This window comes from Vicia villosa, linkage group LG6 (genome assembly GCF_029867415.1).
Source record: "Vicia villosa cultivar HV-30 ecotype Madison, WI linkage group LG6, Vvil1.0, whole genome shotgun sequence".
Classification (NCBI taxonomy): Eukaryota; Viridiplantae; Streptophyta; class Magnoliopsida; order Fabales; family Fabaceae; genus Vicia; species Vicia villosa.
The window spans coordinates 148,641,180-148,785,358 of NC_081185.1; the positions used below are offsets into that span (position 1 = coordinate 148,641,180).

The 144,179-nt window shown below is 32.3% G+C and overlaps 9 protein-coding genes, 3 long non-coding RNA genes and 2 pseudogenes across 29 annotated transcripts; 6 read left to right on the forward strand and 8 right to left on the reverse strand.

Annotated features, from left to right (window-relative positions):
- Positions 1-6,614: 6,614 nt before the first annotated feature.
- Positions 6,615-9,305, forward strand: LOC131612715 (protein trichome birefringence-like 6). The gene is made up of 5 exons (XM_058884474.1): positions 6,615-7,304; positions 7,673-7,865; positions 7,956-8,146; positions 8,486-8,644; positions 8,907-9,305. Exons 1-5 carry the CDS (start codon positions 6,751-6,753, stop codon positions 9,208-9,210), a joined length of 1,401 nt encoding a protein of 466 aa, XP_058740457.1. The 5' UTR covers positions 6,615-6,750; the 3' UTR covers positions 9,211-9,305.
- A 16,025-nt stretch (positions 9,306-25,330) lies between these two features.
- LOC131612716 (uncharacterized) lies at positions 25,331-27,682 on the reverse strand. Its single transcript, XR_009287463.1, has 3 exons — positions 27,146-27,682; positions 26,772-26,887; positions 25,331-26,633 (listed from the first exon to the last, which is right to left on the reverse strand). It is a non-coding gene; the product is annotated as an uncharacterized LOC131612716 (long non-coding RNA).
- A 2,511-nt stretch (positions 27,683-30,193) lies between these two features.
- Positions 30,194-33,585, reverse strand: LOC131614966 (histone-lysine N-methyltransferase EZA1-like). Its single transcript, XM_058886494.1, has 13 exons — positions 33,314-33,585; positions 33,011-33,172; positions 32,808-32,892; positions 32,553-32,693; positions 32,391-32,438; positions 32,130-32,305; positions 31,539-31,868; positions 31,290-31,421; positions 31,048-31,135; positions 30,914-30,961; positions 30,705-30,833; positions 30,475-30,552; positions 30,194-30,391 (listed from the first exon to the last, which is right to left on the reverse strand). The coding sequence occupies exons 1-13, from the start codon at positions 33,583-33,585 to the stop codon at positions 30,194-30,196; spliced, it is 1,887 nt and encodes a 628-aa protein (XP_058742477.1).
- A 2,695-nt stretch (positions 33,586-36,280) lies between these two features.
- Positions 36,281-37,256, reverse strand: LOC131612717 (uncharacterized). The gene has a single exon (XM_058884475.1). It carries the CDS (start codon positions 37,173-37,175, stop codon positions 36,306-36,308), a length of 870 nt encoding a protein of 289 aa, XP_058740458.1. The 5' UTR covers positions 37,176-37,256; the 3' UTR covers positions 36,281-36,305.
- A 5,426-nt stretch (positions 37,257-42,682) lies between these two features.
- On the reverse strand, positions 42,683-52,810 carry LOC131610430 (DELLA protein RGL1-like). 17 transcript variants are annotated; one of them, XM_058882377.1, is made up of 9 exons: positions 51,996-52,791; positions 50,587-50,662; positions 50,016-50,094; positions 49,790-49,888; positions 49,569-49,625; positions 49,449-49,472; positions 49,303-49,358; positions 48,879-48,977; positions 42,683-44,588 (listed from the first exon to the last, which is right to left on the reverse strand). In XM_058882377.1, the coding sequence occupies exon 9, from the start codon at positions 44,560-44,562 to the stop codon at positions 42,904-42,906; it is 1,659 nt and encodes a 552-aa protein (XP_058738360.1). In that variant the 5' UTR covers positions 44,563-44,588; positions 48,879-48,977; positions 49,303-49,358; positions 49,449-49,472; positions 49,569-49,625; positions 49,790-49,888; positions 50,016-50,094; positions 50,587-50,662; positions 51,996-52,791; the 3' UTR covers positions 42,683-42,903. The 17 variants fall into 17 exon arrangements, 11 of the variants coding, with proteins under 11 accessions (XP_058738360.1, XP_058738363.1, XP_058738359.1 ...); XM_058882380.1 differs by lacking the exon at positions 50,016-50,094; XM_058882376.1 differs by lacking the exon at positions 50,016-50,094 and having other exon boundaries at positions 50,587-52,791.
- A 162-nt stretch (positions 52,811-52,972) lies between these two features.
- Positions 52,973-54,929, reverse strand: LOC131612718 (uncharacterized). The gene is made up of 3 exons (XR_009287464.1): positions 54,103-54,929; positions 53,364-54,003; positions 52,973-53,228 (listed from the first exon to the last, which is right to left on the reverse strand). It is a non-coding gene; the product is annotated as an uncharacterized LOC131612718 (long non-coding RNA).
- Positions 54,930-64,977: 10,048 nt separating this feature from the next.
- On the reverse strand, positions 64,978-70,060 carry LOC131614967 (accelerated cell death 11-like; annotated as a pseudogene).
- Positions 70,061-77,118: 7,058 nt separating this feature from the next.
- LOC131612719 (uncharacterized) lies at positions 77,119-78,576 on the forward strand. Its single transcript, XR_009287465.1, has 2 exons — positions 77,119-77,493; positions 78,099-78,576. It is a non-coding gene; the product is annotated as an uncharacterized LOC131612719 (long non-coding RNA).
- A 6,962-nt stretch (positions 78,577-85,538) lies between these two features.
- On the forward strand, positions 85,539-87,724 carry LOC131612720 (ATP-dependent Clp protease proteolytic subunit 5, chloroplastic-like; annotated as a pseudogene).
- Positions 87,725-92,193: 4,469 nt separating this feature from the next.
- Positions 92,194-93,726, reverse strand: LOC131612721 (probable WRKY transcription factor 35). Its single transcript, XM_058884476.1, has 3 exons — positions 93,469-93,726; positions 93,246-93,383; positions 92,194-92,921 (listed from the first exon to the last, which is right to left on the reverse strand). Exons 1-3 carry the CDS (start codon positions 93,549-93,551, stop codon positions 92,387-92,389), a joined length of 756 nt encoding a protein of 251 aa, XP_058740459.1. The 5' UTR covers positions 93,552-93,726; the 3' UTR covers positions 92,194-92,386.
- Positions 93,727-100,175: 6,449 nt separating this feature from the next.
- Positions 100,176-101,162, forward strand: LOC131612723 (uncharacterized). Its single transcript, XM_058884477.1, has one exon. The coding sequence runs from the start codon at positions 100,245-100,247 to the stop codon at positions 101,112-101,114; it is 870 nt and encodes a 289-aa protein (XP_058740460.1). The 5' UTR covers positions 100,176-100,244; the 3' UTR covers positions 101,115-101,162.
- A 2,476-nt stretch (positions 101,163-103,638) lies between these two features.
- On the forward strand, positions 103,639-109,288 carry LOC131612724 (transcription elongation factor SPT6 homolog). 2 transcript variants are annotated; one of them, XM_058884479.1, is made up of 11 exons: positions 103,639-103,864; positions 103,962-104,278; positions 104,374-104,565; positions 104,650-104,778; positions 104,895-105,281; positions 105,363-105,467; positions 105,541-106,320; positions 106,866-107,004; positions 107,087-108,258; positions 108,378-108,587; positions 108,664-109,288. In XM_058884479.1, the coding sequence occupies exons 1-11, from the start codon at positions 103,684-103,686 to the stop codon at positions 108,985-108,987; spliced, it is 3,936 nt and encodes a 1,311-aa protein (XP_058740462.1). In that variant the 5' UTR covers positions 103,639-103,683; the 3' UTR covers positions 108,988-109,288. The 2 variants fall into 2 exon arrangements, with proteins under 2 accessions (XP_058740462.1, XP_058740461.1); XM_058884478.1 differs by having other exon boundaries at positions 103,974-104,278.
- Positions 109,289-124,281: 14,993 nt separating this feature from the next.
- Positions 124,282-129,578, reverse strand: LOC131610432 (uncharacterized). Its single transcript, XM_058882388.1, has 2 exons — positions 128,495-129,578; positions 124,282-128,185 (listed from the first exon to the last, which is right to left on the reverse strand). The coding sequence occupies exons 1-2, from the start codon at positions 129,122-129,124 to the stop codon at positions 127,703-127,705; spliced, it is 1,113 nt and encodes a 370-aa protein (XP_058738371.1). The 5' UTR covers positions 129,125-129,578; the 3' UTR covers positions 124,282-127,702.
- Positions 129,579-139,720: 10,142 nt separating this feature from the next.
- On the forward strand, positions 139,721-141,007 carry LOC131614968 (uncharacterized). Its single transcript, XM_058886495.1, has one exon. It carries the CDS (start codon positions 139,721-139,723, stop codon positions 141,005-141,007), a length of 1,287 nt encoding a protein of 428 aa, XP_058742478.1.
- Positions 141,008-144,179: the final 3,172 nt, after the last annotated feature.

Genomic DNA, 144,179 nt, shown 5'->3' on the forward strand with positions numbered 1-144,179 from the left:
AGATACTCATCTTTATGGGTTAGAAAAATAATTTAATTTTGATGAGCAAAATAATTTGAAATATTATTTTAAGTGGTTCATCAAATATTTCTGATTATTGTTGGACTTGAGACTTCACACACAATAGAGAGTGAATTGTGTGACTTGAAAAAACGTGGTTTTAATTTATTTTGGCAAATTAACTTAAATCCAAGTTTTAAAATCATTTTAAAAAATTAAGCAGCAAACAATAAATAGCATAAAGTAAAATATAAGGAAAGAAGGACACAGAGAATTATAGAGGTTCGGTCATAACTAACCATAAGACTTGGTCTTGAGAGTTTCCAATAATACTTGAGAGCTTTTAGTTAGTAAGGCTCACGAACCCCCTTATATAAGGAAATGGTGGTTGATCTTTAACTAAATATTACAAGACAATGGATACAAGTGTTTGCCTCTTGTCTCCAATAAATTCCTAAGAGTGAAATGGCCGTTCTCCTTTTCCAACCGCGGATTGAAGCGATTAGTCTACTTTCCACGAACACGGAGCTTATAGCGGTTAGTCTTCAAGTTCCAAATATTGAGTTCAATTTTGGTTTAATAGGATAACCAAATAACATCTGAGATTTTAACCGGACTAATCTCAAACCTAGGAAGATTTTTAATATCGGTAAATCTTCAACTAATCTTGGTTATACTGGCTAACCAAAAACCAAGGAACTGTATTCAACCAAGGTGTATAAACAACATTTCTTAGTGAATTTTACAATTCTATCCTTTTAGAATTACATTGATATCCTCCCTCACAAAAAAAATTTCTCACAAAAGGATTTTGCTATAACATCTAGTGAGAGAAAGTTTAATAAAACTTTAGAGAAAGTGGGAGAGGGAAGTGTCAAAACATGTTTCTAAATAATTTGAAATGAGAAATGAGGTCTCTAGGGGTGTTCAAAATCAAACCGGCCCAATACAAAACCTCAAAACCGAATCGAAGCAAACCGAAACCGCAAAAAAACGTATTTGATTTGGAAGTATTTGGACTATTTTTTAACAAAACCGTGCGGTTCAGTTCGGATTACGGTTTGTAATTTATAAACCGAACCAAACTGCATCACGTTACAATCAACATTCACTTAACCCACATCCAACCTAAACTCAAACCTATTATGTCTTAGCCATACGATTACAAATGATTTTCCCTTCCTTACACTAAAGGTTTTAGTTTAAGTCTTTTCAAATATCACATATCGGTATCGTGCCTTTTTCTCACCTTCTTTTCTAAGGACATATCACCTCTTCTTCTCTAGTCTCTCATCTCTTAAGTTCTTTCTTTTTCATCTTATTATTTTTATTCTACTGTTCTCTCTTCCAATTATGTTTTAAATGCTCCTCTTATTCTCTAATCTCTCCCCCCTTTCGCTCTTTCTTTTTCATCTTCTCTAATTTTTCACTCTTTTTTTTCTATTTCATTATAATATTTTTTATATTGTTTTATGCTACTATTTCATGTTTTTTATTCCACTTTTATCTAATCTTATTTCTGTATATTAAATGAAAAGTTGTTGTCCAAATATGATGAGTTTTGCTGTTATTTAATAACGGATAAATGATTAAATATAAAGTTATGTTGTCATTTATATGTGTATGTATGACTTAATATTTAAAAAAAAAACGAACCAATCGAACCAATTCAACCGCATTGATTTGGTTTGGTTTCATTTCTAAAAGTCAATCGAAACAAACCGAACCACACACTTTTTTCTCTTGCGGTTCAGATACTTTTTTACGTAAAAACCGCTCAAACCGCACCGCGAACACCCATAGAGATTTCTATTTATAGGCAAGAGAAATGCCCAAAATTCCCATTTAATTATTTTGACTGTTGTCTAATTGATTAGCACTTTGGCCTAATCGATTAGATCTTAAAAAACAGGTAATATTGTTGGTCATTCAAAAGGGAAAGGAGATATTGCTAGCCATTGCATATCATTTAGATGTTGTCTAAATAGCTTGGAGCTTAAGTTTTAATTGATCTAATCGATTAGCACAAAAACTTGTTTTAATTATTTTGATGCATGAAAATCTAATGTAAAGGAGCACATAACGACTCAGAGATACAGTTCAATATAAAGAAACACTAAAGATCCTAATTTTGACATTATGCAAAACATCTAATAAAAAAGTGCACTCACGTATATAATACAAATCAATTTTATTTCAGCAATATAGTAATCAAATGTGTGGAATTAAGAAGGAATTCAATATTATCCATTCTTATATGATTTAATAGAATCCCATCTTGACTCACATGCGGAGTCAAGGGAAGTGGGTTCATGGGTTCATTGGAATTAAAGGTGCAAATATAAGTGACTTGTTATTGAGGAATAAAACTTGGGGGGAATCCATAAAGAGACAAATTAGAATTTGGCTTTTGGGCATAAGGTTATTTCTTCAGGATTTGTTTGGATTTCACTAACCACCTGATTCCAAATCAGATTCATCATAACATATAAGTTATATAAATTAGACACAAAGTAGTATCCATTGGACATGTTTGACCAATTATTTAATGAATCTAGAAAGATAAAGTATCTTTTATAAAAAAAAACAAAAATAATATAAGTTTATTGATGTAAGTTTTGACTATTGTTCAATTAACTTATAACTAAGTAAACTAAGTAATATGAAAACTAAGTAAAATGGTAATGTGTGTATAAACGAATGAGTAACATATATTATTTTTAATCATAACCAAGATGATCGAAATTTCGAGAAAATTTCTAAAATTTGACTATAGCTTGGATTTGAACTAATGACACATTAGTTGTTACAAGCATGATGTAACACTAGAGCAAATCATCACTACTTTAATTTACATCCAGTTTCAATAAAAATTGTGTTAAAGATTTTTTTTCTTGACTTCCATTTATACATGTTTGTTCTTCCTGATGTGGCTTTTTTAAATGAATTCACCAACCACTCCAGGTTACCTTCTAGCCTCATGGAGTTTCTCGATTACAACAAAACAACAAAGTTTAGAGGTATCAAATAAACCTTCAGTTTAACTTTGATTAATTGAATTAACTGAAAGGATCAAATCGGAAGATAAGAGACCTTTTTGTGTATGTGCCGATGTGTAATACTTTTTTGATAAATTTTTTAATGGAAAATTAAACCCTCTTGATATGCATATTTTCTATCTAATTATAGAAAAACTGAAGCTAACTATTTCCTTACACGAACATCATGTGACATTTAACTACTCTTAACCAATTTAAAACTTTATGTGCAAGTTTTTATTTGAACGGCTCAATATAGTTCCCTTTTGAAATTGTGGTCAAGGCATTTTTAAATTCAAATAGGATAGCTTTTTGAGATATGTTCAATGAGACACTATCTTTTTTTAGAATTTATTTCACACTTGAATTTATAAATTTTACATATTACACTACGCTCCTTGACTTAGCTTATCAAAGAAAGTATAAACTAATTAAAATAATTTCTAAACTTGTAACAAAGTCATGATTATTAAATGAGTCTTTTTTAAAAAATATGAATTTATAAAAAAAAACAATTTAAATCAAATTCGTGATATCACATTCAATTATTGGAGAGACTAAAAAATCAAATTAAATCTATACCAATATACTAATATCTTATAACGTACTTCATTCAATTGTGGTATACAGCAAATCAGCAATAAATTATTTTGGATTATCATTATATATTTAATTTGAAGGAAACTTAAAAAATGAATTGTTTAGGGGTACGTACGTGTATGAATATGAAATTCCCAATTGCATGGCCTAAGAACAATTGGATGAGGCACAACCACGGCACGTTTGGTATGCTCTCTCTATCCATGTTAAGAGCTGGTTCATCGCTTTCACCTTAAAAAATAAATGAAAATAATGATAGGGTGGAGATTATACTAGTTATTAGTTTCTCTAATTTTATTTATAAGAAATATTTTATTTTTTTCGATTCATTATTCAAAGAATGTATTTGATTTATTATTAGATCATTAAAAAGTAAATTATATCTTATAAAAATGACCGGGAAGAGTATTAGTTACTATGGCGCAAACAATTCTCAAAGTCACTTCAAATATAATGATTAAGCATGAGAAAGCGTCTTTAAAAAATAATATATTTTATATTTTTTGTCATTAAAATTTTTAATTTTCTAACATCACAAGAAGTTGATTTTTTATAGAGAGTACAGAGGTTAAAGCATAACACAAGCTAGCCCAAAAGTGGTCGCCTACAGGCTAGCACCTATTAGCCCAAAGAAAGGAACGAGCCCCCAGGGCTAGCAAATGGTCGTCCGCGGGCTAGAACTTGGTCGCCCATAGATTAACACCTAGTAACTCAACAAGGGCAGAAGGTCTCGTATTGGACTTAGGTTAAGATACCTAGTCCAAAGAGCCAATCAAAGGAGGACTCCTTCCTCAATGATTTTAGAAAGAATAAGTTTTTCCTTAACCATGTTCCTAGTCATGAAGATAGGGCATAACTTTCCACTAACTCTATAATCCTAGACCCAAGAAAGCCTCTATAAATACTTCTTCTTAAGGGGAGGAAGACAAATCATTACATCCTAAAGCATATTGCTTTGAGAGATCATATTGCATACCTAACACACCCTACATATTTATACCTAAGCACACATATCATTTGCAGAGCCTCTCACCTCACATGAGCATGATTCGTAAAACCACTGTAAAACACCATTGTACATGGCTTCTCTTCACAGTGGGAAATTCCTAACCCCCATACATCGTAATATACTTGTAAAGGCCTATAAGTCTTCCTGCCCTTGTAGGGAGAACACACACTTGTACTTTTTAAACAATATAGTCTTTAATATAATGAATGAGTGTGTGTAACATGAGAGAGAAAAAGGAACGGCCATAACGGGGCTCCTTGTTTCACTCCAGTGGAAGATATAACATGTCCACCCAAGATAGAACCTTGTTTCCAGACCATAAATAAACTCAACTCACAAAGAAATAGAAAATCATATCAACCTTACCCGTAATCAATTTGGTCACACATGTTTAGAACTCAAATAGCAAAGAATATTTGACCATATCAACGACGGAGTTTGAATCTCCACATAAAAAATATTTGACCATTCAACACTTTTGTAAAATTGAAAATTGAATCTATCCCAACTCCTAGTCAAATCACCTCTTAAGAATTATGATCGTATATTCAATTTTACAAAATCGATTTGTAAGAAGAAAATTGCCTCCACTTAAATCTTCAACTCATATATTAATCAATTTGAAATTTTTAACACACTCTCACGAGTCGGACTAGACATTTAGGACTAGTACTTAAATTTTTTTATAAAGTTAGAGATTAATTGGTATGCTTAAAAATTAGAATCTATTTTTTATTAAAATTTATTTATATTAAGAAATAGATGGAGTATTTAAAGAAATGTTAAATGTTTTTCATTAAAATATTTAATCTAGTAAACAAATTTTTTATATAAGTTATTTTAAAAAAAAAAAGAATAACTATACGTGGAAAAGAAAACAATTTGCCGCTTCCATCATTTTTAGGGTCCGTTTGTTTTGATTTTTTTTAAAAATGATTTTTATAGTATTATATAATTTTGTAAAAAAAAATTACAAAGAAACTCTTTATAAAAGCTTCAAATAAAATTTTTGTTTGAATAGTTATTCTTAAAATGTAATTTTAGGTATTTCATCTATTTATGAAAAAAAATTGGATATCAAAATTTCAAAAAATCACTTAATTTTAAAGCTATTTCAAATATATTTTCATAAAAATTATTTTTGAAATACAACTTTTTGAAAAAATAGCAATTTCGACGAAATTTTGGTCTTCATAATGTATGTTTATGTTATATGATGTCAAAATTAGTGTTTTATTTTAAAAAAAATAAATATAAAAAAACTTATAATATTTTAAAAAACAATTTTAAAAAATCTATTTTTAAAAATATAAAAAAAAATCAATTTTTTTAAAACTGAAATAAACATGCCTTTAATCTTACAGCTGTGCTATACTTAGACTGATTTGCTACACCTTATAGAAAGAGCATTGCTATCCTTACACTAAAAACTCTACACCGTATACTTACACCATCAAAAATACAACAGGTTCATGTGTTTTTGTGTATTCAAAAAATTCAAAAGTATTATTAAATAAATTAAAAAAAACAAAAAGTATAAAATTACGGTGTGAGTTGTAAGTTCTAGTGTATGAGTATCATATCTCTATAGAAAGAGCATTGCTATCCTTACACTAAAAACTCTACCCCGTATACTTACACCATCAAAAATACAACAGGTTCATGTGTTTTTGTGTATTCAAAAAATTCAAAAGTATTATTAAATAAATTAAAAAAAACAAAAAGTATAAAATTACGGTGTGAGTTGTAAGTTCTAGTGTATGAGTATCATATCTCTATAGAAATTACACCATATATACCAATTGTGTTGTGTTGCACATATATCAAAGTAACATAAAAAATTGTTAGAAAATAATGAATACGTATATTTACCATATAAATTACGGTGTATGTGTATGCATTAGTGTATAAATAGCTTTTCTCTTAATCTTATCATATCCCATTTTTTATTTTCCTTTAATCATATACTCCTACATTAGCACTATTCCTTTAATAATATGCAACTTCTTAATCCATTATCAAAATCGTGCATGTTGAATTAACCATAATAATAGCTACCAAAAACTGCTACCATTGACTTCAACTTCAACTTCATCTTCATCAATGGAGAGACAACCAAGTTTCTCTTTCAAACCCACTAGACTCTTACTCTTCTCATTCACTCTCTTTTCTTCTATCTTCTTCCTTTCATTCTTCACTCTCTTCCTCACCAAATCCACCACAACAACACCCTCACCACCATACACTCTTGTAGCAAATCTTCAACCTTTGACTCTTCACTCTTTCACTCAAAACAACTTCACTCGTGCAAATGTCTCAACTTTAATCGATAACCGTCTTTCCAGAAGCGTCAACAGATCCAAATCTGAAGCTTTTGGTGAAATGCGTGGTAATGGAACGATGGTTGGAGTGGTGGGTTTAGTGGGTAAGAGTAAAGTTTCGATTTTTGAGGAAGTTGAAGTGAAGAAGAAGAAGAAGAAGATGGTGGAAGGGTGTGATTTGAGTAAAGGGTATTGGGTTTTTGATGAAAGGTATCCTCTTTATGGTGGAGATTCTTGTCCTTTTGTTGATGAAGGTTTTGATTGTGAGGGGAATGGAAGATTGGATAGGAATTTTACTAAGTGGAGATGGCAGCCTCAAGATTGTGACCTTCCTAGGTACTTCCAAGCTCAGTCTTTTGAAACACTTAGTTTACTTTCGTTTTTCTTCTTTCATTTTGCAAGTTTAGTTATGCTTATGAGTTTGATTAACCGTTTTATTAGTCCTTAAAATTTATCGAAATTACGTTGACTTGTTGGTCAAGGTCTCAGGTTTGAATCCTGGTATGTCTTAACAATCTCTCTGTATCTCTATGTTGGGTCAGTCCGTACAGAGTAAATCGCCAGCTTCAATTGGGCCCCCGGATGAGTAAAGGGTATTGGGTTAAGAGAGACTTTTTACCATAGGAGTAACTTATGTGAAGTTAGTTGCAAAAGTGAAGTTAATTTTATTCTGAGTAGTGAGTAATGTTTTTCTTCTGTCATAGGTTCAATGCAACAAAAATGTTAGAGATGATAAGAGGGAAAAGACTAGTTTTTGTGGGTGATTCTATCAATAGGAATCAGTGGGAGTCAATGCTGTGCATGTTATTGAGTGCTGTTAAGGATCCAAAGAGGGTGTTTGAGGCGCGCGGAAGGAAAATTACCAAAGAGAAGGGGAATTATAGTTTCAGGTTTCTGGTAATTCTGCGTAACCTGACTGTTTTCGTAATGCATAATTTATGATAAATTCTGAGGTATTAGATTGTTACTCTCTTTTCAATCTTGTAGGATTATCAATGTACAGTTGAATACTATGTAAGTCATTTCTTAGTTCATGAAAGCAAGGCAAGAGTAGGGCAGAAACGAAGACCAACGTTGCGAATTGATGCCATTGATCACGGTTCGTCGAGATGGAGAGGAGCTGATGTTTTGGTTTTCAACACAGCTCATTGGTGGTCTCATTACAAAACCAAAGCTGGGTTAGTATCTCTCTTAAATTTGTTATACTAAAAAAATTGGTATCTTTGGAGTCATCATCACAAGCACAGAAAGTTGGCATGTGCTGCACATGCAAGTTTTTAAAAATGTGCTGTCATAGGCCCAATTACCAAGTTTCTTTTATAACATTATGAAACACAACACCAACACTTCGACACTAGAAATAATTTGAAAAGATGAATAAATTAAATGTAATCACACGTGTCAGCGTCGGTTTTGGACACTGAGACTGACTCAGACACACTTTTTTCTAGAGGTGTTGGTGCTACGGTCCTAGCTGTTCTGGTACTCTTTTCAACTAACACATGGTTGTATAACAGGATATATTACTATCAAGAAGGAACTATGGTTCATCCCCGGCTAAATGTTTCTACCGCGTTTGGTAAAGCTTTAACGACTTGGGCCTCATGGGTGGACAGACACATAAATTCTAAGAAAACACAAGTTTTCTTTCGAACTTCAGCGCCGTCTCATTTCAGGTTTGATTCGGATATTCACTCTGCAATAGTTTTTCCATTGATTACAGTGTTGTCATCGCGGATTGCGGATCATAGAAAATAGTGGTTTGTTCAAATTCTGCTACGCTATATTGCTTTAGCTAGCGCTGCTATTAGACAACACTTTATACTAAATCACGTATTGCAGAGCTGAACAACGACGATTTGTTCAAATTCGGCCCTGCAAAAACGTTACAGACCCCACTGGTTGATTAGTTACTGACTTTGATATATTGTTCAACAGGGGAGGTAATTGGAATTCAGGAGGACATTGTACAGAGGCAACTCATCCACTTAATCAAACCTTAAACACAACTTATCCGGAGAAGAATATAATCGTAGAAGAAATCATAAAGCGAATGAAAACTCCTGTGACATTGTTGAATATAACTAGTTTATCAGAATTTAGGATAGATGGTCATCCATCCATTTATGGGAGAAAAACTCGATCATCGAGAATTCAAGACTGTAGTCATTGGTGTCTCCCAGGAGTTCCAGATACATGGAATGAGATGTTATTTTTTCATTTACAAAGTAGATTAGAGTGAACTGTTCCAAACCTGTATGATCATTTTTTCTGCAACTGTGTATATGTAGCTTGTGAAAGTTTCCTCTAGTTCATGAAATTGAATGATTTTATGCACTTGTTTTTTTAGCATAATGCAATTGCATCGTAAATATTCTTAATGTGAAGGAAGATCAGACCCGACCTAATGTGTTTAGACTGAGAACTAAAATATGTTTTATTGCGAAAACTTAAAAGAATAATTTATGACTTATTAACATAAGTTGGACAGTTATTTGTTAATAGTTTGTCATTTTGTATATTTATAATTAAATTTATTTTATTTTTTAAATTTTTTTGTTCCAAAATTTTGAGGTTTAAAACATATGGTCGCAAATTCTTCAGAATAGGAAGAGAATGGGTGATCAGAATCCTCTGCTAGGGTTTGTCCAAAATCCGGCCGAATTTGCCAAAAGCACAGCAGAACTCGATCTACATGAAAGGAGCACTAAAAAGATTAAAGACACCGTTATGGAGCAGAGTGAAGAGGAAAATGGTGATGGAGGTAAAGGTAATTCTATCTCATTCAGAGATATTATTATGGGGCAAGGAATGAAAGAAGTGGCTGAAGAGGAGGCTAGTATGCTGGAAATTGGGGAGGGAGGTGTTATAATTGAGGAGGAGATCATTGGAGGGTATGAATGCCCTAAGTTCATATTTTCTGCGGAGGAGGAGGAAAAGATGCAGAGGCCTTGGCGGAGGGGAGTGATCGTGAAGCTTCTTGGGAGGAGAATAGGCTATAAGGCGTTGGAGAATAGGTTAAATCAATTATGGGTGCGTAAAGGTATCATAAGCATCATTGATTTAAGCAATGAATACTATCTGGTTGCCTTCTCGCATGAAGATGATAAAAAGGCGGCTATGGAAAATGGACCATGGTTCATTTACGATCACTATCTTACTGTGAAAGATTGGAAACCTAACTTTCATCCTGAGAGTGACACGATTGATGAAGTTGCCGTTTGGGTTCGCATTGCGGGACTTCCGATTGAATATTACAATCCCAAAGCTTTAACTTGTTTTGGAAATAGAATTGGTCGTACGGTCAAGGTTGATAAAACGACTACAAAGCAAGAGAGAGGAAAGTATGCTCGTATATGTGTCGCGGTTAACTTGTCTAAACCTCTTCTGGGGATGTTTCAGATTGGGGGAAGTAACTACAAAATTGAGTATGAAGGATTGCATCTTCTTTGTCTGGTTTGTGGCAGGTATGGTCACTACAAAGCTGGGTGTACTCTGACAGATACAACCAAAAAGAAGGTGGTTGAGGAGATTGATGGGCAGGGGTTGATCCAGAAAAATAAGGAGAGTATAGGGGGAGAATTTCAAAGAAATTTTGAAGAAGGTGATGGACCGTGGAAGGTTGTGCAGAAGCAACGGAAAGGAAAGAAGGCAGTGGATGGCCGGAAAAACACAATTCCGGTGAGAGTTATTGCCAGAACCGAGAAGAGTGGATCGCGTTTTCTCAGTTTGGAAGGAATAGATCAGGATGTTAATGAGATTAATGATGTTACTATTACTGATAAGAATGAAGCTAGTGTGAATGGGGAAAGTTCTAATATTATTACTATGAATAATATTGGAAAGAATAAAGGTATTAATGACAGCAGTAATGTGCAAGAGATTGTGCATGAGGGGGGGAATATTGATGACACGAGGGCACAAAAGGAGAATAATTCAAATGAGGTGATGACGTGGCATAAGAGTACTGGAGAATTAATGAAGGATTCCAATCAGGAAAAGACGACAGCTATTTATGGAAGTGGGGGCAGGAGACAACGTCAGGAAAAGCAAAAAAGTCAATGCAATACTCAAAAAGCAGCGAATAAACTGGCGACACGTGGAAATATTCATACCAAAGAAAAAGGAAGTGGAATTAGTACGTCTGGAGTGGAGGGAGTTCTGAGTAAGTTTAATATAGGAGATTCTCAATGGGCCACCACGTATGAAACTTTCAACCTGGTTAGGAAGTTAAATAGCGACAATAATGGGGAGATGAAGCAGACTGATGTTAGTGAGAAAGTTGTTGGAAAGATGCATATTTCTGAAGATTCTCCTGAGAATGAGGATATTCTTCTGGATGAGCCACCAGATACAAATCATCATACTATTCAAAGACACAACTTTGTTTTTGGAGAGTATGACACTAGCTTAGCTGAAACAAATGATGACGGTAGGGAAGGAAGTGATGATATCCTGGGGGAAGATGAGGAAGAAGAAGTTGTATGTGAAACTCTTTGATTGGTTGGGTTCTTGTTGTTCTTAAGTATTTTTGATTAATGATAATGACAAACAAAAAGATTATGGTGTGGAATTGTCGTGGTGCTGCAAGTAGTGCGTTTTATCGATATTGTAAAAGTTATGTTGATAGAGTCAAGCCTTGTATGCTAGTGATTGTGGAAACTCGTTGTGACCCTAATATTATTATTAAATCTCTTAAGAAGTTGGGATATGACACTTTTGAGATTAGTAGTAACAAGGGCTTTGCTGGAGGGATTGCTATGGCCTGGAGGTCTAGTGACATGGATGTTTTTATTCTTGAGAACAATGACCAATATATCCATTCTAGAATTAGCATGGAAGATAGCAGTCAGTGGTTTTTTACGGCTATTTATGCGAGACCGCATGAAAATAGTAAGAAGAAGATGTGGGATGCTATGAAGGATATCTCTAACACTATGCGTGGGCCATGGATGATGGCCGGAGATTTCAACGATATTGGAATTTTTTTTTTGAATATCCATTTTTTTAAAAAAAATTTCAGAAATAACCAACTTTTCAAAATAATTCCCCAAATGTCCATTTTTTGCTAAAAAATACACGTTGACGCCAGGGGGGGTGGCGACAACACTGGGCTTTAAGAGAACTCGCCAGTGGGCCTGGCGCCCATGTGTATTTTTTAGGTGTTGTCGCCACCCCCCGGCGACAACACCCCCCCTTTATTTTTTTTTTCTTTTTTTTTTTGTAATTTTTTTCTTTAACATAATTTCCTCCTAATTTTTTTTATGTTATACTTTTCAATTATTAATTCAAAATGGATTTTATAAATAATTATTTTTTTCAATATTAATGTAATTTTCAATATTAATGTAATTTTTTTCATTATTTCCTCTTAATTTTTTTCATTATTTCCTCTTAATTTTTTTTTCAATATTAATGTAATTTTCAATATTTTTCAATCTTATTTTCATTATTTCCACTTAATTTTTTTTCATTATTTCCTCTTAATTTTATTCATTGTTTCCTCTTAATTATTTTTTTCAATATTAATGTAATTTTCAATATTAATGTAATTTTTTTCATTATTTCCTCTTAATTTTTTTTCAATATTAATGTAATTTTTTTCATTATTTCCTCTTAATTTTTTTCATGGTATTATATTTTAGGTAATTTTTTACTTTCAATATTAATGTTTTCGGTACTATTTTCTCTTAAATCTTTGTAAATTTTATTGGTTCCAAATATTTTCTCCATGGTAATATTTGGTAATTTCTTTCAATATGTACCATGAACTTTTTTTTATTTAGTAATTTTTTTTGTGTTGTAACCCATAAAATTTATAAAAAAAAAAGTTCATTTCATTGAAAAAGTAAATTACAAACATCATCGAAACTAATAATTATGTTGTGGAACTAGATCCACGATTGGGACATTTGGTCCTATTATGTCCTACCTCACGACATATACTACACTTCCTCTGCATTTTTTCAGTTACGTCCATCTCGGTTCTAATACGCCTGCTGTTTGGTCGACCGCTTTTATTCCGACGCATTAAATCGTTATGCCAAACTGTTTCCCCCTCGTACACAGGCCAATATGCTTCCATTGCTACCACCGGAAAGTAATTGTCGTATACGTTGAGCAACGTTGATACCTTGTAAATTTCTGATACCAAAGATAATGCATCAAAGTGAGTATGTGAACATGCTGCAAGGACATGGGAGCAAGGCATGCGATATGCTTGAAATTGGCCACAGTCGCACCAACGATCTGGGATATTGACGCGATACTGTTGTCGTGGAAGTCCCTGGTTGTGGTCAATTGTTTCCTTTACACTGAAGGTGTGGCCATGACGGTCGAACTCGGTCACCCGATGAGTGTTACCCTTGGCAGATTCCTGTTGTATATATTTCATGCAGACATCACTATATACCTGTTGTGTTTGTAACACTGAATTCCACCTCTTACCTCGTGTGGCGAACAAAGTTGCCATCCGAAAATACGTAGCACTAACAATGGCAGTTACAGGTAGGTTTCGTATGCCTTTGAAAACCCCGTTCATTGATTCCACAAGATTTGTAGTCATGTGGCCCCACCTAGCCCCATCGTCGTATGACCTAGTCCATCTTGCTCTATCAATGCTGTCAATCCACCTCCCTGCATCTGGATTTGTCAACGCTATTTCTCGGCGGTAGTATTGAAATCCAGGTTGGTTTAAGGCATACCCCGCGTTCACCAAGTGGTTCTTCAAAAATTTATCCTTGATCTCTCTCATAAAATTCTGTGCTATGTGCCTAATACAGTAGACATGCTTAGACGGAGGGTTGTGCCAACCATTTGCCGGATTGTTGTATGCGCTGTCAATAGAAGCGTGCCTGTCAGAAATCAAACAAAGATTAGGTTGTGGAGCGACTCTAGCTCGGAGATTCTTCAGAAAGAAACCCCAAGCAGCAGCTGTTTCGCCTTCTACCAAAGCAAATGCTATTGGAAAAATGTTGCTATTTCCATCCTGCGCGACCGCCATCAATAAAGTTCCCTTGTATTTCCCATACAGCCACGTTCCATCAATTTGAATAATCGGCTTGCAAAAACCAAAACCGACGATGCATGGTTGAAACGCCCAGAATAGTCTATGGAAGATTCCATTACCTTCGAGAGGGGTTCCGTCCTGGGACTGTGCCGGCAGTGTCTCCAATATACTAACAGTCCCAGGTGAATACAATTGCAGTGCAGCCAGGTAGCGAGGAAGTTGTTGGTACGATTCCTCCCAGTTGCCGTAGACTCTTTCAATTGCTTTCTGTTTCGCCAACCAAGCCTTTCTGTACGAAGGTCTGTATTTGAACACAGAAACGCAATGAGAAATAATTGTCTTCACCTTCAGGGATGGGTCAGTTTCGACCAGAGGAATGATGGTATGACATATCATGTCATGACTGAGTTTTCGATGATCTTGCGCCATGTTAGTGGTGACGCAGGTGTGGGCTTGAGATATCGAACGTATCACCCACGCGTTAAACTTCTTTCTGAACGATGCCTTCAGCATGTATCCACATTCCGGGTTTTTGCATGCAATAGTGACTCTCTCTGGATTTGATCGATCGGCTTTAAAATCAACACAATTTGCTAAGTGCCAATTTTTTATAGCCAACAGACAATCATCCTTCGAACGAAACGTGTCACCCTCTTTTAACTCCTCGCTTGACCTCATGTATGGATTGTAGAACATATCGGACGATGGCTCGTCCTCTCCTAAATTAAGCGTTGTGAAATGTGCCGGAGGTGAATATGCATGTGTATCCGGTACTCGATCCGGTACTGGAACTTCTTCGTCACCTTCATCTTCGGATTCACGATTCACCAACTCATCAACAACATCTTCTATATCAGTTTCTTCGTCAATGACATGCTCGGGTTGTTGTTCGTCATCAACAACAGGATCAATAACTTGTGACTGAATATTTTGCGAAGGAGCATTTTGTTCAACCACTATGTACAGTTCCAGATAATCATAACCAAAATGCTCATGGGTGAGGAACATGTTTTGAACCTCTAAGTCAGTTGTTATCTGTGATTGACAAAATATGACTGAGTTGTTAGGTTGAAGAAGGGGTTGTCGGTAAAATATCTGAGAAACTTGTTCTCTTATTTTGGATTCGATTTTCCTTTTTAGATAAGAGAAATCTGATTGTCTATTTAGAGCAAAACGTGTTGAGTTTGTGTTTCTAAATATAAAACCGTTTGTGTCGCAGTGGTATGTCTCACCATTCATATGAACACGAACTTTGAACTGCGAGGTGGATGCCATAATTTTGATATGTGTTTGTGAAAGAAGAAATGTGAGAATTGTGGTGTGTTGTAAAAGGAAGAAATGTTTGGGAAAGTTGTGATGGTTGTAAAAAATAGTATGTGAAGTAGTTCCTATATATCATGCAAGAAATCTTACACAAGGGTAATGCATGCAAGAAATTAAGCAATAATTCTGCACAAGATAGTAACTTTGACATGACTAATGCATGCCACAAGAGAATCTCGTCCCCACCTCTTACACAAGGGTAATGCATGCAAGAAATGAACCAATAATTCTGCACAAGATAGTAACTTTGACATGACTAATGCATGCCACAAAAGATAGGGCTGCATGCATGAAGATAGGGCTGTAAGGCGTTTGGACTATCAACCTCCCATTGTTCGAAGAAACGGATACGTTATTTTCTCTGCCGTCAAACCTCCCATGCAGGTAATGTTTTGGAACATTCAATCCATGGACCAGCTTAAGAGAACCCTTCTCAGGTTTTTGGAGGGAGAGTGGAGTCAAGGCGAACAAATCAGATCTATCAAGAGACTTAGAACAAGGGGAGGTGCTTTTCTTGAAAGACAGCGTTGGTGGGAGACAATGGAGGACGACATTCAATGCACTCGAATGATGGAGGACAGAGAAGACATTGTCCTAACCGTTGTAATATCCTAGATGTTGCAGTTTCTTTATCATTTCAGCTACTTCTGTACCGTCCAATTAAATGCTCTGAGCATATATTAATGAAATGTTTTGTTAACATTACAAAGTTTCCAATTAGTATTTAAGTTATTAATAATTAGCAAAATTATTTTCCGCGGTATTTCACCCACTATAAATAAAGGTGTGTGTGTGTGTGGAGTTGAAGTACCAACTCTTTCTTCATTCTTACTGCAAACACAAAAAATGAACTCAGTTTGGGCTGTCGTTTTTTTTGAGGAAGGTAGTCACATGCGTGTCTGCCTTAACCCCCATTGGAATTTCCAGAGAATTGTTAGAGCCATCAACACTGGGTTTCGTCAACTAGATGGTCCGAACAGAAAAGTTAAACAGATAGATTACCGTTGTCCATACATTACGTTGACGGATAATAATCCAGAAGGCACCTACATGTATTACTGGGACCGTGTGAAAGACGATGTGGACGTGGATCTAATGTTTTGGACACACAGTGGAGAGGTTAACCGAGGCGTTCAAAATCCACTTGTTCTTGCAGTGATACTCGAGTAGTTTAGATTAAGTGTTGTTGTGTTTGTTGCAATGATCGAGCGTGTACTACAAGTTGTTATGTGTTACTTTCTTAGATGTTTTGGTTTCTGTGTTGGTTATTGTCAATGTACCTTTTTAATTAATGAATGAATTAATGTTTTCCATAATATATATCTGCGCTAGTTTAATATAAAAGTCTCAAAATCCATTATAATTGTATGTTTTAAATGAATTAAAAATTATGATAATGCATGTCACAAATTATGATAATGAATTAAAATCTATTATAATATAAAATTCTCAACATCTAAATAAAAAATAAAAGTATATGATAAATCGGTGCAAGACACTGCAGGGAATCTCGTCCCCACCACAGACATGACGGGACAAGACACTGCAGGGAATCTCGTCCCCACCACAGACTTGACGGGACAAGACACTGCAGGAAATCTCGTCCCCACCACAGACATGACGGGACAAGACACTGCAGGGAATCTCGTCCCCACCACAGACTTGACGGGACAAGACACTGCAGGGAATCTCGTCCCCACCACATGCAGGGAATCTCGGAATGGATTGGTCCAAAACGCCTGATTCCAAAATCATTTTCTACCGCCAGCTATTAGATCGACTAGGACCCCAAGAAGTAATACCTCTAAAAATGTCCATTTTCTAAATATATTTTTAAAAATAACTATCTTCTATATTCTGAAATTAATATTATTTGCTTTGCAGTTTATTTGGCGTCCTTACTTGGAATTGGACCACGTACCCGACCTTGACGAGGCGGCTATTTGGACAGCAAAATCACCCATCATACGGTTCACCACTGTGGAGATGCACCCGAGTGACCGTGTGAAGCTCCAATTCGGCATGCATCAAGGTATCCCTGACCCACCTGAGCCTGACTGCTTGGGACGTTGGCATCTTGCGAAGGTTAGCGAACAGTGGTACGTACAAAATTACAAGTCCTTTGCCATAGAGCAGCGTAAAATATGGGCTCGTCGATCAAAAACGGTTCTAGAATTTCCTGTGGCGCCGGGAGAAATGAAGCCAACTGTTGAGTATGTAAACTGGTACAGGTCCGTCACAAATCCTGAAATGATTGTGTCTGCCCCTTTCTATTTAGCTGACCCGCGAGCACAACCTCCATATTTTGGAGGACAACAACAACCACCACCAAATTACCACCAACAACAACAACAACCACCGCCACCAAATTACCAACAACAACAACAACCACCACCAAATTACCAACAACAACATTACCCACAACAACACCAACAACAACAACAACAAAGTTACCACCAACAACCATTGCAACCACAAACACCTTTGTACCAACAACATTCCCAACAACTCCACCCGTTTTTTTCATCCCAAACTCAACCACAAAATCAAGAATTCCATGCAGGGAGCTCTTCTAGATCACATTTCCAGGAATTCCATGCGGGGGGCTCTTCAAGATCACCACCAATGACCCCCGACATGGGCATAGAAGAAGAATACCCGCAATACACCACATTCGACCAACACACATCACAGTACCCCAGCCAACAATTTGACTTCAACACACCGCCACAACCATTGTATTTTAACCAAACCGGATCCACCACCAACTTCCAAAACTTCCAGGCTGCACCCACTAGGAGAAATTTTAACCCGCCTAGACACAGCTTCGACAGCGCCGCGGGCACCCGCCTATCCTATGGAGGGAATTCTATAGGTCAAGATGTTGAAGACCCAGGTTTCATTCAGGGACCGTCGACTATGGCACAAGACGAACCAAATAGAGGGGGGCGTCGTCGCGGGAATAGGGGGGCATTACCAACTCGTGACCCGTCTACACGACCCATTCGGCAACCTCAATGTGGATCGTACCATGGTCCACGTGGCGCGCAATAAGATTTTTATTTGTATCTTGAATGTATTTTGTAATGTTTTTAATTATAATGTATTTGTATCGTTAATGTTTTTTGAAATGTCTTGAATTTTAATGTATTTCTATCGTCAATGTATCGTTATTGTATCTTAATATATAATTATTTTAACGAATGTCCAACTTATATTTTAATGTATTTAATATTTTTTAAAATAATATTATTTTTTTAAAAAAATATTTAATCTTAAAATTTATTTTATAATATAAATATAACATTGTTTTACTAACCAACTTCACAACTATATTAACCACAAAAATATAAGTTATTAATTAATTATTTTACTTATAATTCATTAACTACTTCCACTACTTCATTGACCAATAAAATATATATTATTAACCATGTTCAGACACTAAATTATAAATAAGTTAATTAACATTTATATTCCAAAAATAATTTTAACAAGATAGATAAAAAAAACAATATAAAAAAATTATTGAAAAATTGTTGTTAAAAAAAAAACTAAAAAAAAAACTAACAAAAATTATTAAAACATTGTAGTTATTAAAAAAAAAATACTGAAAAAAATTAAGAGAAATTAATGTTAAAGAAAAAAAATTACAAAAAAAAAAAGAAAAAAAAAATAAGGGGGGGTGTTGTCGCCGGGGGGGTGGCGACAACACCTAAAAACTGCACATAGGCGCCAGTGGGCCTGGCGAGTTCTCTTAAAGCCCAGTGTTGTCGCCACCCCCCCTGGCGACAACGTGTATTTTTTAGCAAAAAATGGACATTTGGGGAATTTTTTTGAAAAGTTGGTTATTTCTGAAAAATTTTTTAAAAAATTGGTTATTCAAAAAAAAAAATTCACGATATTGCGTATGTTAGTGATAAAAGAGGTGGAGTGAGGCCTTCTTTAAGTAAGTGCAAGAGACTGCGAGACAGAATGGATATGTGTAAAGTGAGTGACATGGAGACTAAGGGGCCAAAATTTACTTGGAGAGGTCCTATTTTTCGGGGTGGTCAACGAATCTATGAGAAGTTGGATAGAGCATTAAGTAATGATGATTGGAAATTGATGTTTCCTGACTCTTTTGTGAAGGTTTTGATGAGAGTTGAATTTTCAGACCATCACCCAATTTTGATAAGCTTAAAGGAGGAGACTAGAAATGTTTATGAAAAGAAGTTTCGCTTTGAGAATGCATGGCTTACTAACGAAACTTATGACTCCATGTTGAAAGATAGTTGGAATACAGGTGATAATATTGGCAATAATCTGAAGAGGGTAGTGGAAGGTATTGATAAGTGGAAGTTTGCTAATTTTGATAAAGTTAAGGAGCAAAAGAGAGAGATAATAAGACGGCTGGAAGGAGTTCAAAGGAACCTTCAAATGCAAGACAATGTTGGGGGTATGAGAAGACTTGAGTATAAGCTCCAAAAAGAACTGAGTTATATTTTGAATCAAGAGGAACTTATGTGGCATCAAAGATCTAGAACAAAATGGCTTGTTGATGGTGATAGGAACACTAAATTCTATCATATGCAGACTGTGTCTAGGCGAAAAAGAAATAGAATTCTAATGTTGAAGAATGATGATGGGGATTGGATCTCTGAGCAGGAGGCCTTAAAGCACCATTGCACTGAGTTCTATAAGAAATTGTTTGCGTGCCCTAGCCATTGGTGCACTTGGTACCAGACTCCAGTCAGTTTTCCAAAGCTTAGCATGGACGATCTAAACCAGTTGAATAAAGAGATTATAATAGAGGAGGTTAAGCATGCTTTGTTCACGATGAAGCCGTGGAAGGCCCCGGGTCCGGATGGTTTTCCTGCTGGATTTTATCAGAAGGCTTGGGAAGTTGTTGGTGGTGACATGTTTGAATTTGTTATGAAGGCCTGGCATAACCCCAGCATTGTGGCTGAAGTTAACAAAACGGATATTTGTTTAATCCCTAAAGTAGAGCACCCCCAAAGGATTGAGCAGTTTCGCCCTATTTCTCTTTGTAACACTCTTTATAAGGTTGTTACCAAAGTGTTAGTGGGAAGGTTGAAATCTTTTATGGCACATTTGGTCTCGCCCTATCAAACCGGATTTGTCCCAGGAAGATCTATCCATGAAAACATCATTATTGCTAATGAAATTATTCATAGTATGAGTAAAAAGAAAGGAAAAAAAGGCTTTTTCGCTTTGAAGATAGACTTGGCCAAAGCTTATGACAGACTTAATTGGGAATTCATTTGGAGAATTTTACAAGAAATAAACTTGCCAAAGAATATGATTAATTTGATTATGCATGGTGTTACGAGTGTGGAGACAAATGTAAACTGGAATGGCAATAGGAACGAGTTCTTTAAGCCTTGTAAAGGAATTCGCCAAGGCGATCCAATTTCTCCTTATTTGTTTGTGCTTTGCATGGATAAGTTGTCTCATTTGATTGAGCATGCAGTGATGAGAAAGAAGTGGAAGCCGTTCCGTGTTGGAGTGAAGGGTGTTGGGATAACTCACTTGATGTTTGCTGATGACTTACTTCTGTTTGGGGAGGCAACGGAAACACATATAGAATGTGTGAAGCAAACCTTAGATGAATTTTGTAGCATGTCTGGCCAGGAAGTCAGTATGGAGAAATCGAGTATCTTATTCTCGAGTAATGTTTCTCGTGGTATGCGTTTGAAGCTGTGTCATAGATCTGGTTTTAAAGAGACAAAGTGCTTTGGCAAGTACCTGGGAATACCATTAAAGGCTCAAGCTTTGAGAAAAGCAGATTTTAATCATGTCATTGAGCAAATTTCGCTGAAGCTTACTAACTGGAAAACAAGATTTCTTTCTTTTGCAGGTAGAATTACTCTTTCTAAGAGTGTTATGGAGGCCATCCCGATCTATCCTATGATGACAAATATGCTACCGAAGGCTTGTATTAAGGAGATACAAAAAATGCAAAGAGCTTTTATTTGGGGTGACACTGATTCTAAAAGGAAACATCATGCGGTTAGTTGGGAGACGATCACCTCAAGTAAATGTGATGGTGGGCTAGGGCTGCGTGATCTTAACACTATGAATCAAGTGTGCATCATGAAACTTGGAGGAAAAATTATTAATGGTGAGGAGGAATTATGGTGTAAAGTGCTGAAGGGAAAGTATAAGATAATGGATGTGACTAAGGATTTTAAAGCGAAAAGTACGGATTCTAATCTGTGGAAAGCCATAGTGAAGACTGCTCCTACCTTGGTGGATATTGGGAAGTGGAACGTTGGAAATGGAGAAACTATTAATGCATGGAAGGATAGTTGGGTGCATAGAGGTAGCTGCATTATGGATGAGAATATTGATATTCCTTGCCATATGACTAATATGAAAGTGTGTGATTTGGTGAGGAACGATGGAGAATGGGACTGGAATTTATTAGAGTGGCTGCCTCAGGAGATCAAGCAGCTTATTGCTTCTGCTCATCCGCCTTTGGTTGATTCTGGGGAAGACAAGTTTGAAGTCGCTACTTCGGATGATGGAGCTGTTTCTATAAGCAAGCTATATAAGTTTTTGAGGGAGAAGAATGATCCAATTATAGGGAAGCAGTGGAGTAGGATATGGAAGTTGCAGGTCCCGGAAAGAATCAAAAGTTTTGTTTGGCTGTTAAAACACGATAGGTTGCTAACTGGGGAGAGGCTGCGGCAGTTTGGCATTGGCAATGTAGATTGTATCTGGTGTGGAAAGTATTTGGAGAGCACAATGCATGTGTTTCGAGACTGTATTCATGTGAAAACAGTTTGGGATAGGGTGGCGCCTATTGAAGTGGTGCAGGAGTTTTACTCTTTGGATCTTCAGGATTGGCTGCACTTTAATATGGAGATTGATACTTCCTCTAAGATTAATTATGATGGTGACTGGCCTGAGTTTTGGGCCACTGCTTGCCATGCTATTTGGGAATGGAGAAATAAAGCCATGCATGATGAGAACTTTCGTGGGCCAATTGATTTACTTGGTGAGATTGGTGTTAGAACTCGGGAGTACAAAGTCGCTGCGATGAATAATTATATAATGGAGAGGGATAAGACTAAGAGGCTTATTAGGTGGTTTGTTCCTGCTGAAGGCTTTATTAAACTAAATGTTGATGGTGCTCATTCTACTAATAAAGGTTCTGGTTGTGGGGGAATAATACGTGATGAGCATGGGAAGTGGTGTGGAGGATTTTCTAAGAATGTGGGCAATTGCAGTCCTTTGATTGCGGAGCTTTGGGGCATTCTTGATGGTTTGAAATTGGTGGTGCAGCAAGGTTTCCAGAGAGTGATTATTGAATCGGACTCTAAAGAAGCAGTGGAAATTAGTAACAAACTGAGTAATAACAAGTTGAGTAACAGTAATTTAGTCCGACAAATCTATAGTTGGATGAGTAAATTAGAGATTGTGGAGATTCGGCATATTTACCGTGAGATGAACGGTTGTGCTAATTGCTTGGCTATACATGGAAAACAGATGGGAGTTGGGTATCTCTTTTTTATGAATATGCCTAGTTGGCTTTCTGATAATTTTGTAAAAGATTCAAAGGGTGTCTGGTACTCTAGAATCGGGTGTGGTTAGTTTTTTCTTTTGTCGGGCTTAGGCCCTCCCTTGTACCAAAAAAAAAAAAAACATATGGTCGCATGTTTCTTCGGCGGACACTAATATATGGTAACTTAAAATTTTGGGTACTATAAAAGTGGTCCAATGCAAGTGTGATGTTACGAAAATTGCCTGAATTTACATCAAGAATATATAAAGGATATTTTGAAAATAATGGTATGACACGAGCTAATTAAAAAAATTCAAGAATTAACGAATCGTCGAACCGCACCGAACTGAAGTTAAAATAATTGAACCGTTATGTTTGAATAATAGCGAACCAAACTATTATGCATAAATAATTTTAGAATCAAAGCGTAATTGAACCGAATTGAAACTGAACTCGAACCGAAACAAAACTGAAAAATCAATAAAAAATCCTTAAAACAAGTTAATTTTTTTTTTTTAAATTTTAAAATAGTTTAATAGTTTTGTTTAGAAAAAATTGTCTTCTAATGGTTCAATACGGTTTGGAATTTTGAAACGGTATACCAAACCGATAATTTTGATTCAATTCAGTTCTTAGTAAATTGAAACGGTTTAGTTCGAGTGAATTTTTACTATAGTTTAATTAAGTTCGGTTCAGTTTTTCTTATAAATTGTACCAGGAACAGCCCTTAGTATGACATGACAAGTCAATGTTTCTTATTAAATGATAATGATTTTTTCATCCTAATGACTAGAATTTCATCCCTTAAAATACGTTTGGATTAAAAGAATAGTATAACTGAGATGGAGTGGGATGAAATGAAATGAAATAAGTTTGGATTAATTTTAAAAAGATGTCATGAATCTAAAATAGTGGAACAAATTTTATTCAATTCTATCACTTTTTATTTTTCATACTCTCTCATTTGGACGGAATGACAAAATTATTCTATTTCCTTATGAAATATCTACACACACTAGTGCAGAAAACACTTTTTACATCGGGCGAAAAGTACATTTTACATCGGGTCTGGGTCTGATGTAAATCCAAGCGATGTAGTAAATCCAGGACATTTTACATCGGGCAACAAGCCGATGTGAAAAATCATGATACCACATCGGTTGAAATTATGTCTGATGTGAAACAAAATCCAATATTTTTTTAAAAATTTATATATGCAATATTTAACTTCGGGTTCGTAAATAGCCCGATGTAAAATGTATGTTTTTACATCGTTTTCCATGATAGCCTGATGTAAAATGTATTTTTTTACATCGGTTTCGTATTTGGCCCGATGTAATATGTCCTGTAATTATTTCATGGATATATTTGTTTCTCCTTTTTGCTTTAATTTTTTTAAACTAATTTTTCATATTTTGCCAATATCACACATACCACATTCACCTATAGCTGGTAGACAAAGCTCATAACTTATAAAATAAATGAGATTGAATTGAATATTTGCATGTATAATCGTAATTTTAAATATTTGATAAGACAAAAGAAAGACCAAGAAATTTGAGCAATTTATGTTGAGATATCGGCCACTATTACAAAAGGGACCAAAACCCTGAAACTCTTGTATCATAAGTAAACTATAGTAACTGGTAATAAAAAATCATGTAATCAACCCATTTCACACATCACATAAAATTTAACATGTGTTTGGTAAACTCTTCCTAACATTGTATAAATGTATAATTTGTACAACCCTATAACTCAATATTACAGCTCCTACCTACTAGTTAAAGCTCTACCCACTTTACATAAGTTAAAAGGAAAATACAAATAAAAACTACAATTATTTTGCAGAGGAATAGACCAGAAAGAAGCATCCACCATTCACTTTCATCCCTGTATTGGTCATTACCACTTAGCAAAGGTTTAGAAAAAGTTGCCAAATAGTCACAGCAAATAGGTACTATCAATTTTAATTATCTGATAAAAAAACAATTATTTGCTACTTACATACTAAAACTCCTGGATTGAATGTTGGAATGCATGTCATGTGAATGAACTATATAATGAATAAAACCACAAATGAAGGAAACTACCTGTTACAAGAGACCCGTTTCACAGTTAAGGTTAAAACAAATGCCTGAGATAGTGAACGAGCTTATTTGATATCACTTGAAATAGAAAATAATATAATAAAAACTATGATGGCCAAAGCAAAACAAAACTTTAAATAGAAAATAACTAAATAGGATGGCTAAGTGTGTGTGTTTTGATTGACGGTGGATATAATTTTTTTTGATAAAATTGAGTTTGATAGAATTAATTTTAACATAATTGAGTTTATAGAATTAATTTAAATTTAGATATATTTATGTAAATGTGAATTGAACATCAAATTTTAATATAAAATCACATTTAAATTCATAAGCTACAAATTCTATTCTTCTAAGTAGAATCAATTCTAAAGAAAGAATATTTAAAAAACTAAATACCTCAAAATCATTTGAAAATTAGTTCTACGGTTCTAAAATTATTTTCACCTCTTCCAAAAAAAAAAATCAAACAAAACATGCTATAAACCAAAGATTTATTAAACAAGTTCCACTTATGATTCTACATTATTAAACTTCTCAACTAAATGATAAAGTACCATATCATTTCCCTCTCTAAATGGGCATATATATTATAATACCAATACTTATCTATATCTATCTAATATCAATATCAATGCTTATTGGGTGCTAAGCCAACGTGGAGTATTTTGTGTTACATGTTTAATTATTGACACTCTCTTTAACAAAAGAGAAATTGATTTGATGCAATAGTTACTCCTAGTACTACCACACAATACAACAACACAACACAAGCCAAACAAACACATCTATGAGAAAAAAAAAGAATCTTAGAAGTGTAACAGCAGTGTAGTAGTCAGACAGACAGCTAGTATCAGCGGCCAAAACAAAACATGAAAGAATGAAAGCGTGCTAACTAAGCAACTGCCTCTTCCTCTCTTCAGTTTTGTTGTTTCTAAAATGTAACTTCACTTTAATTTTTCTTCATTTTTTTCATCATTTTTTTCATGCTTTAATCATGGTTAGATTAGGGTAACTAATTATCACCTTAATACAGTTTTTAGGAAGGATCAAATGACTGGAATGGAAAAAGAACAACATGTTCCTATAGCTGATGTTAATTCTGTGATGCATTCTTCAAAAGTTTAGCACTGTAGTTAGGTAAAAACGCTAGTTAGAAGCAAGTTCATGTTTAGAACAACTTACAACGACTAGGGAGGTCAGATTCCACACAACATATAGCCGAGCAAGGCTCGCTGATCGCCTAGGCCCTGGACTAAACACATCACTGATTCCATATGGAAATAGAAATAACACACCAAGAGGGAGGACAAATAATACTAAGAAGAAATTCATTAGCGGCAGCGAGTACATCTGAAGTAATGTAAGCAACACTAAGATGAAATCTCCAAGGAGTAATATAGACATAAACAGACCAACTAGATCTTGCAATGAGACAAAAGAGGGTTGGAAAAATTCGAGCATGGAGACACGCCGGGTTTTATAAAGATGAATTTAATGCAGTTAACAAGGGAAACATCTTAATACCTGATGGCCAACAGATTATAGGATCAGAATTGGATCTGGGAGTTCAATCTGTTTGTTTCAGTTGTGACTAAACATAAAACATATAGATGGAACAGATCAATTGAACAATGACAGTAATTTTTCATTTTAATAAGGTTGGCTCAATTGAATCTTGAGAAGTTCACAATTTCATACCACTCTTTAAAACATCTTCCAAGGTCCTGTTACTGCAATTGTATAAAAATTAAATAGAAATTAATGGAACCAATTCTTGAAAGATACTACCAATGAGTTTGTTTGGATAATAATTGGACATGTTGTATTAACATCTTAAAATTAAAAATACAAAGGAAACAAACACTCACAATGAATCTGGATAAAGTAGATGCTTGTCTCAGTGAGATTAGCAACTGAACCGAAGAAAATAGTAATACCAGAAAATAGTCCAGCTCCCCCTGCATAGAATTCCATTACATCTAGCCTACAGAAACAAACAACTAATCTCAATAAGGATAAGAAGCTTCACAAAACTATAAAAAAATGTTTATTAGTAATTACAATCCCCACCAATTTCTAGCTTCCATACAAGATTTGAACATAAAAGAATAAGCCGAATTGAACACCAAACCATAAATACATTCAGGGACCTCGCTCGAATGGTTTAAACTACTCGAGCCGAGACGAAAACACAATTGAGTATAGTGAGACATAGTCATAGAAAGAGTAAAGTGAAGATTACCGGTTTGAACCTTGTTAACAGCGTTCTTGAAAAATCCAACAAACGAAGAAGAATCATATGATAGGGTTTTGGAAGACGGTACAAGATTACGAATATGAGGTGGAGGAGGAAGGATCTTAGCATGATTGTTACCATTGTTGATGTTTGGTGAATGAGGAGTAGTAGTAACAGGTTCGGAAGAAGAGGGTTTAGGGGTTGAAGGCGACGTCATGAAAACAGTGTACGATCCAATTTTTCCGATGACCGGCGGTGGTGGTGAAGATTCGGTGTTGATAGACATTGCCGGAGAATGAGAAGAGGTTGTTGACGACAAGGTTAGCCGAAACAAAAATCTATTTGGTTTGTTAGGAAGATCTTGAGATGGGGATAACAAATATGGGATTGGTTTCTCAATGGCGATGGTCGTGTATAGGGTAGAAAAGGGGATTGTGGTAGGCTAGGGTTGCAAAGGAAAGAGAAGAAGAGAGGGATGTGGTATGGAGAGAGAAGGTAGCGTCAGCATATAGAAGGAAATGTGTTTTTAGGGAAAATTGGGAGGAAATGTGTTTTTAGGGAAAATTGGGAGTAAACATTTCCCATCGGTTCTTTAATTGCCTGATCTAAACGCCAACTAATTTGACATTTTCCATCGGTTATTTTTTGGACCGATGTGAAGGCCCACTATGCTTACTATTTATCACATCCGGTATGGTCTAGGCCCGATGTAAGATCCCTTATAACAAGATTTTCATTTATTTACAATTCTGCCACCGCCTTTTTTTTCTTCATTTTATTTACAATACTGCCACTATGTTATACTTTTTAACTTTTTCATATATTTTTTATATCATTGCAAATAAATACCTGATGTAAAAAATTTTGACAAATATATTTCACATCAAATATTTTAATGCCTGATGTAAAATCCTTTAAGCAAATGTCATATTTTTAGTAGTGACAAAAGAACAACATATTTATTCTGCTCAATTCCACACCACTACATTTCGATCCACGCCATTCATTTTTACAATATACAAACATACTCTTACAGGTGAATAAGTGATGTCACCAATTCAAATATGCGCTTATATAAACGGATGTCCCAACATTGCTACCAACAGTGTTTCCTTAACGGAACAATGTAAAACATTTTTATAATGTCCATTAAATTCTATTTTTATTAATTTATAGATTTATTGATAAATTAATTCAAGGAGCGTATACCTTAGTCTAATGGTTAGAATTTTATCATTTAAAGATGAATAAGTAAGATATTTATTAAACACACTCCTACAATTAGATGTCTCTACCACTACTAACACTGGATAATTCAATTATTAAATTTTATTAAGAGTTCAATTGTTATTCAGAGTCAGTGCAAAATGTTTATCAATATGAAATTATTCTACTTTAAAATAAGTCATAATAAAAGTCAACTATGTTAAGAGCATGTTTCAAATAGCTTTTTTTTTCAACCAACGCGCGACTACATGTCCTTCCACCGTGGAAAACCAGAAGCTACAAAAGGGAGCTTCTAGGCTACCATAATTTTTCACCGCGATTTTTCATTCATCACCGCCAAATCAAACATGCACTAAGAATTTAATGATTGTGATTGATTGATAGACAAAAACTCTTTTTACTCTAACTGTATATATAAATTAAATATTTGTTTTATTAAAATTTGAAAGTTCAATTTACTAACTTATTTGCCATCAACTATAAACCATAAACCAGAGTATTTACAATAGTCTCTTTTTATGTAACATGCTTTGAGTTTCATCTACTATTAATAAGTGGTCTATACAATACTAATGTTCTCTTAAGTAAACATGTTTGCACCTTCTATTTTAAAGTTTTTTTCTAAAACAAAATTATTGAGAGAGAAGTTCACCAAACTCTCATTGCTCGAATCAAGTAAGTTTATGTGCTTCCAACTCTAAAACCATCTTCACTGACCAATGGGCCAAAGTCGTACGAACATGAAAAACGACCTACACCAGAGCCTTCACCACCAGAGAATACAAAATTTCTTAGATATTAAGTTTGTGTATCCATTATAGTTATTGTTATTTTGTTTTTGTTTGGCTCAGTTGTGTGTCACTCTTATGCTTAGTCTATTTTAAGTTTGAACTCACGATGTTTGATAGAATGTCCCAAAGATGTTTGAATGAAAGAAATGTGTTTATGAGTGAGAATCTAACAATGGTTGTTGTAAATCCAACTTTCTTTTCTACTCAACAAATGATTCCTTCACATATGGTGAGTTTAATCAATTATAAGAACCTGTATAATCGAACAACGCCTTCCAAAATTATAGATTGTAACTGGATAGATTTAAAAAAAATTGCTCCTAAACACACTTATCATTTGTGTAAGAATTTTGCTTGGTTGCTTGAATTTAAAAATTAGATTGATAATACTCTATTGATTTATTGATGTCCAAATCTTGAATGCCTTAGTTACTAATATTGTTTTTAGGATATGGATGAAAACTCTCAAACACACATTGTGTTTCACCGTGTGAAAAAACAATTCAACACAACGTGTTTCGCCATGTAAAAATACAATTTATTTGTATATTGTAGCCCAAGTGTTAATCAATATAAATGCTTATATATAAATTTACATAAGTTATATCTAAAAAAAAAAGGCAAAATAATTTTAAATTGTTTATATATATACTATAGATTTTCATAAGATATTTAGAGAAATTTATGAAAATAAATGAAAAAAATTTATGAAAATATCCTAAGTTATGCTTTTATAAATTTTTCTAAACAATCTCACACAACTTATGTTAGTAGATAAACACAAATAAATTAATCCAAATAAATTATGCCATACTTATGCAATTCATACACATTTTTGTCCCAATAATAAAATATTATTTTTAAAAGAATAAAAATGATAGCAATACAAACACTACTGTTTAAAGTATTAATTCACTAAAAATAACCTAAAAGTATTAGAAATAACAAACTCAAACACTGCATGATCAATTCAAAATTGTTCATGGAGAGAAATTAAATAAAATAAAAATTGGACACTAGTTTTCCATTTATCCCATCAACGACGAAACTTAGTTTTTTTATCAGAAAATGTTGGATCACGTTTCTTGGATTTATCTTCATCTACAAATTCACGAAACCATCGTAGGCTTAGAAGTTTTTCATCATAGTTGTAATCAACAAAAAGCTCCTCACCAGCTTCAATGCGTTTCTTTGCAAATATTCCCATTCGATGATCTCCAGCGACAGACATAAGCTATTCAAAAAGTAACATTGATTATGAAATTTCCACAATAGAATACACAATGTAAGTTTATATATTGAAGTTTTTAGACTAACCTTTGCGTAGCAATTGGGATTTGCCGAGTGGTTTGCGAATTTTAACTTGTTTCCTTTGCGATAAGCATCAAGACAATACTGAAGATTTTCCGCATTCACGTAGTTAGAATATTAGAACATCATTCGCTATTTAATTAAAGATAAAACAATGTGTTTATATTTAAACTTGATATTTTGAATTATGATCAAACAATCATCTATGTCTCGAATAATTCATACGAAACACTTACATCATGATTCAAGTTGAAAAGAAAAGAAAAGTCGACACTGTCGTATAATTTTCCACGTATATCACCTTCTTCGTGAGTGAGTATTTCACCAGTGTACTCTCCTATAAACTCATCTTTGTTTACAGGATTCTGAAATACATTAACAATTAGTAATAAAAATATATACATTCATATCTTAAAAATAAATAATATAAATAAGTGATTCCAACCTTTATGAAAACTCCCCATCCAACAACATTAGACCTTCCCAAAAGAACCTAACAAATAAAATAAAATAAAAAACAAATGTAAATATTCACAAACTAATGAATTAAACATATATAAGACCATAAAAAAATATTACCTTTTGTTTTTTCTTCAAAAGAAATATCATATTTTCGCATTGACTCTCTCCACGATTAGATGACTCTCCTAATAAATTGTCTCCACAACTATATAAAAAATAACATAAATAAATTCATTACATTAATCATGGCAATTTGGATAATTTAATCACCTTGTTTGAAATAATATTACATAATCATTCATGTAATTTATAATAAAATGTATAAGAACAATAAAATCAATTTAACAAAAAAGCATTACCTAACCCAACAATTCCGGCATATATCTGGGTCACATTCTCGATTTGCTGCAAAACATGGACATTTTCGAGTTTTACATTGACCTATAATACAATGACACCCTCCAAATCGTTTCATACACAACTTAGAACACCTAAAAATTAAAATAAAAACACATTAAAACATAATTTGTTAATTAACAATTAATTACTCTATCTAAAGAATTGTTCAAATAAATAATATTTTTCAAAAAGGAATATAATTGACATACCCGCAATATTTTTCACAACAAAATCCATTATCAACACAAGAACATTTCTTTCCACACAAACCTTCACATTCACAAGGCGTATATTGAATATTAGCTGCTTTCCCATTAGTCATATTTTTATACGTAGATGGAACTCCTGCTGACTTTGAAGATTTTTTAAGCCTCTTAGGTTTGACCTGTTTTTTATGCCTACGTGGCTTGGATGACATTTCACTAAATTTTTCATTTTGGTCCATGGATCCATGTAGAATTGACATTTCATATTGCATGTATCTAGCAACTTCCTTGCAAGTCTTCCATCCAAAAAATAAGTTTTTAGATATAAGGCAACTGCAGAGCATGAGTTGTATAATTAGTCAGACGCGATTGTGAAGCACGATAACTGACACAAATATCAGACGCGATACATATATTGACATGCCGATCCTAGTAATATTTTAAAATAATAATAATAAATCAACGTAATCATAAATGTTAGTGTCATGTGTGTCTTTAAAACTTACATAGACACAAACATATTTTTCAGATGTGTCGTTGCTACAAAATTTATACCTGCGTTTAAAGTGTATGAAAAACAAGAAAGATTCATACCTATTTCTCCCAAACATTTCTACTCCCTTCAAGTATAATTCTTTCTCCAAAAGTTTCCAATTTGAAACACTCAAATCTTCTTCAACTTGTCCTTCCATTGAATTAGCCATGTAACAATGATCACTACATGGTTTTTGTTCATCTTTTGGTCCTGACCAAATTAGTTGTTTTTCCCTCTGAAAATTAAAAAATCATCAAAATTAAGTTATTAATTAATGGATTTGCATGATAAGAAATGAATGTAGGATTTTTTTTACTTACCGGATATATTATCTTTTGAGAATTTCCATGCAAAGAACAATTAAAGATCTACAAAGTACAATAAAATCACAAAAATAAACATATATGATATATTCATAATCATATTAGACAACATAATGATGACAAAAATTTACAAAAACATGATAATTTTAAAGTATTTACCATGCATTTACGACATAAAAGGGGGTCAAAAGCCTCTAAAGTTTCACTCAAACTTTTGTTAAAAAATGACTCAATGTGAGATTCACTTTCTTCATGATATATAGAACTTTGGTCATTTTCCTCTAAAATTTTATACCTCTCCTGCATATTTTAATTGACAATATTTTTTCAAAATAATAAATAATTAGTTTCTCATTATACATAAATCTCTTAATACTCAACATACATTCGATAGACAATCAAGATTATAATTACCAGAATTTCAGAACTCGGGCGCTCGATTGTTTTGCTAACAATATTCAACACCTCTTCAGCTAAACCATGTTCTTCAAATACCATCCTATATATTGAATAATCAAGATAAGAAGTTTAGTGAATTATAAACTTAAATTTTTTTAGTAAAGTAGAAAAAAATGATGCACAAGAAATATAAAGTTTGCACTGAATTTAAATTTTACCTCAAAAATTTGTCTTCGCCTTCTGAAAAGTTGTGTCTAGCTTCCTCGTCCTCTTCTGACTCTTCATCACTATCACTACGTATTATTGTTACACCTCGACGATGATCATAAAATACATCTTTTCTTCTAGCACTCGAGTCATCTTCCGCCATTTTTTCATTTCTATTTTGCATGAATTTTTTTTTTTAAAATTAGTAAATACACAACACAAATTTCATATAATTTGCATGTAAGAGGATTCATGAAAAATATTTCGAACTTATTATAAGAAAAGTGTACCTTTATACCAAAAAAAAACGGTACCTGGATAAAGGGATCCAAACTGTATATGGTGGCAAACTGTTGACGTATGGGATCTTGACACTTTCCATAAATATTGCATCTAGAATGTAGATATTGTCATCTTCTTCTTCCAAAGCTTGAGTGGTTGAGCTATTGAACTTGTACATAGGATGATCCATTCTTGAAGAAAGTTTTTGAAAATTATTTTTCTCAGTTTGTAATGATTCATTTCTTGATGTTTCTAACATGGCATTCGAAAGATGGGATTGAATATTCTTCAAATTCCTAGCCATTCTTTCCTAAAGAAAGATAATTAAGGTTATTTACAAGCATTTCAAAGAAAATAAGAGATCCTCATTTCATATATATTTAAGAAATGATGAACCATTATAATACCCTAAATGTTAATTTATTTTCAACTTGGATATTATTCAATTGTGCATAGAAAATAAAAAGAATGAGACTAATAATAATTCCTCATAAATAACTTAGTTAACTCAATCAATATAGAGTATAAAATGTTACTAGCAGAATAATATTTTTTTTCCCTTTTAACTTAAAGTGGAAAATAAATGAAATAATTGTCTAACAAACATAATTACACATGACATTTAAATATTTATTGGTTCACCACAAATGCAGCATTTTTTGGTTTGTTTGATTTTGATATTTACAAATATATAAAATTTTGTTTTGGTCGTAATTCTTTTGTTTTAATTTTATAAAATGGATTAATATTGAACCTTAAACCAACATTCTCACCCATTTAGTTCAACTAGCAATTATCAAATAATAAGTTATCACACTCGTCTAAATAACATATATTTTTCAAAACCAAAATAATAACAATAAAACTATATAGACTAAAACCAAAATGTACTATATTTATGTATATTAAAGATTCACCTAACGCATCCTTATAGAATTGACTTGTAAGATGAGGTGTGTCATTTTATATAAATTCTTTAAAATTTCTATCTCTACTCAATGCAATACTTATGATCTTTTCAATACATCCCTCATGCCCATCACTATTTTATGGCTTGTGCATAAATATAAATGACGGGAAGCCCATAGTCTGGTTGATAGGCTCTGATACCATATTAGATATTGACCTAACTTATCCTTGCAAAACTAGCTTGTATGGTGAGGAGTGTCACTTTATATAAAAAAAATTCAAGGCTCTATCTTTAACCAATGTAAAACTTGAAATCTTCTCAATACTGTATGTTAAGAGTCCCACATTGGACATGGCCTGAACATGTGCTTATAAGTGGGAGAAATCCTCACCCTACAAGTCGGTGTTGTAGGGTTGAGTTAGTCCCAACCACAATTCTTAACATGGTATTAGAATCCGGTTTTAGATCCGTTGGACCACCTAATATCAAGTTTCCGCTACTAGGACACCCACCGTTTAGTTCCACCATCCAGGCGTTCTATCTTAGGCATGAAAGGGGGTATTAAGACTCTCATATCAAACAATATATGGCCTGAACATGTGGTTATTAGTGGAGGCAATCCTCACCATACAAGCCGATTTTGTAGGGTTGAGTTAGGCCCAAGCACAATTCTTAAGAATATAGACATAAATACATATTCAAAACAGCACATAGCTATATATAATATTTGAAATAATTCACCATCAAATCAGACTCACTTGAATAAATTCGACTCGATCTTTTTGGATTTGTTGTTTTATCAGATCTATGTTGTTCGCCAAAGTTTGACGAGTGTTTGTTTCTCCCCCTTCAAGTTTTTCCTATTCACGCGATAAAATACTATTAGTACGATACCAAAAAAAATGAAAATAATAAATCACACCCATCGTTTTTATGTAAGGAACAAATCAAAAATTGAATTGGTTGAAAGCAAAGATATATAAAAAAAATAGACGCGTCGCTTTTTCTATCCTATTAGGAACAAAATCACAATTCAAAATCATCTGAATTAAATTCTAGAATATCATTTAATTACAGTCATTCGAAAAAAATCTAAAGAAACCGAACAAAGCAAGAGAAATATATGAGTGAAAAGAGAAACGAACTTGAAATTCAAACGCACGGTCGGTAGCATATGAGGCCATTGAGGAATCTGCGAATACATAAAATAGTTACGGCAAAAAGAGAAGAATTGATGGAAGCGTGAGAGTATGAAAATTGAGCAAAAGAACCAATGCCTCGTTTTAAATAAGAGTGCGGAACAATGTTGTTCTTTTGGGGGCGCATCACAACCCTAAACACAATTATTTTTTAAAATGATATATTTATTTTCAAAAACAAAATTGAGAAAGGGGAAATTTTATTTTTGAAATTGATATTAATGATTATTTTACAATTGCGTCAGAAGGGATTCTAACTCAATACCTTGAGGTCACAATTCATTTGCCACTGAGTTAACACCTCAAATATAAAAATAATAAATTGATTCAGGTGCTAACACTAATCATAAATTTTAGTATATTTTCATTAAAAAATAATAATTTTATAATAAATATATTTTTTATATTAAAGCAACAAAAAATTAAAATATAAAAATTATTAAAAGAAAAGAAAGTTCTAAATCATTCTCTTTTAAAATAATATTAATGTCTTCGATGAATTCAACCTTGTACCACTAAGGATGGTACACAATGGGTTGGTGGATCCGTTTATATGACATTTTTCACTAATTAAGTTGAGATTTTGAATATCCAATTTACTCCGTTGAAAAAAAGGAGAAGATAAGGCAACATGGATTTCTCTGCCGACTATTTAAAAAAAAATATTTTTTGAAACATTTTAACTAGACTAATCAATAAATAAAAATTATCTTTTGCTATATTTTTTATTAATACTTATTTTAGACTTAACCAACTTTTTGATCTCTTTTTTTATAAAAGCAAAACCCAGTGGCGGAGCCAGGAATTTTATATAGCCTGGGCAAAAAATTTAACTGAAAGTTACATTTGACAATATAAAAATAGTCATAAAGTGTGCTACATAAGAGAGATGAAACCTCACTTGCGAATAGTGTGCTAAATAAAATTAACAGGTAAATGCCCTCTCCGAGACTTCTTTGCGGTGAATGTTCGAATAATATCAACATCTTTAAGTGACTTGAATATCTCTCGCTCCGTGTAACATATCATCAAGTCATTGAACCACACATCGTTGATCTTGTTGCGCAAATTAGACTTGATAATCTTCATTGCTGAAAAAGCTCTTTCAACAGATGCTGTCGACACCGGCAATATCAAAGCCAACTCAATGAGCTTGTAAACCAATGGAAATACCAAATGTTTCTCAGTTTGAACCATCTTCATAGCCAAACTTTGAACATCTTCACAAGAAGTAAAAGAAGCATGCCTTTTCACTTGATGTACATAAGTCTCAAGTTGCTCCCTTATTGTTCCACGGTCATCATCAGAAAAGTCTGCATGATAAATATTAGCAAGACGAGAAAGCTTATCAACATCAAACTTGGAAAAAGAGTTCTTGGGGTCAAGACATGAGAAGCAATCCAGCACAAAGTTACTTCCTTCACAAAACCGGTGATCCATCTCCACACATATTTTATCAATAGCAACATAAAAAATCTCTGCGCGGTAATGGTGAAGATTAGTGACAGTCCTCCCTTCTCTTCTTGAACGTCCGCGGACCGGTATTTCTTCATCCATATTTGGCACCGGAATACTTTGAGTAAAACAAAATTCTTGGACATCACTAAATAAATCATTCCAACCACTCTCTCTCAATATAGCCAATCGAGCTTTAACATCATCAACTAATTCCATAGCAAGCACAATATTAAGATCTTTTGTTTGCAAGATTTTTGAAAGTTCATTAGTGATACCAAACAACTTTAACATAAGCTTCAAAATGAAAGCAAATTTAAAGCTCTCCATTTTTTCTATCAAACCCGCCGCTTGAGATGGTCCACGTCCATCTTCATCAACAATACTAAGCACCTCTAACACGGAGGACCACATCTGATCCAAACGAATTTTTAAGTAAACAATTTATAACACACAAATTGACGAGACCAAATAATTAAATAAAATAAATAATTGATAACAACAAAATTAAAAGAGAATTTTATTATTATGAATGACCTATTAAATTAACCAAAATCTTTGATACTATATTAGAACCCCAAAAAAGAGAGTAGAATTTCTGTTAAAATATAAACTACAATATAAATATTAGAAGAAAAATTAAACTATCATTCATTCTAAATTAAACTATGTAAAATTGACCTATATTAAACTATGTAAAATTGACCTATATTAAACTAGAAAAAAAGGGTAAAACAAGAAAGGTTGGGTTTACAAAAGGATAAAACAAGAAATTGAACTATTAGAAAAACTGCAGGATAAAACAAGTGAACTATTAGAAAAAAAATTGGTTTTCAAATTTCTATTGAACAAGGTTGGGTTTTAGGTTTACCATTTACACAAATTATAAGGGTATATTTTTCAACATCTATAAGACTATAACTATATAATATTGTATTACTAATTTACTATAAAACTAATAAGATATAAGAAGACAAATTTAAGAAGCATGTTACTTACCTCTGCTAGTGTGCTGCCAGTGCTGGAAAGTGACGTATTTGGAGAGAGATGAATAGGAACTAACGTACTGGAGAGAGAGGAATATGAACAGGGCGGTTCAGAATTTGTTTTCGGTACTGTTTTGTTATTTTTTTAATTTGTTTTAAGTAATAAATAATTATTTAGATTGGGCCTGTCTAGACCATTGGGTATTCATCTGTTTTAATTTTTACACCCTTATTTTTACTAATTTTGCCCCTAGTTTTCTTTAAAAATCGGCTATTAAATTTGGGGGAATACAAAGAAAATAGGGGTTGAGCCCGGGCGCGTGCCCGGGCTTGCTGGGCTATAGAACCGCCCCTGGCAAAACCTGTATTACTTAATTGGAATAATGGTTTACATTATGGTTCATATGAGTCTTAATTGGAATAATGGTTTACATTATGGTCCATATGATACTTATGTCTTGTGTTTGTCTTTCCCTTCTGCTACTACATGTAATTCTTCTGGGGTTCTTGGTGATTAATATTGTTGATAAGGTGTTGCTGGTGCGCCTGCTAACTATTGTTGTGTTGATTATTATTCATGCTATATGGCAACTTCTTAGTTGGAAAATTCTTTGCCCACCTCTCAACCTTCTAGGTCACTTCTAGTGAAAAATCCAAACTACCTCTGACTTCGGAAATGCATTTCTGAAATGCAAGAAAAAGGTGTTTTCGGAGATGCATCTCCGAAAGCGCCTTTTTTTTTAAAAAAATTGTCTTATTTCGGAAATGCATTTCCAAAAACACCATTTCGGAAGTTCATTTCCGAAATACTGCGCGTTTTGCAGATTTAGCAAAACAGTCTCCCTCCCCCATTCACTTTACCCTAATTCCACATCAAACACAACCCCAGAGAAATTTTGTGCAAACACTTCCAAGGCTACATCAAAGGATCCAATAAACTTCCTATACTACATTCAAAAGCCCTCCAATCTCATCAAACAATAAGCATTTTGAGTTTTAGATCTATGAATAAAATTCATATTAGGGTGTTTACAAATAGCAAAAAATGTATTAGGTTAGGTTGGTACTGATATTTAGGTTGTTTAGAATGTGTAAACATAGTTTTGAACTTTGTTTTGGGGGTCTGCCATGGAAGTTGCAGAAAACTTCCTCTCAGGGGTGTTTAGGAAGTTCATTTCCGAAAACACCTCAATTCTCAATTTCGGAAATGAACTTCTGAATTGTATCAGAAGTGCAATTTTTTTAGTTCTTTATGTTGTCTCGCATATTAATCGATTTCAATTGTTTTCAGGAACATGTCAGACAACCAAGCACGCATCAGAGAGGGTAGAGAGACCCAGACTGCCTCGGCTAGACGCGAGCGGACGGAGGCGCAGCTGGCGTCGACACGGGGACGGGGGCAGGGCCGGGGACGACGTGTGCGAGTTCCCGTGGAGATGGACGAGGGTACCCCTACATATGGATCGAGGAGTCGTCTGACTCGGGTATCTTCTTCCCGCCAGCAAGAGGAGGAGGAGGAGGAGGTACCTGAGGTGGCAGTGTCATACCACGAGGCGGAGGAGGTACCGGATGTTGACCCTCCACTCGGGGAGGAGGATGAGGATGAGGAGGGCTACCCGGGAGGGCCCAGTGACACTTCCGTGCTGATATCCTACCGCGAGCACGTCGCTCGGCGTATCTGGGAGGGAGAGGTATTTTTTATAATTTGTCCGACTACATTATTTAACCGTTTATAATTTAGACGTTTATTCAATATTTTTTTAACGGTCTATTTAACATACTTTTTTATTTGTTTTTTTGTAACAGGAGAGAGAGCCGTTGAAAATGGTGAACCACGCCCGGAAGGTTTTCAGTCTGTTTAAACCGACTGCCGAGTGGTTTAACGACGCGGTGAGAGCTTCAGGGCATAGTGGGCTCTGCATGACGGGGTATTCCACCATCAGCCACGATATGCAGGGGACCTTTGTGGAGCGGTGGCACAAGGAGACGTCTTCTTTCCACTTGCCGGTTGGGGAGATGACGATCACCTTGCATGATGTGCAGTGTCTTCTTTACCTGCCGATTAGGGGGGCGCTGTTGACCCACTCCCGGATCCAGAGGGTCGAAGCTAGTCAGTGGATGGCGCTCTATTTGGGTATGGAGCCCGAAGTTGCTGACTTTGAGTGCATGACGACAAATGGGCCTCATATCTGGTTCATCACTCTGAGCGCATATTTCGAGCACCACCTGGTGGCGGCGGCCGAATCCGAGGAGGCGGATAACGGCCTAATTGTGGAGTATCATCGTGCCTGCGCTCTCCGGTGCTGGTACAAGTTTGTGGTAGACGCTGCGATCTACGTCACATGGTTCTATCGGGTGTCACATCCTCTGCTGACACCCGACGCTCCCGGCGCTCCAAGGCCAGCACACGAGGAGATCCTGGAGAACCAGCAGGCCGAGGATGACCACGCCATTGATCTCCTGCCGATTTGCCAGCGGATAGAGATGCTTATGCGGGACGCGTTGGATCGAGGTGTCGTTCATCAGGACGGTCCAGAGGCAGTCGCCGTGATGGAGATGATCGTCACTGATGCGGGCCGTGCGGCGGCATACAGGCGATAGAGGAGGTCCCAGGGAGAGAGGGTTAGGCATACCCAGTAGTGGTCGGGTTTTTTTTTCTTTTTCGGATTGTATCTTTCGTACACTATTATTACTTGGATTTGGATCGGATCGGCTTGTATATATTACTATTTTTATCATATTAGTATATTTGTATTTTATGTTTATATATCGCTTATTTTATTTGTCGTCTTCCTTTAATTAAAAATATGAGACTGTTTCCAAAAACATAAAAAAAAAAACAGTTTCTACATAATTCGGAAGTTCATTTCCAAAACCCCCCAAAATCTGGGGAAAAAAAGTGTTTTCGGAAGTGCATCTCCGAAAACACCCCCCATTTGGTGTTTTCGGAGATGCACTTCCGAAGTCTGAAAAAATTTTAAAAAAAAAATACTTCGAAAATACATTTCCGAAGCAGGGGTAAACTGGGGTTTTTGCGGGGGGTGACCACGTAGGGAGGTGGGTAAAGAAATTTTCTCTTAGTTTGATTGAAATTTTGTTGCTTCTTATGTATAATATCTTTTAGGCGTTTAACATTCAACTACTTTTTACTACTCACTCTCCGGTCTTCGCAATTTTCAATACGCTTGTCTTTTTTATCCCATGATTTAACCGTGTGGTTCATTTTGATCATATAACTTAAAAATAGACCATTTATTTCCCTCAAACGATGTTAAAATTGTAGGGCGTGACGTGTTTGTCATCATCATCATCTGGTATCATTGTTAGTATCATTGATTTTTATCGTGATTTGTTTTGAATGTTAAAGGATCAATATGGTACTTTTAAAAGATAAGTGACAAAAATAAACTCTTAGGAAGTTAAATGACCAAAAATAGTGGTTTAGCCCTTCTTTTATGGTGGTGAATTTATTTTGAAATTTATTTCATGCTAGGGAATTTGGTGAATTTTTATTAGAGAGATGCTATATTGACACCAAAATTGTGACACCGTATACATACACCGTAGTTATTAACCTTTGCTTTTCATTTGGCACAGATTCCAATATCAATAAAAATAATAAATAAAAGGGAAAAGTATATCATTTAGTAGAAATATACGGTGTAATTGTAAAATGCAGTGTCACCATATCATTTCTCTTTTTATTATAATTTGTTTTATGTTGGTGAATTTGTTGAATGATGGTGGATTTATTTTAGGGATTTAAATTTATTTTGAGTCATTATAAGATGGTGACTTTAATTTGAGATGTAAAATTTATGTTGGATTTATTTTATGGTTAAATATGTTTTTAGTCCCTATAAAATTATTAATTTTGACTATTAGTTTATATATATATATATTTTTACTTTTAGCCCCTATAAAATTACTTTTGCACGCAATTGCGTGCAAAAATAATTTGGTGTTTTATAAAACTGATTATGTAAAACAAACATTTTTTTTTATTTTGAAAAGTGTCTAACCCACCCACCCATATATAAATTTTTTTTCGATTTTAATCCCTATAAAAATATTTTTGCACGCAGTTTTAATTCGGTAGTGCCGGTATAAGAACCACAACTACGTGCAAATGTAATTTAGTGTTTTATAAAACTCTGATCCTGTAAAACAAACATTTTTTTAATTGATTTTGAAAACAGTCTAACCCACCCCTAATGTCTATAATATTTTAATGACATATCATTACAGTATAAATATTTTATATCTATAACTGATTTTTTTTTTAAAATAACCATGTATTAAAAAAAAAACGCAAATAACTACGTTTTGAAAAAAATTACGCAAATAACCAGATTTCTGAAACCCTTAACACCAAGGCGTCATCTCACATGACTTATTCCCTTTTTTTTAGTCCTAGGCGCCATCTGACATGGCACACTCAGTCCCAATAAGCCATGTCAAATGGCGCCTCCCTTCAATTTTTAGAAGGAGGAGTCATCTCATATGACGCCTGCTTGTATATTTATGTTCAATTTTCCATTTGAAAATGCACCAAGGCGCCATCTGAGATGGCTTATTGCAGAAAACTTGTACATAAGAGCCATCCCAAATGGCGCCTCCCTTCATCTAATACAATGGTGGCGCCATCTCACATGGTGCCTTGGTGTCAATGTTTTCTGAAACTTGGTTATTTGCGTAATTTTTTCCGAAATATAATTATTTACGTAATTTTTTTCTAATACATGGTTATTTAAAAAAAAAATCTCAATAACTTATAAGATGTGGTCATAGATCTACTAACGTAATAATCTGTATATACGTTTATGATATCTTTATAAATATTTTCATAACAATATCCTATCCTTAAGTTTAATGGAATCTCACGATGAAGTTACTATTAGAAATAAATAAACAACACGATACAAGTTATAAGTTCAAATATAAAACATCAACTTATAAGTGTACACTGACACATTTTACAACTCTCTAAAACAAGATTTAAATTGTCTCTTAAGATTAAAAAGGGAACTTAGCATTATACATCACAAATGAATGAAGATTGAAGATCATGATCAAAGAAACCTCCAAGCTGAAATTGAATGCATTGGAGTCCCCTTCCATCCCAAAATCAAACACTTGCCATTCTTTTCCACATTACAAAACTTCCCATAATCAAACTCTTTAACAACCAACTCACCTTGGTAAAGACATGCCTCACTAAACCTAGTTTCAACCATTCTATACCTTGCAAAGAACCTTCTCCAAACATCAATCTTCACATTTCTAACATTCCTTTCACTTCCTTCTGTTGCAACAATATTCCTTATCCCTGCAGATAATATTCCTTCTATTATCATTCTACACTCATCCTCCTCCTTCATACACGTCTCAACGATATCGAAAAAAGCCGAGTAGAAGAACAATGCCTCGACAAATCGGTTCACAAAAGACGGCGAGTTAAGACTTGCTTCAATCTCAAGGACAATCATGATAGATGGCTTGATACATCTCATAACTCTCATCAAATTTTCCATACAATCTTGTCTTGATATCAAAGTCCTTAGAAAATACGGAGAGTAAACCGCAACAGCTTCATCCTCTTCGATTTCAAAATCGTCTTCTTTGATTTCTAACATATCTTCTACTAAAACGGCTTTAAATAAAAAGGGAAAGTTCAGTGATTCGGCGAAACTAGTTAAGTTTTTACCTGTTTCTTCAATCTTGTTCTTGCATGAGTTGAATCCAATTGTTGTTAGCTTAAAAGTCTCAACCATGCAATCTTTTCTGTCAGCCAATGCTTGCATCAAAGTTATACACTGGACACCACTTCTTAGATCAAAATCTATTAGGTGAATTTTAGTCTCAAACACAACTTGTTCAACTATAGCTTGTATGCCAATGAATTGCATAACTTGATTAAAAGGTATTTTTTGATGACACACAAGTGCTTTTTTTGTATCCATTTTCTCAAGTAACTCACTTTCTTCGCTTTTCTCCGACCCTTTAATCATTCCTCCGGTTTCTCTCTGTACTCTCTCCAGAAGTGCTTGAGCGAAATGAAAGACGATTCTTTGGACCGAGTTTCCTGTGGAAGACGAATTCCATTGACAATAAAAAAGCAACTTTTTCGCACGTTCGTATTGTTGAAAACTCACCCTTTCAGCGGCCGAAAAGAGAAACTGTGCAAGCTCAATATCTCTACTGTCTTCCTCAGATAAACCATGAAGATCAAATCCATAAGGGTGTGTTTGGATGCAAGAACTTTCACTCCAATGAGAAGAGAATTGAGTATACCTTGCACCAGCTACTCTTATAATTCCTTCTGTTGACATCTTTTGAGGTTGTTCCAAATCCAAACATGTTTTAGTATTGACTATGTTTTTGTCATTTAGCTTCATGAATCTTCTTCTTCCATGGTTTCTCAGAATCTCTAAGCACGATAAAGATAGCGGCATCTGTGAGCTGTTTTGTAAAGGCTTTGGAGTTGAAGCTTTGTGATTGTGATTCTTTGGCCATGTTGATGTAGTTTCTTGAAAAGAGTCGAAGTTGATATCGTCTAACATGAAGTTACCAACTTCGAATTCTTGATTGTTGAGCATGTTTGGTAGTTTATCGTTTTCCTTTGTTGGAGGATTGTTAATCGATTCCATTTCAGAGAAACTATGTTGTTTGTTTTGGAACAGAAGCTGTTCTAGAGAATCATGAGTGGGAGAAAAAGGGTTGATTTCCATGAGTATAAGACAAGAAGTTTGTTTACCTAGGAAACATATGGAGAGTGCAAGCATTATTATTAAGGTGAAAAAGTTGTATTTTATAGATAACGTGTGAATAGAATATAAATGTTTGAATATGATATGATGAAATATACTAACGAGGAAGGAACTTGTAAGGTTGATGGTGATTTTTTCTATGTTTTGTGTCCATTGCAGTCATCAGCCAGCAATTATAAAATGGACAGATTAGTATTGAATTATGTATAAACTTGTCGTTATGGAAACACATAATAAAATCCAAACAAGCTATGATAAGTGACACATTGAGTATTATTTACATGATTGATTGACTGTTTCGAGGAAAATAAGGAGTGTCCTAACTATTTTTTAATGTTCTAAGGAATTGTTTATGATTGAGGATCATTAATAAGTATTAATAATTTGTTTGCATTAACACATAATAAAAAAATATTTTAAAAAAATGTTGTTAAAGATTGAATTAGACCAACTCCTTATAGATATCTAGCTGAAACCAATTGAGTTACACACTACTTGATTAGTCACTACTTATTTGTTATGGGTTTGAGCTTCAAATCAACGGTGTTATTTATTAAAGACTACTTTGTTTTTTTGTTTGATTGCAGTGTGAAATTCAATCATTTAAACATTTTCTATTGTTTTTGTACACTAGTGTGATATTTCTAGAATGTACAAGTGTGTTACTCGTGATGATATATTGATATTGTTTTTTCTTTTTGATTACATGTATTGGTATTTTTTTTGTTACATGTATTGATATTGTTGCTATGACATAAAATCGTATTTATACCTATATAGTTCTTTGTCATGATGTATGATGATAATGGGCATGTGGTTACCTTTGTGTGAATGGGAGCATCTTGCGTGTTATGTAATGTGATGTGTAATGTTACTAATAATGTTCGACATTGCAGCAGGTGATATTTGCCTGTTTATTCTTCAATACTCTACAACATAGATATAGAACTATTAACATTTCGAATTTACTTGATTTTAACATTCCTAAGTGCTTTTCTAGATCCATTCAAAATTCACATTCATCATTGTCAAATTTTAGGAAATCTGTCTTCCGAAGAGGATGATCCTTTAATTCAAGTTGAGGATGAAGTTGATGAAAGTTCAATCCCTAGTTCAAAAAAAAATAAAAACTCTATGGCTTGGGAGTTTTTGAAAAGTTAATTGATGACAAAGATTGTCCAATGCAAAAATTATGATAAAATTTATATGGCTAGAGATGATGGTGCACTTCAAATTTAATAAAAACATGAGGTAAAATATGTTGGTGAAGGAAATATATCTTCTTATCCGCCACCAGATCAACAAAAGTATAGAGAAACAATTTATGAGATAGTTGTCAAGTTCAATTATCCTTTTACTTTTATTAAATATGAAAGGATGGATAGTTGACTTACATTGTTTTTGCACTCTGATACTAAGTCAACTTTTATAAACATTGTGAAGTTGATGTTCTTAAGTCGTAAAGAAAAAAAAATACTTAAAATCCTATTAACATTCGATCTATGATATGCAACAAATATAAATCAATATATGACATTGATTGCACATTTTGTTAATAAGAATTGAGTTATTGAAAAAAAATGTATTATTCTTCGTTCATTTTCCACCCCAGCATACCAATTTTTATTTGTCTAAGTAGTTAATAAGTCTATCAAAAGAGTAGGGTATTGAGAAAAAATATTCCCAATTACTTAGACAACTCGTCTTATGTTATGGTGAATATTTTGAAGAAATATCTATTACATGATTAGGATTGGATTAGGATTGATAGTTGAAGGTTAGATGTGGAACATATATCTTAAATTTAATTGTTCTTAAAGGTTTAAAGGTGATAGATGTATCTTAAATAAAATTTGATTGTGCGTGAAATATATAAGAGGCCTGAAAGTTAAAGTTTGCATCTTGTTTAAAGAACTCTCAAATGTGATTTATGTTTGTCAAGACATGCCTAATAGGTTGAATTCCACTTATAAAACTTTTATAGGTCAACGGGAAACCTTTACACTTATAAGCGATATTAATTACTACTTTCATTGTTTATAAAATGAGGAGCGGATTGAGACAAAAATCATAGCACTTTGTAGGTTTTCCTCATTGTGGCTATGATTTTTACCTTGATCCATTCCATCTTTGATAAACAAAGATCAAAGTAGGGATAAATATTGCTTATGACGGTAAAGACTTCTCGTTGACCTATAGCAACCTCAATCATCGCATCAGATATGTGAAATTTCATCTAATAGACATGTCTCGACGAACTTGTTTAAAAATCAAGATGCAAACTTTAACTTTCGACCCTCTGAACCTCTTCTATATCTGGGATCCACACACAATCGAATTTTATACAAAGATTCATCTATCATATTTAAACCATCATAAACAATTAAGTTTAAGATGTGTACTCTACATCTTACATGAAAACATGTTCTTTCAGCTATCAATCATAACTCATGTAATAGATGTTTTTTCAAAATATTTACCATAACATTATTATAAGATGCATTGTCTAAAGTAAATGTAAATTTTTTTTTTCTCAATACGTCACTTCTTTAACATACTTATTAACTATTCAGACAAACGAAAACTGGTATAAGGTGGTGGAAAACGAATGAAGGATAATACTTTTCTCTAACGGCCAATTCCTATTAACAAAAAGTGTAGTCAACACCACATACTAATTTTATTTATTGCAGACCATAGATCGAATGTTAAACAATTTTTTTTTTAAATGGATTGTAAATAGAATTTTAAATTTTCTTTTTCTTTTCTATACAACTTAAGAACATCAAACTTCGCAGAAATTAACTTAACATCACAATGCAAAAAACAATGTAAGTCCATCATATCTTCATGTTCAACAAAAGTAAAAGAATAATTGGGTTTGACAATTACCTCAAATCTTTTCTCTATACTTTTCCTGATCTAGCGGCAAATAAGAGGATATATTCCCTCCTCCAACATATTTCTTCAACTCATGCTTATTAAATTTGAAGTGTCACCATCTCTAGGCAAGGAGATTTACCACAATTTTTGGTCTTTGATAGTCCTTTATCATCAACAAACTTTTCAAAAAATTTATCATAGAAATTTTTATTCTTTTTGAACTAGGGACTGAACTTTCACCAAATCCATCCTCAATTTGAATTACATGTTCATCCTCTTCGATTAACATATTTCCTATAATTTGACAATGATTGAAGGTGAGTTTCTTCTTTCCACAATAAAACAACACAAAGTATAAAGTATAAGTATATGGTTTGAAACAAACATTTGTTCTTGTTGTCACAGCAATTATATTATCACTATCATTTGGCTTGTTAAATTAATAATTCCTATTTACCAAAAATAATGAATCATTGTTATCATAGTAGATTATTATTCAGTACTCCACTAGAGAGATATAAAACCATTATCATTTTGGATTAGAATGGAATACAAACATTGATGAAAACTTTCAACTGCTATGCCCAACATTATTAGTAATGTTAGACATCATTTTGCTTAACACATGAATGGTTTTATTTCACACTGCATTAAAACCAAAAACAACGTAGTCTTAAATAAAATAACACCATTGAACAAGTAAGGAACTCTGTTGCAATTGTAAAATTGATACTTAAACATACAAACATTCAGATCCCACTGCCCTTTCTACCACTAATTTAAAAGCATCAAAACATCAAAGCATAAAATGGATACAAACCCAAAACCCCATTTCAGAAAAGTTAGATGCTAACAAACAACCACAAAATTCACATTTCAGAAGATACTATAGGCTTATCGTTAAAGCAGAAAATGCGAAAAATAGGTGCAACGGGCTTGGCCAGTGAGACGTCCCTGTGAACCACGAAACCAGATTAGCCGGTTCAATATGTGGATCGGAACTGGTTGGCTAAACCAAAATAATAATAATAATAATAATAATAATAATAATAATAATAATAATAATAATAATAATAACAACACTCTCTTTTCAACACTCTCTCCAACACTCACTTTATTATTGGTTAAAACATGTGTGGGTCCTACCACTTTACGTGGGATCCATTTCCAAAGTGAGGGACACAAATGATTCAACCAATAAAAAAGTGAGTGTTAGAGAGAGTGTTGAAAAGAGAGTGTTCCTAGCACTCCTCAAAATAATAATAATAATAATAATAATAATAATAATAATAATAATAATAATAATAATAATAATAATAATAATAATAATAATAATAACAATAATAATAACATTTTTAGTGATAAATAAAGAATGAAGCATGCATTAAAAATACCTCTCAGAGACTATTAGATTTCTTCTTCATCCACAATAAAGTCGTCCATTTCATCTCCGATAACGGCTTCATCCATTTCATCTCCAATGTCGGCATCCTCTTGAGCAAGATAAGTTCCAGAAAAGAGTATTAGTGAGAACTTAAAGAAATTTGGATTGAAGTGTGTATTACTATATATTACTAGATTATTGACCAAAGTAAAATTTCAAAGTTGAATTGTTAAGACCAAGTTAATTGTAGTTTGGTTTGACTGATAATGTTTGCAGTTAATGATTTGATAACAACATTTTCATATTCTGAACCACATATGATAACAGCATGTATGGCAAGAAATAAGCTTAAAATGAGTATGAATTCAAACAGTCCTTGCATACAGCTTGAAAATGTGGAACTTGCATCAGCAACATTGATAATGAGAAAATACCTTTTCAAAATAAGTTGAAGGTGGAAGAATTACGCCTCCAGCCCCCATCAGTGATTCTGCAATAAATGCAGAAATATGTAAAAAAAATTGAATAACTATAAGTTAGTAATAATGTTGAAGAACCTTTTTTATAGCCAAAGTTTCACCTGTCTCCCAGCTTTTTGCTTTGCCTGCACGGTAAATGAAAAAGAATACAATAAGCATCAGTTTACTTCAAACTGTATCCAATTGCAAGGTGCAAATGAAAGAACAAGGAAGGGACTAACATCGAAAACTATACCAAATTATCCTTGTCCAACAGCACCCTCAGAACATGGAAGGGACTATTCGTATACAATGAGCATCAGTTTGTTTCAAAACATCGAAAATGATTGTCACAAACCAAAAAAAAATTTGTGTATAAAGGAATCCAAACAACAAAAGTTCTCTATTACATGTATTCAAATCAATCAAAACACAATCATTCAGAAGGTTCACCAATCTATACCCGATTCTCTTTCAAGAAAGATCTTCTCACTATATCAGAGCAGAGGTGGGGATGCCGATGCAGGGATGCCGATTTCCATCAGGACCTTTGCTGCAAACTCTATACAATAACAAAAATATTGTTAACATCATAACTACAATACTGAAAGTTTTAAGCTTTAAGTACATGTTTAAACTCATGCTAGTTGTTGCTTTGTAGGAATATAATTTAATCTTACAGAAACAACCTTTATGATAGTCCAACCATGATATGAATTAAATATTTGTGTGTAAGCCTTAGAAACTGCATCTCTCATAGAATTTCCCCTATCAAAACACATATTGGAACTTAATTTACCATAATTGTTAAGTATTACCAAACTAAACAAAATTGTAAAAGGATTAAACAAAAAAGACGATATTATTGAGGTTGACCCAAGAATCAATGTTGGTCCATAAACACTCTCTCCATACAACAAACTTGAAGAATTGTAAGTGAGTCTTTTTTTATGTTTATCCAATTTTCCATGTTCACTTTTTTATTTTTATTTTATTCCTCTGAGACGAGTCTTGGAGCTCACCAACTATAGAACAAATCCCACATTTTATTTTCAAAAGATTTTTTGAATGACTCCCTTGTATTCTTACAGAATTAGTTTCTACATCATGATCAACCATAGATTATAATGGCTTGAAAGACTTTGATGCCTCTGTTATGTCATTGACCTCTTATTAACGTCAAAATCATACCATGATAACCAAATTGAATAAACATATATGATGATGAGTTCACAAGAAAGTAGTTGATTGGTAACCTACCTTGATAAGGTAATCCATCTCAATGAACTTGAAGTGAAAGCCAATGCTGCCACAAAAGGGCATGTGCGGAAAAAAGCTGCAACCTCATAACTTGAGTTGAATATTTACAGATAGCGCAAAAACCCTAGCCCTAAATCCTTACTCCCCTCCCATTGTTTTCGGTATACTTTCTTGGGACGGAAACAAAAGATAAAATTGTCAAGGTTGAAGTTTCCGAAGTTAAAGCTCCACGTGCAAAATGTGAATACGAAATAATCTGATTCTTTCAAGACTATGCAGATAACTTTAGAAAGATATTTCATTTATCTAATAATCTAAGTGAAGGTGACATACTCATGTATAAAGCAAGTTAATCCATAAGAACAGGTACCTATCAAACTTTCTTGGTTTGTAAGGAAAGTGAAATGGAAAAGAAATGTTAAAAAAGCATCTCAAGCCACGAAACACTGCTCATCCAATATGGTATCTTAATATTATTCCTTGAGTGGCAAAGAAATCGGTTAACAATTACTTTGTGTTTGCAGGTTTTGTGGGACAAAAATATCATTAAATTCACCCGACTTTCTCATGCCTTGAACTTATACTTAAAATGTATGAGGGAGTCTATATACGATACGATGTATGAGGGAGTCTACATACGAAGGAAGGAGTACAGTTGAAGGAGGGACATTTTTTCTTGTTTATAAAGACAAAAAAATGAGAAACGATGAGAGCTACTTTTTATTTTATCTTATTACTAAGAAGATCGGAAATACGGGGCAAGTGGAAAAGAGTGGTTAAGAAGGCAGGCGGGAAAGAGCGGTTAACAAATTATTTCAAGACATAGAGCATTGTTCTTTCAAGATTCAGAAACATTAATGTCAATGAAGCAATGAAGGTTTATTCATGTTATTCTTTACCATTAGTAATTTAATGTTACTCCTGTGTAAATACACCGACTAATCATTACCTTTGTCTAATGGTTGGTCAGCGTCTTTACAACACAATGAATAACATTAAGTTACTAAATAGATGATAAGAAATAACACGGACAAACCTTCTTGCTTCATCGACTTTCATGTTTTTAAATCTTGGATGAACAGTGCTCTGGTTGTTTAATAGCTCTTTCTCGCTTGCTTTCTTAATATCACACTAGTTAAGTATTTTCGATATTCTTGGTAATAGGATAAAAAGTAGTTCTCGTCACTTTTCATTTCAATGTGTTTACAAATCAAGAAATTTGGTAGCAGTACTTATTAATCTCATCATTTAGCCTATCAGATAAATGGATTATCTCTTTAAAGCATAATCTTACCTCCGAAAGGAATCAATCATTCCAAATTCAAGCTCACATTTTGCATGTTGAGCCCTAACTTCGCACACTTAAACCTTGACTACTTTAACTTCTGAGAGTTTTTCTTCACACTCACATGAAATCATGTAGAAGATATGGTGACTTTGTTTTTCGTGTGGCTTATGAAGATCCTGAAAACCTTGAGTTGACCATCTCCGTAAGGATGCAGCCCTTTGTGAATCAAGCCCCGAAAAAAATTGTACCGGAGCATATAACCATTTGTGACTTGTTGCTAAGTTAATGTCTAAGGTAGCCTGATTGGTCACATCTACCATCACCTGCTCAACAATCCCAAATGTGTCAACCTGGTTGAGAAAACTCTTTAAAGAGCACACTTTCGATGACAATATTTCCTTTCTCGGCCCCCATAATGACGCAACCATTGCCAATGGGTTCAGTAGAAATGGACCAAGAGAAACAAAAATTTGATAAGTTACAGGATTTATTAGATGATAATGAACAGCATACAACCAAAAACAATATTTACCAAGTGTTGCGAAGTAAGCTGTTTAGAAGAAGTTGTTGGAGAATTTTCATAATGTCGAGGCAAAGATTCATCTCCATACACAATGCTGAGTCTATCCTTTTCAATACAACATCTTCAGGACTTTCTTCAATCATATGTGAAATAGCTGCAGAAGTCTTACCGGGGTTGCAAAAAACAAGACCATGACAACATGATCATGCCATTTTTTACAGCTTAACATTTACCATCACATGTTACCCAGCAAAAAGTAAACATGTATCGATTTTTTTCATTAAATAAATTTACACTAATTCTTGCTAAACCAAAATGTCATTTTTGGGGGAAATAAGACACAATTTATGCAAAAATAAATAAATAAATATGTACTGATAAATTGGAGAGAACAAAATGTAACGGATGAAGGTATCGGGCTTCACAATTGTACGTACGTACGTATGTAAACATAGAAACCAAGATATATATATATATATATATATATATATATATATATATATATATATATATATATATATATATATATATATATATATATATATATATATATATATATATATATATCTTCCTCCAAGCTAAGCCAAAACTAGTTGTGGTTGGCCACTCGAATAATACTTGATAACCTATTCTTGGAGGAGCTCAATAGTAACTTGAATGAGTTTGTCTTCTTCTGCCTTCTGTATAAGGAACTGTTAGGCATCCTCAAATTTAACCAAAGCTTCTCCTACAGCCACTTCACACAAAAAAAACTAACACCGCAGGGTGGTCAACAAAGTGGCTACCGACATGTTTCTTCATGCTAAGCTCACAAGTTATCTCAACTACTGCCTGGAACAAATAGCCAAATGATCAAACAAAGAAGACATTATAATGATTATGACCCAAAGTTGCAAGATACATATCCCATTTAAGTACTTCTTTAGGTGTTTTGTAGTACATAGCACTAGTGAAATTGGAAGCTACCTCCTCTGGTGTTTCCTTTGGATCTTCCAACTCATGCTGTAGAAGAGTGCAGACAAAATAAATCCTTCAGTTTATGGTCAAAACATAATGTAGTTCCTTATTTTGTAATTTCCCACAAATCACACCTAATAAAATATTAATTGCCACTTGAAAACAGAATTGTTAAATCATCAATTTTCCTTATTGAGAGGTCTAGCAGCATACTCACCAGATGATCTCCAGATAATTGGCACAGAACTACACCCAAAACTGGTTGCAACCTCCCACATACCCACCTGACTGAAAATGCTACCCATTGACTTCTGTTTTGGCATTTTGTACTGTCCTTCGTCAAACCCAGCTTCACCTGGTGAGAAATGCAAGTTGAATTTGGAGTCAACATCATCAACCTCCCTCTCTGATTCTGCCTCTTTCAGAGATCTCATAACCGATTAAATCAATTCTAAATGATGAAATAAGACTAAACTTGAATATGCAATTGAATCAATTGTATATTCAGGTTTAGTCTTATTTCATCATTTAGACCGTACAACTCTTCTTCAAACCATTTAATGTATTATTATTTGGAAAACACCCTTCTGGTTCTGAATAAGCAACCACTTCATGTGCACTGTGCAGGTCCTGTAGAGCCAAAAAGTATCTAAAAATGCACAAGGAATCAACTTTAAACGTGCTTTTTATGTTATCAGAAATCAAACCAATAACAAAGTAAAAAACATAAAAATTAATCATAACAGACCTTGTGCCACTTTATGGTAGGTGTCCCATTATTCTTATTCCAAATATCATCACCACCTTGAGGTTGCTCAAGGTCTTTCAATAACCTTAAACACCTCCTTCCAAGAAACTAAGGTGATGTAAGATTTCCATATTAACAAACTTAAATAACAAACAGAAAGTATCCTGCATTGAAATAAAAAATAATACTAACTTATTTATGAAAAGTTCTATGAACCCTAATTGTATTTTAGTATAAAGTATCATAAGTGTAAAAAAAACATAGAATTTTAAATATTTCAAGGGGATAATTAAAAAAAAAATTATAGGGAACCCCCGAATCTCACTTTTATATGGCAAGGGTAAATGTTGATTATCCCAAAAAAAAAAAAAACATTTTTCAATAAACAGTTAGAAGCATTGATAATGAGAAAAATAACTTTTTAAAATAACTTTGGAAGAATTACAACTGATAAACCCTAGCCCTAAATATATCTCACAATTTATGAAGCCTCTTTGTAAATCCAAATTCTTATTTACAAACAGAGTGTCTTCTGTATGTCAATTTTCTAACCTAGATCTTAGCTTCATATTTTCCCATTACATATACAAATAGATTTGGAGGAAAAAAGAATGATAGAAATAAATGAGGAAGAAAAATGCTAGAAGAGAAGAAGAGGAGAAAGAAGGAGGAGCAGAAAAAAGAAGGGAAAAAAAAAAGAAGAAAGGGAATGAGGACTAAAAAAAACGGAATGAGGAAGAACCCATATCTATTTTGCAGGTTGTGTGTGCTTCTTTCTACCCACTTTATCTCTGATTTCAATTTTCAATATGAAAGAAATGAAAAAAGTTTCCCTCTTAACAACCAAAAATGCATGTAAGTGTTATGAGAGAGGGAGTAGTTGTGTTAGTTTTGGTACAACCTGTGAGATTATGACACGTGGTATGATTTTGAGAAAAACTAGTTAAAATATTGTTCAACACAAAAGATAGAGTTGTTGAACACATACATCCGGATTTGGATCCACATTTATATGCTGCGTGAATGGAGCCGTTGGATCATGATAATTTTTGAAAATTTCTTTACCCGTCTCTCTATGGGGTCACCCCCAGTGAAAACTTCAGTTTACCCCTCCTACGGAAATGCATTTCCGAAGTTTTTTTTTTTAATTTTCCCAGACTTCATAAATGCATTTCCGAAAATACCAAATGAGAGATGTTTCCGGAGATGCACTTCCGAAAACACATTTTTTCAGATTTTAGTGTAATTCGGAAGTGCATTTCCGAATTATGCAGAAGTCTGTTTTTTTTATGCTTTTTCTAATAGTCCCGTACGAAAGATATACAAAATCTATAATATATACAAAACGGAAAAACCGAACAAAACAAACGACATATCAATGTAAAATACTAATATAATAAATAAAATTCAAATAATATATACAGACCGAGTCATAGTGTGCGAAATATATAATCCGAATACAAAAAAATAAACCTGGACCCCTACTAGGTATGCCTAACCCTCTCTCCCTGGGACCTCCTCTGCCGCCTGTATGCCGCCGCACGGGCCGCATCAGTGACGATCCTCTCCATCACGGCGACTGCCTCTGGACCGCCCTAATCAACGACACCTCGATCCAACGCGTCCCGCCCAAGCATCTCTATCCGTAGGAAGATCGGCAGAAGATCAATGGCGTGGTCATCCTCGGCCTACTGGTTCTCTAGGATCTCCTCGTGTGCTGGCCTAGGAGCGCCGGGTCTCATCAGAGGATGTGACACCTGATAGAACCATGTGACATACCCCTCCACACTGTGTCAGTCCTGGGTGACCCAAATGCGACGATACTCCTCTGGGACCACATGACGCTCCCAATCCTCAAATATGCCAGTGAGTTGCACTCGGGTCACTGTGTCGGGAGCAGCCTCAAAAGGTGACCTGAGTATCATCTGCACAAATCCAAACTGCCGCATGCACCGCTCAGGGAGATACCGCACCATGGTGTTGGTCCCGCATGCCAACCAGCCAGAATATAACGAGATGCTGTCAAAGGGGACAACATCAGTGTAGTCGTTGAATGACCTCCAACAGATGTCATCGTGCGGTCGAGGTACCCACGATATGGTCTCACTGCATTGTTCCCCCTCTAGAGAACATATCGGGAGGCCCTGGGCATGTCGTCCTCGTACGCAGAATCAACGCGGAAGCCGTGGATGCGGGGGAAGTAGGAGATGATCCAGCTCTGAAACACAAACATGATAATGTATTAAAAATAAATACGAAACATAAATAAATGTGAAACAATTAAAATGAAACATACCGTAAGTAGTGTGCAGGATCCGGTCAACTGCCTAGTCCTCCAGTTGGAGGCCTCATTCAGCTTCTGGTATAGGTATGCCAGAACAGTTGACCCCTAGTTCCACTGGTGAACGGTTGTCAAGTCCATGAAATAGCGGAGGTAGGTCACGTCGACGTACCTTGCACTCTTGTCCACAAAGAGTGCAACGCCTACCACAAACATGTACCAGCTCTAGAGAGCGCATCGACGGTGATACTCCACAAATAGGGCGTCATTCGCCTCCTCGGATTCGGCCGCCGACACCAAGTGGTGCTCGAAATAAAGTTTCAGCGTGGTGAACCTAAGATGAGGCCCACATGTCGTCTGGCACTCAAACTCAGCAACTTCAGGCTCAATACCCAAATAAAGTGTCATCCACTCACTGGCTTCGATCCTCTGGATCCGGGAGTGATCCAGCAGCACCCCCCTAATCGGCAAATGGAGAAGACACTGCACATCGTGCAAGGTGATCGTCATCTCCCCAACCGGTAAGTGGAAGAAAGACGTCTCCATGTGCCACCTCTCCACAAAGGCACCCTGCATGCCGTGGCTGATGGTGGTATACCCCGTCATGCACAGCCCACTAAGCCCTGAAGCTCTCACCGCGTCGTTAAACCACTCAGCATTCAATTTAAAGAGACTGAACACCTTCCGGGAGTGGTTCACCATTTTCAAAGTCTCTCTCTCTTGTTACAACAAAAACAAATAAAAAACAATGTTAATTAGACCGTTAAGAGAATGTTGAATAAACGACTAAATTAAAAACGGTTAAATAATAAAGTCGGGCAAATTATAAAAAATACCTCTCCCCCAGATACACCGAGCGACGTGCTCGTGGTAGGTAATCAGCAAGGTCGTGTCACTAGGCCCTCCTGGGTAGCCACCCTCCTGCTCCTCCTCCTCCCCGTGTGGAGGGTCAACATCTGGTACCTCCTCCGCCTCGTGGTATGTAACTGCCTCCTCCTCCTCCTCTCGCTGGCGGGAAGAAGATACCCGAGCCAAACGAATCCTCCTCGAACCAGATGCAGAAGTACCCTCGTCCATCTGCACGGGAACTCGCACACGTCCCCGTCCCTGCCCCCGTCTCTGCGTCGACGCCAGCTGCGCCGTTCGTTCGGGTCTAGCCGACGCAGTCTGGGTCTCTATCCTGTCTGATGTGTGTTGGGTTGCCTGCCATGTTACTGAAAACAATTGAAATCAATAAGAATGCGAAACAATTGAAATAACAAAAAAAATCAATTATGGACCACTTCGGAAGTTCATTTCTGAAACTGGAAATGGAGGTGTTTTCGGAAATGAACTTCCGAAACACCCCTGCGAAGCAATTTTCTGCAACTTCCATGGCAGACCCCAAAATCCATCTTCAAAACTAATTTTAATCAATCTAAACAACCTAAATAGCAGTATCAACCTACCCCAATATAATTTTCTTAAGTTCTAAACACCCTAATAGAGATATGAATAATGGATCTAAAAATTGAAAAAAATCGATAAACTTACCACTAATAGAGATTGAGATGATTAAGGTTGAGATTGGAAGAAGATTTTGGCAATCTCTGATAGTTCACACACTTGCTTTTGCAGAAATTTTGAATAGAGGAAGTTTGGAAGAAGATTTAGGGTAAAATGAATGGGGGAGGGGGCTGTTTTGCTTATTCTGCAAAACGCGCAGTATTTCGGAAATGCACTTCCGAAATGGTGTTGAAATAAGACAAATTTTGAAGAAAAAAAAGGCGCTTTCGATCTCCGAAAACACCATTTTCTTGCATTTCCGAAATGCATTTCCGAAACAGGGGATATTTTGGTAAATTCATCAGAGGTGACCAAGAAAGTAGGGAGGTGGGTAAAGAAATTTCCTAATTTTTTCTCTTTTCTACTTAGCAGTATTTTTTTTCAACCATTAGATTTATAGTAGGATGGATGGATGATTGCAAAAAGTAGGAGATTATCCATTCTCCATGCATTCATATTTAACAATGATTAATTTGTACGTTTAATAAGAAATAGAGTGAAGGTCCATTTTAGAAAGTCAGATTATTCTCTGGAAAAAAAATATTCTCTATTAAATCCCTTACAAAATTCATGTTAGTCTTTCTGCTAATATTATTTCAAATGGGTTTTTTTCTTACTTTTGAACCGTGACTGGATTGTCAATGAAGACTCGTTTTAGTCCCTCACAAACTAAGAAAAAAATTCTCTATTTAATCCCCATGTTAGTCTTTCTTTTAATATTTTTTTCAAATGATTTTTTTTTCCTATTTTTAAATCGTGACTTAACTTGACAAGATAGACCTGCTTTCAGAAATAGAGTACGGGTCAGAGGTTAAGTTCCTTTGCACATGGTCTTCAGAGTCTGAGTTTTCACCCGAAACAAGGTTACCTAGTATACCTAATTGTTCATTAAATACTTTATTATCATCAAAACCTAAGGAATATGATATAAACCAATTTTTTCCAACATATCATGTGTATTATTTTTGCCACAAGTATTATTTATAAAAGTAAGAAATTAGCCTAAATCACCCCAGCAACAGAACTAAACCTTCCAAATAGATCATTAACAACAGAAACAATAACAACACCTAATAAACAAGAATACATAACAAGAAAAACCGTAGTCACCCACCCATAAGCTTGATAATAAACCCAACAGAAAAAAAACAGTATTGCGATGATTTATCTACAATCCCTTCACAAAAAATTTCAAATCCACAATTATAAAATAGGAGTCCAGTCACAGTTTAAAAATAGGAATAAATAGTTTAAAAAAAAAGTATTAATAGATGATTCTGGATATTCCAAAAGTCAATCCAAACATGTTATATCTAAATTATTTCAACATTTTTAGATAATTTAAATCTCTATTTTTAAATGATATTGAAGAATTTATTATTAATAAAGTATTGATAATGGATAGAAAATATATATATTACTAACGACTTTACTTGTATATTGGCTTACTACACAAGTCATTACAAAACTAATATTTCTTTTATAATTTAAGATAAGCAATAAAAAAAAAAAAGATAAGCAATACGAAATTAATATTTCTTGTATAAATTATTGTCTCTTTTGGTCTCATTTGCTTTCTATTTGTCTCCAATTTGCGCAATTGTGAAAAAGACATGTACTAATCTTAAGACTTTATAAGATTAAACTTGCATTATAAACTAAAGAAAAGGTATAAGGCTTTAAAATGAGACAATGCTAATTTTTATGAAATAATGTCAAAACATAAATGAAAAACCTTTGATCGTGAATAACTATTTTGATTTGACCTTGTCCATTTGTAACTACAATTCAACAATGAATTATTCTTAGATAAATTTTCCAAACATCGTTGCCAATTTTCCAACTACCCTAAGTTTTTCCAGACATGGAGTTTTAGTGAGTAACAAATATGTAGAAATCCTAATGACATATTTCTTCATGCAAGCTTTGGTAGAAATCCTAATGTAAACAAAAGCACCTATTATAAATAACAAATACGTAGTTACAATCACACTACAATCAAGCTGAAATACTGTAAAAGAAATCAATAGGAAATGGGGAAACCTTTGATTGAATGTAAAGATCAATCTCTGATGAACAGAGGGATTGATTACAAGATGTGAAAATGAAAGAATTCAGAGGGAGAAAGTAATTGAACTCAACAATTCATATACCTAGAAAATGATCCCTAATTCTCTATAAGAAGATTCAAGATGTCACGAATTCCTTCAGTGTGGTGTTGGTCTTGCGAATTTTGTTGCTTTTACGCACTCCCTGTAAACCCGGTTGCATTACAACAGCATTTCTCTCACGTATTTCTTGTGGGTCCCTCAGCTCTGCTGACTCAGCACCTTCTAGCCCCTTATTTTTTATTTTCCTCATTACAATACCACCCCCTTTAAAGGCAACCTTGTCCTCAAGGTTGAAAGTTGGGAAATTGACTTGTATATCCTCCAGTACTTCCCATGTAGCCTCTTCAGTAGTCATATTAGTCCATTGGATAAGAACTTGTGATATCTTCCTTTCCCCTTGTTGTATCACGCGTGCATCTAGGACTGCAGGTTGTAGTATAATAGGCCCCATCTCTGTCATGGTTAAAGGTAAGGGCATGTACTGTTCAGTGGTCCCTCCCTTGAAGGGTTTTAATTGTGACACATGAAAGACTGAATGAATTTTAGCTTCCTTTGGTAATTGTAATTTATAAGCTACTGCTCCCACCTTACCTATTATCATGAAAGGCCCAAAAAAACGCATTCCAAGCTTTTGGTTTTTTCTTAAAGCAGCAGATTGCTGTCTATAAGGCTGCAACCTTACTAGTACCAACTCTCCCACCTTGAACTCTATGTCTCTTCTTTTCTTATCTGCTTGGTTCTTCATGTATACTTGAGCCTTTTCCAAATTGATTTTCAGTTGTTGTAAAATGTTGTCCCTTTCTATCAATTGTTCTTGTACTGATATGGGGTCCGTAGACTGATGTCTATAACGAGTAACAGAGGGAGGGTCTCTCCCATATAATGCCTTAAATGGAGTCATGCCAATACTTGTATGGTGAGCTGTGTTATACCAATATTCAGCCCAAGTTAGAGCCTTATACCATGCCTTAGGATTCTCAAAAGTAAAGCATCTTAAAAACATCTCTAAACATTTATTTAGCACTTCAGATTGCCCATCTGACTGTGGATGATATGCTGAGCTCATTGCCAGTGTTGTACCTTGTAGTTCAAATAGCCTTTTCCAGAAATTACTAGTAAACACCTTGTCTCTATCAGAAACAATGGACTTTGGTATGCCATGTAGTTTTGCTATTTGACTGAAGAATGCCTCTGCAACAATCTTGCTACTATAATCACTTTTTAGTGGAATAAAGTGAGCATATTTGGTCAGCCTATCAATAACCACCATGATAGTGGTATACCCAGCTGAAGGTGGTAATCCTGTGATGAAGTCCATGGCAATATCTTCCCAAACCTGAGTTGGAATGGGTAAGGGTTGTAGCAACCCAGCAGGTAAACTATGAGAAGTTTTGGCTTGCTGGCATATGACACATTTTTGCACAAATTCTTCAATATTTTTTTTTCATGTTGTGCCAAAAATATTGATAAGTCACCCTCGCCATGGTTCTAGCATTTCCTGAATGTCCTCCAATAGGAGAGCTATGGTTTTCCTTTAAAATCTTTTGGATCAATTCAGAATTTTCAGGAATCACTAGTCTATCTTTCCAGTACAGTAACCCATCTTTAGTGGTGTAATGAGGCTTCATTTGGGGTTGCTTAGTACACAACGCTATCAGTTCTTGCATCTTACCATTCTTCTGAACTTCTTCCAATAATTGTTGCATGAATTGTGTTTTGGGCTCTGACCACGACAACATAAACATTCGGGACAATGAATCTGCAGCAATGTTATCTTTTCCCGGCTTGTATTCAATCACAAAATCATATCCCAAAAACTTGTGCAGCCATTGTTGTTGTTCAGGTGTTTGTAAGCTCTGATCCAACAAGCTTTTCAGACTTTTTTGATCTGTCCTGATGGTGAATCTACTACCCAGCAAGTAGTGTCTAAACTTCGCTATAGCTTCAGACATAGCCAACATTTCTCTGAAATAGGCTGACTTCTTTTGATTTCTTGGCGCTAATTTCTTTGAAAAAAACGCTATGGGATGGCCCTTTTGGTGGAGGACTGCACCTATTCCAATCCCTGATGCATCTGTCTCCAAAATGAAGGGTTGTTCAAAATTTGGCAGCGCTAGAACAGGGGCAGAAGTGACAGCCTGTTGCAATTCCTCAAAAGCTGTTTGTGTTGTCTCATTCCAACAAAAGGAGTCCTTCCTTAACAAGTCAGTTAAAGGTGCTGCTATCTTAGCATAAGACTTAATAAATCTTCTATAATACCCTGTCAAACCTAGAAACCCTCTTAATTGTTTCAGGTTAGTAGGTTTTGGCCACTTAAGAACTGCTTGTACTTTTGTTTGTTCCATCGTTACACCTTTTCCCGATACCACATGTCCCAAATACTCTATTTCTTCCACTCCAAAAGCACATTTAGACAGTTTTACATACAACACATTCTGTTGTAATATTTGTAACACCGATTCCAAGTGAATGAGGTGATCCTTCCAAGTAGCTCTATATACTAGTATATCATCAAAAAAATACTAATACATACTTTCTCAAGGCTTGTTGAAAAATCTCGTTCATAAGAGATTGGAAGGTTGCTGGTGCATTAGTGAGTCCGAATGGCATCACTAGCCATTCATAGTGACCATGGTGAGTTCTAAAAGCAGTCTTGTACCTGTCTTCTGGGTGGACCAAAATCTGATGGTACCCCGATCGCAAATCCAGCTTTGAAAAGTACTTAGCACCAAATAACTCATCTAATAGTTCATCCACAGTAGGCATCGGAAAACTGTCTTTCACAGTTATAGCATTCAAGGCTCTATAGTCTGTACAAAATCTCCAACTTCCGTCCTTCTTCTTCACTAGCACAATGGGGGACGAAAAAGGGCTGTTACTGGCCTGTATTATACCCTGATCCAGCATCTCCAGAACCATTTTCTCAATTTGTTCTTTCTGACTGTGGGGGTATCTGTAAGGTTTAACCTTGACAGGATTTGAGCCTTCTTTAAGGGGAATGGCATGGTTGTGTAGTCTTTGAGGTGGCAAACCTTCTGGGGTACTAAAAATGTTTCGGTAATTGTATAAAATCATGGCAATTTCTGGTGTCATATCAGCTGGTATTTCGCCCCATATATCTGCCTTTGATGTTGACTGAACCCTTTCCACTGTGAACACCTCATCAATACTATTGGTATTTTGCATCCTCCTGAGTTGATGCAATTGTGCTGGGCCTGGTACTATGTTTGTGTCACCCTGTAGAGTTATAAAATTCCCTTCATGAAAAAATTTCAAAGTCAGTGCTGAGTAATCTGCCACATGGGGCCCTAATGTGGCTAACCAAGCCGTTCCCAATATCACATCTGCACCCGCAACTGGTAGTAAGTATGCAGTAATCAACATTTCATGGTTTTGAATTACTACTGGGAGTTTGGCAACTACTCCCTCTGCTGTCATGGTTTGTCCATTCCCCACCAGCACCTTGAAACATGGAGCTGGTTCCACAGGTAGCTTCAAAAAATGAGCAATTCTTGGTTGCACAAAATTGTCAGAGCTTCCCCCATCAATGAGTATTTGCACCTGCAACTTACCGATTTTTCCCTGAAATCTCATTGTCCCTAAACTGTTGGCTCCTTTCATGGCATTTAAAGATAAATGGTGGTCTGTGTGGGGTTGAGGTAAGGTTGTTTGATTTTGGTCAGGTGGTTCAGATTCCATCTCCTCAGTTTCCGGTTCTTCTTCATATTGCAACAACATCAATTGTCGATTGGGACATTTGTGGTTAAAAGAGAATTTGTCATCACACCAATAACAAAGGCCTTTGTCTCTTCTCAATTGCATCTCTGCTGGTGAAATTCTTTTGATGTTCGGATTCTTTTGGTGAGGGTTCATAGGTCTAGTGGGTGGTGTATGGAGTATTGGTGTTGTGTTTTTTTGGGTATTTTCTGGTTTATTTGAATTGAAGGTTGCTCTGGAATTTGCAGGGTTATATTGATATTGGTTGGCTTTTTGTGGTTTACTGTTTGTGTTGTACTTTTCCTCATAAACTTTTGCTAGGGACACAGCCTTGACAATAGAGATGGGAGTATGAATCAACACATCGCGTCGGATCTCAGAGTTAAGGCCACTGATGAAACAATCTATTAACGCATCGTTACTGATACCATAAACCCTGTTAGCTAGAGATGTGAATTTGAGATAATAATTAGCAACAATACTCGTTTGGCTCAACTTAAACAGTGTTGCACGAGGACAATCATACACCGAAGGGCCAAAATCTAGCTCTAAAGCACGGGTAAGTTCATTCCATGAGTGAAATGGGTTCGATCGCTGAACCATTTGAAACCATGGTATAACATCTTTGTCAAAATGCACCGATGAAATGGTTAAACGATCGTGATCCGGTGTATCGTAATAATCAAAAAATTGCTCAGCTCTAAAAATCCATTCCAGAACATTATTACCATCAAATCTGGGAAATTCGAGCTTAACATTTCTCACCTGAAATGGTTGTTTGTTTGTGAGTCCAGCACCATGGGAAGACTTGGATGGTGTTTGTTGAATGAGTATATCAAGCGCCGCATGGATCTATTCGAATCTGCTATCTGCACTTGTTTGGATCTGTTCCATCTTCTCGAATCTTGCTGCATTCGCGAGCTCCATCCGTTCCAATCTTTCATAGAGATCCTCTTGCAGTTGTTTCAGAGCTTCTGCGTTGCGCTTGCCTTCTGCACTCATCTCCTTCAAATCTGCCATGGTGAGATGAAAGCACCAATGAAATACTGTAAAAGAAATCAATAGGAAATGGGGAAACCATTATTGAATGTAAAGATCAATCTCTGATGAACAGAGGGATTGATTACAAGATGTGAAAATGAAAGAATTCAGAGGGAGAAAGTAATTGAACTCAACAATTCACATACCTAGAAAATGATCCCTAATTCTCTATAAGAAGATTCAAGATGTCACGAATTCCTTCAGTGTGGTGTTGGTCTTGCGAATTCTGTTGCTTTTACGCACTCCCTGTAAACCCGGTTGCATTACAACAGCATTTCTCTCACGTATTTCTTGTGGGTCCCTCAGCTCTGCTGACTCAGCACCTTCTAGCCCCTTATTTTTTATTTTCCTCATTACACAAGCACTCAAGTATAAAAAACCATGTGACTTTCCAACCTCTAGAAAAAGGCCAGCCACATCTACCTAGGAAAATTAGTCACACATATCAAATGATGTTAGATCGATCACTAAACATCATCAAACTATATGTATCTAATTGAAACTATTAAAATTAAGATCAGTATCATGTAATAAGCTAAAGTCCACTTTTCCATTGGCAACTGTGGTGGAATTGAGAAGAACACAATCATTTAAGGAAAAAGTACAACATTTGAAGGAAAAAATTTGCATCATCGTTCAATCACAATACATTATTAAAACTGTTCTACTAAACAATCTGCTAAACTATTCTTGGAGTTAATGCACAATTCTTGGTAAATTTTATAATGTAAGCTTCAAAACAAAAGTATAATCACTGTTAAAACATTAACTTAAGTAAAATTTCAAACCTTTTTAGCAACAACGATAGTGAAAAAACACTGAAATAAACAGGAGAGGTAATCAATGACACCTGCTTAAACATGTGGGGGCCTAAAATGCAACTACATTTTAACTGGCATTCACATAGTCCATTGTTAAAAGGCATCCACAAATTTGTTTTGTCACTATTGGACATGCCTCAAGATCTTCTACCGTGCTTCTGCAGCCCTGCTAGTAATACATAACGGTTAGTTACTCTATACATCAATTACTAATAATAACCCAACAATTTATTATATTATAAATGATATTTAGTTTGTAATGGAAATACGACTATTTTTTTGAAATATTTGAAGTAAAAAATTACCTTCAAGATCAGTTTCTAATAAGATTTTAAATCTTTGTTTTCATGTGTGTATATCTTAAATTCAACATTGTTCTATATACAAAAGAAATATAGTTGAAGGTTGAAAGAATCCAGGCTAGAATCGAAAAGACATTTATAATTGAAAACCTCCATTTGTTTTCTCTATACTTTCTGTCTTGTGATAGAGACTTGCCATTTCATTTTCATTATTGATTAAGTTATGGAAATATATGTTGATCTTGTCTACTCATTGAACAACAATACTAACTCATTCAAAGTTGAAAACATGTATGACATCATAACATTTTAAGGGTTAAAAAGGGCAAGTGTCTTAAGCACATCATAGTTTATTGATTTTCCATCTTAAGATTGTCTAAAACATATGTTAAGTCAATATAAATGTTTCAAGACAATCCTTAAAGATAAAAACAATAAGCTATAATGTGCTTCGGATACCGTCCTTTTTTAACTCTACAGATGTTTTTTTTATTTGTGATGACTTAAAATTTGGATGATTAACTATTGTTGTTAAAAGAGTAATCAAGGTATGAATGTGTCTTTCCATTATCCAATCAATAACAAATAGAAAAGGGTAGATCTTATCCCAAGAAAATATAAAAAAAAACAAGGAGAGAAGAGTATATTACTTCGTCTAAATTTAAAAGTTTTGGTTTCAACTATAAAGGTCTTTCCGATTTTATAGCGGCTGGATTCTTCCCGCCTACAACTATACTCCTTTCTATATAGACTCCCGTGTACATTTTAAGTATAAGTTCAATGCATGAAGGATCTGACCCGGTATCTTTTTCCCACAAAACCCGCAAAGACAAAGGTAATTATTATCCCTTACATGATGATGAGTAACATACAACCAAAAACAATATTTACCACGCTTTTTCATATTTATTATCAACATTAACACACAACATTAAGAGAAGGTAACTGCTGATAATAATATAACAATTTCCCACTAATTCCCTAATAATATAATAATTGCCACTTGAAAACATAACTGTGAAACCATTAATTTTCCTTATCGAGAGATCTAGCAGCATAGTCACCAGATCAGCTCCAGATAGACATAATTCGATTTGCACAGAACTACACCCAAACCTGCTTGCAACTCCCACAGACCCACCTTACTGAAATTGCTATCCATGGGCTCTGTTTTTGCAATTTCATCTCTGATAATGGCTTCATCCATTTCATCTCCAATGTCGGCATCCTCTTGAGCAAGATAAGTTCCTGAAAAGGGTATTAGTGAGAACTTAAAGAAATTTGGATTGAAGTGTGTATTACTATATAATATATATATATATATATATATATATATATATATATATATATATATATATATATATATATATATATATATATATATATATATATATATATATATATATATATATATATATATATATATATATATATATATTACTAGATTATTGACCAAAGCAAAATTTCAAAGTTGAATTGCTAAGACCAAGGTAATCGTAGTTTGGTTTGACTGATAATGTTTGCAGTTACTGGTTTGATAACAACTATTTCATATTCCGAACCACATGTGATAACAACATGTATGGCAAGAAATAAGCTTAGAATGAGTATGAATTCAAACTGTCCTTGCATACAGCTTGAAAAACCTTACATTGATTCTGCAATAAATGCAGAAATATGTAAAAAAAATTGAATATAAGTTAGTAATAATGTTGAAGAACCTTTTTTATAGCCAAAGTTTCATCTGTCACCAAGCATTTTGCTTGCACGCTAAATGAAAAAGAATACAATAAGCATCAGTTTACTTCAAACTGTATCCAATTAAAAGGTGCAAATGAAAGAAACATGGAAGGGACTAACCAAAAACTATACCAAATGATTCTTGTCCAACAGCACGCTCAGAACATGGAAGGGACTAACCTTGATTCGTATACAATGAGCATCAGTTTGTTTCAAAACATCAAAAATGATTGTCACAAACCAAAAAAATTATTGTGTATAAAAGATTCCAAACAACAAAAGTTCTCTATTACATGTATTCAAATCAATCAAAACACAATCATTCAGAAGGTTCGCCAATATATACCCAATTCTCTTTCAAGAAAGATCTTCTCAATATATCGGAGCAGAGGTGGGGATGCCGATATATAAGTTTCCATCAGGACCTTTGTTGCAAACTCTGTAGCAATAACAAAAATATTGTTAACATCATACCTACAATAATGAAAGTTTTAAGCTTTAAGTACATGTTTAAACTCATGCTAGTTGTTGCATTGTAGGAATTTAAACATGAGTTTAAACATTCATAAGTTTAAACATGTATCTCTCATAGAAACTGCATTGAGGAATAATAATTTTTAATATTTGTATGTAACCCTTAGAAACTGCATCTCTCGTAGAATTTCCCCTATTAAAACACAGATTGGAACTTAATTTACCATAATTGTTAAGTATTAGCAAACTAAACAAAATTGTAAAAGGATTAAACAAAAAACACGATATTATTGAGGTGGTTGACCCGAGAATCAATGTTGGTTCATAAACACTCTCCATACAACCAACTTTGCACTAAATATTGAAGAATTGTAAGTGAGATTTTTTTTATGTTATCCAATTTTCCATGTTCACTTTTTTTTTTTTTATTCCTTTCGGACGAGTCTTGGAGCTCACCAAATATAGAACAAATCTCACGTTCAAAGGTTTAGGGTTTAGGGTTTAGGGTTTAGGGTTTAGGGTTTAGGGTTTAGGGTTTAGAATTAGAGCTCTTGTTCTTATGAAATATGAGTTTTTTTTTGTTTGTTTAATAATTGTTATTTAGCACTGGTGTTAAAAAAGTCAATTAAGGGTGATAGTGACATGCTTTGGATCTCATCTACCAAAATATCAAAAACATGCATCAAATTAAACATTGATAGTACACAGAAAATGGTTATGAAGCAAATGAATAGGATGTACATACTCTGAGTAGAAGTTGTTCAAATAGCACCTTGAGTAATTCAAGTCCACATTTTATTTTCAAAAGCTTTTGGAATGACTCCCTTGTATTCTTACAGAATTAGTTTCTACATCATGATCAACCATAGATTGTAATGCCTTGAAAGACTTTGATGCTTCTTTTATGTCATTGACCTCTTATTAACTATGAAGCACAGACTCCGACACGGACACCGGGACACGACACGACACGGACACTCTGACACTGATAATGTTGAAAACATAGGACACCGACACCGCTACATATAAGCTAATATTTGAGTTTCATTTATCCATATATTGATCAAAATTAATGTCTGAAATTCTTTATTGATAACATTGTTTCAATACATGTTTAACTCTTTTAGATGTGTGTGAGATTTGTCCAAAAAATATATAAATGTGATTTGAAAAAAGAAATAAAACAAATTTTTGTTTGAAATATTTGTCTGAGTTGTCGGAAATATGTGGTATGAGTGTCATACGAGTGTCGGACACTGATTAAAAGAGTGTCGGAACAAAGAAAAAAACCATTTTTTAGGAGACACTTGTCTGACTTTTCCGACACTTGTTTGACTTTTCCGACACGTGTCGTACGGGTGTCATACAAGTGTCGGACACCGACGCGTGTCGGACACCGCGACACGCCTACTCCTAGAGGTGTCCGTGTTTCATAGCTTATTAACGTCAAAACCATACCATGATAACCAAATTGAATAAACATATATGATGATGAGTTCACAACAAAGTAGTTGATTGGTAACCTACCTTGATAAGGTAATCCATCTCAATGGACTTGAAGTGAAAGCCAATGCTGCCACAAAAGGGCATGTGCGGGAAAAAGCTGCAACCTCATAAGTTGAGTTGAATATTTACAGATAGCGCAAAAACCCTAGTCCTAAATCCTTACTCCCCTCCCATTGTTTTCGGTATACTTTCTTGGGACGGAAACAGAAGATAAATTTGCCAAGATTAAAGTTTCCGAAGTTAGAGCCCTAATTCCTTACTCCCCTCCCATTGTTTTTGGTATACTTTCTTGGGACAGAAACAGAAGATAAAATTGCCAAGGTTAAAGTTTCCGAAGTTAGAGCTCCACATGCAAAATGTGAATACGGAATAATCAGATTCTTTCGAGACTATGCAGATAACTTTAGAGAAATATTTCATTTATCTAATAATCTAAGTGAAGGTGACATACTCACGTATAAAGTAAGTTAATCAATAAGAACAGGTACCTATCAAACTTTCTTGGTTTGTAAGGAAAGTGAAATGGAAATGAAATGTTAAAAAAGCATCTCAAGCCACGAAACACTGCTCATCCAATATGGTATCTTAATATTATTCCTTGAGTGGTAAAGAAATCGGTTAACAATTACTTTGTGTTTGGAGGTTTTGTGGGACAAAAATATCATTAAATTCACCCGACTTTCTCATGCCTTGAACTTATACTTAAAATGTACGAGGGAGTCTATATACGATGTATGAGGGAGTCTCTATACGAAAGAGTACAGTTGAAGGCGGGACAATTTTTTGTTTATAAAGACAATAAAATGAGAAACGATGAGAGCTATTTTTTTATCTTATTACTAAAAAGATCAGAAATACGTGGCAAGTGGGAAAGAATGGTTAAGAAAGCAAGAGGAAAGAGCTGTTAACAAATCATTTCAAGACATAGAGCATTGATCTTCCAAAATTCAGAAACATTAATGCCAATGAAGCAACGAAGGTTTATTCATGTTATTCCTTACCATTAGTAACTTAATGTTACTTCTTATCTGTCTAAATACACCGACTAATCATTACCTTTGTCTAATGGTTGGTCAGCGTCTTTACAACACATAGAATAACATTAAGTTACTAAATAGATGCTAAGGAATAACACGAACAAACCTTCTAGCTTCATCGACCTTCATGTTTCTAAATCTTGGATGAGAAATTCTCTGCTTGAAATGCTTTCTTAATAGCTCTTTCTCACTTGTTTTCTTAATATCGCACTTGTTAAGTATTTTTGATATTCTTGGTAATAGGATAAAAAGTAGTTCTCGTCACTTCTCATTTCGACGTGTTTACAAATCAAGAAATTTTGGTAGCAGTACTTATTGATCTCTTCATTTAGCCTATCAGATAAATGGATTATCTCTTAAAAGCATAATCTTATCTCCGAAAGGAATCTGTCATTCCAAATTCAAGCTCACATTATGTGAGCCCTAACTTCGCCCACTTTAACCTTGATTACTTTAACTTTTGGGAGTTTTTCTTCAATCTCACATGAAATCATGTAGAAGATATGGCGACTTCGTTCTTCGTGTGGCTTATGAAGATCCTGAAAACCTTGAGTTGACGATCTTCATAAGGATGCAGCCTTTTGTGAATCAAGCCCCGAAATAAATTGTAACGAAGCATATAACCATTTGTGACTTGTTGCTAAATTAATGTCTAAGGCAGCCTGATTGGTCACATCTACCATCACCTGCTCAACAATCCCAAATGTGTCAACCTGGTTGAGAAAACTCTCTAAAGAGCACACTTTCCATGACAATATTTCCTTTCTCAGCCCACATAATGACGCAACCATTGCCAATGGGTTCGGTAGAAATGGACCAAGAGAAACATTTCACCTCACTCTACCTGTCAAAGCAACAAAAATATGATAAGTTACAGGATTTATTAGATGATCATGAACAGCCTACAACCAAAAACAATATTTACCAAGTGTTGCGAAGTAAGCTGTTTAGAAGAAGTTGGAGAATTTTCATAGATTCAGTCTATCCTTTTCATGTACAACATCTTTAGGATTTTCTTCAATCATATGTGAAATAGTTGCAGAAGTCTTACCGGGATTGCAAAAAACAAGACACATTGTATGCAAAAAAATAATGATAAATCTGACTCATGACACCATGACCATGCCATTTTTTACCGCTTAACATTTACCATCATATGTTATCCAGCAAAAAGTAAACATGTATTGATTTTTTTTCATCAAATAAAATTACACTAATTCTTCTAAACCAAAAAGTCATTTTCGGGGGAAATTTGAATAATGAGTTTGTCTTCTTCTGCCTTCTGGAACTATTAGGCATCCTCAAATTTAACTAAAGAGTTTGTCTTTCAATAACCTTAAACACTCCTACTTCCAAGAAACTAAGGTGATGTAAGATTTCCATATTATAACAAGCTTAAATAAGAAACAGAAAGTATCCTGCATTGATATAAAAATAAAACTAACTTGTTCATGAAAAGTTCTATCAACCTTAATTGTATTTATAGTATAAAGTATCATCCTTTTTAAGTTCTAAGGTGAAGTTTCCTCTTTGTTGGATCCAAACACTTATTTAGAAACGAGTGACTTTTCTATATCAATTTTCTAACCTAGATCTCAGCTTCATATGTTCCCATTACATATACAAATAGATTTGGAGAAAAAAGAATGATAGAAATAAATGAGGAAGAAAAATGCTAGAAGAGAAGAAAGGGAATGAGGACGAAAAAAAAAAGGAAAAAGGAGAAGAAACGGAATGAGGAAGAACAGGGGATTGGCTTCTTTCTACCCACTCCACTTTATCTCTTATTTCAATTTTCAATATTAAAGAAATGAAAAAAGTTTCCCTCCAACAACCAAAAATGCAAGTGTTATGAGAGAGGGAGTAGTTGTGTTAGTTTTGGTACAACCTGTGAGATTATGACACGTGGTAACATGAGTTTTGAGTGAAACGAGTTAAAATATTGTTCAACACAAAAGATAAAGTTGTTGAACACATACATCCATTTAAATATTATTTAATTAAGGTCATATTAAACCAAAAATAAGATTTGATCAAATATTATAAAAATATATATATATTTTTCTTGCATGTTTATAAATGATCTATCTATAGGAAATAAAAAGTTATTAAATAATGAATAAATATATTTTTAACTATTTTAAGAATATTAAATATGTAATAATTTGAAATTAAAAAATATCATATTAATAGAATTAAGTTATATCTGTGAATATATAAAAATAAAGAAAATAATTCAATATATATATATATATATATATATATATATATATATATATATATATATATATATATATATATATATATATATATATATATATATCGGGTTAGCATTTTCAAACAAATTCATATATAACATCTCTCGCGCGTTTCTTAAATTATAGGCATGTAATATTATCAGCAATGTATTTTCTGCGCAGTTGAATAATTAAATGACTCCCACATACAAATATTACATAATTGTTTTATTAAATTTAAAATTTCGATGTTGAAAATAGTATTTTACTAAGATGATAATTTTTTATTTTTTATAACATCAAATTAAAATAATTATAACGGGAACGTGAAGCGACTGTTCAAAATATTGAATATAAACAGGACTGTCAAACTATTGATAAAATATTGAACATTAATGGAAACATAAAGTTATTGATTAAAATATTTATTTTTTTCACGGGTACCAAATATTTTTCTTTACATTCAATTATTAATTTTTTCACGGGTACCAGACATTTTTCTATACATTTAATTATTATTTTTTCACGGGTATCAGACATTTTTCTATATATTTAATTATTATTTTTTCACGGGTACCAGACATTTTCTATACATTTAATTATTATTTTTTCACGGGTATCAAACATTTTTCTATTAAAAAATATACATCTAAAACAAATGCGCGTTCCGTACCAGAACCCGTGCAAATGCACGAGTTTGTTTCTAGTTTAAATTTATAATACATTACAAAGCAAACGCGTGGATGTGTAGAGATTTTAGAAATCATGTCTAGAGTGTTATGTCATGAGTTCAATTTAAATAAAGTTTTTTTTGAGAATTCAGTTGTTTTATTTCTACAATAAAATTGGCTATAAAGATTTCAAGCTTGTTTTAAAATTATAAATTAATCTATAAATTATTTAAAATCATTTTTTAGAAATTTAGTATTCTATAATAAATAACGTACAATTTATTATAATTTTTTAATATTTTTTAAAAAAAAATAAAATTTAAAATATCACTTAAATTTAGTGTTATTTTAAATATATATTTTTTTATAATAGATTATCTTTTAGATATATCATTTTTTTAAAATTATGGTATTTTGATTATATTAAAAATTTTAATAATAAATATTTAAATAATTAGATGTTAAAACTATTTTTAAAAAATTCTCATAAAATTATTAAATATTTTAAGATATGTTAGAACTTTTGTGTCCGACAAATATCTAAGACTTAAGAATTAGAATTGGAAATCTGATTCATCCTATAATTAAAAGATGTAAGTGATTCAATCACAAGAAAAAAAATCTAAGAAAGAATAAGTCCTTAAAAAGCTCAAGAAGTTAATTCAAATATTAAAGGGTGAAGGGATAATTTTAAGAATTTTAAAAGAACCATTATGAAGTTCATCAAAGATTTTTTGTTGAAGAAATAGTGAAATCAACTGCATGATTTTGTTTGAAAGAATAAATTCATCGTTTGCTAGTGAAGAAGCTTTATCAAATAAAATATATGTTTCGAACAATGAAGATGATGAAGAAGTTTCTATCAGTAGAATATTTGAAAGAATAAATGATAAAGAATTTTATAAATAATTTCAAATAAAATCGAACTCATGCAATTGAAAAATGCAAGTTCTATTATAACCAATCAAAATAATCAAATTCTTTACTCGTATGCGCTATTACATTTATATATAATCATTTCTTAATCATTAAAAATATCATTCAAAAAACGAAAAATCAAAATTCAAAGTTAGTTGTTTAATTTTTTATTAGAATCCATTTTTATTATTGCGGAGAACCTCTAAAAAGTAATTCTATGAGATGATGAACATCATACAACCAAAAACAATATTTACCAAGCTTCTCCAAAGGAAATTGTTTAGAATTTGGAGAATTTTCACAAAGACAAGGCAGGATTCATCTCTATAGACAAGGATGAGTCCATCCTTTTCATCTCCAGCATCTTCAGGACTTCCCATGACCATTTTAAAAATAAACTAACACAAAAAGATCCACAATACAACAACATAAGTCTTTTTCCAATGATGGGGCAAAAAAGACATATTTTATGCACACACAAAATTACTCATGCTAACCAAAAAGTCTTTTTTAAGAAAAAATGTGTATACAAAAAATAATACTCGTGGATTGGATGGGACAAATATAATGGAGATATAGGAACAAGAAGTGCTTTACAAAATTTAACAAAACATTAACTTATATATATTTTTTTCACAAAATTTAACAACACATAACTCTATCCTATGTATATCTTCCTTCAAACTAGTGCAAGACATAGATGCTCTTAAAATAGTGGTTAGTGATTTTCCAAAAAAATTAATTTGTCTTTCAAAATTGTGAAAAATATATTTAACATCTAAGAAAAATATTTACATAAATAAATTTGGAAGTGACATACCATTATCATTTATATAAAAATAAATAAATACTTGTGAAATACTCCCTCCGTCCCACAATGAGTGACCCAGCACACCATTTCACACAGATTAAGAAAAGTGTAAAAAAGTAAGAGAGATAATATTGTTTTTACCATAGTACCCTTATTATGTATTGGGAATGGTGAACTTTTTAATAATTAGAGGGTAGAATTGGAAAAAATGTATTGGAAATTGAAATGGATCATTCATTTTGGGACATCATTTTATTCCAAATGGATCACTCATTATCGGACGGAGGGAGTACCTATTATTAAGTTGAATTCCTTTTCTTTGTTTTTTGGTTAGTATTAGGTTGAATTCTTTACCAATTCTTTAAATGACAATTTATGAATTTGAGTATTATTATTATTATTATTATTATTATTATTATTATTATTATTATTATTATTATTATTATTATTATTATTATTATTATATTTGTTAGTTTTTTAATTATATTTGTTGGATAAAGATGAAACAATTTTGAATCTGTATCAGTTTTAAGTTGAGATGGTTTATCGAATGAGTTAAAGACAATTTCAAAATCTAAAAAACATTTTCACCAAAATAAGTAATAATTTTTTAATTAGTATAACAACTTAAAGCATAAGAGTTTTCTTTTTTTTTTTTTTCATTTTATAAAGAAAATTTGATTGCTTTAACCTGATTTTATCAAGCAAAGGAATATTTAAGATAGTGTTGAAAATGGTAAAAAAACGTTCACTTTCAAGTATAAAAACAACGTAAAAGTAATTATATGTATTTTCAATTTTTTGATATATAACAACATGTTTATATATTATTAATTTTTGTTATTTTTATCAAAATTTCTAGATCCATCTCTATTTTGCAGGCTGTGTGTTTCTTTCTGACTCCTTTCTCGCTCTTTTCTCTGAGTTTCAATACAAAAGAAACGAAAAAAGTTTCCCTCTAACAACCAAAAATGCAAGTGTTATGAGAGAGGGAGTATTATTCATGTACTTGTGTTGGTTTTTGATGGAGCCTATCAGATCATGCCACGTGGTGACATGGAATTTATGTGAATTTTTTCATTATTATTCTTTTTCAAATCCATCTAACTAAGTCTGTCAAAAAAATCCATGTAGCTTAAATCAATTGAACACCTCCTCTGTCGCTTAAACAATTTGTGGATTATTTATTTTTATCATTGACTATCTATATTTTTTTATTGACTAATTCTAATAAATAACTCGAAAATGAATTTAGAAAACTTACATTTTCCAAGAAAAAAATTAATTACACATCGTGAATATGATTTTTTTAGAATAATTTTTAAAAACAATTTTATACTACTTTTAAAATATATTAATATTATTTAAATAATCTAATATCAATCATTTTAACAAATAATCAAATAGTGATAAAAATAAATCATTTTAACAAATAATCAAATAGTGATAAAAATAATGTTGGCTAGCGGTGGATTATCGATGAGGGTAAGTTATTGAGTTCTATCAACCTCATAATGATGGACAATGACATCTATAATATAAGAAGAGTAATTGTTCTGGAAAAAACAATTTTGCCCTTCTTTCTTTGATTGCCACCACATCATTTTAGGGGCAATTTGTGTCTAAAAATTACTTTTTTCAACCGGTGATGTTACTTATTTCTATTTCAACTACATTTTTATTCGATTAGGCTTTTGTTTGGTAGGTGTAATTCATTTGATGATGTCATCTGACTCAATTGTAATTTTTTCTTCAAATCTTCCTATTCTTTTTGTCCTATTCTCTTTCTCTTCTATCAAACATCACAAAATTGTTTCTTTTTTTTCTCTCTCCTAGAACTTCTCATTTTCTCTAAACCTCTCTCTCTATTTTCTTTCTTATCTCTTTCATATATGCTTCCTACAAACAAATTTTTGAGTTTATGCTTTCATTATTTTTTACAAATTCATCTGAGTTTATGATTTTATTATTTTTTACAAATACCCTATAACATTCATTTTTCAATTTTTTATTCTCAGATCTCGAATCAAAACCATTGAATCCATAGGATTTGAAATCAAAATCACCGGTTATAAGATCAAAATAGTTTGTTGATTATATATTTTGTGTTTTGATTTCCGGACAAGTTTTGTTCTATTTATGGAGGATATTGTTTATCTTCTTCATCCAACTCTGAGAGGTATGTTTATCTTTTTTTATAAAAATCACATCTTTTTAATATAGATTAGTCAAATTTTATCTTTAAAGTTGTTCTATGGTTATTAATTTATATATAAAAAAAGTAGGGTTTACAGATTTAGTTAAATGTTTTTTTTTTTATTTTTGGATTTAGGTTTATTATACTGATTCCTTAAATGTTTTGGTGTTTGTGTATGATTGAAGAATTATTCAACTGAATATTGTCTATTAATGTGTTCAAAGTGTTTGTCTTTGTGTTTGTTTATGTTCTGATTACTTATAGGTATTATTTTAAGTTTGAGTTTGTCTTTGAAAAAGTATTTAAAAACATTTGTTTGTTCTTTAATTGTGTTGGTTTGATTTGTTTGTTATTTGATATAAGAATATTTTCTTCATTTGTGGAAAAAAGAAAGTGTATTGCCTTCAATTGTCTACTTATTCATTGACCATTTAATAATAATAATAATAATAATAATAATAATAATAATAATAATAATAATAATAATAATAATAAGTGTTGGTGAAAGATGATTTATTAGTAGTTAGTTACCACTATAATTCTTACATTAGTTTTTTTAATGTTTTTGGTTATTTTATTATGTGCAGAAAAAAGCTAAAGTTGTTTCAATTTATGCCTATGAAGATGTTCCGACTATGATGAATTGGCTTTGCAAAAGGTTGTTGCTAATCAGGTTATTGATGTTGCTGTTAAAGGAAATGGTAGGGAATTCCAGTTTCCATTCATATTTCATTATCTGCATAGCTTTTTAAGAAATATGAGGAGCAATACTCTTAACATTCCAATGACAGAGATGTTTGTAAAGAACTGTTTTTTATTTATGCTTATAGCTATACATGTTATTGATAAGAAAGAATTTTGGAGATTGAGCTTGAATTTCAGATTGAGCTTAAGAAAGACATTTCAAATATTTTGTTAGAACTCTGTATTTTGGTGGAACAATGTATTTTGTTGTCCTTTAGAGTTATTTTATTATCTCTTATGTAAATATTAAATATCATGTATGACATTGAATATGTTCAAACAATGAAAGGAGCTCAAGGCCAATATTAATCTTTTGGAAAATATCATGTATTACTTTTGGCTAATATTAAACTTTATTATTGTCACTTGATATAAATATGTGAATGTAGTAGTTCTCATTGTGAGGGCATAGGTTTTCTATTATGAACCTAATTTTTCTCATTGCAGAGTTTAAGTTTTATACACTTTTCCTATTAAAGTAAATTACTATCTCTATTTATATTTTTAATGACTTAAGATTAATGTTAACTATTCATTATGACATTTCATAATAATTTCTAACGATATATCCTGTCACATATATATCTTATTTTAGAAATATGTTACACAAGGGAGGCATCTTTAACAAATTTTGTCAAAGTCAATGCAACTATATCTAACATAGTAATTCTTCCATTCTAATTCTCTACATCCAAGAATATGATACTCTTAGATCTTGAATCAACAAATCTATGTCTTCAGAAAATAATTACTAAGTTTTTAAAGAATAGTTAACAGTGTACCATATTAAACATGCAATGAATGTGTTTGTTTATCACCAACTATATGAAGTTGCATAACTTATCCATCTTTTTTTAACTTCTACATCATGTATTTATCCATCTTTTTTTAACTTCTACATCATGTATCAAATAATGAAGTATTTCATATATTTAATATTTTAATTGCAGCTTTGTTGTTTTTCTTTATCATACTTACAATTACCAATACACCTATAGTCTCCTATTCTGTATTGAACTTGCAACTCTACAAAAGGTTAAATCTCATATTTCTTCAGAAAGTACAGATTTTAGCAATCCCACATTTAAGTCTTTCATATTTTTCTACCATCTCTCCTGTAAAGTACAGATTTTAGCAATTATACATTTAAGTCTTTCATATTTCTCTACCATCTCTATTGTAAAGTACAATCATTAGCTGTTTCATTTACATCTCCTACAGTCATTAGCTGTCTCATTCACCAACTTCACTTCACTTTTGAAAATGTAATTATTAAATATAATAACTTTACAGCTTATACAAAATTCTTTTTTTTCTTTATCTTAGGAGTTTTTTATTTTTATATAATATGCATTTATTTACAGTTTATTTTTTATACAAAATTTTCTTTATTACATTTTTGTAGTGTCTCTATTGTTTCTGTTAACATTGTTCTTTAAATAAACATTTGTGAAATTGAAATAAGTTATGTATAAAGCTTTTTCTTAAGTGATGGCAAAGATATGAACAAATTAAAAATAAAGGAGAATAGGATAAACAGTAAAATGTATGCTACATAAAATGAAGAAGAAGATTTCACTTTATTTACCTATGTCTTAAAAATATTGTTTTGCTTTTTATTATTATTGGTGAATTCAAAAAGTAAAAGTAGAGGAGATGGGACATTACAATGAAAATAGGTATATCAACTTTTTCATAGTAGTTCTACAAGAGTCTAAAAGAATTATTGCAAGTAAACTTTAAATTTTTTATTTATTTTTATTTATTCTCAATCAGTTTTTGATTTTTTGAGATAGAGTGACTTTTGAAATTTGAAGAATAAGCAAATTATATATATCACATGCACCACATCAATGCTCGGGGATATGAATAAATGAGTGACTACAAAATTATTTTTCATGTCATTTAAATATATTTGTTTAATCTAAATTTATTAATTATATTTTTATGTCATTTAAATATTATTTACTTTAATGCTGCTATGTCTACTCCTCTAATCTAGATATTTTCGTAAATGATACATAAAGAAAATAATATTTACATTTAAAAAAAAACTATTATTGTTCAAAAATATTTTTATATAAGAAAAATGATATTTATGATTAAAATATTTTTAATTAAAAAATGGTAATTTACTATTGGTCAAGATATTTTTGTAAACGATGCATAAATAAAAATAATTTTTGTAGACGGGAAAAAATCTATTAATTATTTAAATATTTTTATATATGAAAAAGGATATTTATTATTCAAATATTTTTTATTCAAAAATGGTATACGGGAAAATTTTATTATTGATCTAAATATTTTAATATACGAAAATTTACTATTTATTCAAATATTTTTGTAAACGATACCTAAACAAAAATAATATTTGTACGGGAAAAAATTATTGAACTAAATATTTTTATATACGAAAATGGTATTTATGCTCCAAAAATAGTATACAGAAAAAATATATTATTGATCTAAATATTTTTATCTACAAAAAAATCTATTATTGGTCTAAATATTTTTTCTTCAACTTTTATTTAAAATAAATATATTATGTAAACAAATGCGCGTACCATGCCAAAACCCGTGCGTAGGCACGGGTTTGTTACTAGTTTGAAGACGTACAACATCACTCATGTAAGGTCGTGGACCGTGGTACTAATCAACAACTTTTCTATTAATAAAAATGTATTTTAAATACCTAAAGTGTACATGAGTCCGATTCAAATTTAAATCTTCCGGATATTGTTTTATTTGCTAAGCAACTTTATATTTAAATCAGAGTATTAGAGGTACTAAAATCTGAATATAAAAAAAATATAAAATACCGGCCTTAATTATATATAATCTAAAAAATATTTACACCACTCATAAAAATTACAATTCAAATTATTTGCTCCTATTTGAATTCACCACCATAAAAATATCCTGATTTTAAAACAATTTCTTTCACATCTCCTACCTCATTATTAAAATAATGTCATTTCTAATTTTTCATATGCACCAAGTAACTATATGGAAACCTCCCTCCCCTTAGCCACATTTCCCTTCAAGATAGAATAGAATGCCAACATATGTTCATGAAACTGCGTCACTTTCATTTATTACACCCTCGACATGAAACTGCGTCAGTCTGTCACAATACGATTTCACAGAAAAACCATTCCCACCACCATACGTCCAGATCATAATATCCTCTTCCAACCGAACCGGATTAACTTCCATGAGAATTCCCAAGCTATATTCCACTGCCACTCTCACCATTCCAGTTCGGTTGGAATTCTCATTGAAGTTAATCGGGTTCGCTTGCAAGACGATAACAAATACCTTCCTCTTTGACTCTGGAAAATTGCAAGACGATAACAGTTGGTGTTTTGAAATCCTTTCTTGACCTATTGAAATCATGAAACTGGACGACATAACTTTCCCATAAAATACAGTTCAGGGTGTTGTTTCTTTAAAAAAACAGGAAAGTAATTACATAGGGTGGTTTAAATAAGATGTGCAAAGAAATTTAGGAAGTCGAAAGTGTCTGTACCCTAAATCCTTAAGGACCAAATTGATCTGTTGTTTTTTGCTCGAATTGTGAATCTGGCTGTATCCAATGCCCACAACAATTCCTATGATATATGAAAAAGTTTAGAAGATATAAATTTGTGTTATTTTAAGGCAATTACGTTATAATGTAAAAGAGAAATTTAAATGCATACCTATCAAGACATCGCTTTTCCCCTTGTCGGACATGATATCACCAAAAGGAGTGAAGATGGGTGTTTTCTGTGGTATGTCAGGTTTGTTCTTGTCAGAGAAAGAAGTACCACCAGTGAAAGTTAAGATATACTTGTGCTGGGAAGGCTTGAACATCAAATCATTCAATGTAACTTGGAAGTTTGAGATAGTGTATGTGTTGTTAACCGTTAAAACAGAATCATATGTATGTTTAAGCGCACTTGGTATTCTGTAGTGAATATCAGTACCCTGAAATAAATCCAAATCAACTTCAGTTCAAAAAGATTTATCAACTCCATAAATGAGAAGATGAACATGCATTCAAAATAATATCAGACCAAGTAGAATTGAAAATGTGTGGTGATTAATACAAAAAAACTAAAGTAAACCATTTATTATGAATTTGTTTGTGAATAAAACCATAAATTTGTGTGTGTGATAATAAAACATCAATTACATATACGAAAACCTGTTTTTCCTAATCTTCAGAATCCACCACAAATGAAGTAGAAGTAAAAACAGCAGAAAAATATAAAAACAACATAAGAGTAAAATTCATATTGAACAACAACAGAAAAATATTGGAAACACTCAAATGAAGTAGAAGTAACAGTAAACACAAAAAAATGTAAATTTCATATTAAGCTGCAAATGTCATTCAAATGAAGTAGAAGTAAGACTAAACCCTAAAAATGAGAACTACATATGAAACACCAAATCAGAAACAAAACCCTAACTTTAAATGTCAAACTTTTTCATCAAATTATCGACATACCTCTTTATCAACCAGAATCAATTCAAAGTGCTCTTTGGTCTTTGACAACACTGTCCATTTGTGGTGGATTCTGACATCGATTTTCCAGAGTTCCTTACTATCATTGATTTCCTACAGATTAGCACAAGGTCTTGCCATAGTGAAGCTCACAGCGATTTGGATTTGTTGCGTAGAAAGATGGAGAAAAGATGGATGTATTTATTGTGGAGACAGATTGGAGTATTTGTTGGTGAGACAATCCGTAGAGTTGAGTGTGTAGGATAAAAATGATGAAGGTTGCGTGTGAAATGCTCATATTTGCGGCGGAGGAGCAGCTTTTTGGCAGAACTTGTTAGGGTTTCGAGAGAAAATTGGGGAAGAAGAGTGGTATCTGGTTTGCACGGGTTTGGGATTTCGTGTAGTGAGAAAAAGATGGGGAAAAAAGAAGCAAAAGGCAGAAAAGTTAAGAGTGGGAAAAAACCTAGGGGGGTAATGAATAAAACGTGGAGAAAAAGTTAAAAACAGAATAATATTAACCAACCAAATTGACCACCCAAAATTATTATATTAGAACTAAGAAAAAAACAATTTTGTCCCAAAATTATTATTTTAGACTAAGCTAGATAAAGAGTATTTTTGGGAAATCCAGAACAGTAACTTTTCTTATATTATAGATAGATGGACATAAGATGGAGATGTCGACTCATTTTTAAGGAGTGAAAATCAATTCTACATGCATATAATCATAATTGATTATGATGGTTGGTTGTTATTACTTAAAATTAATTTAGCATTTATAATTGATTTTAACTTAACTTAACTTAACTTAAAGTTTGTAATTATAAAATTTCTCTTTTTTAAATAACTTAGTGTATGTTTAAATTGACTTTTACTTTCACCAAAATTTCACTTCAACATGAAAATTGTCCTTTTCTTTTGTTTTTCTCCAAGATCAATTTTTCTCCTCCTAACACAACTCTTTTAGAAACTATAATTTCTAACTTTGAGGTTAGTAAGAATCAATTATACATTTGTTATATCGGTTGTAATAACTCCCTTTATTTATGTAAAAAATAATCTATTTAATTTTTCTTCTTTACCCTCCTTAAAATTCATCAATTGCTTCTTCTCTTTTACTTTTGTACTATAATTCTAATAAAAACTATCCATACAACATACCACTAGAGCCTAAGGGTTTGTTTGGATTGATGGAGAGAGATGAATGGAATGGAATGGAGTGGAATGAAGTCGTGTTCCATTATTTGGATTTACAAAAAATAAATGGAATGAAATGGAGTGTGATGGAACTCATTCCATCCAATACCACTATTTTAGCCCAATTTTCATTCCTCCCAAATTGGGGTGTATCCAATGGAATGGAATCAATTCCAAATACAATTACAATTTTATCCTCCAAAACTTCATTTTAACGATTTATATTCCTTATTTTAATTAACGTGACATTCTTCTTTTCTTCCACGGTAACTCTTCTCTCTCACAAGCCTTCTTCTTACAAATTGACTATTTTTCTTATATCCTAACAAGGTATGCCATTTTTCTTATATTTTGTTACATATATTTATATATGAGTTCTATTAAATCAAAAATCTTGATTTATTTTCATGTTAATATCACACTTTATTTTTTTAATTTTCAGAAATTAGGTATACTTTGTTTTATCTTTATTTATATATTTTCTTGATTGTGTGCTACAATATAGCTTTTTTTTCATTATTTTATGTTACAAGATGAATTATATATTTTAAGATTCTTTGTTGTACGATATGTTTTCGAAAATTTTCGTATACTAAAATGAAGCAATGCAACATACTGTGACAAGAGTCTTCTATTGTTTTGTATCTCGTTTTCAAATATTTTGTTACCTTTACAAAAATATGTATATGTAGTAATATTATTTATTCTATTAAATATGATTTTGTTGAACTGAAGTAAATACTGATAGCAGTATCAAACTTTTCAATTTCTACACCTTATATTTTGATCTAATAATTATATGAAAAACCTTATATTTTGATCTAATAATTACATATTTTCATGTTATAATAATCATGTAGTTTTCTAATAATTCATATTGATAGTTGAAATTTAAGGATTCCTGTTATTTGTATAGAAATTAAATATATAATTAATAATATTTTTAAAATAAAGGGTAAAAGTGGAATAAAAAAGTTATAATACATTCCGCTCCGTCCAATATCCAAATAGTGGAAGAGATAATAGTTCCGTTCCATCGTAAAATATCCAAACAATGGAATTAAACTTATGTTCCGTTCCATTCCGCTCTATTATATTCCATTCCGCTCCGTTCCACTCCGTTAGTTTTAAACTATCCAAACATAGCCTAAGGCTTTGTTTGGATTGATGGAATTGGATGGAGCGGAGCGGAACAGAATGGAATAAAATGATATTCCGTTGTTTGGATAATTTAAAAACGGATGGAGCGGAGCGGAAAGGAGTGGTATGGATTTCATTCCATTCCATCACTCACCACCATATTCCTTCCCCTCCGATTTGGGCGGAATGAATAATTTGTCTTATTCCGTTCTAAAATTTCCAAACAATGGAATGGTACATTCGTTCCGCTCCGTTCCACTCCGTTCCATTCCACTCCGCTCCATTCCACTCCGCTCCATTCATTTCGTGATATCCAAACATACCCTAAGTGCTAGGTTAATATCAATGAATTTGCTTAGCAAAAAATAAATAAATTTGATTCTATCAAAGTTAATAATGTTAAATTCAATTAAAAAAAATCAATTATGTCCTCGCTGATCCAAACTCACATTTAATAGCGAGAATCACACATATAAATGTGGAAAAAGTAAAGAATACGAAATTGGAAAATCGACCCCAAGACATATTTTACTTGCTGATATATCCCACGGTTATAAGCTTATAGTTTCTTGTCTTGATAGTTGAAGCAACGCAAATCGAATAATGGCGCTCACGACCTCTATTCGATTTGCTTCCCTCGTTCTTCCCCCATCCTCTCCCACTTCTTCTTCTTCTCATTCTCACGCCCTTTCGTTTACTTATCCCTCTTCACGCTTCTCGTGGTAAACAGTTTCCTTTCTTAACCGCTATGCTGTTTTATTCTTTTCATTTCACCCTTGAAACTTATCTCATTTTTATAACAAATTAGGTTTAGGGTTTATTAACAACAACACTAACCCCATTTTCCATTTCCTTGTTATTTTTTCGCTTGGGTTTTTGCAATTACAGGAATTTGGGAGGAAGTAGAAAAGTTACTCAAAAAACTGCTTTGAAGGTGAAGGCTTTTTATGATAATGAGAAGAATTCAAGCCATGGAATTTGAATTTTTTTGAAGGGAAGATTTGCAAGTTCCATCTTCCCCTTATTTCCCTGTACATGCACAAGGACAGGGACCCCCACCAATGGTGCAAGAGCGTTTCCAGAGTGTTCTTAGTCAGCTTTTTCAATATGTAGGTCTTTCTCGTTTTTATAATCAGGTTTGGGTATGAAACTGCACTTTAGTATTTCAGTTACTAATAATATGTTTTGGTATTTAGAGAATTATACGTTGTGGAGGGCGGGTTGATGATGACATGGCCAACATCATAGTTTCTCAGCTTCTTCACCTTGATGCTGTGGATCCTAACAAGGTATTTTGTTTCCAATTATTTCTTAAGGTTAATTTTTGTAGTACAAGCTCTTAATCAACTACCTAATCTTGTGATATATCGATCAGGATATTGTCATGTACATAAATTCTCCAGGAGGATCAGTTACAGCGGATAACAATTAGTTTTTGTAAATCTTCTTTGCATTTGTTTTATTGTATTCGATTCATGTGTAGATTTAGAAAGAGGAAACCAATTATATTATTTAAACGACAGAGTATTTCTTTTTTGTTAGGCATGGCAATATTTGATACTATGAGACACATTCGACCTGATGTGTCAACTGTTTGTGTTGGATTAGCAGCAAGGTAAGCATTGGTTCTTATTCTGTGCAATATCACTTTAATTCTCGCAACTTACCACCAGTAAAAGCAGTCATTTGAATGTCTCGACTCTCGATCTTGTTTGTGTACCAAGAGAACTTATTGTAAATTCCAATTGAATGCTAGTAGAAGTAGAATGAATATCAATTATTTATTATCTTAAGACCCTTCATTCCTTACTGTAATTGTTGGTATGAATGTGTGATTTTCTTATGAGGATATACGTGTATGAAATGGTTCCTGCGATATAAATTTCTTGATAGCATTGATATTATGGCACTGCTATTGATTGATAGTTTGTTGCATGCTTGATATTTTTGACCTTTTCGTGTGCAGTATGGGTGCTTTGTTGCATGCTTGATATTTTTGACCTTTTCGTGCGCAGGTACAAGAGGTAATGATTCCCTTAACCTACAATACTGCCTTGGTCCTCATTTTCAATTTTCTTGAGTATTTCATTTCCATAATTTTGAGTTTTTTTTCTTCGTATTTCTGTTTCTTCAACAAAAGTAAAAAGCTTCATCTAACATTAATCCTTCCTCGCTTCTGAAGGAAAGAGATACAGCTTGCCAAATTCAAGGATAATGATTCATCAACTGCTTGGTGGATTTCAAGGAGGGCAATCTGACATAGATATTCAGGTATCTGCCTCATTTTTCCATCTTCTTTTGTTTTATTATTCATGTACTTTTGTTATTGATAAATAAAACTTATCTTTGTTAGTTGAAATTGATATTTAGGCAAATGAAATGCTGCATCATAAGGCAAACTTGAATGGGTATCTTGCCTATCAAACTGGCCAAAGTTTAGATAAGACCAATCAGGATACCGACCGTGACTTTTTCATGAGTGCAAAAGAAGCCAAAGAGTATGGACTTATAGACGGTGTTATCACAAATCCTCTTAAAGCTCTCCAGCCATTAGCGGCTGCAGCCGAGGTTAATGACAGGGCTATCGTCTGAAATTGAGAGATTGTTGCTTCATTGCTGAGTAAACCATGGTGTTAAGTAGGAATGGTCGATCTTCTCATGTTGATATCCGGGTGAAAATGTGCCCAAAGTTGAGGTAAAAATGAACTCATGATTTTTTTTTTTCCACGTCAAATCTTCAATATTTTTTATTCTGTTGAGATCATGTGTCATATAGTGTAATTGGATTTATTTTTGGCATATTGACTTTCATTATTTGATTTGTAATATCACAAAATGCTACATGTCAGGTGGTGTGGAATCAGTATTACTAGTATTTTTGTGATTCCATTTCAATCAAACATACTGTTATGAGTTAAATTTTGGGAATTTTTAATTTTATATGATTAATTTTGGTTATATTAATTTAAAGCTAGTTTAAAATGCCAGTACCTCAAAAGTAAAGTTCTTAATTTAATATATAAATTATAATTTTATTTTTGCTTGTTTAATTTTATTCAAATGAGTTTTGAGCCATTATTATAGATCTTCCCCTACACCCATTTCACAAAAAGAGGTGACTATTCGTTTTTTACAAGTAAAAAATTGTATTGGTCTTTGGAAATGCTAATGGGCCCGTTTGTTCTGGCTTTTTTTTAAAATGATTTTTATAGTGTTTCCAAATTTTGTGAAAAAAATTTTTACAAAGAAACTTTTTATAAAAGCTTCAAATGAAAATTTTGTTTGAATAGTTATTCTTAAAATATGATTTTAGGTATTTCATCTATTTATGGGGAAAAAATTTGGATATCAAAATTTCAAAAAATCACTTAATTTTGAAGCTATTTCAAATAGATTTTCATAAAAATCATTTTTGAAATACAACTTTTTGAAAATATTATGATTTTGACTAAGTTTTGGTCTTCAATTTTAGTATGTTTATGTTATAGGATGTCAAATTAAGTGTTTCATTTTAGAAAAAACGAATATAAAAAACTTGTAATATTTTGAAAAACGGTTTTAGAAAATCTATTTTCAAAAATACAAAGAAAAATCCATTTTTTTAAAGCTGAAACAAACTGGCCCAATATCAACGGCAGTTCTATTATAGTTTGACAAAAAGAAACTGAGAGTCATAGTTGCCAACTTGCTATAACACAATCAAGGCCACACTAGCAGTGTTGTGCGCTGCTGCCAGGGCTGTGCATGGTACCAGACTCAGAAATCAATATTTTTTTTTTGAATGGTTTAAAAATCTAACCATTATAACCGGTTTTGATTAAAACCAAAATTTCAATCAAACAATATCGTGCAATGATGAACATTATTTTGTTTAACTCTTTTCACGCCATCATTTTTGTGAATATCTTTGGTTCCATAGACACTGCCACTGAATGCCGAATGCCAAATGCCGATGTGTGTAAACACCGCCATTGAATGCTGACTTGTCTGTGAGCATCTTTGTTGGGAGTCTCATTGTTGAATGCCTCCGATTCCATGAATACAACCCCTGTTTCGAGCACCATTGTTGAATTTTGTTGGGTTTGGGAATGCCAAATTAGACTCAGATCTCCAAATAGTCCTTTGATCCAAATAGTTATTTGATTCACACGCCATTAAAAGAGGCCGTTTGATTCACACAAACGATTCAAGCAGAAACATTCACAAAAATGATAGAGAATACATGTAAATTGATTCACATAAAAACGATTGAGAAACTCACGTAACCCCTAGTTGCTACTACACTTGTTATAGAGTGGAAGTTATGTTAGAACTTACTCATTTCACATTTTTTTTCACTTAGCCTCATGCAGAAAAACTCAAAGGAGTGTGTCCGAAAAATAACATTCGGGCACACCCACACCTGAAAGATAACTTCTGAAGCAATTTTCTTTTGTCGTTCACTTTCACTCTCTTTCCACCTCTACTCTCCACATCTCTCTCTTTGTGTGTGTATGGTTAGGAAGTGAAATTTCAAGGTCTTTAAATAGGTGACACAACCATTGAATTTCATATGCAAGTGAGGCCAAATTAGCCTGATATTTAGCTCCAGTAAAAGATCTTAGCACATTGTTTTTCTTCTTAGACTTTCAAGCAATTATAGAAGATCCAAGAAAAACACAATGACTTTTGATGGATTTTCTAGTTTCAAGACATAGTGTCTGATTTAAATCATCACAATCATGAAATTTTAGTTGAGAATGGCTAGAGAAAAGAGATGCATGTTCCAGGTGAAGACTTGAGCACCTCAAAATGTGAGTGTCTGCCATAAGATGAGGAACAAAAGGATTTGAAATGATTTGGCTTATATTACTTAAAGAATGTGATGGCAGGTCGAGTGTTGGTGAGATATAAGAGTTTTTCAATGAGTGTTCTATAAGATGTAGGGTCTTCTAGAGGGGTGTCACAAGTGAGAGAAAGTTTAGTGGTTGGATTGATATGAATGAAAGATGGCTTGACACTCAAGTAATCGATGTCTTCAAAGAGCTCAAGGATATATTTCCTTTGATTAACAATAACACCCTTATCTGATCTGACAATTTCTAAGCCAAGAAAAAAAAAACTCAATTGGCCAAAATCTTTGATGCTTACTTGTTGGTCAAGAAACATTTTGACATTGTTGACTTCTATCATACACTTTCTAGATAGCACAATATCATCTAAATGCACCAATATAGTTGTAAAGTTGGTGCCTTTTGATTTGCTATATAAAGAGTGGTCTACATACATGTAGGGGTGGCAAAACGGGTCATGGCCCGTCGGACCGGCCCGCACACCTGCCATAAAATGGCGGGTTGGGTTGGGATTTTAGGCCCGCCGCCCACCAAATCCCGCCTCACCAAAACCCGCCGTCCGTCAATGCTCGCCTTGCCAAAATCCACTGCCCGCCAAAGCCCGCCTGGCCTATTCGTTCAACCTATCCCGCCTTAAGTCCGCCATTTTTTTAGTTAAATCTAGTAATTCTAATTGTTGATGGTTTAATTTATACATTTATTTGTAAATATATGTAACATTTTTTAAGTAAAATTTGTTAAAGAGATGGTTTATGAAAAATTGTTTTAAAAAATAAATGAAAAACTTAATTGAAAGGTAAAAAAGTCTATTAATCTATTAAAAAAATATAAAAATAAGACGGGGCGAGCATGTCCGCCGCCCGCCAACCCGCCACCTTGGCGGAGCAGGCATGATTTTGAGGCCCATTTTGACTTGGCGGACTTGCCCGTCCCGCCATTTTTTTGACAGGCATAAGACGGGGCAGGCGCGGGTGGCTTGTTTTGCCACCCCTACATACATGGAAATAAATGTACCCTTAAATGTTTAAGGCAATTTGGAATGTCATAGCCTAATGACCTGCCTAAGATCATAAAAGGACTTGTGCAATTTGCATAACTTAGAGGAATTCGTATTGTATGCAGGATGATCAAGCATAAATGACATGTAGATTTCCTCATTTAAATCACCATGGAAGAAAATATTATTGACATCTAATAATTCAAGGTGTCCATGCTTAATGGATGCTAAGGCCAAAAGAACTCCGACCGTGGTGATTTTTGAAATTGGGGACATGTATCAAAGTAATCCACCTATTCTAACTGCGTTTAACATTTTACTACCAACCTTTCTTTATATCTCTCAATTAAGCCATTCACATTATATTTGATCTTGTAAACCTACATGTAACCAATTGGATTTTTCCCGTGGAAAGATAAACAATGTTACACATTGTTTTTATCAAGGGAAAGTAACTCAATATTCATGACTTGCTTCCAAAAATCAATTTGAGGCTTGGTTGTAGGTCTTAGGTTCAAAATGGAGATAGAGCAACAAGAGGCTTTATTAGCATATGTGCAATCTTGATAAGATAAAACAAATGGTAAAGGGTATTTAATGCAATACGAGTGTTTAAAATAGAATTATAGTGAAAGTCTGCAAATATCTAGGTTTCCTAACCATTCTAGTCGACTTTATGAGGATCAAGGGGTTGGAAGGAGAATCAATATAATCACTCACAACACAACTATAGGCTCTAGGTTAGAAGTGTCTTGAAGGGATGAGGAAGGAAGTATATCATTATCACGGAGAGGATCAAGGTCAGAGTTGTGAGTATGAGGTCAGGAACACAATCATTTGATAATGGGTGAACTTTCTTTAATGCGAGATTCATTGGTGTTGTAGATGTCACAGTTTGAGATGACCAAAAGGGAAAATGAGTCTCATAAAAATTAAAAATGAAATTTAAATTCCGTGTGAGAATTAGAATTTCATTTATCCATTGAAAGAGTAGAATTAAAGTAACTATTACAAAGTATGAAACTGTAACTTGACTAGCAAGTAACATGTGACTTGACTAACAAGTATCATGTAACTTTAACATAATCATTACAAATATGATAAACAATTTTGACATAATTGTGCCAGTATACTTTAAATTTTTTAAAAAAAAAAATCTTTTTCAAATGACAAAACTTAACGGGATCTTGCATCCAAAACAATGTGACATGGTATTTGACACGATTGAAGTTTAAAAAAATAACAGTAAATTAAATCAATAAAGATGAGAATGTTGTGTTAAATAAGTGGCAATAATAAATAGTCTAAAGTTAAAAATATTTACAATCACATCTGCATCATAAAAAAGGAGAGAAATAGAGTGGTGTCAAATTGAAAAGTGGAAGTAGCATACCATATATGAACAATAATAATACACATGTTACATTCTTCTAGACAAGAAAAACATAAAAAAAAGTACACCTGAATCAATCAAGAAGGGGCAACAGGAATCCTTTCATCGGAAAAAATGCTCCTAGTAAACTGAAAAACAGATGATGACATAGGTAACTCCTCAAGCTCATCGAAATAATCAAGTTCTTCTAATTTAGATTCTGACAAACTCTTTAACTGTGTTGCATAGCAGAGTGGTTTTTCCTCTAAAACAAGATCCATATGGTGTTTTTCCATGTTTAGTTTGAAAGGATCTTCCATTGGAGTTTGCAAGTAATGAAAATTTTCTTCATTGGTAACTTTATCATTGGTCACAATGCTGTTAGTATGATTCATTTCCTGTTCTGCATGTTCTAGGAGGTCTTCTTCGTTGGAGATCACCGGGAGATCTTGGATTGTTTTGGTTTCGGATTCTTTTGGTTGTTGAGCTGAACTTGTGGCGGAGACGGCGGCGGGGTCTGGATGGTTGTGTGTTGAAGTATAGGTGATGATGAGCATTGATGAATCTGTGCTACTTCTCTCTACTTGCTTTTTGGCTGAACAGCCTTTAGATGTGCTGCATCTATAATATCCCCTACAGATTTTGTATCAACATTTATCAACTGGACACGCGCACAGACGCCAGACAGTGAGACTCATCGACAACCACAATAATTAATAGAACTTTTTTGAGAGCGTGAAAGCCAGACTACCAGGATCTAATACTTATCACGGTTAAATCATAAATAAAGAAAACCTAAAAAATATTTGTTAGTCTTACACCATACACCATAGTTAATTAGAGTTTATTTGAATAACTTAACCAGAGCCTCGAAAAACATAAGACGAATCCGATTATTAAAAAAAAGTTCTTAAAAGAAAAGATGATGGTGATATCTAATGAAAAGAATGTACATACCTTGGATAAGGAGAACCTTTGATTGGCTTTTGTCCATATTTCCTCCATGACCATACATCCGAAGGAAGTCCTTCATTCTTCACCTTACTAACATTCTCTCCAATCCTCACACTCACAACCCTTTTCTGAATCATTTTCCTGCCACATGCAAAACCATTTATAAAACATGCAACCTATAACTTTACCAAAAACCATTAAATCTAAAAAAAAGAACATAACTCACCTTTTCCTGGAAGCTTGAGATTCTGGTTTAACCTCTAAAGATGTTTCACCTGACTCAAGTTGAGGGGATGCATTATTGTCCATCTCTTGTTTTCTGCTGCAATCTTGATGATTTGAGATATTTATTATTTAAATTTAAGAGGAAAATATTAAATATTGGATGGAGAAATTAATAGAGTAGATATGGAGAAGGAGAATGAAGAGATAATGGCAATGTTGTCAAGTGGTTATGTATTTTATTTTCAATATTCATTTAATATAAAGCAGCTAACAACTATGCACATATCAATGCTATCAGTCCCCACTCCCCAGCAACCCCATCTTGCAATATTATAATAATAACGTTATGATCAAGTATATATCTCTTAATTATTTGCTTGTACTTAATAAATTTAGGATATTGTTTTTTAATAACTTTGACAAAACACAAAAGGATAAGTTTTTGTTCCTAATACACTTTTAATGATGCGTGATTGGCTATATTTATATAATGAATGTGATTTGATGTTTGTGTAACACTGATCATAAATATAAATTAAATCAAAAAATAAATTATAATTATAAAATACATAAATAGATATTTTCAGGGATGATGGCTACACAAAGGGCGGCTATGTCCATCATTTTACTATGGATGGATAATCTCATACTGCCACGTGGATTATGTATCCTACATGATACTATTATAGAACATTGAAATGGCATTTTAGAGGTGTAAAGCTAAAATACCAGGACTACATTATGTATACTTTTGTTTACAATTTTAATCAATAATTTTTATTGTATTTTATTTAGGCAAAGCTTTTTATCCGGTTTGTTAAACACGGATTCAGTTTCCCTGCGGTTAAAAATTCCTGCATTCACACATTCAAATTAATTTGGCCTTTTGATCAAGATCAGACAGCTATGATTTACAGTTGGTAATTTAAGAAAAATAAAATATGTTTTTTCTGAACCGTTCAATCAATATCAGACGGTTGATAACGTATTGATTATGAAAATGCGGAAAATTCCTAACGGCAGGGGATTCAATTTCGATAAACACGGAGTTAATTTTGGTGTCTTAAATTCATATAGTTTTATTATATTAGTCCTTTAATTTTTCAAAACGTATTATATTAGTTCTTTTCGTCTAATTAACGATAAAAAAACTTAAAAATCAATCGCTAAAAACATTAAGATGGTACATTTTAAAGATATAAGGATTAATATGAAATTTTTTGAAATTAAAAGACTAAAATAAACATCGAATTAATTTATTGAAAAAAATATATTTTATCTTTTATTTATTGACGAGACTTATTGATTTAATTTTTAAAATAAACTTATGCATGATGTAATATTTTCTTTATTTTATGAATCATAATACTATGTACTTCATTCATTAGAGAATTTTGGAGAATACTAAGAACGATAAGTCAAAATTTTAAAATTCATCTAGTTACAAGTTCATGATTAGTCCCCTAGATTTCAGATCATATTGAATCAAAGTTAATAGTTTCTATTTTCTTTCCACCAAAACAAGTTTTAATTCATAAATTTCAACTTTTTAAAAAAAGAAAGAAAAAAGAAGTCCTTTTAAATCCAAATCGATAATTCATCACCAAATTTCATCTTAATTTCTTTTACAATTTAATTGCCTTTTGTTTTAATCTGATTGGTTGGTTTCTTTGGATTCCAACAAGGATCCACTATGGAAGGACCATGTTGGTTACCGTGGGCTGCAAGTCTGAGATCATTAAATCATGTTGACTGTCACAAGCATGTTGATCCAATGGTTGTGCTTCTATGATCAAAGGGGTATTGTATGCCTTTGGTTTTTGATCCATTGGTTCATACAGATTTGGTTGACTGGTAAGTCCCAGCATTGACCAACTGGTCAAATGGGCTTTTCTGGCCTTTGGCTTAGAAAATCTACTAATTGGCCCTCTTCCTTAGTTTGCACCATTGTTTTCTTCTTTTTATTTTTCATTAGTCTTTTTACTTTAGATTATGCATTTTATTTTATTTTGATTAGTCCTTCTTTTATTTTTGGGCAGCTTATGCATTTATTTATTTATTTATTTTTTATTTTATCATACTTGGATTAGTCTATTTTTGTTTAGCTTATTTTTTCCTTTTATTTCTGTTTGCTCCATCTCTATTCATTTTATTAATTGTTAACATCTTATTTGTTCTTTATTTCGCTTTATTCTCACTTTAGCTAGTTAATTAATTTGAATAATCAAATAATGCGATAAATAAAAGCAACCACTTTTTTGAGAATAAAAAAAAATTCAATCAACATCAAGCCATTTTCAAAATTCTTTTTAAAAAAGAACATAGTCCTTTAGTTTGAAAACCTTGATCAATATCAAGGACGTTTTTCAAAATCAATAAGTCAATCGCTCTCGCATCCATTCACTTCACTTATAAAATCGCTTTCACATCGTCATTTAAAACCTTTTTTCAAACTTGAGCCAATTTCGAATCCAATTCAATAAACTCTTGGTCAACATCAAACTTTTTTCAAAGCTTTTCATAATTAATATTATTGAATGCCACGAGCCCTAAGGGATGAAGGAGGAATTACTAGACGTATGTCCCTTTGTTCTGAGTCCTAAGATGCTTGTCGTATGATTTGTGTTTGAATACTCACCTTCATCCATAGACTTTAATTCGATTCTAATCAAAACATGTTTGCAATAAAGGGAGGAAAAAGCCTAGTTAGGCGTATGTCCATCTTTTCATGAACATTTGGATATATATATATATTGTATAGTTTTCTTTTCGAATACCCGTCTCCCACCTAAAATCAATCTAACCAACCACACTTATCTTTTTCTCGCCCCCGTGCGATCGGAAACCTTTTCACAAACAATGATCCTAATATCGTTCACTAAAATCAACCAACACACAATTCTTTTCAACCAAGAACTACGTAGGCTTGAATTCCTCATCGCACTAGAGGATACGTAGGCCTGAGATCCAACGTCTTGTCAGACAAAATAATAAAAAGTCTAAAAACCCTTTCTTTTTTCTTTTCGCGTAACAATTAGAAGATCGCAAGTAAATATCACGCTAACACTCATTTGCGAAACTAACTAAATAGGTCCCATTGAGTATAACCGATACGAGAAGTGTTAATACTTTTCCCTTGTATAACCGACTCCCGAACTCGCTCTTGGTTGCGACAACCATGTTTTCTTTCTTGTGGGTTTTATTGATATTTTCCTTTTTCTCTTGGAATAAATAAAGTTCGGTGGCGACTCTGTTGTATTTTGAGCGTGCAGTACGCTTAAGTATTTTTTGCTCCGCGACACAATTATCTTATTTTTATTCTCTATCAAGCCTAACTATAGTTATAATACCATTTGTTGGAGAGTTTTTGATAGTCGGGAGTGATAATGAGTAAAATATATAAGATGCTTGAAAAACTTTAATACCATATTTTTATCCAAAATTTTAAAGTATTGGATATATAGATCAAATCCCGTGTATATATATATATATATATATATATATATATATATATATATATATATATATAGGAGCATATCAAGTGAGAGCATTTTTAAATGAGAGATGAGAGGAAGAAACATCAACCATTGGATTCATCAAAAGAGAGAAATTAATATATATATATATATATATATATATATATATATATATATATATATATATATATATATATATATATATATATATATATATATATATATATATATATATATATATATTCTAGTTTAATAATACATTTTTTCAATATATTTTTTCAATTCATCTCTTATATATCTAATTTTCTTGTTTAATAGTAATTTTTTTTTTTTAATTCATAAGTTTTGTTAAAAGATATATTTCAAATATATTTGTTTGGTGGAAAAGGAGAAAATAAATAAGACAACAAAAGAAAGAGCTAACTTCTAATAATGCCCACACCCTAATATCACCTAGGAGGAGGATGGAAAACAATTAGGAGAGTCTTTGTGGAAAATGGCTTTATTGTAACTTTAATAAATATAATGAATGAATTAATAATTTATATTATATTAATGTCAGAGAATACTTTTTCAATCAAAATTACCAAAGTTATGTTATATATCTTGTCCTTCCGAAGGACGATCAACAAATCAAAACTAAAAGCACTCAACTTTTGTCAAAAAAATGAGCACAGTATTTTCTCCTTATGAAACATCTCCCTTTTTCAATTGTTGGAGAGTTTAAGAGAGAGTAAGAAGCAACAATGAGTTATAATTCGTCAAAGATTGTATTTGGTTTAAACATTTTAACAACTTAATGTAATATTTTGAAGAAATTTAAAATGATTTGTATAAAATTTATTGTTTAAATTAAAAAATGAAGAATTGTTAAAATTATGGAAATTTATAGAGTATTTTATCTAAGTTAAATTTAATTATTTTGAAATGACACTAAAAACTAAAGAATTTGAAATTTCTCTCATACTTTGTAGAATGTATATGTTACTATTATTTTCTTCAATTTTGTAAATTGGTCCTCATATTTTACAAAATTATAAAATTGACCCCAAAAATTTTCAAAAAATTAAAAATTGGTCCTTAATAATTTTTAAAATTTATAATTTGGTCTTTCAAATTTTTAAAAATTAAAAATTGGTCCTACTTTTCAATTTTTTAATTTGGTCTAAAAAATTTAAATTTTATAAAAAATACCTAAAAAATCTAACAATGAATTATCTTAATACTCAATCTAAACAAAATAATTAAAAAATGAATAAATTTCAATTGAATCATTTGAATAGCTTTGAATTTTCAATTACCTCGTCCAAACATACTCTTAAGAAGTTTTAATACATTTCTATTCAAAATATAAAAAAAAATAGATATACGAGTCAACTCTTTTATATATTTAAATTTTTCTCAATTTCTAGTTCACATGCGACTAACTACCCACACTTAGATTTCAACAACTTCCTCCTCAATTTTGAGTTATTTACTTTATTATACTTGATTCACACTAAAATCTCACTCCCAGTCTCTACTTAGATAAATAGTGAATTTGATCCTAGCTGTAAGAGAGCTTCCTGATCAACAACGGACTAAATGTCTAGAACTCCTAAGATACCATATATATATATATATATATATATATATATATATATATATATATATATATATATATATATATATATATATATATATATATATATATATATATATATATAATCTTTAAAAAATGGGAATACGAGTCATCTATTTTATATATCTAATATTTTCTTCATTTCTAATTAATGTGAGGCTAAGCATTCACATTTGAATTCCAAATGCCAATAACAACTATTTTATATATATATATATATATATATATATATATATATATATATATATATATATAGAGGGCATATCATATGAGAATGACTTTTTTATATGAGAATGTGAGAATGAATCTGAACCATTGGTTTTTAAAATAAATGGTGGAGATTATAAGTGAATCTTTTTTTTCTCTCTCTTGCATCTTGAAATAAATGAAGTAAGAGAGAGAAAAAAAAGATTCACCCATAATCTCCACCATTTATTTAAAAATCCAATGGTTCAGATTCATTCTCATATAAATATGGCATTCTCATATGATATGCCCTCTATATATATATATATATATATATATATATATATATATATATATATATATATATATATATATATATATATATATATATATATATATATATATATATATATATATATATATATATATATATATATATATATATATATATATATATATATATATATATATATGGTCAAGTAGAGTGGACTTGAGATGAGTTAAGTCTTAGTTAATTGGGCATTTGGCTGGTTCAGGATACAAAGACTTATGGAAAATATTGTATGATGTATTTTTATGTTAAAATATATTTTTAAAATAATTTTTTTATGGAGAATATTTAGATACAATTTCATATGTGTGATTCATATTTTTCTCCAATAAAAATATAACAAATGTATTTAAATATCTTTTAAAGAGTAAGAACATGAGAAAATTAGATATGTGTATGATGAAAATATTTTCATTAGAAAAAGTATAAACCACACCTATATCTATTTTTTTTAATAATATATTTTAATTGATTTGAATATATCAAAGATGAACTGAAAACTCCTAAGAATGAAAAATGTTTTCATCAACACAACTGAAAAGAGGTTACTATTGTTGGCATATAAGAAATGATTAAGCAATGAATAATCTTATTAAAAAAGAAAAAGAAATTCGACCTAAAAGAAATAACCTACCCCAATTAAAGGACTCTCCATCTCTATTTTATATCAACTCCCCACCCTTTAAAAATGTATGATATGGTAGTTAAAACTTCAAGAGTCAATCTCCATCCTCAAGAGTTTCATTCGTATGGTATATAAATATGTCTATATAAGCTTACTCTATTAATATTTTAAGCCAATGTCTTATTGTTGTAACTCTCTCATCACATTGAAAGTGCCTCCTCCTCCTCTTAAACTAGAAATCTACGAAACTATGAACTAACTTGAACAACATGTAACATATACTTTTTTATTTAACAAAGTTTGATTCATATAAAACTATTCAATTAATATATGATTAGTGGACACACACATAACAAAATTCAAAGACCACGTCCTAAAAACAAAAACCTTAACCAAGGACGTGGCAACCACCTTCAAATCAAGTACCTTTTCCGGCAACTAGTTGTTAACTCACATATATACACATATATGATATAGTTTTGTCACAATATTAGAACCACAATATCGTATCATTTTTATTATTATAGCTTCAAGACAAATGGAACTAGAACATAAAACCAAAAACCTCTTCAACTCTTTTGCATCACCAAGAGAAATTTTCTACCTCTTCACACACACACTTTTAAGCCTCTTCCTACCTCTCTCATTTCTTCTCCTAGCTAAACTCTCAGAAATTCAATACTATTTTCAACGGTATCGAAAATATTATTACTCATCACCACAAAATTTTCCATATATTTTAACTCTTGCTCTTCATTTCAACCCTATTATTCTCTACTTTTTAGTTTTTATTATAAGTATAGTTTCATTAATTCATGTCGTATCCGACAAAATTATAAACTTGAGTGACTCGAGCACAATTGTTCAACAACCTCGTCTCTACATTGCATGGATTCTCCTTTGTGTTTTTCAAGTTTTTGTTGGTTTAGGACTTGAAGGGACTATTTTGGTTGGGTTATATGATTATGAACCTTTTAGTTTTGTTGGTGTTGAAACTAGCTTTTTGAGTAGAGTGGTTTTTGTTTTTGGGTTGCATGAAACAACAAGAGTTTGGTGTAGAATGGTGGTGAAGCCAGTTGTTGATGACACTGTTTTTGGGGGTGTAGATAGAAAGGAAAGATGGGTTGAGAAAGTGGTTTTGGCTATGTGTTTAGGAATTTTATGGTGGTGGAAATTGAGAGATGATGTGGAGATTTTGGTGGTTATGAGTGAGGCAAAGAAAGATCAATTGATGGAAGTTGGAATTAATGATTTTGTTGGAGGATGGCTATATTATTGGACTATTATAATTGGGATGGTAAAGGTTGGAAAGGGAGTTATGTGGATTGTTATGGCAATGATTTGTTCTTGTAGAAGGGAAATGAAAAATTCCATGGTGGAAACTAGTGAGAATGATGATAAAGTGTAAAGTAATTTGACCTATGTTCTAATTGTATTTTTTGTTTGTATTTTGTGTCTATTTATTTTCCCACACCCTTCAATTTTGTTCTCCACATATACATTAATGTATTGCATTGTATCTATAACTTCTAAAAATTGTAGTAATAAACTTGGACTTGAATTTAATATTGTATTTATATAACTTACAACTCATGTAAAAAGTATCATGGTGCTATGAAAAACATTATTTTCATCTATATATTTTTAATAACTTATGTTTTATTTTTATGACTTTCTATTTACTACTTTTTTAGTTTTGAAAATTTTAAGAAATTGAAATTTATTTTAATATTTATTTTTCAAAATTTAAAAAGTCAAAATCAGTTTTGAAAATAAAAGTAAATAAATATTACTAAGTCATTGAAAATGGTAGTTATCAATGGTAAGAAAGGTGATCGACAGTGGTTAGTGGTAGTCAAATTAGTAGTTGATAATGGTCAGATTAGTGATTGAAGGTATTTAAAGTGGTGATTAATGATGATCGAAATGGCGATTTATGATGGGCGGTGTTGGTTGAAGTGATAGTTACTAGTGGTCAGAGTGATAATAAGATTGATAATTGAAGATGAATGAGATATGATTCACTGTGGTCAAAATGGCAGTCACATTGATGGTTAACGGTGACCATAATGTTGGTTGTTGGCGGTCAAAAATGGATGAAGTAAGAGTTTGACATTGGTCGACGATAATTAAAATGGTGGTTGAGGATTGTCACAACGACAGTGGTAGAGCCGCTGATTGAAGGTGGATGATGTGGTGATGAGCTTGTGATTGATAATGGTCAAAATGGTGGTCACGGTGGATGACATTGGTTGGAGTGATGGTCATAATGGTAATTAGTGGTGGTTCTCACCAATCAGTTAGAGATTCCAAACCTCAAGAGCAAAATCCCCTTAGAAGTCCTAGGTCCATGAAGGAAGATAGTCAAACATGTGAGATAAAGGCAGACCAATATCCTTGACACTATAGTGGGAGGGTCACTAGGGGCTGAGAGACCAACTTCAGTTGTAGAGATATACCCGCCAAATTATGTTAGTGGAATGTTCACCTGCCAAGATGATTCAGACTCAAATGAAGCTTTGGAGTTCGATATCACTTTCTTAGAGAAAAACATCATTGGAGTCCACTCCCTTGACAACGATCCCATGGCCATATAATTGCAAGGTGTGGCGATTGGAAAATCAAACGAGTATTAATTGATCAAAGAGTTCAATAGACATTTTCTAGTGGTTAGCCTTCGAAAGGCTCAACCTAGACTCAAACGATCTTCGATCTTTCCAAAGCTCACTAGTTGACTTTTTTTTTCAAAAAAGTACAAGTGGGGGGTATATGACCCTCAAAATAAAGTATCTCGTGGTAGACACACCACCCTCCTACAATATAATCATTAGACAACCTAATAATAATGTTTTGGGCATATTTTTAAATCTAAGCTAAAACTAACATTATTTTTTATTTCTGATAAGATATTATAATAAAAAATGATAAAATTTTCTAACTTAAATAAAAAATATAAGAAAATAAAAAATTTAACTGATATATTAAAATAGATTTAATTATAATCTGAATTTAATTGTTATTTATTTTGATGTAAATTTTTTTACATTATCAACTCATCACAACTATTTGTAAATATGACTTTAGAGATCAGTTTGGATCCTCTTCTTTCCTCTTTCCTTCTCCTTCACACAAAACACGTGTAAGATGAAAAAGAAAAAAAAAAATCATAAATTAAAGAAGAGAGATAAAATATAAGAGAAATAAAGAAAAATTAGTGAAAGAGAGAATTGGAGAGAAAATATGGAAGGAGAGGATCCAAGCGGATCCAAGCCCGAGATCACTTTGAAAATTTTTATTTGTCACATATTTTGGTATAATTTTTTAATGTATAATTGAGTTTTAGTAAAAATTTATTACTTAAAAAAGTAAAAATATTGGAGATATTTTTTAATTTAATCGAAAATCATTTATTTTATTTTATAATAAAATAAAATAGTAACTAGGTATAATATATTATAACACATAATTTATTCTATAACTCTATATTTACCACATCAAATATAATTTAATGTCTGACTTAAAATAAAATCTAACAACAAATTTACATTTTATCATCTATTTCAAAAATCATATATTCCGATTCTGTTATTTAAACATAGTCATCACCAAATAAAATTCCCAATTTAATGTTAATATTTTTTTATTCTACTAATGTATCGATCCAATCTAATAATATTTCCTAAAATTATATTTATGCCACTCATTTATAAAACATATTTAAATATTTATTAAGAACGAAAATCTATTAATAAATCTAATAATAATCTGATTGCATGAATCACTCATAATTACACAGATTTATTCTTAACAACCAGCATTAAACACTGTATTTACACTTCATTAATTAAAAATTACAATATTAAACGGATTTAAAAAGAAAGCCCGTTACTATAAATAGAAAACGCGGGATTTGAAAAACAACACGAGAAAAAAGAAACTGTGAATATTTTGAAAAAGTTAGGGTTTCGCTTGATGAAATGGATGAAGATAGAGTGAAGATCGATGAAATGGAAGAAGATGAATCATCAGAACTGAAGAAGATGAAGAAAACGAGAAAGTATCTTCTCGATGAAGATGATTATGATCTGTTGCGTGAGAATAATAACGAAAGCTTCAAAAAATTCAAACGTCTTAAAAAGAATGCTCAACACAATCAAGGTATATGAAAAATAGCTTATGATTTTCATCTTGTTAAAACCTAGAAACAGTTTCTGAGTTTCGAATTGTTAAAACCTAAAAATAGCTTCTGATTCAGTACTATTTTCAGGAGACTTCGGGGATGATTTGGACGAAACCGACTTTGTAGATGAGATTGACGATTTTGTTGTGGATTCTTTTACTCCCGTTCGCACTTTGTGCGAACCACAAGTGTCTTCATCAGCTTTACGAGAAGCTCGAGAGTTATTTGGTGATGTCGATGAGTTGCTTTTGGCTCGCGATCATGTTCGAGGAACAAATGATTTTAGAGAGACTAGACTTGAAGATGATTTTGAGCCTATTGTTCTCTCTGACAAATATATGACTCAGAACGATCACCGCATTAGGGACCTCGACATTCCGGAGAGAATGCAGGTATTTTTCTAAGACTTCTATGAAATAATAATTAAAGTTCCTAGTTAGTTAGATGCATTCTTGTTACTTGAGTTTTTTTTTTCTTTCCCTTGTAGATATCCGAGGAGAGTACCGGTGCTCCTTCACTTGATGAAAGTAGTATAGATGAAGAGGGTCGGTGGATAGTTACTCAACTAAAACATGGGGAAGTCCCTTGGATTTATAAGAAAGATTCAAGGGAGGAGCTACCAGTTGACAAGGATGATATTGTTAGATTTTTGAAACTGCATCATGTGCAAAATTTAGATGTTAGTATTATCTTCCCTTTGATATTTGCATTTGTAGCTTACATGACTTTAGTTTCTTAATATGGATTTTTTATTGTCTTTTAGATTCCTTTTATTGCCATGTATCGGAAAGAGGAGTGTTTAAGCTTATTGAAAGATCTTGATCAACATGAAGCTGGTGATGATGATAATTGGGATAAGAATAACAAGACACCTACTCTAAAATGGCACAAGGTCTATCATCATTTATTTTTCTGCCTTTTACTTTGTTATTATTATATTGTTTCATGATACTGATGATAACATGATAAAAACACTTCAAATTGATTCCTTCCTTGTGCATTTTTTAGATACTTTGGGCTCTACAGGACCTGCACAGGAAGTGGTTGCTTCTTCAGAAGCGGAAGAGTGCCCTCCATTTATACTACAATAAACGGTTTGAGCAAGAGTCGCGTTGTGTATGTGGGGAAACAAGACGAAACTTGAATAGGAAATTGTTTGAATCAGTAATGAGATCATTGAAGGAGGCAGAATCAGAGACAGAGGTTGATGATGTTGACTTCAAGTTCAATTTGCATTTCCCACCAGGTGAAGTGGGTGTTGATGAGGGACAGTACAAAAGGCCAAAACGGAAGTCAATGTATAGCACTTTCAGCAAGGCGGGTATGTGGGAGGTTGCAAACAGGTTTGGGTGTAGTTCTGAGCAACTTGGATTATGTATGTCAGTAGTTATGCTGGTAAGTATGCTTGAATTTAGAACTAACGACTTTGTTTTGACCATAAATTAAAGGCTTTGTTTTGTCTTCCCTCTTCTACAGCCTGAGTGGGAAGATCCAAAGGAAACACCAGAAGAGGTGGCTTCTAACTTCACATGTGCTATGTACGATACACCTGAAGAAGTACTTAAATGTGCTAGGCACATGGTATGTATCTATAACTTTGTTCATAATCATTATAATGTCGCATTTGTTTGATCATTTGGTTATTTTGTTCCAGACGGCTGTTGAGATAAGTTGTGAGCCTAGCATTAAGAAACATGTTCGTTGGTGCTTTTCTGACCATGCTGTTGTGTCAACCTCCCCTACTGCTGATGGAAATATAACCATGGATTCCTTCCATCAGTTTTCTGCGGTGAAGTGGCTGCGAGAAAAGCCTTTGTTTAAATTTGAAGATGTCCAGTGGCTCCTTATACAGAAGGCAGAAGAAGCCAAACTCATTCAAGTTACTATTAAGCTTCCCGATGAGTATCTTAACAAGTTAATAGACCAATTCAACGAGTATTATGTTAGTGATAGTGTTAGCATATCTGCTCAACTGTGGAATAAACAGAGGAAGCTGATACTGCAGGATGCAATTTTTCGATTTCTGTTACCATCAATGGAAAAAGAAGCAAGAGGTGTCTTAGCAACCAAAGCAAAGCATTGGGTACTGATGGAGTATGGGAAGGCCTTGTGGAATAAGGTTTCTGTGGGGCCTTATCAACAGAATGAAAATGATCTTAGCCCGGATGATGAGGCTGCTCCTAGGGTCATGGCCTGCTCTTGGGACCTTGGAAAGCCACAAACAACTTTTGTCATGTTAGATTCGTCGGGAGAAGTGCAAGATGTGCTATACACCGAGTCACTTACTTTAACGTCACAGGTTGTCAATGACCAGCAAAGGAAAAAGAATGACGAGAAACGACTGTCGAAGTTTATAACAGATCACCAACCACATGTTGTTGTTTTAGGAGCAGCTAATTGGCCTTGCACTCGTTTGAGAGAAGTTATATATGAGGTTATTTCTTGTTTCTACTTTTACATCTATATTTTGGTAAATTTATACTAGGAATGCTTACTTCTGTTCTAATTTCAATCACCTTACGAAACATGGAAATTATATTGATAGTTGTCAGTCTTATTCCTATGGCCACTCTTATCCCCATTCCATTCTGTTCCCTCCAATTTATCTTTCACTAAGTAGTTTGGTTAACTTAACAAACCTGAATATTCCCAAGTACTCTGTTTAAAGTTTTAACATCTGAAACATCTACATTACCATCAGACCATATATACTTCTGTATTGAATTTTAAAATGACTTTTTGGCTTAGTAAGAGTTAGTGTAAATTTATTTGAAGAATAAAATCAGTATGTGTTTACATTTTGCTGGGTAACATGCAATGACTACTGTTAAGCTGTAGAAAATGACATGGTCATGCAGTAGGAATTATGATATTTCTTTGCATACAATGTGTCTTATTTTTTGCAACCCCGCGTAAATATTTTTCTATTAGGTTATTATAGGTCTCATCTCATCTGTTGGTTTCTGCTTCTTCTATTAGGTTATTTTTAAGATGATCGAGGAAAATCCTAGAGATGTTGTGCCTGACATGCTCAACATTGTGTATGGTGATGAATCTCTGCCTCGTCTTTATGAAAATTCTCAAATTTCTTCTGAACAACTTCCTTCACAGCAGCTAGGTAAACATTGTTTTGGGTGTGTGCTGCCCATCATCATCTAATGAATCCTATAACTTAGTCTGTTTTTTTTTTGCTTTGACAGGTATAGTGAGGCGGGCTGTTGCTCTTGGTAGATTTCTCCAGAACCCATTGGCAATGGTTGCAGCATCATGTGGGCCCAGAAAGGAAATATTGTCATGGAAGCTGAGCCCTTTGGAGAGATTTCTCAACCCAGATGATAAAATTGAAATGATTGAGCAGGTTATGGTAGATGTGACCAATCAGACTGGCTTAGACATTAATTTAGCAATAAGTCATGAATGGTTATTTGCTCCATTACAATTTATTTCGGGGCTTGGTCCACGGAAGGCTGCAACCTTGCAGAGATCGCTGGTAAGAGCCAGCTCAATTTATTCCCGGAAGGACTTTTTTACAGAACACCAACTTGGTAAAAAAGTGTTTGTCAATGCAGTTGGTTTCTTGCGTGTCCGGCGGAGTGGATTGGCTGCTAGTAGTAGCCAATTTATTGATTTGCTGGATGATACACGAATTCATCCAGAATCCTATATTCTTGCACAGGAGTTGGCCAAAGATGTGTATGATGAGGATGGCAAAGATGATGCAAATGATGATGATGCCCTAGAGATGGCCATAGAACATGTTAGAGATCGACCTAGTTGTTTGAAAAACCTGGATGTTGAGGAATATGCTGCTGGAAAATTTCGTCAAGACAAAATTAAAATTTTCTATGATATTAAAAGAGAATTGATTCAAGGGTTTCAGGATTGGCGTAAGCAATATGAAGAACCAAGTAAGGATGAGGAGTTTTATATGATTTCAGGTGAGACTGAAGAGACTCTTGCTGAAGGTAAAATGGTCCAGGTTACCGTTCGCCGAGTTCAAGCCCAGAAAGCAATATGTGGGCTTGAATCTGGAATTACTGGAATCCTTATGAAAGAAGACTTTGCAGATGACTGGAGAGATATAACTGAATTATCTGATAGGCTACATGAAGGTGACACTCTCACTTGTAAAATCAAGTCAATCCAAAATAGCAGGTATCAAGTCTCCCTTGTCTGTAAAGAAAGTGAAATGAGAAGTGATCGGTTACAGAACAATCATGAAGTTGATCCCTATTACCATGAAGACCGGAGCTCCTTGCCGAGTGAGCAAGACAAAACTCAGAAAGAAAAGGAGAGTGCGGAAAAGTATTTCAAGCCAAGGATGATTGTTCATCCACGATTTCGGAACATCACGGACGAAGAAGCAATTGAGGTTCGCTTCTTAGTAACTCTATGTTGTATTGACCAATGTTTAGAATCATAATATTTTACAAAGTTGTGATTTAATGACCGGTTATGTGCATGCTTAATTTCAACTCTATCTTTATGCAGTTTTTGTCAAACAAGGAACCCGGTGAAAGTATTTTTCATCCTCATTCCCGATGTCCTTCCTACCTAAATTTGACTCTTAAAATTCATGATGGAGTATATGCCCATAAGAAAATAGTCGAAGGCAGAAAGAAACTCGAGGATATCAAAAACTCACTTCAAACCGGAAAGACATTTAAAATTGGAGACGACATTTTTGAGGATTTAGATGAGGTGAGGTACTCCCCTTGTTTTTTACCTACTTTCTTGTGACACTATGACTAAGTGTTTTCTATTCGTTATTGCTTAGGTTATGGACCGATATGTTGATCCTTTGGTTACTCACTTAAAGACAATGTTAAATCATCGCAAGTTCAGGACAGGTATGACAACAGAAGTTGACAAACTTTTGAGGTTTGAAAAGGCGGAGAATCCCATGCGCATAGCTTATGGTTTTGGCGTCTCTCTTAAACATCCTGGCACATTTTTATTGACTTACATCAGAAGTAGTAATCCACATCATGAGTACATTGGTCTTTACCCCCAAGGATTCATGTTCCGCAAAAAGATGTTCAAGGATATTGACAGGCTTGTGGCATATTTTCAAAGACACATCGACGATCCACAAAAATGATTCAGCATCTTCCATTAGAAATGTAGATGCAATGGTGTCAATATGAAACCCTGCAATTGGTGGCTCATCAAGGGGCATCTCTGGGTAGTGGTTAGGGTGGTTCTCATTTGATATGGTTCCGTGTAAAAAATACTTCTGCAAAGGTTTGTTTAGTCTTGAAATGTGCTCTAACTCTAATGAGCCTCAAAGTCTAACTCAGTTAATTTTTTTTGTAACCAAAAACATACACTATTTGTCATTACAGTAAACATCATTCATTGTTATTAACCCATCTACGACGTTCATGTCTTTCGACTAGGAAGTTTTTATTGTGTGCAGTTGATTTGAAAGCCATTTTTATGGTATTATTAGATGATTGATTCGTCGATTTTTCGTTTCAGAATTTCTTCCACTTCATATTTATATATTTTAAATTAAAACATTCAGTAGGAATGTTGTTGCTACTGCATGTTTTAGTTTGAGAGCTATTTCAAGGTTTAGGTAAAAGGAATGTTGCTTTCTTAGGAATGTTGTTGCTTTCTTCTTGAATGACCATTGAGTAGATCTTTTTAATGGAGGGTAGAGAGTCCATAAGAAGAACCTGAGTCTTTATAACAGAAAATTTGTCATTCAAATCTGTTAAAAACTGAATGATGTGATCAATCATGCAGAAATTTCTTGCAGGGCACATAGCTTCACAACTACATTGCTGAATGCACGAACAAGTCGGTATATGTATGTGTGAATTTAGGCCTTCCTATTATCCACACATTTTAGTGTAATAATCAAGAACTTATTTGGTACCTTGTTTGAGATTGTTGATCTCAGCTCGAAGATTTGAAACTCGAATTCTATCAACTTTAGCAAATCTTTCCTTAAGATCTGCTCATACATCAAGAGCATTTTCTAAGAAAATGATCGTTTGAACAATTGGTTCAAAAACTAAATTGAGAAGCCATGAATGAACCAAATAGTTGCAACGCTCCCAAGCTGCTATATTCATATCAAGAGGCTCCGGAATTTCAATGGATCCATCAATGAAAGAAAGCTTAAGCGCTCTTCGCATCGATATTGACCAATATAGATAGTTAGAACCATTCAAAGGAGGTGTAAGCTTTACGGAATTGGGACCTGCACTTGGATGAATGTAGTAAATTGACTCAATATCTCAATTAGAGACTCAAATTGTTAGTTGAACACGCAGAGGCATGGTGAAAAGATCGAAAATTGAACACAATCAAAGAAGGATGAAGAAGTTTGTGAGAGATGCAAGGAAGAAGAAGCTGAAAAATTGAAGAGAAATTAAAGTGTTATGTGATCATACCATATTATGATCAAAGAGTTTAATAACAATGAACACAAAAAGAATGGAAAAAGAATAGTTTCTCATATCGTTGAATTGATTTAATGATTCATAACAATATTTATGTATGTGGGTGATGGTTCACCATATCAAAGTGTACATCACGTGCAAATTATAGTTACTTCTATCACGAGTTAACTAACTTTTTCAACTAAGTAATTAACTAAACCAACTTTCTGTTATCTTTTCTGATTGGTGGATAAAAACTAAAAGATTCTTTTATAAAAATCTTATAGTATAATTATTTATATATTATAGTTATTTGTATTTCTGTTCCAATATCATTTATCTTGAAGTAATGATAATAAAAATCATATTATGATATTAATGTCGCATATTTGGCCGATGATATTTGATGTGCTTATTTCTTACAAGTTTTAGAGAAAAAAATGCGTATTAATTAATTGTTGAATTTATTTATGCTAATCTTTCTTGCTAAATAACACGACTATTCCCATTCATTCTACCACGGAGCTGAATTTAAATGACCTCCAAAAATTTGTAGTAATAACGCTACGATTATGAGGATTTATATTTATAGTTGTATAGCTCAGAAAAATATGTATTTTATTTTTAAGAAAAAAATGTATGTATTTGGTCAAATTTTTTAATCAAATACATCTATCTATAATATATGAAAGATAATAATATAAGAAAGATAAATGTTTTTGAGAAGAGTCTTTTATCTATCTATTATTTAAAAAGATAAATATTTAGGAGATATATAAAAGATAATAATATAAGAAATATAATTGTTATCAGAAAGAGTTATCTATCTATTTATAATTTAGAAAGATAAATAGTCTAGAAAAGATTCATGCACATTTTTTTAATCTGTCACATTTATAATTGAGGGTGACACGTTTATAATGGAGGGTGATTCTTGGTCTAAATTTTGTTTTTTCCAACCACTAATGACAGAGTAGTCTGGTTTCAATCGTTAATTACTTTGACACACATAACATCTAACATCTAGTCCTTCTTCATTTTTAATTGAATTTCTTCTTCTGTATAATAGTTATACTCTTTTTTTCAACCTATTGAATACTTCCGCATACCTCATTTTTCTCATCCTTGCAAACAACCACATTTATAATTTTTTAGCAAATACAGACAATTTTTTGTTAAAGCAGGTCAAATCTCTCTAAACTTCATTTACCATTTAATTTAAATACCAATTTTATTTAATTTCTGTCATTTGTTTTGAATACCATTTGCTAATTTATTTTCATAAATTTCTATTTAAACACTTCATTTAAGAGAAAAGATGAGAGAATGAAATTAACCTCTAAGATAATTCTACTAGATGATATTTTACACAGTAAAAATTTAGTTGTTCAAGATATAAATAAATTAAAGTTCTGTATATAAATATTGAGGAATGCTAGGTTGACAATGCAATTATCACACCGTATGCATACACCGTAAATTTTAAGCTTATTTTGCAGTGGCACAAATTTCCATTTCCATTAAAATAATAAGAGTATACAATATCGTATGAATATACGATGTAAATTGTAAAATTTTGTGTAAGGATATCATTGCTCATAAATATTGGTATATATTGTTATTTTGTAGATTTGTGTTTATCATTGTTTTATAATTTTATTGATTCTAATTTTAATTTACTTATAACTTTTGTTTAGAAACTATGACTTTGTAATAATGAAGAGTTTTATTAAGCATAACTAGTAAAGGAGCATTGCTTCGAGTCTCGCCATGTAGTTAAAAAATCATTAATAAATATAAGATAAGAATGTATTCTACTTCATTATAAATGATAAAAAAAGATTATACTAGATATTATGTATAAATATTGAGATTTATTTTTGCTAGTAAAAATATATGATATAATTAAATTGTTATCCACCCGCTCGATACGGGTCACACAATATCATTATAAATAGTAAATAAAATATTAGATTGATTGTTAAAAAATATACAAATTAAGTACTTTCGGTACGTCAAAAATAAAATAATTAAATTGTTATCTACCCGTGCGTCTACATAGATCGCGCAATATTGTTATAAATAATAAATAAATATAATATAGCGATGGTTAATATATATATATATATATATATATATATATATATGAAAACAAAATTGTGTTATCAAAATAAATATCTTTAAAATAAATATTTAGAAAACAAAATTCAAAATAATAAGTCAAAACATATGAAATTAATATATGTCATCAAAAAAGAAAATTTTGTGTTTTTCATTAGAAAGTTGTGTTATTATCAATCATAATTGTTTCATTTTTTTTTATTAAACCTTATATTTATATTATATTTTTTAGTATAAATAGTACTATCTTATATAAACTAAGAATGAGATTCTTTACAATTTCATAAAATATAATGTTAAATAGAAACATTTATAAATATAAATTAACATTAATATCTAAATTAATGTAGAAATCACGTATAAACTACAAAAATATCTTTAAAATCTATAAATACGTAAGATTAAACATGTATCACCTAATTAAAATGTAAAACTAATTTTTTAATTGATTTACTATTCTTGTTTTCTATTTTATAAGTTTTTCGTTTACTATATTTTGATTTTTAATTATAAATAAATTGAAATAAATCCTTGAAAAAATCAAAGTTTTTAATTTTCTATATAAATTTTATATTATTTATATGTTGTTATCTTGATAAATATTAAAATTTATATTATTATTATTATAAGTATTAATTAGAAACACAATAATACTATATGAACACACAAAACACAAACTAAAAAAAATGAGCCTTTAATTTTCAATGATAAACCTTGCACTCAACCAGAAAAAAAAAAAAACATTAATCCATAGTTCCTTATAAGAATATTAATTTTTTAAAAAGAAATCACAAATAAATCAAATTGATAGATATAATTATTGTATGATATTTTTTATTACTATACAAAAAATTGTAAATTTTATTTTATTTTTAGGAAAAATAAATAAATGTTTTTGGGAAGAGTCATCTATCTTTCCATAAATAAGAAAGATAAATGGGTTGGAAAAGACTCATGCATAGGGTGAAGGTGACACGTTTTTAATGGAAGCTGACACGTTTATAAATGAGGAGGAAGGTGACACGTTTATAATTGAGAGTTATTTTTTGTGTGGGAATTTTGCTCTTTCCAACCACTAATGACTGAGTCTGTCTCAATCGTTAATTAGATTAGCACACATAACAACTCTTTCTTCTTCATTTTTAATTTAACCGTCATTTCTAAATTGTAATTATTGTAATAGAACTATCTATCCAATCAAGCTTTTATTACACATTTACATTTTCAATATTCAATTTCTTCTTTTCTAGAATGGTCATACTCCTTTTCCAATCTATCTGAATTCTTCTACAAACCTCATTCTACTCATCCTTGCAAACAACCATCAATTATAGTTTTTTTTTATCAAATATAGACAAATTTTCTTTGTTAAAGCAGGTCAAATCTCTCGAAACCTCATATATCATTTTATTAAAATATCAATTTTATTTAATTTATATACTTGTTTTGAATTTATGTTTAAAATTTTTTTTACAAGTGTAAAAAATAATGTACAATAGATATAGAGGGTGTTAACCAAATAAGGACTATGTATCCATAATTAAATAAAGTATTAAACCATAGGAATAAATTTATTCACCGACTCTTTCTTTCTCCTACAGTATCTATTATCCAAGGTGTCGCTAGCTGCCACTAATCAAATGATACAGAATTTTCAATTCTATATAATAACAAGTGTGAAACTTTTTGTTTTACTAGTCTTTCAAACAAAATAGACTATAAAAAAAATTAAACAATAAAATATAGCATAAAAATAAAATAAAAATTAAAAAACTCAAATAAAAATTCATATTTAATTTAAGTAATTAATATAAAAATTTAAATATTTAGATAAAATCCAAAATATGAAGAAAAAAAACTTAAACAAAGTATGATTGAATACTTGTGTCGTCAACTTCATGAGCACATTCCAGTTAGAAGAAGAAAAAAATATAAACATAAAATCTCATTTTATTTAAAATTTTAATTTAATAAAAAAAATATAAACATAAAATCTCATTTTAATTTAATAGATTTAATAATAAATTTGTACCTAAATTTTTGAAAGAAGAATTGGATTTAAATTTGCATCTTCACAATTTTTTTTGGTTTGTCTTTTTTTTCTTTCTTTTTCTTTTAGGGGATATGTAACAATGTTATGTCATTCACCTTTGCATAATCCATAAGCATTCGTGTTATGAGATAACTCTTTTATATCTTTAATTCGTCTTCGTTTAGGACGGTATTTTGTTTTAGAAATTGGAGGATAATGAATAACTTGTTGTGAATGAGCTTCATTGTTACAATCCATTATTTGATAATCAACTATTTCATCATCTGCATGTGATGCTTGAAGCAGGCACCGTGACAACAAGTAGTCATAAGGGATTTTATGACAATCTTTATGAAGAAAAACACAAAGAATGTGGTGACACAATATCCCCAAAATTCAAATAGTTTACTACATATAGTTATTTTACCATCCAAAAGAGGTGATGTTTCCTACTATTATCATCTTTATAATATTGCAAAACTAACAAATTACCATTCTGATGAAAAATTGAGTATTGGATGTACCTTTCAAACTCATCTTGAAACTTCTGAAAAGAAAAACCCGTGAGAGTACTTTGAGCTTGCTCTTATAATGGTGACATCAACTTCATATTTGACAATTTCCATTTTTCTAACACTATATCAAGCTCTTTTGTTTGCTTAATATCATTAATTGCTATATAGGGATGGGATCCTGGTCTTTATTGCTTTCTAAACTTCACCTATGTCTTTATTCAGTTCTTGTCAGGCAAGGATCCTGGTGAAAGCATTTTCCATCCTAGTTCACGGGGTCCTTCAAACCTTACATTGACTCTTAAAATTCTTGATGGGGTATATGCCCACAAGAAAATAGCTGAAGGTGGAAAAGAACTCAAGGACACAAGCTTACTTCGAATCGGAAAGACCCTTTCAATTGGAGACGACACTTTTGAGGATTTAGATGAGGTAAGAATAAGATACTCCTCATTGCTTTCTGGATACCTCTTCTTGTGACACAGTGACTTACTCTTTCATACTCATTATTGCTTAGGTTATGGACCGATATGTTGATCCCTTGGTGACTCACTTAAAGGCAATGCTAAACTATCGCAAGTTCAGGATAGGGATGGAAGCCGAAGTTGAGCAACTTTTGAGGATTGAGAAGGCAGAGAATCCCAAGCGCGTAGTTTATAGTTTTGGCATCTCTATTAAACACCCTGGCACATTTATCTTGACTTACATAAAAAGTACTAATCCACACCACGAGTACATCGGTCTTTACCCCAAAGGCTTCATGTTCCGCAAAAAGATGTTCAAGGATATTGACAGGCTTGTGGCATATTTACAAAGGCACATTGATGATCCACAAAATGATTCAGCACCTTCAATTAGATATGTAGCTGCAATGGTGCCAAGGTGAAACCCTGCAACTGGTGAGAAACTGCAATAGTACATGAAAGAAATATTATCCATGTTTACATACTAATTTTGCTCTTGTTGACCATTTCTTCATCGAACTTGTGATTTTCGGGAATTATCTTGTGTTTCGGTTGATTTATAATTTGTCAAATGAACATGAAAATATTGACTTCAATCCTCATCGACGATTTATATATATATATATATATATATATATATATATATATATATATATATATATATACATATACATACATATAGGGGACGTATCAAATGAGAACTTTGGCTATAATGAAAACTGAAAACTTTTAATAATAACCATTGGATTTGAATTAATGGCTCAGATTTACCTTATATTTTAAATACATATTACATAAATATTTTGTTCACTTAAATATTAATAAAATATTAATAAAATATTATAAAATATAAGGTAAATCAGAGCCATTAATTCAAATTCAATGGTTATTATTAAAAGTTCTCAGTTCTCATTATAGCCAAAGTTCTCATTTGATACGTCCCCGTATATATATATATATATATATATATATATATATATATATATATATATATATATATATATATATATATATATATATATATATATATGGGGATGTATCAAGTAGGAGGAATTTTTAAATAAGAGATAAGAGGATTCAATGCTAACCATTGGATTAATCAAGAGAGAGAATTAAATTATTTATTAAAATATTAATATAATTATTATTTCTCTCTCTTGATTAATCCAATGGTTAGCATTGAATCCTCTTATCTCTTATTTAAAAACCCTCCTACTTGATACATTCCCTATATATATATATATATATATATATATATATATATATATATATATATATATATATATATATATATATATATATATATATATATATATATTCATAAAGCTTTGAGGGATAAGGGGTCAAATAATTTGAATATCATTTGTCTTTTCTTGTTTTACTAACAAAAGTAAAAACGTTAATTTCTTATAAAAAAAACCTTAAGTTTCTTTTTGTGGATATTATTGTAACTTACTAGAGAAAGGCTCTGTTTGGTAAGACATCTTTTTGAGCTTATAGCTTATGTTTTATGTCTTATAAGCTCATATGATAATTTAGACCCGTTTGGTAACGGTCTTTTTATCACGAGCTTATAGCTTATTTTATTAGCTTATAGCTTATTTTCCAGACGCTATTTTAAATAGCGTTTTAGCTTATGTCTTATAGCTTATTATTTTTTCCTCCTATTTTATCCTTATTATTTTAATTAAAATTCATTTTTAACCCTTATAATTTATTTTAATTTAAAATAAAATAATTATCTATTAAATATTTTTTATGTCATTTTACATTTATAAGTTAATTAAACCGTCAATTTTACCAAACACTTCAATGAGCTTATAAGCTATCAGTCTCAACCATCCGCTATAAGCTATAAGTCATCAGTCATCAGCCATTAGTCATAAGCTATAAGCTATCAGCTAGCTTATCAGTCAACCGCTATTTTTACCAAACAGACCCAAAGTATATCTTGACATTTTAATTTGATGTCAGATTTGGACATCAATTTAAGTTATTATTGCAATTAAAGTTAATAGTATTTACTATTTATATATTTTTTTTAAACTGAATTCATTAAAAGGAAAAGAGAATAAAAATAAGGGTAATGCTAACGAGTGCCCCGGGGGCACTGGTTAAGAGATTAAAAAGGTAAGTTGAGCATTGTTTAATAAATTAAAAAAAATATGTTTTTATCCAAAATATATGTATTAAATGCATTGAAAATATAAATAATTAACTTTTTTAACGAAGATTAGGTGTATTCAATGCACTGAATCTAAAATATTTTCTTAATTTGAAATGCTTAACCAGTGCCCCTGGGGCACTCGTTAGCATAACCCTAAAAATAAAGTAACAAGTAGTTTTAGATGGTAATTATAATACAAAATGCATGTAATGAATGATTTAAGTAAAAAAAGGAAAGGATCGATAATGCCTAATGCTCAAGCATATGGATAAAAATCAAAGTAATAAAAATTGAATATGGAAAGTATCATAGGAATTAGTGAGGAAGTGATTAAGAATTATTTTTATTCTTTCCACTTTTAAAACTTTTGTTGTTTTACGATTTTGAAAACTTTGGTATTGAATATTGTTCATTTTAAGACGTTTCGTGACATGATAGTTGAGTAAAGTAGTCAATCAACCATTACGCATCCAAGATAAAACAACACACTTTTATATTGTACGATTATTACTTGAAAGATAGATAATCGATTTATAAATATACCCTTTGATGACACTAAAACCATTCAAATATGATATAAATATCATTCATAGTATCTGATATAAAGATTAATTGTAATAATTTCTCAACCGATGAGAAATTCAAATAATTCTCCAAAGAGAATTCAGTAATGATCACCACTCAAAATGAATTTTTAGATACTTTGATTAAATTATGTATCAAGTCAATATATAGTCTAAATACATCATTTATCATTTATTGAATAAATCTAAAAAGTCAAATTTGCTTATAAAAGAGAATGGAGGGAGTACTTTATAATTTCTCTTCTCAAACGAGGAGAAATTAACATATCTCTCTAAAGAAAGAGGGAGAAGTTGACGCTTTGACAATTCGAAATACACAGAGTTGTGAGAGTGAGGAAGGCAGAACTCAATAGAACTTTTTGGTGTGTTTTGGAATGAAACAAGTGATTTCCTTATATAATGAAAGAAACTGGTCAAAATATCTTATCTAATCAATGTATAAATAAGGAATATTTTCAACTTAACACACAAACACACTTATTTTTTCTAACAATGTGAGATTTTAAAAAAAAAACTAAATTCATCTCTTTATTGGAATATTGACATGTTTCAACAATCTCCCACTTGAATTTAAAAAAGTTTTTTAGAAGTAACGTCAAACGTTTCTAAGATTATGCATAAACAGAGGTGTCGATGACTTGAACCTTTGCGTAGCAAGTAGGAGGTCGAATCAACAAGAGTGACACAATTATCTTAAACTCTATCTCAGACATCAAACCCCCTACACAATATTTTTTTAAGGTATATTCTAATAGTCCGTGCTTTAATGACCTTGCCCGCGTATCCCAATTTAGTGGAGGCTCTAGGAATACTGTCTCCAAATCCAGAGGAACCATCATAAGTTCCACAGTCACACATGTGAGTATATCAAGAGTACTCGTGTAGCTAGGTACTCCCTCATACAAAGTAGAGTATATATCTCATTAAAAGTATCTATTATCTCATCCTCATACTGCTTTAGGATTCATGCTTATCTTATTCACACTATCATGATCAACTCATATTACTCACAACTTGTTATTATTCATTGAACCTTTTTCTTGGGATATCTAATCTATAAGGTTGGGTTACCATCATGAGAAACTCATTTCTATTTAGGAATTAGTCACATCTTCTTGGATGTATTATGAACTTTTTCTCTAGCTAGTCCTTTTGTAAAAGGATCTGCTAAATTTTCATCAATGTAGACATGTAACGATTCTAAATTTTCACAATAGCCTCGCTACTATCAACACAATTGGCATATGTATTTCTCATAAAAGGATCTCAACTATCAAGCATCTTAACCAACTTGCTTCTTAATCAGCAGCCATTAATACTATCATTTCAGACTCCATTATGGACTGAGCTAAGATAGTCAATTTCTTTGATTTCTAAGATACAGCTCCTCCAGCTATACTGAATATATAGCTACTAGTTGCTTTAGAATCATCTGATAAGATATTCCAATCTTCATCATTGTATCCTTCAAGTACAACAGGAAATATATGATTATGTAAACAGAGATTCACGATCCGTTTAAGGTACCGCGCGACTCGCTCAACAACTTGTCAATGCTCATTACCCGGTCTACAAGTAAACCTCCACAATAATCCTATGACATATACAATTTTGAGTCTAGTATATTCAGTGGCATACCTAAGACTTCCAATGTTGCTCGCATATTCTTTTTTTCTAGCATTATCACCAGTGTTCTTAAAGTGTTCTTAAACAATCTTACACTTGGGTCGTATGGCCTGCAAGAGGTTTTACAGTCAAAGTAGTTATATTTCATTAAGATCTTCTCTACATAATGAGATTGATCCAAATAAATTCCTTTTTCGGATCTAGTGATCTTGATTTCAAGAATCACACTCGCTTATCCGAGGTCTTTCATATCAAAGTTGTTGCTCAACAATGGTTTCACATCATTAACAGTCTGAATATGGAGAGCCTAAATGTTGTAGTGAGATCACCTACATAGAGACATATAATAGTGCAAATATGGATCTCAAATTTGTAATAAAAGCATTTGTCACTTTCATTCACTTTGTACCCATTCGTTGTCATTAAGTTACTAAAATTCTCATGCCATTGCTTTATATGTTGTTTTAGACCATACATAGACTTATCTAACTTACAGACCTTGTTTTCTTGCTCATGAATTGGTTCATAAAGATTTCTTCTTCTAAGTCACTGTTTAAAAAAGTTGTTTTAACATCTATTTGGCGTACTATAAGTTATAAATATCATCAATTGAAATCAGTACCCTAATGTATGTAATTATAGTGACTCGAAAAAAGGTATATAAGAAATCTATGTTTTCTTTTTGCCTAAATCTTGGCTTTGCACTTATCAACAATTCCATCAGGTTTTGGTTTCTTTTTCAAAATCCATTTACAACTGCTTGATTTGCAACTAAGAGACAATTCTACTAAGTGTCAGGTCATATTAGATTCTAGAGAATCTATCACATCGTTAATATTTTGTTCCCATAAATCTTCATCCAGAGATGACAAGGCTTCTTGAAGATTTGTTGGATCTTCTTCTATTATATAGGCCGCATAAACGGGCCCATAGTATTTAGAAACTCTTGCTCTTTTACTTCTTGAGAGTTTTATTTCTACTTTGATGATGCTTGCGGTGCTTCTTATCCCAGGAATGTGATTCGATTCAATGTCCTCACTATTTCTCAATTTAAAAGGACATTTTTCCTCATAGAACTCAACATCATTTAATTCTATGATTACTTTAGCATTTAGATCATAACACTTATATGCCTTATTATTTGATGCATACCCAATGAATACAAATTCATAGGCTCTACTAGCAAGTTTAAACCGCTTTGGATTTAGAACTCTGACATAAGCTAGACAGTCCCAAGTTGTAAAGTAAGACAACTTTGGTTGTCGTTTCTTCAATATTTTATAAAGAAAGATCTTATTTTTAGATTTGGTAACTCTACTCAAGATATAGAAAACAATCAATTTAAACATAATAGCAATGGCTAGTTCAATAAAAGTTATATCATTTGTTTCTGCTTTACCATTCATTTCAAGAGAATATGGTGCAGTCATTTCATGTACAATTTCAGGTTGTTAATAAAATTCATTAAATGAAGTGGAATCATTTTCAATTTCCCTATCACTACGAAGTCTCCTAATCTTCATACTAAGTTAATTTTCAATTTCATTCATAAAATTCTTAGCGTGTGTTTAGTTCTGCGATGAAAAAAATTGATTTTGAGTTAATTGATTATGTAAAATTGATTCTGGATAAAAGTGAGTTAAAGGTAAAGTGATTTATGTTTGAATAATTTTTTGCAAAAGTGAGTTGAATAATAAATTTCAGTGTAAAAATCACGTTTGATCAGAAGCTACAAATCCTAGCTTCAAGTAGAATCAATTCTGGAAAGCATAATCAATTCTGTTCGAGATCAACCAAACACATCAAAATCAATTTTAGACATCCAGAATCAATTCTAGATGCCTCAAACGTGAAACCAAACATACACTTAAACATAACGATTTCACAAAAATATCATTCTTAGTGGTTATGATCAAATATATCCCACTAGACTGACTAAATCCTTCCTTTTTTTAGAAGAAAACCAAAAACAAGATTCTTTATAATCTTAGACGTATGCATGTCATTTTTTAAGATTAAAGTCTTTTCAAAGGTGGACTCTACTTCACTTCTCAAATAGTGACAACATTAGTGATGTGACCAACTCCCAACAACACTTTCTTATTCGTATATGTTTTGAATATTGCACGATCATAACACACGAGACGAGAGAAGTCAATGTCTATTTACCAACCATCAGATTCATCAATCATGTTGATTTCACTGATCAAAGTAATACATTGCTCACCGGTCAAGTTAACTTGTGCATTAGGAGCACAACAAGGTTTAAGCATAATATTACATTTATTAATCATATGAGCTAGTTTTCCATAATTCAAGAAAGAGAAAACACCAGTGTTGTTTTTTTATAGTGGTGGTTGTTGCCTATCATTTGGAGGTTTAGAATATTGTGTTTCTCATTCTTTAATCATTTATCAAATGGCTTCAAAGGTGCAACGAATTTATTTTTGTTGTTTGAAACTACCAAGACTTTTTCTTTTTGATTTTATCTATGAGATTCTTCTTCAATCAAAAGGCAAATAATCAGACTCTAAATTAAAAATTCTTTTGTTTTGTGATGAAACAATTTTATTTTAAAATAATTTCAAACTAGAGGGCAGTTTATCAATAATAAAAACAATTTGAAATTGTTATCTAAAGACATACCTTCAGTGATAATCTCATATGCAATCTTTTGAAGTTCGTGACACTGAGGATCTACGTACCCTTCAACTATACCATATGATACTTGAGGTAGCAACTACTAACATACTTCTTTGCTCCAACTTCTTCGTGCCATACTTCTTTTTCATAGCCTCCCAAATATGTTTTGCAGTATCACAACTATTATAATAATAATACAGATCATTTGCGAGTCGATTCAAAATATAATTTTGTAGAGATAATCATTCTCTTTCCATAAGGTTATTTCTTTCCTAAGTTTTAAATTATTCACTTTAATATGTGTCGCAGATTCAACTTTAACACTTTTAAATGTTCCATTTGAATCCCTAGGTTTCTTATCGTTAGTTTGTTCATTTGATCAAGAAGGAGCAATAGGATTGTCCCTATTTAGAATGTTGACAAACTCTTTCAACGTTAAGAAGAGCTCCATCTTTTGTTGTCAACATTTAAAATGTCTTCCCTTAAACTTGAACGGTTTGTCAAATACAAAAGCTGCAGAAGTACGAATAATTTCTTCACTAGCCATGGTAGTTCGAAACGTCTTTAAATTTTTGTTTTATGATTTTGGAAAATTTGTCGCTGCGGGAATTACTGGCTCGAGTCGCAGACTAGGTCACTCTCTTTAAGATATTTCGTGACACTACTCAAAGTTGCGCAAAGCAGTCACTCAACCACGACGCCTCCAGGATAAAACAACTCACTTCTGTATGGTACGATTACTAATTGCACCGTAGATAATCGGTCTATAAATATACCCTCTGATGATACAAAAACCATTCGAATATGGCATGAATATCACTCGTAGTATCTAGTATAAAGACCCGTCGTAATGATTTCTCAAACGAGGAGAAATTCAAATAATTCTTCAAAGAGAATTCAATAATGGTTATTTGACCACTCAAAATCATTTCTAAATAGAGAAATTCAAGTAATTTTCCAAGGAGAATCCACAGATTAATACTTGATAAATTTTCAACTCAAACGCTCAAACGAAGAGAAATTAACATATTTCTCTAAAGAGAATTCAAGAAAATACTCGGAAAGTTCAATTAATAAAAAAAAATTAAGAGGGAGAAGTTGACACCTCAACAATTCAAAAGATGTAGAGTTATGAGAGTGATAAAGAAAAAACTCAATACAAATTATTAGTTTGTTTTGAAATGAAACAAGTGATAATAAATTTAACTAGCCAAGATATAAAATCTAATTAGTGTGGTACTTAAGGAATATTTTGAAATAATACATAAACACTTTTTTTTAATAATGTGGGACTTAAATAACTTTTACAAAGATTAAAGACTAAAAGATAAAAAAAAAAGGTGAGACTTAAATAAAAATATGAGATTATTTATATAAGAAATAAAAAATGATTTTTCAAATTATAAATGATAATGTAAAAAAAAATATTGTGGAAAAGTAGAAAGAAGGGATACTGTGGTGTTAGTTTTTTTCTCCTCTAAAATAATGGATATTATTTATGGGTTGAGAACAATAAATATAGAAATTACTAAATAAAAGAGAATGTACAGTATGTTAATTAAATTTTATGGGTGGTTCTAAAATAGATTTATTCCAAAAAAAAATAGTAAAGTGTTTTTTAACATGTAAAAAAAAGTAATAAAAAATATAAAATGTAAAGCAAATAAACACGAGAATTTGTTAAAAAATAAAATGAATAAACATAAGAATTTACTAAAAACTTAATAAATGAAATGCCAACAAAAAAGAAATAAATAAATATGGCTAGTTACCGGGAGAAAGTTAGTAGAATTACTTGTGTTTCAAAAAAGAAACAATGCTTTATTAACTTAAAAAAAAAAAAAAAAACTCATTAATAAAATAAAGTGTTAATAGCCATTTATTCCCTGCCGTATAGGCGAATTTTGATTTATTCCCTTTAAAAAAAAGTTTTGGATTACTCCTCTATAATTTTAAAATTCTAAGTCTTTTGTCCCTTAAGAGAAAAAATTACTTTTTGATTTACCCCCTGGTTTTTACACGCTTAGAGGGTGCCTAAAAATTATAGTTAGATAATCTAATTTTTTTTTAAAGGAGGTAAATCAAAACTCGCCTATATGACAGGGAGGTAAACGGCTATTAACCCTAAAATAAATAATAGCAAATGTAAAGTAAAGCACATGGCTCCAAAATTTGTAGTATAATTAGAATAAACAAAACAAAAACTTTCCTATGCATAAATAAATCCAACTCGATGACCTCCAAAAACTTCACTATTCTCATTCATTCTAGAATGGAGCTGAATTTAAATAACCTCCAAAAATTTGTAGTATAATAACACTACGATTCGGAAGATTCACTAACAGATTTTAATCACATCATGAAATAGAACCTTCATAATCATCATATGGAAAAATCTGAGATCCATCAATGACCGGAGATTAAATTGATGATGATGATTGTGGTAGTGGTGGTAATTTTTAATTTATTTTCTTTTTCTGAGTTGAATCTGAGGGAGGAAAATGGAAGGAAAAAAAAAGATGAATTTTTGATAAATAAGGTATTATATATATTCAAAAAAACAGCTAGTATAAGAAGCGACCCATAGGGTCCAGCCCACACGACAAACAACACCCACCTAAAGGCTCAAAAGAGCCACATACTCACGTAGCTTCCTATTTTGCTAACATCTACATACAACCCTTTATATATTTCCTTTTTCTATATCTCTATGATCTATACCATTACTATCCTTTCTATAGACTTTCCTGTTTCTATACAACCAACATGTGTATACCGTTTTCGCAAAAGTTGTACGAAGAATTTTTGTTCGCCAACCTTTGACCTTGCTGATCCTAATCATCCACCCCACCTCTTGATCCCAATTAAGTGGCTTATGATCAAAACCCACCCACTTCAGCACCCCTCTCCAAATGGTGTGCATGCTTATGCACTGGAAAATAAGGTGTTGGATGCTTTCCTTTTCTATACAGAACTTGCAGTCCTCCTGTGTAATCAAACCAATAGTGCGCAGACGGTCCTTTGTTGCTAACCGCTTATGGCACGCAATCCAAAGTATAAACAGAGCACGGGGAGAAGCTTCAGAATCATACCAAATTTTCTGCCACGGCACCTTTTGTTTAACTTCCATCAGCTCATAATAACTATTGCTAGTCTTGAATTTGCCATCTCTGATCATATTATTCCACTGTGGTAGCCCTACAACTTGGTGCCTCCTGCTGAGGATACTTTTCAATATCCATGAACACGAATGCTTCACCGGGACACTCATCACTTGATCACTCTTAACATAATAAGCATGTATCCACCTGACCTAGAGGTTGTCAGCTTTTGTTTGAAGGTACCAAAGCAACTTCAACATACAAGCACCGTTCCACCTCTCAAAGTCAATCACATTCATCCCTCCTTGGCACTTGGGCTCGCAAATTTTGCTCCATGCGACTAGAGACTTTCTGGAATCACACTTTTTCCAGTCCACAAGAACGGCCAGCACAACGCTTCAACCCGATGAATTACACCCTTTGGGACCGGCATGCACTAAAACCAATAATTTATGATGCTAAAAATTACATTGTTTATCAGCTGAATCCGCCCGACATAACTGAGCATATGAGCACTCCAATGCTGCAACTTAGTCGTCACTTTGTCCACCAAACTCAAGCACTGAGTATTAGACAACTTCTTGCTCTGAAGGGGAATACCCAGATATCTGAAAGGGAAACTACCATTAGAAAAACCAGTTATATCACAGAGTTTCTGCACCATATCATTCTCCATGCCACCACAATATATGTTACATTTAGCAGGGTTCGCCACTAAGCCCGTAGGTCTAGACAACTCATTGAATCGTTTCATCAAAGCTTGACAGAAATCTCATCACCCCTCGAGAACAAGAGAAGATCATCCGCAAACAAATTGTCCACAATCTTGAGTCTTTTACACTTACTAGGGAAGTTGAACTCAGGGATACAATGTAAACCCTCCGGCTTTCTATGGAGATACTCCATAACTAAGACAAACAACATCAGGGAAATTGGGTCCCCTTGGCGCAACCCACGTTTGGCCTCTAAGACTTTCGAATGACAACCATTAACGTTGAATTGGTAGCTCACGATCTCCACTGCCTGCATAACCCAACCAATAAATTTTCTAGGTATACCAACTTCCTCAAGGATAGTCCTCAAAGCTTTCCAATATACGGAGTCGTAAGCTTTCTGAGTATCCATTTGAAGCATGCACCGAGGCATCCCACCCTTTCTAATGTATCCTCTCACTAGTTCATAAGCTAAAAGGACATGGTCATGAATGTGTTGCCCCGGCACAAATGCAGCTTGATTCTTGCTTACAAGATAACTCAGAACATTTCCCAGCCTGTTAGCCAAGACTTTAGAAATCAATTTATATACAGTAGTGCATCACGAAATGGGCCGGTATTCTCTAATGGTTCTTGCCTGGTCATGTTTAGGTATAAGGGTCACAAGGGTTCTATTAAACCTCTTATCCATAGTACCTCTGTTGAAAAACTCCATAACACAGTCAGTAACATCAGCTTTAATAATACTCCACGTGTGTTTGAAAAATTTCGCACCATACCCGTCCACCCCGGGGCTCTTATTAACACCAATACTCCTCAGGGCATCTTCCAGTTCAGAGCTTGTAATAGGTTGCACAAGTTGTGCTCTTTGCACCATATCTAGCTGACTCCCTCTCCTTAAGACCTTGATATCAACCCCCTCGCTAGTGTCAGCAACAGACTCTATGAGTTTCCCATAAAACTGAAGAATCTCCTCTTCAATATCACTCTGGTTATCAAGCATCATACCATCCTCTCTATACAGCCTGTGGATTCTGTTGTTCTTTTGCTTGCTCTTGAGCGTAGCATGGAAATACGAATTTTTATCGTCCCCCAACCTAATCCAGTTAATTTTAGCCCATTGCCTCAAAATATATTCATCCATATCATTCTATTCCAATAATTTCTCAGTACTTTGCTTTTCCCTCTGGATAAAAGATGTATTCAATCTGTCCTGACTCAACAAATTTTGCATAATCTGCAAATTTTCCCTCTCTTTTTCTATTTGCTGCTTAATCCCTAATAGGGGTCTACTGAGCTTCTTAATCACATATTGTAACCTCATGAGTTTCTGCCAAAGAATCTTGTAGAACTGCCAACAACACCTTTCATCTAGTTATTCCTTACCTCTGATAAGAACTCAGGTCTATCAATAACCAAATTAATGAATTTGAAGTTGCTTTTCATCCTCGTCTTATCCTCCTAAGCTCTGATGCAGAGCAGAGCATGGTCTGAAACTCCAGGCTCAAGGACATACAAAATCAAATCCCCATAAACCTGCAGCCAGTTCATGTTAGTAATAGCTCTATCAATTCTAGTATAAATGACCCCATCTGCATGTTTGTTGAACCAGGTAAATCTGTCTCCCTTACTATCAATTTTAAACATATCACTGTTGGCCATCATCTCCCTCAAATTAGAAAACTCCCACTCTCTAACAAGACTCCCCCCACATATATCCTGTGTACTCAGGACATTGTTAAAGTCCCCCATAAGCATCCAAGGTCCCTGCTGAGGTTTACCAAGATTATCAATATCTTTCCACAATACTCTTCTCTTGTCAATTTGGTTAAGGGCATATATAGTCGTCAGCCAGTAAAGAAAATCACTAGCATTATTATACACCCCACAGTGAATAAATTGGCTTGTATCTCTAACAAAACGCAGCTCCAACTGGTTACCATCCTACATAATCTAAATACGCCCATTACTATGATCTTTATAATTGTCCAAATACGTCCATTTATTACCATACAACATCCTATCTTTACCAGCATTTTGTTCTTTTACCCTTGTTTCAACTAAGATGGCAATGGTTGGATTCAACCTAAAGAGGTGGGAGCTAACCTCTCTATTACTTGCCACTTTATTCAACCCCCTTATGTTCCATGAAATGATCATGGATCACCCACAGGGGCCCTTTTAGGGTCATTCGAAACCCCTAAGGGAAAAAACATTCGAATAGAACAAGTTATTTTGGCTATTTACAATTACCTCTTTTCCACGAGTTCTTGTTTTCCTATTGACCTCTGTCCACTTCTCATCTTCAAGAGATGTATGGAGCTGCTCAACCTGAACTGCTGGAGTTTCCTGACTAGGATCCTCAACTGTATCTTCCTTAAGTTCCTCAGTCTGCAGATTTGGCTGCCAATTATTTATGGACAGTTTCAGACCATTATTACACACATGCCCAACTTTCTGGCACCGTTCACAGAATTTAGGTCTCCACTCGTACTTCACTTTCTGCTTACGCCTCTCGCCTTTCTGATCTTTGATGACAACCTCTTCACAAAGTTTTTGTGTAACATCAACCAAAACCAATATTCGCGCGTATGTAACTCTCAGCTTTCCTGCAGTGCATTCATCCGTAAACCAAGGCGTGCCAATCATACTACCAATATTTCCCAAGCTCCTTTCACCCCATAGATACAAAGGCAACTGCAGAAGTTTAATCCAAATTGACATCGTTCTGAGCATATCCTTTTCCATCGAGAAATTTGGTCTCCATTCCATAATTACCATAGGCGCATTGTGGATAGTGTATGGACCCTTCATCATGACTTTATCCATATCTGCATACGATTTGAACTTCAGAATGAAGTATCCTTCATCATTGAAGAACATCCCAGGCAGTGCCACAAAATTCTATGTCTTACTCATGTAGTTTTTCACAGCATTCATACTCAAATTAGCCCCTATCACATACATGATCAACGTCGTATCCCAAAACCAAAGCTCCGATTCAACATCCTCATCCTTAATTTCGACTTCCTTAACCCCATCATTGAGTTTTGGAGCATAGTATTGAAGCTGAATGCCATTAGATGAATTCCTGTTACCACGAATCACATCCACCCATAGCCTATCACCTCCTTCCCCTCCCTTGTCTTCTCCTCAGTCGCGATTTTAGGGTTTTTTGATTCCCCAAAAATAGCATCATCCGTCTCCTCCGTATCTTCCTCAACCACTACTACTTCTTCAGCCACTTCCCGTTGTCCTCCCACCGGTGACCCTTCCACCGTTGCGCTGCTATTTCCCGGCGACTAAGTTGCCTTTTTCTTCGGCGGTCGTCCCCTTCCCTGAGTCATAGCTTTAATAATGATTGGGATATTTTATCTTTTTATAAATAATAATAAAATAAAAATAAAAACAAAATATTTATTTACTATGAATATATATATATATATATATATATATATATATATATATATAATTTTATTTTATTTATTATTATTATTTTTGAAGAGATATTTTATTTTGTTTTAAAGAAGAAAAAAAGATAAATGTTTTTCGGGAAGACTCGATTATCTTTCTATAAATAAGAAAAATAAATGGTTTGGAAAAGATTCATATGCACTTTTTTTAATCTGACACGTTTATTATTGAAGGTGACAAGTTTATAATTGAGGGTTATTTTTTGTGTAAATTTTTCTTTTTCCAACCACTAATGGCAAAGTCTGGTTTCAATCGAATAGTGACCTTGATCATTATTATAAGAAGAAAAAAAACAACCTTAAATTTTGGTCACTATTATAAGCAAAAGTCCTTAACTTTTACTAGTTAATACTTGCATTAGTATTATACCCTTAATTTAAGTCAAGAACATTTAATGTTAGTAGTTGATTCATCAAATATAACTAAAAATATTATAGTAAATTTTATTTAAGTTGGACATGAAATCAAGAAAATTAATTACACATACTTTTTATAATTGTGATCGGAAGGAGTATAACATAACAACTCTTCATTATTCATTTTTAATTGAATTGTCCTTTCCAAATTTTAATTAAACTATATATCCAAACTTCTATTGACACATTTGCATTTTCAATATTCAATTTTTTCTTTACTAGAATGATCATACTCATTTTTCAACTTATCTAATTCATTAGATTCTTCTGCAAACCTCATCCTTCGCACAACCACCAATGGTAATTTTTCAACAAATACATACTTTTGATTATAAAGCAACCTCATATATTATTTGATTTAAATACTATTATTTTTAATTTGTGTCATTTTTTTAAATAATAAAAACCCTTTGTTAATTTGTTTTCAAAATTTTCTGATATTAAAGTATTTTTTTGCAAAAATTATAGTGTAAAAATTATGTACAAACAAAAGAATTAATGTGAGATAACAACATCATTATTTTTAATGATTCACGTTTTAGGTGTATTTAAAATATCAATGGAGTTATTATGTTAATTAAAGTATTATTAATGTAAAATACTCAACATAATGATTAAAGTTTGAATGTTTTTTATAATAACTAAAAATATAAAATTATTAAAATAAAAAAATATTTAATAAAACAATATAATAAAGGTAATTATTTATTTTTTCCTATTAATTTGATTATTTGATCCCTTTTCGTTAATTTGGTTTTTTATTTTTTTTAGACTTTTGTAAATTTGATGAAGAAGTCGCTGAGGACTATATTAACCGCCTAAGATCTATGGATGAAAGAAGCAATCTCGAAAGAAATGTCATTAACAAAACAAAGTTTATCTATATGGCACATAACTTTCAAATTTAGTTCTTGGTTTAATGTTATACTTCAAGACAAGTATGCAAAATGGTGTTATGCTTTTTATGTATTGCATAAATTGGAGACATGTGAAGAATTTGAGTTTAATGGCCAAAAGTTGTTGCTAAGTATAACTTGCAGACAAATAAACACGTGAAAGGATTGTATGATATTATATTAGAAAGTATTAGGCACTCGTTTATCTTCGTGAATATTTCTTTGGCGGAAAGACAACCACTAGAAGATCAGGGAGTATTAACGCATTCATTAAGAGAGTCATCAATTCCCACACAAGTTTAACTGACTTTGCAAAGCAGGTATGCCATATTTTTAACTATATTAGTACTAATTGTTTCTAAATTGTTCATTAAAAAATTATAAATTAATTTCAAGTTAATAGAGCAATAGGGGTGAGAATAGGCTAGGCTAGGCTTTATAAGGCCTGAGTCTGGCCTACGATAAATTTACAAGGCCTGAGTCTGGCCTACGATAAATTTACAAGGCCTGAGTCTGGCTTATGACCTACTATAGACTCTTTTTTCAGTCTCTCCTGGCCTTTTAAAAAACCTGGTCTAGTCTAAAAGCCTATTTAAAAGCCTCTTTCTCATTTAGTTTTTCAATTAATTCGTATTACTTAAAAAGACTTATAAATCGGCCTATATATGAATATTTATGTCTGTCTATTTAACATTTTTTTCTAATATATATGCATATATATATATATACACACACACACACACACCAACATATTTCGCATTTCTTCTAATATATATGCATATATAAGCCAACCCATTTAGACTTTTTTTAATATATTTAAAAATATAGGTCGGCCTATAAGACTTCATAGGTTTTTTTAATAGCCTAAGCATGGTCTATGTAATTAAATAGGTTTTTAAAAAAGTTTAAGTCTGGCCTTTTTATCAAATAGGTCTGGCCTGGCCTTACATAGGCTAGGCTATTGGCCCATGTAAGCCGACCTAGCCTATGCCCATCCCTATATAGCAATTAATGATATTAAGCAAACATAAGAGCTTGATATAATGTTAGAAAAGTGGAAATGGTCAAATATGAAGTTGATGTCACCATTACAAGAGCAAGCTTAAAGTGCTCTCACGGGTTTTTCTTTTCACAAGTTTCAAGATGAGTTTGAAAGGTCCATCCAATACTCAATTCTTCATCAGAATGGTAATGTGTTAATGTTGCAATATTATAAAGATGATAATAGTAGGAAACATCACCTCTTTTGGATGGTAAAATAACTATATGTAGTTGTAAACTGTTTGAATTTTGGGGATATTGTGTCGCCACATTCTTAGTGTTTTTCTTCATAAAGATTGTCATAAAATCCCTTATGACTACTTGTTGTCACGGTGGCAGCTTCAAGCATCACATGCAGATGATGAAATAGTTGATTATCAAATAATGGATTGTAACAATGAAGCTCATTCACAACAAGTTATTCATTGTCCTCCAATTTATAAAACAAAATACCGTCCTAAACGAAGACGGATTAAAGATATAAAAGAGTTATCTCATAACATGAATGCTTATGGATTATGCAAAGATGAAGGACATAACATTGTTACATATCCCCTAAAAGAAAAAGAAAAAAAAGACAAACAATTTTTTTTTTTTTTGTGAAGATGCAAATTTAAATCCAATTCTTCTTTCAAAAATTTAGGTACAAATTTATTATTAAATCTATTAAATTAAAATGAGATTTTATGTTTATATTTTTTTTATTAAATTAAATTTTTAATTAAAATGAGATTTTATGTTTATATTTTTTTCTTCTTCTAACTGGAATGTGCTCATGAAGTTGATGACACAAGTATTCAATCATACTTTGTTTGAGTTTTTTTCTTCATATTTTAGATTTTATCAAAATATTTAAATTTTTATATTAATTACTTAAATTAAATATGAATTTTTATTTGAATTTTTTAATTATTATTTTATTTTTATGCTATATTTTATTGTTTAATTTTTTTATAGTCTATTTTGTTTGAAAAACTAGTAAAACAAATAGTTTCACAATTGTTATTCTATAGAATTGAAAATTATGTATCATTTGATTAGTGATAGCTAACGACACCTTAGATAATAGATACCGTAGGAGAAAGAAAGAGTCGATGAATAAATTTATTCCTATGGTTTAATATTGTATTTAATTATGGATACATAGTCCTTATCTGGTTTTACAACCTCTATATCTATATAAACATAAATTTACGAAAACAAATTAACAAAGGGTATTCAAAACAAGTATATAAATTAAATAAAATTGATATTTTAATCAAATGATATATGAGGTTTCGAGAGATTTGACCTGCTTTAACAAAGAAAAATTGTCTATATTTGATTAAAAATTATAATTGATGGTTGTTTGCAAGGATGAATAGAATGAGGTTGGTAGAAGAATCCAGATACATTGAAAAATGAGTATGACCATTTTAGAAAAGAAGAAATTGAATATTGAAAATGTAAATGTGTAATAAAAGATTGATGGGATAGATAGTTCTATTACAATAATTACAATTTGAAAAGGATGGTTAAATTAAAAATGAAGAAGAAAGAGTTGTTATGTGTGCTAAACTAATTAACTATTGAAACAGACTCTGCCATTAGTGGTTGGAAAGAGCAAAATTCCCAAACAAAAAATAACCCTCAATTATAAACGTGTCACCTTCCTCTTCATTTATAAACGTGCCAGCTTCCATTAAAAACGTGTCACCTTCACCCTCAATTATAAACGTGTCATTTTTAATTAGAAACGTAAAGACTAAAAAATATGCATGAGTCTTTTCCGACCCATTTATCTTTCTTATTTATGGAAAGATAGATGACTCTCCCCAAAAACAAGTATTTATTTTTCCTAAAAATAAAATAAAATTTAAATTTTTTTTTATAGTAATAAAAAATATCATACAATAATTATATCTATCAATTTGATTTATTTGTGATTTCTTTTTAAATAAGAAACTATGGATTAATGTATTTTTTTTGTTTTTGTGGTTAAGTGCAAGGTTTATCATTGAAAATTAAAGGTTCACTATTTTAGTTTGTGTTTTGTGTGTTTATATAGTATTATTGTGTTTCTAATTAATAATAATAATAATAATAATAATAATAATAATAATAATAATAATAGTAATAATAATATAAATTTTGATATTTATCAAGATAACAACATATAAATAATATAAAATTTATATAGAAAATTAAAAACTTTGATTTTTTCAAGGGTTTATTTCAATTTGTTTATAATTAAAAATCAAAATATAGTAAACGAAAAACTTATAAAATAAAAAACAAGAATAATAAATCATTAAAAAAATAATTTTCACATTTTAATTAGGTGATACATGTTTAATTGTAATCTTACGTATTTATAGATTTTAAAGATAATTTTGTAGTTTATACGTGATTTCTACATTAATTTAGATATTAATATTAATTTATATTTATAAATGTTTCTATTTAACATTATATTTTTTGAAATTGTAAAGAATCTCATTCTTAGTTTATATAAGATAGTACTATTCATACTAAAAAAATATAATATAAATATATGTTTTAATAAAAAAAAAAAACATGAAACAATTATGATTGATAATAACACAACTTTCTAATGAAAAACACAACATTTTCTTTTTTAATGACATATATTAATTTCATATGTTTTGATTTATTATTTTGAATTTTGTTTTCTAAATATTTATTTTAAAGATATGTTTGTAAAACATATAATCATTATCAATTATTGATATTAATCATTAATAATAGTAAATAAATAAATTATTATGTTGTTTCAATATTATAACTAATTATTAATATTATTTATTTATTAATAAAATAAATAATAATTATATTTATTTACTATTTATAACGGCGTTGTACGACCCGTGCGAACGTATGGACAAATCACTACTTAATTATTTCTTATAATTTTACTAATAAAATACACATTTTTAACCAGCAGAAACTACTTTTTATATATATATATATATATATATATATATATATATATATATATATATATATATATATATATATATATATATATATATATATATATATATATATATATATATATATATATATATATATATATATATATATTAACCATCGCTATATTATATTTATTTATTATTTATAACAATATTGCGCGATCCGTGTAGACGCACGGGTAGATAACAACTTAATTATTTCATTTAGTTTTTCTATCAAAATATATTTTTTTGACGTACCAAAAGTACTTAATTTGTATATTTTTTAACAATCAATATAATATTTTTATTTTCTATTTATAACGATATTGTGTGACCCGTGCCGCGCGGGTAGATAACAATTTAATTATATCATATATTTTTACTAGCAAAAATAAATCTCAATATTTATACATACACTACAAGAAATCCTCTCCCCAGCGACATATTTTAGCGACGTGGAAAACACGTGGCTCAATATTTTCAGTTGCGACGTGAAATACACTTCGCAAGGTGTTTTTAAATATTAAATAACTTTATAGCCATAAAGTAATCAGAAATCAGACATTGGGTTATGTGAAAAAAGGTTGCGACGTGGGATACACGTCACTATATTAAATTTATAAATTAAAATATTAAAAGCTATAACATTCACATGGGGGGAGATTCAAATTTTTAAAAATTTGGTTGTGATGTTACAAACACGTCGCTACATTTAGAAACCAAACACAACGTTCCACTGAAGTGACATGGTGACAGCTTTGCAGGCAGAGACATTAATTAATGTTACCGTTGTCATGTTGCGACGTGTTTCTCACGTGGCAAATAGCGATGCGATTCTCACGTCGCTACTTGGTATATTTATGTACGCAATTCACTTCACTCCACCACCATTCATTAGAACAACAACACAAACACAATTCATTTTCGTTTCCTCTGCAAAACCAGAACCACAACCCTTCTCCCCCAAAACCAGAAATCCAACCCTTCTCTCCCAAAATCCAATTGCAATACCAATTCAATCCCAAATATTTTTCTTATATCAAAGGTAATTAAGATTACATCAGTATTTTCTTATAATTTCATTCTATATTCTGTTTTTAATTTTTGATTTTTTTTGTATAGATTTAGTAGATTGAAGAAGGTGGAGTAGATTGAAGAAGGAGGAGTAGATTGAAGAAGAGGTAAGTTATTTTTTTTCTAATGTAGCATATTTTTAATAGATTTATTAGGTTATTTTTGTATAGATTTTAAAGAGATAAGTTTTTTTGTATAGATTATAATGTGATATATTTTTAATAGATTTAATAGATTTATTAGGATATTTTTAATAGATTTTTGTTTTTTTGTATAGATTAATAGATTTATTAGGTTATTTTTTAATTAGGTTATTTTATAAATTAAAACGAAATTATAAATTAAATAATTATTTATAAACGAATTATTATATATTAATATTATTAAAACGAATTTTTTGTTTAATATTTTACAATATATAAAATAGATTATTATAAATATTAATATAATTTTAAAACGAATATAATAGTTATATATATTATAAAGTTTTCATTTTTAAGAATATAATATGGATCAATCTGATATTTATGGAGATGGAGATGACGCGGAAGACGCAATCTGATATGGAGCAACAGTATGCGCGGTAGATAGAGGGCATTATGAAGAAGCAATCTGAGATGGAGGAGCAGATGAGACGATTTATGCAAGATGGTGGAAATTATCGTAATGTTCCTGATCCAGAGCCGGAGGGTGACAGAGTGGATGATGATTTTAACCCTGATAATTATTTTCCGAATGATGATGATGCCTCATAAAAACATTTTGTATTTTATTTGTTTTTAATTTATATTTATGTAACTTATTCTACATTTTAATTCATTAAAATATTAGTTTTAAATTTTTAGTTTTATTTAATTGAATTTATTATATAAAATTTATTATATGAATTTATTTTATAAAATTTTATTATATAAATTTTATTATATAAAGTATATTTTATAAATTTTATTATATAAATTTTATGATATATAAATTTTATTATATAAATTAATTAATTTATTCTATAAAAATATAATTATACCTGCGTTATTTAATTTTTTTAAAAAAACAACATTCAAAGTAGCGACGTGAGACCAACGTCGCTATAAAAGTCAATAGCACAGTCCCCCACACCTGCCACACCTGCTCTGCGTGCAGGGAGATGTTCTCCATATAACTTTATTGCGACGTGGGAATCACGTCGCTACCTTCTGACGTGTCTTCCACGTCGCTACTGCTTTGCCACACGTGCTCCTGCGACATAGCAACACATGTCGCTATTGTTTGATTGTGACGTGATTTTTAACATTGCGACTTGGCATCCACGTCGCTGTAGAGCAGTTTTTTGTAGTGATAATATCTGGTATAATCTTTTTTTTATTATTTATAATAAAGTAGAATTCTGCTCTGCGTGCAGGGAGATGCTCTCCATATAACTTTATTGCGACGTGGGAATCACGTCTCTACCTTCTGACGTGTCTTCCACGTCGCTACTGCTTTGCCACACGTGCTCCTGCGACATAGCAACATACGTCGCTATTGTTTGATTGTGACGTGATTTTTAACATTGCGACTTGGCATCCACGTCGCTGTAGAGCAGTTTTTTTGTAGTGATAATACCTGGTATAATCTTTTTTTTATTATTTATAATAAAGTAGAATACATTCCTATCTTATATTTATTAATGATTTTTTAACTACATAACGAAACTCGTGCGAAGCACTGCTCCTTTACTAGTTATGCTTAATAAAACTCTTCATTATTACAAAGTCATAGTTTAAACAAAAGTTAAAAGTAAATTAAAATTAGAATCAATAAAACAATGATAAACACAAATCTACAAAATAACAATATATACCAATATTTATATACAGAACTTATGTTGGTTAATTTATTTATATCTTGAACAACTAAATTTTGACTGTGTAAAATATTATCTAGTAGAATTACCTTAGAGGTTAATTTCATTCTTTCATCTTTTCTCTTAAATAAAGTGTTTAAATAGAAATTTATGAAAACAAATTAGCAAATGGTCTTCAAAACAAATGACAGAAATTAAATAAAATTGGTATTTAAATTAAATGATAAATGAAGTTTAGAGAGATTTGACCTGCTTTAACAAAAAATTGTCTGTATTTTCTAAAAAATTATAAATGTGGTTGTTTGCAAGGATGAGAAAAATGAGGTATGTGGAAGTATTCAATTGAAAAAAGAGTATGACTATTCTACGGAAGAAGAAATTCAATTAAAAATGAAGAAGGACTAGATGTTATGTGTGTCAAAGTAATTAACGATTGAAACCAGACTACTCTGCCAGTAGTGGTTGGAAAAAGCAAAATTTAGACCAAGAATCACCCTCCATTATAAACATGTCACCATCAACTATAAACGTGACAGATTAAAAAATGTGCACGAGTCTTTTCTAGACTATTTATCTTTCTAAATTATAAATAGATAGATAACTCTTTCTAATAACAATTATATTTCTTATATTATTATCTTTTATATATCTCCTGGTTATTTATCTTTTTAAATAGTAGATAAATAAAAGACTCTTCTCAAAAACATTTATCTTTCTTATATTATTATCTTTCATATATTATAGATAGATGTATTTGATTAGAATTTTTGACCAAATACATACATTTTTTTCTTAAAAATAAAATAAAATACATATTTTTTTCTGAGGTATACAACTATAAATATAAATATAAATCCACATAATAGTAGCGTTATTATACTGCAAATTTTTTGAGGTCATTTAAATTCAGCTCCATGGTAGAATGAATGGGAATAGTGGTGTTATTTAGCAAGAAAGATTAGCATAAATAAATCCAACAATTAATTAATATGCATTTTTTTCTCTATAACTTGTAAGAAATAAGCACATGGAATATCATCCAAATATGCGACATTCATATCATAATATGATTTTTATTATTATTACTTCAAGATAAATGATATTGGAACAGAAATACAAATAACTATAATATACAAATAATTATACTATAAGATTTTTATCAAAGAATCTTTTAGTTTTTATCCAGCAATTAATCAGAGAAGATAATAGAAAGTTGGTTTAGTTAATTACTTAGTTGAAAAAGTTAGTTAGCTCATGATAGAAGTAACTATAATTTGCACGTGATGTACACTTTGATATGGTGAACCATCACCCACATATATAAATATTGTTGACCAAATTAAATCAAGGAAATATATTTTAGAATTGGTTCTAGAAGTAGTTAGAAAATATTTGAGTTTTCTTAATTATTAAGTTTTATATCTTTTACTTAATAGATAAGTATCATAGCAGGATCAAGCTAATACCACCGCCATTTATTTTTCTAACCGCCATTTAATTCCTTAATCTATAAGGATTGAAAAGCCTATATAAAGGCAAGGTTGTTTAGTGTAAGAAATATATCAAGTTAGAAATAAAATAGTGAGTTTGTTATAAACTACTCATTCTCCTTCCTTTGTTATGTGTGTGGTGTTTATAAATTAAAGTCTCATTTGATATCAAATTGGTATCAGAGCAGGTTAGGTCCTGCTAGTGTGAGTGTCAAAAAAAAATATTTTTGAGTGTGTGAGGAACAAAAGAGTTCTCATTGTGTCAAAAATTATTGTGAGTATTTTTTGAGAGATATGGCAAATTACAATTTTGTCTGGTCTGGTCCAAAATTAACCGCAGAGTTAGATTTCAGTTACTGGGAATTGTTGATGACAACATATTTAAAAGCTCACAATGTTTGGAGCTTTGTAGATCCTGGTTTACAAGAAGGAGCTGATGAAGTTGCTCGTAGAAGGGACCAGTTGGCACTTTCACAAATTCATCAAGGAATTGATTACTCAATATTTGGCAAAATAGCAAATGCCAAAACTGCTAAAGAAGCATGGGACATATTGAAGCTGTCACATAAAGGAGTAGAGAAAGCTCAGAAGTCCAAATTACAATCGCTGCGTAGAGAATACGAAAGGTACGAAATGTCTAATTCAGAAACAGTAGAACAATATTTTTCTCGTGTTATAAATCTCGTCAACAAGATGCGAGTATATGGAGAAGATATTCCAGATAGCAAAGTGGTAGAAAAAATTCTACGTACGATGCCGATGAAGTTTGACCATGTGGTGACTATAATAATTGAGTCCCACGATACAGATACTCTGTCTGTAGCAGAATTACAGGGAAGCATTGAAAGTCATGTCAACAGAATATTAGAAAAGACCGAAAAAGTGGTAAAAGAAGAAGCTCTAAAGAGTCAGGTGAATTTCAACAACACTTCTGAGTCAAGTCATATTGTAGAAGAAAGAGGTCAAAATACTTTCAACAGAGGAAGAGGAAATTATAGAGGCAGAGGCCGAGGAAATTATGGAGGAAGAGGACGTGGCAACTTTAACCAGTTGAGAGACAATAATTTCAATCCATCCAATCAAGGAAGAGGTGGAAATAATTTTGGATACAACAATCGTGGTCGAGAAAACAATTTTGGATTCAACAATCGTGGTCGAGGAAGAGGTATCTACAACCAAGAAAGGACGAATTATAGTTGTTATCACTGTGGAAAGTTTGGACACAAAGCATCTGATTGCAGATACAAACATCAGGCAAATGTGGCAGAAAGTTCGTATCAAAATACAGGTGAGTATTTTGAAAATCCACAAAATTTATTTTTGGCCAGTAATACATTTTCTGAGGAAGAGGATATTTGGTATCTGGATACTAGATGTAGTAATCACATGTGTGGGAAAAAGGAATTATTTTCTTCTCTAAACGAAACGGTAAAATCTACCGTGAAGTTTGGAAACAATTCAAATATTCCAATTTTGGGAAAAGGCCGAATTGCTATCAGGTTGAAAGATGGAACTCAAAACTTTATTGGTGATGTTTTCTATGCTCCTGGTCTTCATCACAATCTCCTGAGTATGGGATAACTGTCGGAGAAAGGTTATAACATGCAGATTCACAATGGTTTTTGCACGTTGATCGATAGAAATGGCAGATTCATCACAAAGGTAAGAATGACACCAAACCGCTTATTTCCTTTGAAAATTCAACATGAAAAATTTCCTTGCTTGAGTTCTATCATTCCAAATGATGATTGGTTATGGCACATGAGATTTGGTCACTTTCATTTTTCTGGCTTGAATTACCTGTCGAGAAAAGAATATGTTTCTGGATTGCCTGTTGTGAATATTCCAAATGGAGTATGTGAGACTTGTCAGATTGGCAAGAAGCATAGAGATTCATTTCCAACTGGAATGTCTTGGCGAGCAAAGAAGCTACTGGAGATAATTCATTCAGATTTGTGTTCAGTGGAAATACCAACACCTGGTGGCTGTAAGTACTTTATTACTTTTATTGATGATTTTAGTAGAAAGACTTGGGTGCATTTCTTGAAACAAAAATCAGAAGCATGTGATGCCTTCAAGACATTCAAAGCATTTGTAGAAAAACAAAGTGGTTGTAAAATCAAAGCATTGAGAACAGATAGAGGCCAAGAATACCTCGCTGGTACAAGTTTCTTTGAGCAACATGGAATTGAGCATCAATTAACAACAAGGTACACACCTCAACAGAATGGAGTTGCTGAAAGAAAGAATAGAACGATCATGGATATGGTGAGATGCATGTTGAAGGCTAAACAAATGCCTAAGGAATTTTGGGCAGAAGTTGTTGCTACTGCAGTTTATATTTTAAACAGGTGTCCAACAAAAAGTGTTCAACAAAAGACTCCCGAAGAAGCTTGGAGTGGAAGAAGACCTTCAATCCGACACCTTAGAGTTTTTGGATGTATTGCATATGCTCATGTACCAGATCAATTAAGAAAGAAGTTAGATGACAAAGGAGAAAGATGTATCTTTGTTGGTTATAGTTCAAACTCAAAGGCCTATAAGCTTTACAATCCAGAGACAAAGAAGGTGATTATTAGTCGAGATGTGACTTTTGATGAAGGAGGAATGTGGGATTGGTCCTCAAAGTCACAAAAAGATCCAATAGTGACCTCAAATGATTACGAAGAGATGAATGAATATAATCTGACACCTGATGAGCCAGAGACATCCAATAGACAACAAACAACGCCTGATGAGCCAGAAACCTCCAACAGACAACAAAGGCCGCGTAGATTACCAGCCAGACTGCAAGATTGTGTTTTGGGCAATGATAATGACCCATCTGATGAGGAGATTATCAACTTTGCTTTATTTGCAGATTGTGAGCCATTTACTTTTGAAGAAGCAGTTGATGATGAAAATTGGAGAAAAGCCATGAATGAAGAAATCAATTCAATAGAGAAGAATCAAACATGGGAGCTGACAGAGTTACCAGCAGACAAGAAAGCTATAGGAGTGAAGTGGGTGTACAAGACAAAGTACAAACCCAGTGGTGAGATTGATCGCTATAAAGCAAGGTTGGTGGCAAAAGGATACAAGCAAAAACCAGGTATTGATTATTTTGAGGTATTTGCTCCTGTTGCAAGGTTAGATACAATTAGAATGCTTATTTCAATATTAGCTCAAAATAGTTGGAAAATACATCAAATGGATGTTAATTCTGCATTTCTTAATGGAAATCTGGAAGAAGAAGAAGTGTATGTTGAGCAGCCTGCAGGATATTTGGTCAAAGGAAAGGAGGATAAAGTCTATAGATTGAAGAAAGCATTATATGGTTTGAAGCAGGCCCCAAGAGCTTGGTATAACAAGATTGATTCTTATTTTGTGAAGAATGGTTTTCAGAGATGTCCTCACGAGCACACATTATATATCAAATACATTGATCCTGGAGATGTCCTTATTGTGTGCCTATATGTTGATGACTTGATTTTTACTGGAAATAATTCAGAGATGATTACAAAATTCAGGGAGGCTATGATTCGACATTTTGAAATGACAGATTTGGGCCTAATGTCCTATTTCCTTGGCATTGAGGTCGTCCAAAAAGATGATGGAATTTTCATTTCTCAAAAGAAGTATGCAAGTGATATTCTGAAGAAATTCAAGATGGAGCATTCAAAGCCAGTTTACACACCTGTTGAAGAAAAGTTGAAGCTGACAAGAGAAAATGATGGAAAGAGGGTAGACTCAACCCAATATAAAAGTTTGATCGGAAGCCTAAGATATCTGACTGCGACAAGACCAGATATAGTATATGGAGTTGGATTACTCAGCAGATTCATGGAAGAACCATGTGTTAGCCATTTACAAGGAGCAAAGAGGATTCTTCGTTATATCAAAGGTACTCTAACCGAAGGTATTTTTTATGCTAGTAATAATGATGTGGAACTTGTTGGATACACAGATAGTGATTGGGCTGGAGATATAGAAACAAGAAAAAGCACGTCAGGGTACGCATTTCATTTGGGCACAAGTGCAATTTCATGGTCTTCGAAGAAACAACCAGTTGTTGCACTTTCTACTGCTGAAGCTGAATATATTGCAGCAACCAGTTGTGCTACTCAAACAATATGGATGAGAAGAATTTTAGAAGTAATACATCAGAAGCAGAATAGTCCTACAAAGATATATTGCGACAACAAGTCGGAAATTGCACTGAGTAAGAATCCAGTTTTTCATGGACGTTCCAAGCATATTGATATTCGGTTTCACAAGATAAGAGAGTTGATAGCAGAGAAAGAAGTGGTGATCGAGTACTGTCCCACTGAAGAACAAATTGCAGATATATTTACAAAGCCTTTGAAGATTGAGTTATTTTACAAGTTGGAGAAAATGCTTGGAATGACAAAGTTAAGACCTTGATTTAAGGGAGGCATTGTTGACCAAATTAAATCAAGGAAATATATTCTAGAATTGGTTCTAGAAGTAGTTAGAAAATATTTGAGTTTTCTTAATTATTAAGTTTTATATCTTTTACTTAATAGATAAGTATCATAGCAGGATCAAGCTAATACCACCGCCATTTATTTTTCTAACCGCCATTTAATTCCTTAATCTATAAGGATTGAAAAGCCTATATAAAGGCAAGGTTGTTTAGTGTAAGAAATATATCAAGTTAGAAATAAAATAGTGAGTTTGTTATAAACTACTCATTCTCCTTCCTTTGTTATGTGTGTGGTGTTTATAAATTAAAGTCTCATTTGATATCAAA

Bases quoted from the DNA above. Each gene is read 5' to 3' on its own strand.
- LOC131612715 (XM_058884474.1), top strand. From the start codon at position 6,751: ATGGAGAGACAACCAAGTTTCTCTTTCAAACCCACTAGACTCTTACTC. The intron at 7,305-7,672 runs GTACTTCCAAGC...CTTCTGTCATAG, and splicing joins CAAGATTGTGACCTTCCTAG to GTTCAATGCAACAAAAATGT. The intron at 8,147-8,485 runs GTTAGTATCTCT...GTTGTATAACAG, and splicing joins CATTACAAAACCAAAGCTGG to GATATATTACTATCAAGAAG.
- LOC131614966 (XM_058886494.1), bottom strand. From the start codon at position 33,585: ATGGCTAGGAATTTGAAGAATATTCAATCCCATCTTTCGAATGCCATG. The intron at 31,422-31,538 runs GTATGTCAATTA...TTTAATTTTTAG, and splicing joins TGTTGTGAAAAATATTGCGG to GTGTTCTAAGTTGTGTATGA. The intron at 30,553-30,704 runs GTAAGTGTTTCG...GAAAATCTTCAG, and splicing joins TTTTCAACTTGAATCATGAT to TATTGTCTTGATGCTTATCG.
- LOC131612717 (XM_058884475.1), bottom strand. From the start codon at position 37,175: ATGGAGAGCTTTAAATTTGCTTTCATTTTGAAGCTTATGTTAAAGTTG.
- LOC131610430 (XM_058882380.1), bottom strand. From the start codon at position 44,562: ATGGAAATCAACCCTTTTTCTCCCACTCATGATTCTCTAGAACAGCTT.
- LOC131612721 (XM_058884476.1), bottom strand. From the start codon at position 93,551: ATGGACAATAATGCATCCCCTCAACTTGAGTCAGGTGAAACATCTTTA. The intron at 93,384-93,468 runs GTGAGTTATGTT...TGCATGTGGCAG, and splicing joins TCTCAAGCTTCCAGGAAAAG to GAAAATGATTCAGAAAAGGG. The intron at 92,922-93,245 runs GTATGTACATTC...CAAAATCTGTAG, and splicing joins AAAGGTTCTCCTTATCCAAG to GGGATATTATAGATGCAGCA.
- LOC131612723 (XM_058884477.1), top strand. From the start codon at position 100,245: ATGGAACTAGAACATAAAACCAAAAACCTCTTCAACTCTTTTGCATCA.
- LOC131612724 (XM_058884479.1), top strand. From the start codon at position 103,684: ATGGATGAAGATAGAGTGAAGATCGATGAAATGGAAGAAGATGAATCA. The intron at 103,865-103,961 runs GTATATGAAAAA...CTTCTGATTCAG, and splicing joins GAATGCTCAACACAATCAAG to TACTATTTTCAGGAGACTTC. The intron at 107,005-107,086 runs GTAAACATTGTT...TTGCTTTGACAG, and splicing joins ACTTCCTTCACAGCAGCTAG to GTATAGTGAGGCGGGCTGTT.
- LOC131610432 (XM_058882388.1), bottom strand. From the start codon at position 129,124: ATGTTCTTCAATGATGAAGGATACTTCATTCTGAAGTTCAAATCGTAT. The intron at 128,186-128,494 runs GTAATTGTAAAT...TAGATTATGTAG, and splicing joins CAAGAACTCGTGGAAAAGAG to GATGGTAACCAGTTGGAGCT.
- LOC131614968 (XM_058886495.1), top strand. From the start codon at position 139,721: ATGGCAAATTACAATTTTGTCTGGTCTGGTCCAAAATTAACCGCAGAG.